Source organism: Xenopus laevis, chromosome 4L (assembly GCF_017654675.1).
Source record: "Xenopus laevis strain J_2021 chromosome 4L, Xenopus_laevis_v10.1, whole genome shotgun sequence".
NCBI classification, from domain to species: Eukaryota; Metazoa; Chordata; class Amphibia; order Anura; family Pipidae; genus Xenopus; species Xenopus laevis.
Window position 1 is genome coordinate 61,331,545 of NC_054377.1, and position 144,179 is coordinate 61,475,723.

The window sequence follows — 144,179 nt, forward strand, 5'->3', positions numbered from 1 at the left end:
ACAAACATGGCTTCCAATTGCAATTACATTTACAAATAACTTTAAATACCACTGAGAAAAAAAAATTAAAAACCCCTACCAGGCAGCCTATTTGTATTTGCAAACACAAAAAGGAAATCGTTTTTACATTTTCTTTTTTCACACATTAGGGTCTCTATCACTGCCTGTATATTTTTGTGGCGTGAGAAGAAACTGTAGGAATCATTGGAAATTAATTCAGGACCCCAGCTCTGGAGTGCACCTCCCTGAAACCATACAGTACAGACCCATAGGACTCATTGACTTTATAGGATTGTATGTTATTTATGTGTTGATCAAAGGGTGTGAAAAACAAAGGGAGTCTTGTATCCTTAGGTAGAGGGCACACAAGCATTGCCAATCAGATATACAAAGTTACCTCCTTCATGTTCAGAAGCTCTGTGGGGAGACAGCAAGAGAGAGCTGAGTAGGGAATCCTTTATTTAGTACGGGTTCTTCCATCAACTCTCTGTCAAATCATCTGAAGGAATGTTTTTAGCAGTTTTTCATGCTATATAAATAAAATGTTTGGTGGCTGAAAAGAGCTAACACATGCACTTATTCACATTTAAGTATTATTCAGATAGCTAGTACGCTATATCATATGCTTCATTATGGACTATATGCAGAGCTGAACAGCCGAAGTCCTGAAGCTGCAAAAAGTCCCAAAACCACAAAACGAGCCGAAGTTGAAGCCGCAAAAGGACCCAAAGTCATGAAAAGAGCCAAACCTGAAGTCCCGAAGCCATGAAACGCACCAAAGTTGAAGTCCTGAAGCCGAAAGCCTCATAAGTACAACTGAACTTGTCCTGAAGCCACACATTCAGTACACCCCTGCCACCAATGTTTATTTTAAAAAAATATTCTCTGGAGCCTCAATCTTTTTTAACTTGTAAGGGGGGCTCTGGCGCCAATGTTTTTTTAAATGGAGGACCCTAGCGTTAACATTTTTTTTAACTTATGGGGGCCCCTGACCACCAATGATTATTAAAAACTTTTATGGGGGGCCCTGGTGCCACCGTTTTTTTTTAACTTATAGGGGGGCCCTGACCATCAATGGTTTTTATAACATGTGGAGGATTACCATTTTTAGCGATGTTGTGGGGCTTGTTTTGTTGTACAGGGCCCCGTGATTTCTAGTGTCGGCCCTGGTTGTCAAAGTATAGCGGTGCTGTTCTTTGTAAACTTTACAAAATGATGCCTACTAATGTGAATTAGATGAAAAGTGCTGTTTGTTAATAAGAACTTGATCATGAAAGAAGGTTTTTGCACTTGTCTTACGTGTGTGCATAAAGGTGGCCATACACAACATCGCCAAACGAGCGGGTCTCTCCCCGATATGCCCACCTTGAGATGGGCAATATCGGGATGATCCGATCGTGGGACCTAGGGCAGTCGGATCACGGGACCGCATCAAAAAACAGATGCGGCCAGGATCCGACGGGATTTTTAGTCCCATCCGATCAAGATCTGGCCGACTTTGGGACAGATCTCGATGGGAGAAGCCCGTCTGGGGCCTCATACACGGGCCAATAAGCTGCCGACTCGGTCTGTCGGCAGCTTTTATTGGCCCGTGTATGGCCACCTTTAGACATTGTGAAATGCCTGTAATAGGAGAACTGTGTTCAGGTGCAAAGAGGAAGAACAGCCTATTTAAAAATGAATTGGATTATGCCTTAAATTTTCTTGTTGTGTGTTATCTCTGTAATATTTTTTCTTCAATTAAAAAAACAGCCTGTAAAACCTTCCTTTCCTCTAAAAGTTCCTATAGCCAGAGACAGAAATCACGGGTGTTACAAGACACTTTGTAAATGTTGCAAGTCTTGTATTTTAATTGCGACATTCTCAATGAAAGAATAAGAATAACACACATGACGTTGGCTGCTGATCTGTACAGCTCTTTTAGCATCAAGTAACCAAAGGTCAAGAATTCAACTTTTTAAAACGTATTTCTTCTTCATTAAGATTGGTAACATGACTTAAGATCTTTGAACTACCCTAGGCAGTATTGATGTGTGGGTCAATACATTTTTCTTACCCGAAGCTGTGCTGCCTGCTCCTGAACTGTGTATTAGTAAATACAAATGCCCTCTCTCCGGATTCTCTCTTTATAGGCTTGTTTTGCTTCCAATAAGTATTTTGTTAACTGGAATCAAGTACAATGTACTGTTTTATTATTTAGAATTTGTAATATTTTGTACTGTTTTATTTATTTATAATTTTTAAAAATGTTAATAAAAATGGAGTCAATATGATATGACCTTAACTTAAAGGGGAACTCCACACAAACATAACTTAAAGGGATACTGTCATGGGAAAAAAAAATTTTTTCAAAATGAATCAGTTAATAGTGCTACTCCAGCAGAATTCTGCACTGAAATCCATTTCTCAAAAGAGCAAACAGATTTTTTTATATTCAATTTTAAAATCTGACATGGGGCTAGACATTTTGTCAATTTCCCAGCTGCCCCATGTCATGTGACTTGTGCCTGCACTTCAGGAGAGAAATGCTTTCTGGCAGGCTGCTGTTTTTCCTTCTCAATGTAACTGAATGTGTCTCAGTGAGACATGGGTTTTTACTATTGAGTGTTGTTCTTAGATCTACCAGGGAGCTGTTATCTTGTGTTAGGGAGCTGTTATCTGGTTACCTTCCCATTGTTCTTTTGTTTGGCTGCTGGGGGGGAAAAAGGGAGGGGGGTGATATCACTCCAACTTGCAGTACAGCAGTAAAGAGTGATTGAAGTTTATCAGAGCACAAGTCACATGACCAGGGGCAGCTGGGAAATTGACAAAATGTCTAGCCCCATGTCAGATTTCAAAATTGAATATAAAAAAATCTGTTTGCTCTTTTGAGAAATGGATTTCAGTGCAGAATTCTGCTGGAGCAGCACTATTAACTGATGCGTTTTGAAAAAAACATGTTTTCCCATGACAGTATCCCTTTAAGCTTTTTGAAAAGTAACCATGCTTGATGAAGAGTGGGGTGCCACTGGAGAACATTGCATGCTTCTGCTGCCCCATGATGGAATAAATAAAGGCGAATTTTAATCGTATAAAGAAGTTGGAGTGCTGTCATTGGAGAGAAACATGTTCAAGAAGGGACCTGGCTTGGTGAACAGGTTTTTATGACGTGCACTAGTGATGTGCGGGCCGACCCGATACCTGCTGGACCCGCGGGTCGGCAGGTTAGGTTCGACCTCGCAGTGCTCCTTGCAGGTGGCGGGCGGGTGGAGCTCTTCTCCTGCTCTCCCCGCCCGCCACCTTCAAATGCCGGCATCCAACTTCCGGGTTCCGGTTTTATAGTGACGTGTCTGCTCGCCCCACCACTTTTATGACGTCATCGGCGGGGCAGCGCGGGTTTATAAAAGGACCCCTGGAAGCGGGTGCGGGCGGGCGGATGCGGGTATTAGCAGGGCAGGTTAGGGTCGGGTGTGGATCAGGGAAACCCTGACCCGCACATCACTAACATGCACCCATATTTTGGAAAGTTTTCACAACGAGCTAATACTGCAGCTGCTATCCTAAACAAACAGAGAGCTTCTAGAGCTTTTTTAAAGCATTCTACAGAATAAATATAGCATTCTAGCTTGCACTATTGCAGCTAATCTATTGGCAATAAAATGCCTCCGTAGCTTTCTTTCTCCTTTAAATAGCTGGATTTCAGCATAGAAAATGGCATTTATTCATACTTTTTGAAGGTAATCGTGATAGATATATTCTGGTTTCTGTGTTATGTGGGCCCTTTTTAAATTTTGGTTTGGAAGTTGGCATTCCCCTTTAATTCAAAGCTGTATAATGGGTTTCCAGATAATGGATCCCATTACATATATCAGTGGGCCACATACAGTCCTTCTGTGCTCAGTTGAGGTCCAGTTGATCAGGGAGCAACTAGAAAGGAACAATTCTGCACACGTACAAAACATTTCTAATGTATGATGAAGTGGAACTGAAGTATCTGAAGGTTTAACTGAGGTGGAACTGACGTATCATTTGAAGGTTTCTTTCTTATTAAAATGTCTTTCATATATTGTTAGGCAAGGTGGGAACCAGGAAAAAACAGGGAAAGAGTAGAGAATTATTATTTATTGTTACATCAATGGTACATCAAACAAGCCGGACTATTTTTATGTGTTAGCTCGTATGCCAGCAGGTGGCAGCCAGCAACTCCAAGAAAAAATATCCCTTTTAACCATAACAGAACTACAGTCTTCCTGTAAACACCAGCAGCCGACGTCAGTAATAGTAACTTCAGACAAATTGCTTTGTGGGAAAAACAAGGATTTAAAAATAGGGAAAGTCAAAATAAGTTATTTCCCAGTAGAGCAAGTTGGAGAATGGAACTGACCTTTTGCTTTGAGAACTATACTGTGTGCATGGGTATGCTTGTAATGCATAAAAATAAATGTCCGTTACACCGATTATGAGAAACTTGAAAGAAAATACATATTTGACATTTTTCCCCCTCTTTTTTTAAATGGATGTGGCCTTTTATTAAAAACAACTGAGATATAAGACAAACGTTTGAATTTTTCAAGAGATCAGTGAACCACGTTTTTTAATTTTTTTTTTAATTTTAAATGTAAACATTTATAAAACCAATAGAAAACAGAGAAAAAAGAAGAGAGACGGTAGAGAGGGGAGGTGAGATAGAAGTACAAGTTGTCATATACTGTACATTATATTGTATGAGTTTAGATGTACTTAAACAGTTTGAATATTTAGCCAGGTAATGGCTTCAAATTTTCCCGGGCAACCTCTAGCCAGATTGGTCAGTTTCTGGTTTGGGAGAGAGTCATTTATCAGTTTTTGCCAATATTGTATTGAAGGGGGGGTTGAAGGATTTCCAATGCATTAATATGGCTTTTTTGGCATAGTATAGCAGCTGTAAATAACACACTCTAGAGTAGGAATGAAGCTGCAAATCCCCTGTTAACCTCAGCAGACAGAGTTTTGGTGAGTGAATATTTGGTAATGCGAGCTTTTCATTTAAGTATTGAAGTACTGCACCCCAGAATCTCTGGCTTACCGGACAGGACCAAAACATATGCAACATGGTGCCAATTTCCACTCTTCACTTGTGGCATTGATCAGATACTGTTTCATAAATTTTTGCCAGGCCATAAGGGGTTAAATAGACTCTATTTAGAAATGTTATTTGTATGAATCTGTCCCTCATAGAGATGGACAGTTCCGTGACAAGCTTAAAGGAAATCTATACCCCCCAAACAATGTAGGTCGCTATAAAAAGATATTGCATAAAACAGCTCATCTGTAAAATCCTGCTTCATGTAAATAAACCATTTTCATAATAATATACTTTTCTAGTAGTATGTGCCATTGGGTAATCATAAATAGAAAATTGCCATTTTAAAAAATAAGGGCCGCCCCCTGGGATCGTAGGATTCACTGTATTCACAAACATACCAACAAACCATACATGTTAGGTCACATGAGCCAATTAACAGACAGAGTTGTGTCTTTTGCTTCCACACTTCTTCTTGTTACAGTTAGAGTTGTAGTTTTTCTGGTCAGGTGATCTCTGAGACAGCACACAGACCATCAAGAAATGGTGGCTCAAGGCAAGAGATGTAAAAGGGCAAGATTTACTTAAATATATATTCCAGTTTGGTAAGATTCTTTAATATGCCACTTAATATGATATGAACTATCTGTTGCTTAAGTATTCATTTTGGGGGTATAGTTTTCCTTTAAGAGCATCCTTCCATTTTTCTTCATCCAGGTCGGGGATATCTCTTTGCCATTTGTCCCTAACTCTCTCTCTCTCAAGGGGAGAGGGACCAGTGGTAGATAGTATAGTATATAAAGGTCTCAATCGTTGTCACCTCTAAAGGTGGCCATAGACGCAAAGATCTTAATGTACGAATCGAGGATTCGTACGATTTTCGGACCGTGTGTGGAGAGTCCCGACATTTTTCGTCCAGTGGACATCGGTCATTTGGTGGATCGAACAGATTTGATTTTGTCCCGACCGTACTGCCGGAGCCCATTTCGCTCTCATCATAATCTGATCGTTCGGTCATAGGGCCGAATATTCAGATTACCCCCGATATAGCCATGCCCGTTAGTGGCATATCGGGGAAAGATAGGCTCGTTTGGCGATGTCGCCAAACGAGCGGATCTTTGCGTCTATGGCCACCTTAAGTTTACAGGTCTAACCACATATGTTTTTAAGGTGTCAACCATATTGCCGTTGTTAATTCAATGGGTTTGTTCATGTGAACACAGGGGGTTCAGTGCTGGTGTAGCCCTGTTTCATATATGGTACATATACATCATGTTTTAATTAATTTACTTGTAAACATGTATAAAATATTCCAAAAAGTGCCCAGCATGCCCGGTATACACTTACTGTGTTGTGTGCTCCCTAAGTGCAAGTTTGTAGGTGGGATAAAGGACACCTACGTATATGCCACGCCTTTCATTGAATGCTGCAGGCAATGCTGTATTTATTAATGAAGCACAAGTGTTTTTGCTCCGTTTTAATTTGCAAATGACCTGCATTTATTGGTACTAAATGCAGGACAGGCTGCAAAGTGCCCAACATGTGGTGCTTGGCACCTGTTTCTTGCACTTTGCTCCCTGCCCTGTGCTTTGGAAATGAGACCAAGGTGGTCTCAAAGTCTGGATGCCAAAAATGTTTCCTAACTAATTTTTCCAGATTTATTATACCCCGAAGATGGAAAAAGTCAGAATTCTAAATTCTGGTATATCAGACCTGCCGAGGTTGTATATAAGTTAATAGGAAAAGTCCCTATACTATCTGGAAATTTCTGTGGTCTGTGCTGGAATTAGCCAGAAAATCCAACTTTTTCCAGATTCTGGAAAAAACTTGGATTTTCTCTCGATATTTTCGTGTTTGTGCCCGATCAGATTGAATCATGATTTTTTATTAATAAATAAGGTCCAATCATGGATTCTAGTTCGGACAGGCTTTTTGGATTAAAATAATCAGAACAATTCAGACTTTGATAAATAAAGCACCACAATTTATTATTGTCATGAAAGGAAGCTTATACAGTATTTCTCATATTCATGATAGTTCCCCTTTAAAAACAGAATAATATTTCTTATACATGATGAGTCTGCCACCCCATGAGCAGTTGTACTCTACAAGTATCCAGCTTGAACACACTGGCTCATCAGAAGTGATTTTAAAGGATTGCACACAACCCTGTTCATTTATATGGGGTACTAACCCCACTACTATCCTCACTCGTACTCGTATGGGCCTTTACTAATCAAATATGATCTTCCTGATATTTGAAACCTTCCCGTAGCAAAGAGAGAAAAATATGAAGAGAAGATTCGTTTATTATTCCCGATTTCCTAACTACATGAATACAACATAAAACTGGAACAAAGGACAGCAAAGATACTCTCTGCTTGTCTTCCCCCGAGCCATCCATCCATTCAATTCATTCTTTTCCCGTAAAAGAATAAAACTCCATAATATTATGGTCATCAAAATCTGAACTATTTGTTTTAAGAAATTACAAATTTTATAGTTTTTTTTTTCTACAGCTGTGTTTGACTTGTACTTTACACATCCTGGTTGTTTGAATATTGTTCTTTTAAATGTATGAATATATGCATGACACACATTTGCCCAGCGTTGTAATAACTCATAGCAATCAGACACTTGCTATTATCTTCAAAATTGGTCTTGCGAACCGTGTGTGATAATGTTTCGGTTTCATCATATCCATCTCTCATGTGACTCAACACTTCAATTAGTATTAGAGATCTATGTTTGTATTACATCCGTTTAGGTTAGTGTTTCAATTCAAGCACCGCTGGAATGTCCAACCTTTGGTCAGTCCCCCTCATCCCTCATGAATTGTATACAGATATTGGTGCATCAGTCATTTAACCATACATTCAAGAATATCATTGGCAGATCTCACTCTAACTGACCTTCAGTTAAGCTTTCAGTTGTATCTAGAAGAGCAAATGGCCATTTCCTCTTTCTTCCCAATCACCCACCCAAACTGGCATTTAGCATTAACCCACTGCCACTGCTCCCTTTCCCCACTGCCTTTTGCCACCATTTATATACTAAGTTGTTATATCCTGGGGGATTCTCTAATATCATTTGCAGTTTTTATCATTTTCAGGTTAAAGGCATACGGTCTCTTAAGTAAATTATTTGTATATGTTTGTATATACTGTATGTTATTCTTTCAAGTGGGGTCAAGTTGGGTTTTAATTACTCCCTTCATCCATAGGTTTCCATCAAAATAAAGTTTTTAAGGTAAATATTACATGATAAAATGTGCCTTCTTTTAGTAGCTGCAGTTTTTATTTCGAACAATTAGTAGGGGCAGATTTAATAAGGTTCAAATTTGAATTACATTTTTGGAGTTGCGATTTTTGGTAAAAACTCACACTTTCAAGTAAATTCCCGAATTCAAACTCACATTTGAATTCAATTATGAGATTTATTACCGTCAGACCCTTCAAAAATTCAAATTAGACTATTCTCTAAACTAAAACCTGCCGAGTTCATGTAGAAGCCAGTGGCAGAGGTCGCTTGAACAATTTAAAGATCAAATTTATAAGAGTTTAAAAAATTTTACTTAAATTCGACTTTTGATAAATAACCCCCTTAATATGTATCATGGATGAATTAGAACGATTTGAAATCGGGAAAATTATATTATGTTTTAAGGATTATTTTTACCTGCACTTTCAAGCAGCAAGGTCACTTTAAAGGGATACTGTCATTGGAAAAAAAAATTTTTCAAAGTGAATCAATTAATAGTGCTGCTCCAGCAGAATTATGCACTGAAATCCATTTCTCAAAAGAGCAAACAGATTTTTTTATATTCAATTTTGAAATCTGACATGGGGCTAGACATTTTGTCAATTTCCCAGCTGCCCCTGGTCATGTGACTTGTGCTCTGATAAACTTCAATCACTCTTTACTGCTGTACTGCAAGTAGGAGTGATATCACCCCCCTCCCTTTTTTCCCCCAGCAGCCAAACAAAAGAACAATGGGAAGGTAACCAGATAGCAGCTCCCTAACACAAGATAACAGCTGCCTGGTAGATCTAAGAACAACACTCGATAGTAAAAACCCATGTCCCACTGAGACACATTCAGTTACATTGAGAAGGAAAAACAGCAGCCTGCCAGAAAGCATTTCTCTCCTAAAGTGCAGGCACAAGTCACATGACCAGGGGCAGCTGGGAAATTGACAAAATGTCTAGCCCCATGTCAGATTTCAAAATTGTATATAAAAAAATCTGTTTGCTCTTTTGAGAAATGGATTTCAGTGCAGAATTCTGCTGGAGCAGCACTATTAACGTATTCATTTTGAAAAAAATTTTTTTTCCCATGACAGTATCCCTTTAAAGTCTGTGTCAGTGGGAAATTGTATTTAGCATTACTAATTCAGTGGTAACTGGCATTTTGGGTCTCCTTAATTCTCTCCTGTAATTTCATTGCAACGTTGATTTCACCTTTATCAGTCGTCTGAAAAATCAGAATAGAATCAGAATTTTCCAAACATTGAAATATATATATATAGTTAGGTCCATAAATCTTTGGACAGAGACAACTTTTTTCTAATTTTGGTTCTGTACATTACCACAGTGAATTTTAAATGAAACAACTCAGATGCAGTTGAACTGCAGACTTTCAGCTTTAATTCAGTGGGTTGAACAAAAAGACTGCCTAAAAATGTGAGGAACCAAAGCCTTTTTTTAACACAATCACTTCATTTCAGGGGCTCAAAAGCAATTGGATAATTGACTCAAAGGCTATTTCATGGGCAGGTGTGGGCAATTCCTTTGTTATGTCATTATCAATGAAGCAGATAAAAGCCCTGGAGTTGATTTGGGGGGGGGTGCTTGTATGTGGAAGATTTTGCTGTGAACAGACAACATGCAGTCAAAGGAGCTCTCCATGCAGGTGAAAAAAGCAATCCTTAAGCCGCAACAACAGAAAAAAACCATCAGAGAAATTGCCACAATATTAGGAGTGGCAAAATCTACAGTTTGATACATCCTGAGAAAGAAAGCACTGATAAACTCAGCAACACAAAAAGACCTTGACGTCCACGGAAGACAACAGTTGTGGATGATTGCAGAATCATTTCCATGGTGAAGAGAAACCCCTTCACAACAGCCAAACAAGTGTACCACACTCTCCAGAAGGTAGGTGTATCGATATCCAAGTCTACCATAAAGAGAAGACTGCATGAAAGTAAATACAGAGGGTGCACTGCAAGGTGCAAGCCACTCATAAGCATCAAGAATAGAAATTGGACTTTGCTAAAAAAAAACATCTACAAAAGCCAGCACAGTTCTGGAAAAACATTCTGTGGACAGATGAAACCAAGATCAACCTCTACCAGAATGATGGCAAGAAAAAGGTATGGAGAACAGCTCATGATCCAAAGCATACCACATCATCTATTAAACATGGCAGAGGCAATGTGATGGCTTGGGCGTGCATGGCTGCCAGTGGCACTGGGACACTAGTGTTTATCCATGATGTGACACAGGACAGAAGCAGTCAAATGAATTCTGAGGTGTTCAGAGACACTGCTCAAATCCAGCTACCGTATATACTCGAGTATAAGCCGACCAGAGTATAAGCCGAGGTACCTAATTTTACCTACAAAAACTTGTAAAACGTATTGACTCGAGTATAAGCCGAGGTAGACTGTCAGCACATTTTGGCTTACACTCAATTAAACCTCTCCCTAGTTGCTAAGGTAATTTGGACCCTAACAACAAGATAGCTGCTGAAATTCCAAACTGGAGAGCTGCTGAAACATCAATTTTAAAACTACCAATAATAAAACATGAAAACCAATTGCAAACGGTCTCAGAACATCACTCTCTACATCATACAAAAAGTTAACTCAAAGTTGAGCAACCCCTTTCACTAAAAAGATATCTACATTGATATTTTGTCCCCAAGTAAGAATCATGCATGCTAAGCTGCACAGAGACCCAGTCAGTCTTGAGAAACTTTAAAAGCAGAATGAAGTACAGGTTGCTCAATACTCGAACCTGCAGTTTAAGCACAGCTGAAAGGCTACAGAAAGAATGTACTGATGCAGTCCGCTACATGAAAGGAAGATTTCCTACAAATGCTCTCACCTGTGTCCGCTGCTGTGGCCAGACCGAGCACCAAGCACACCAACAAACGCACGCAATGCTTCAGCTCCATGTTAGAACTCACTTTTTCTAACCGTAGAGTTTTGTTGTTTCCTTCAACACGTGACCCAGCACACACAGCCCTACGTCACGTGGTGCCCCATACGGTAATGCTCTGCTGCCTGTAGCTCGTAGAAATTATGTTTTTTTGCTTTGTGCACCAGCCTGCGCAGTTACTTGGCCACAGCGCATCTCTAGAGTTCCCGCAGGCGGAGGTGGGGGCCTGCAGTAGGAGGAACTTCGCCTGTCGCCTCTGATGACGTCACTGTGAGTGAGCGGGAGGTGCAGGGGGGATTTTGTGTGCTGAAAAACTCGGCTTATACGCGAGTATATACGGTAAATGCAGTCAAATTGATTGGGAGGCGTTTCATAATACAGATGGGCAATGACCCAAAACATACAGCCAAAGCAACCCAGGAGTTTATTAAAGCAAAGAAGTGGAATATTCTTGAATGGCCAAGTCAGTCACCTGATCTGAACCCAATTGAGCAGCATTTCACTTGTTGAAGACTAAACTTCGGACAGAAAGGCCCACAAACAAACTGCAACTGAAAGAGGCTGCAGTAAAGGCCTGGCAGAGTATTAAAAAGGAGGAAACCCAGAATCTGGTGATGTCCATGAGTTCAAGACATCAGGCTGTCATTGCCAGCCTGATATATGTAAGTATAAGAAATGAACATTTTATTTTCAGTTTTTTGCTTTTGAGCATTGTGGTAATGTACAGAACCAACGTTAGAAAAAAGTTGTCTCTGTCCAAAAATGCCGCTCCTGGTAACTAAGAGCCGAATTTCCGTTTTTCAACCCAGAAATTCGGCTCGTTTAGTGCAGAGAGCGCAATTGCACTCTCTGCACTAGCAATGTGGATGCCCAAGACCCACTCCTGTCACATTAAAGTTTATTGTTACTTAATATATTGTTTTTCTCAAATGTTTTAATGTATTATGATTTTCCAAATATTTATTATAATTCTCTCAAATAAGTTGAATAACCTGATGGGTCTCTGATTGCTACTATACTGCAAGCACAGGTCCCTGTTTAGCCATGATTTTCAGGGCTAAAAATATCTAGTGTCACTGAAACATTTGTGTTTGTGGGGGCTCAAGTTGAGTTCTAAATAATATGCAATATCAATAAATGTTTATAAAACAGATCATTTGCCTGGTCTTGTTAGGTTCTAAAATGATTTTTCATGGGTCTCAGTAGCTGTGATTGTTAATGATTGAGATGATTCTAGGCACTCGTAAAAGACTAAAACAGAGGCCAATTTTGAAAAAGAAAAATGTCAAATGATATCTTCAAAGGATCCTTCTAAAAGCATTAATGAGGCACATGGCCATGCACAGGCAGTGTCTATTTAAATTATTCATTCGTTTTGTAAGGAATATTTGATTTTCATATTGGGTGTGCCCATCTGTTGAGTTTTCCAATTGTATTTTATTATGTCAATTTCCCCCTAGGAGTGCTACAGTGTTGTGTAGTTATTTACCCAAAAGAAGACTATCAATTGCCTATGTTACATGAATATTTACAAACCTACTTGATAATGAAAGTGCATATGTATAAACCATGTCAACTTGCTGGCCTGACTCATTGACGTATAAATTGATTTAAGGCACTGAAAGACACTTAACCCACCCCAAGTTTCTGTTCCACCCCAGACAGAAGATGTTAGAGGAAGCATATGGCCTCATGTCTAATGCTCTGCAATCTGATATTCAATAAATCCACCTGGCTTATTTTCCCTTCAAAAAAGCCCAGACAAAAGACTGCATTTTGTACTACCATCTGGCTAATTCCCCCACACCTCATTCAACTGGGACTCACTAAATCCCATGATTCCCTTATATCCCCTGTAGTTTCTGGATAGATTTTCTTTTCTGTTTAATAGGGGCAGTGACCATAAGAATACAGCATGGGCCTTATAAAGGGAAGAAGCATCTTCCATAGCCAGAAAGGCTTGAGTCATGAGAGCATCATGTAAAAATGTTTAAGAGGGTTCTGACTAAACCGGGTATGCATAAAGAAATCTACTTATGACAAAGAAGGCATGGCCTGTGGTCCTCATTTAGTCATTGAACTACAACTCTCACCATCCCCGAACATTTTTCTATGCTGGCAGGAGATGAAAATTCCAACAACAGCTGGAAGTTTGCAGGTGTCCCTTTGGCAACGACAATATACCGAATACATGGTATTATTTATAAGCGCAGTCTTCTTTTCCAGGCAGTAAAAAAAATGAACTTTGTGCAGAGTGCAAGTGATCTAAGTGGCTGTAAAAGGCAGACCAGTCACATTCCAAATGCCCAGCTATATTAGGAAAGAGAAACCAGCCCTGTGGCTTGGCACAGACCTTTGAAATGGATGCTGCAAATTCTTGTTCTGTGCATACATCTCTAAATAACATATTTTAGATCAAAATAACGGCTAGGAAGTATAAAGTTCTTTACATATATTTTTTCTTTTTCATTTGCAGCAGACCCTGTAGCAATTTGGGTAACAAACTAGTTTCTTAGGATGCACTTAAACATGAAGGCTAGTTTAATAAAGAGACAACTAGCCTGCTTATATGTTTTTTGGGTATGTAATTAAAACCAAACACTGGCACAAGGCAGTCCATGTGGAAAGTTCCCTGGTAGGAAGTGAACACAGGTCAACAGAACACTTTGCTTATTCTTTATAATAGACATCCCACTAATACAGTCACTTGATCTATTGACTTCAGTAGAGCTATAGATCATGACACGGGGAGTAGGGATGTAGCGAACTGCCGTTTATGTGTTCGCGAACGCCGTTCGCGAACGCCGTTCGCGAACACCGGCAAAAAATGCGAACAGTTCGCGAACTTCGAACACCCGCAAAATCGTTTGATTCGAACGATCGAAGGATTTTAATCGTTCGATCGAACGATTTTCATTCGAATCGAACGATCGAAGCCATTCTATCGAATGATTTCATTCAATCGAATGGCTTCGATCGTTCGATTCGAACGAAAATCCTTCGATTTTAGCGGTCGAAGGAATCGAATGGTCGAATGGTCGAACGATTTTTGTTCGAATCGAACGCGAACTCATATTGGCGAACGTCGCGCGACGTTCGCGAACATTCGGCGGACGCGAACAGTCGAAGTTTGCGCGAACTAGTTCGCCGGCGAACAGTTCGCTACATCCCTAACGGGGAGAGAACACAGAGAGAATTAAATACAGGTATGATGTGTTATACAGAATGTCTGGCAACTGGGGGTTTCTATCAGTGATGGGCGAATTTATTCGTCAGGCGCGAATTCACAGCGAATTCTCGTGATTCACAGCCAGCGAATAAATTTGCAAAACCGCCGAGAAAATTCGGCCATTTCACGGGAAATTCGCACATTTTCCGGCGAAAAGCCCCAAATTCGCCCATCACTAGTTTCTGAATAAGGGATTTGTTTTGTAATTTGGATCACCATGCCTCAAGCATTAAATAAACCCAAAAGGATTGTATTGCCACCAATATGGATGTATGCAGTTTAGTTACCAACAACTACAAGGTACTGTTTTATTAATAATACAAGGACAAAGAAATAATACATGCATAGGAGCCATTATCCATTATCCTGAAGCTTACAAGATGAAAGAGCACCACTCCTTCATAAAATAAAAATGCCTTTATTGGAACCCTTTAGGGTGTAAGCTGAAAGTCTATACCTGTGGATAGTGGCCACCAGGAAAACTTGCACAACGAATAAGAAAAAAGCCAGGAGGATGTGCTGACTATTGCACTATCGATTATCCAGAAAACTCTTAATTACAGAATGGCATAGACTCCATTTTATCTCAATAATCCAAATGTTTAAAAATGATTTCCCTTTCTCTAATAATAAAACAGTACCTTGTACTTGATCCCAACTAATTAATCTTTATTGGACGCAAAACCAGCCTATTGGGTTTATTTAATGTAGGCTTTCTAGTAGACTTAAGGTATGAAGATCTGTTGTTTGGAAAACCCCAGGTCCCAAGCATTCTGAATAACAGGTCCAATACCTGTATAGTGTTTCTGGATGAGAGATACCTGTATAAACACTGTGTGCTTTTTTGGCCACTTTTGTAGCTGTTTCATTAGTCTATAGATAAGGTTACATACATACAAACCTTGAAGCATTTGTGTTTTTTATATATAGGTATTCAAGGGTCCATGCCTAAGGTGTCAGCTTTAGAGGGCGCCTCAGGAGCGTACATGCTAATAATAAATTCCATGTCTGCCACCAAGATTGTTCTACTGCACACACTCCAACTGCCAAAGGGAAGGGGCTTCTGCATCTGGTGCCTAGAGTGGAATGAACTGAAGATACAGCCTTGGCTACTTGGATTTATGGTTTTCAAATATATATATATATATATATACGTTGACAATAAATTTTCTTTTCTAAACTGCATTATGAAGTCCTGCAGTGTGTCAATCTTGGGGAACTACTACAATATATTTGACACATCCAGTGAGTATCTGCACTCCAAGGCACACTGTTGTGACTTGTATAGCTGGGGTGCACGGTTAGGATATATATAACGTAATGTTCAAGAGAACCAGCACTCCCATATATAAAAATATTTTCATTTATTTCTGTTGCATCAATGTCCAACGTTTCGGTCCTTGCTAGGACCAGAAATAAATGAAAATATTTTTATATATGGGAGTGCTGGTTCTCTTGAACATTACGTTATTTATTTATATATATATATATATATATATATATACTAGACATTAAGCCCGTTAAATTAACGGGCGCTAGAACATATGTAGTCAAACATTTATAAAAACCCATTTTAGAGTTTAAATTCGCCAGAAGAGTGGGGGGTGTGTGTGTGTGTGTGTGTGTGTGTGTGTGTGTGTGTACCCTCTGCTCCTCAGTGTAAAATTTTAAATCAAACAATTCAGATCTGATTAAAATGCACATTCAAGACTTTCATTTAAACCTATTTGCATACATTTCAGTTTCACCACGTAGAAATTGCAACACTTTTTATACATAGTCCCTCTCATTTTAGGGCACCTCAATGTTTGCAACAAAGTAATGGTACATAGATTAAAGCAGTTACATGGTTATGTGTATTACTTTGTTGCTTATCCCTTGTATACAATGACTGCTCTAAGTCTGCCCTTCATAGACATCACCAGGTGTGGAGTATCTTCTCTGATGATGCTCTGCCAAGCCTTGACTGCAGCCAACTTCAACTCCTGCTTGTTCTGGGAGCTAGATTCTTTAATGGAGAACTAAACCCCCGTTAATCAAAAATCTCCACCCTCTTACCTCCATTGGCCCACTCTCTGCTTTCTCCCTCCATAGTACCTTTGTTAAAAAAGTGTCCCTGGCATTAACCTTGGCATATTCATGCAGAGTAAAGCAGCGGAGCTCTTCGGCGCCATCTTCTGTATCTTCAGGTTCCTCGTGAAAGTGAGCGCCGACACAGATTTTTCACACATGCACAGTTGGGCCAGTCTGGTATTCGTGCCTACTGCGCATGCAAAGCTCGGAAGATTGCCGAAGGAAAAGAAGAGGATCCAAAGATACTGAAAATGGCGCCCAAGAGCTCCACTGCGCTACTCTGCATGAATATGCAATGGTACAAGACAGGGACACTTTTTCAACTAAGGTACTATAAAGGGACACAGCAGATAAGGGGGCCAATGGAGGGAAGGGGATGGGGGTTTCGACTAATGGTGGTTTAGTTCTCCTTCAAGTTTCCATTTCAGCATATGAAAGCCATGGTCATTTGGATTTAAATCAGGTGACTGGCTTGGCCATTCAATAATTTTTCATTTTATAGTTTTGAGAAACTCAGCAGTATGTGTTGCCTCAGCAGTATGTTAGATCATTATCTTGTTGCAGGATGAAGCGCTATCCAATGAGTTTGGAAGCATTTACTGGAACTTGAGCATATAATACTGTATGTTTCTATACACCTCAGAATTCATTGTGCCACTGCCATCAGCAGTTACATAATCAATGAAGATAAGTGTGCCAGTACCTGTGGCAGCCATACATGCCCAACCCCTAACACACCCAACATAGGGTTGCCACCTTTTCTGGAAAAAAATACCGGCCTTCCTATATATTTATCTTTTTCCCTATTAATAACATTGGGATCATCAATCATTTTTACCGGCCAGGCCGGTAAAATACCGGCCAGGTGGCAACCCTACCCTAACACCATGTTTAATAGATGAGCTGGTTTGCTTTGGATCTTGGGCAGTTCCTTTTCATCTCCACACTTTCCTCTTGCCATCACTCTAATACAGGTTAATCTTGGTCTCATTTGTCCATAACACCTTTTTCCAGAATTCTGCAGGCACTTTTAAGTACTTTTTTGCAAACTGTAATCTGGCCATGCTTTTTTTGTGGCTAACTAGTGGTTTGCATCTTACAGTGTAGCCTCTGTTCATTAAATCTTCTGCAGATAGTAGTCTTTCATTGGCACAGCTTTTCTCCTCATGTTGAACAATGGCAACTACGGTACAGACTCCAAATGGTAGAAGCAAGTCTAGGAATCTTATACCTGTGCTAATGAAGCAATGCAACACACCAGAGTAATCACAAACATGTGAAGCCAATTGTCTCAAACATTGCGGTGCCCTGAAATGAGGGGGACTCTGTACAAAAAGTGAAAAGAGAAAAATTGCCAGCACACAGTTTTCCCTTAAAAATAATTATTACAAAAAATGAGGTGTTAGAATCACACTTTGGTCAAAATATGTAAGCTCACATGCCACATTGTATGAGAGTCCTACACTATCCATTTGTTTTCTAAGTATGTATGCATTTAAAATCAAGTCCCCCAGTTAACAGTGTGACTGAGAAGTAAGAGCAACAGTGCACTTACCATTATCCCAGAAGCTCTAGTTATAAAAGAAGGGAGCTTTTAAGCCCCAGCCCATTAACATACACCTGTAAATCATTCCCTGTTTTAAAGGCAATTTCTTTCTGTGTTTTAGGTATAAAAAGTGTAATTTCTACATGGTGAAACTGAAATGTATGAAAATAACTTTAAATTAAATTCTGGAAGGTGCACAGTGGGAAATCAAAGAAAGTGTGTCTTTGCCCCAAACATTGTGGAGGGCACTGTAGATATTATTATGCACTTCGGTGCAGTGGCGTAACTACCGGGGGAGCAGGAGGTGCGATTGGGCCAGTTCCCGCACCCCCTCAGGGCCCCCCGGCAGCTCGCGTACTACTGAGTTCTTCGGCCGTTTCCGGGCGTACAGAGGGGGGCGGGGCCCGGCTGCATGTCCCGCGCCAGGGCCTGCCCCCCTCTAGTTACGTTACTGCTTTGGTGAAACCATTATGACTATGGTGAGGTAGAATATTCTTAGCAAACAAAAAAACAAAAGATAGTTATAACTTAATAGAGCAGTGGTGCAATGATTAGCACTGCTGCATTGGTGTAGCCCTGGGGCCATTTCAAATCCCCTCACCGCATCTCAGTGGGATTTAGATCCAGGTTTTGAGTTGGCAATTCCAGAACCCTCTTTTCTGTTTTTCAGTCATTCCGTGAATAATTGAATGTTAGTGTCAGTGTCATGTTGCAAGGTCCACTTTCAGTTGAGCTTCTAACAGATGGTCCCATATTATCCTCAAACACCTTCTGGTTCAATTAATTCGTAGTGGATTTTATGATGGTGAGCTGGCCAGCAAAGCAGCCCCAAACCATAGTATTTCCACCTCTATGCTTTACAGTGTTAAAGTTATTTTCATGAAATACTGTGTTTGGTTTTTGCAAACAATTGTTCTGGTATTGTGGCCAAGGTTTTCCTTGTAAGTCCAGAGCATGGTGTTTCAGGTGTTCATGGGCACTTTAGTCTTCACAGCATAGGTTTCCTCCTGGCACACCTTCCTTGTACATATAATTGCCCACAGCCTCTTTTTAAAAGTTAATGCATACACTTTAACATCACTAGTGGCCCTGTGATAAAATTCTAGGGTTCTTGGAGACTTCTTTCATCATCTTGCCTTCTGCTGATGGGTTGCTGGGGCCGCATGGCCTCTGCAAATTGGCAGTTGTTTGACCTTTCCTCCACTTGAAGATAGGGTTGCCATCCTTTCAAAAGAACCTTACCAGCCAGCAGGGGGGGGCGGCATCAAAGGAGGTGATCTGTGATGTCAGATGGGTGGGGTGATGATGAAAGTGGGCAGAGAATTGGGGGGGAAAAGGAAGCAAGAGGGTAAGGCTTGCAATAGATGTGCAAATTTATAACCTATGGTGGACAAATGATCTGACCTGCAACTAACCATTCAGATTAATATAAAGTAGTAAAAAGAACAAATCACATGATGCTCATGCCATTAATTGACAGACAGCAATCATATGAAAGTTATGTCCAACAAATAATAGTGATAATCTCTTTTATCTATCTCTATTATATATCTTATATATCTCTATTGTCAGGCAATATATCTTTTTACCTGTCCGATCAACTAAATGACCCATCGTCATGGTATGACAAATGTCAGGACACTCCACAAACCTTTGTTTCGTACTATGGTTTCTCTGTGTCTATGGCCAGCTTTAGTTCCTGGGTGGATCGGGGGCAGGCCAGAGGCTGAAATTAAAGAGAAGGAAACTAGTGGGGCATTATATCACCAATAGATTAGTCACAATGGTGCAAGCTAGAACTCTATATTTATTCTGCAGAATGCGCTACCATACTTGAGTAAACAGCTCTAGAAGCTCTCTGTTTGCTTATGATTGCAGGCACCATATCAGTTCTGTGTGACGTAACTTCCCTACCGTGTCTCTGGCTGCAGGCTCCATTTGAAGATCATTTTACAGCAAGGGAAGGGAGGGAGAGTGAGTGAGAAGGGAGCGAGGTTGCTGCGCAGACACGCTGCCCGAGGCAGAGGGTTTGAGCTGTGAGAAGGAAATCTGATACCAAGCCTATGTGTAAAGAATAGGATAAGAGTAAAGGAATCGGTGGCTCAGAGGAGATATTGTCAGTGTTAATGGTTGTTTATGGATTCACCTGGACCTTTCTCGAGAAGTTTACCTTGTTTTAATCTTATCCTTTATTTTACCAGCTAAGCCAGTAAAATACCGGCTGGGTGGCAACCCTACTTGTAGATGACTTTGATTCAAGCGTTGGAGATGACTTTAGCCTGCTTTTATCCACAGGCTACGAATCAGCCCAGTGTGATCTACATGTGCATGATATTTTATATATCACCCATATCAATCTGTAATAAAATTACCTGCACGGCGGGGGTCGGCCGCCGCTCCACCGGCGGGGACGCCTCTTAAAGGCGCAGGCGCGCTGGCGTGTTTGCGCCAGCTCGTTTGGCGCGAATTTTGAATACTATTTAAGGCCCATTCAGTGTACTGTTCCTTGCCCGTGATAGAACTTTGTTTCTAAGTGGTTTCTGAGCCTAGTGCATCTGTTCCTGTTATTCTGTATCCTGATTATCCGTGTTTGACCCTGCCTGTATCCTGACTACTCTGAACTCTGTATCCTGACCCTTGCCTGCCTACGACAACTCTTCCTGCTTAACCCCTTGATTGACAACCCGGTTTGACCCTTGCCTGCCTGACGATTCTGATATCCGCCTGCCTCGACCCTGCCTGTTTGACCATCCTTCTGCCTAATCCTTTGTACCGTGACCTTCGGCCCAAAAAGACTTTGCTAACAGCCGTGCCCCTTCGCCAGCTAGAACATCTCGCCTTGTACCCCTCGTTAAGTCCAGGTGGCACCCAAGTAAGCTGAGGGCTCCTCCTGAAGCCCAACAGTGGTCACACTACTGGTGAAGCCGAGCCGAGACCAGGGTGCTTGGCATTTGTTCTGGTATCGGGTGCCGGCCGTGACACAATCCACCCTTTGTATCATACTAGATTTATGGGTTAATTATCATTACGTTAGCACAAGCCTTCTAATTAAATTGTATACACTAGATCTTACATCTTTCCATTTTAATTAAATCTACTATCATGAGCTGTGTTGCTGTTGCAATACTGTCAGTATATACACACACTGCCAGTCCCTGTACTGTCATTTTGCACATAAGTCTGTTTATGGACCCAAAACAAGATTGAATAGATTTAGGGGCATATTTATTATGCTGTGTAAAGCGAAATTTGCCAAAAATTGTAAAAATCTGTGTAAAACATATGGCAAATTTATCAAGGAGTTTGTAATTTTACAACATGCGAATGCCAGATTTGCTGCCATTATTTTACATTGCTTCCGGTGGAAGTCCCTCTAAGAAAAACAACACAAAAAAATTGACACTGTTTTTTACACGGCAATGTGTGGTGTATTATCTCGCTGTTGTTTACACAGCATAAAAAATAAATGCTGGAAAATGTGTGTGCAATGGATAATAAATCTCAGCACATGGAGTATGCATGTGCCCAGTAGTTTGTTCAACAAATGCATTCTCAATAGTTATTTCTTGTCCTTGCAAATGGGGGGATGGGTAAAGGGGTTACAAATTGTGAATGATGTTGAGCTTGCAGGGCAGGGCAAAGTACTATAAGTTGAGACGTTGTTTACATTAGTCCCCATGCCAATTGGTACTTTTCTCCAGACATGTGCTACGTCAATCACAACAGCTCTATTCTTGAAGCTCTGTTGGAAATTGTCACAGGTAAGTAGCAGAGGGCTGGGAGAAGTCGCAGAATACCTTTGCAAGGAGCTATATAATCTTGCACAAATGTGGTAGGAGGTATCTTGGCACTAATGGCAGCAGCTGACACTATTCCACCCCAATCTGTAGTATTTACCTATAGCCATCCTGCTTTCTCCTAGGCACTTGTCGTTCAGTTAGTCAATCACATGATTAACACAGATAGTAGGCATAATAATTTGAGAAATGTGACTATAGAGGAAGCAAGCCCTGTGACTGCTGGGGGGACCCAGGAGATATAATGTGTCCAGTGTGGTACTGATCTTATTCACAAAGTATTCCCAAAGAGAAGCTCTAAATTATTTTTCTTTGATCCTAGAAAGGCTTTGTCACATCTATCATCATCATCTTAACACCCAAACTTTACCCGAGTCCCCGAGGCACAAATAGAGTGATGGCATCCAAAGCCAATTGGAATCCATATGAATGCTTGAAGCACAGGGAAGGTCACACTTCAAGACAAATGCAACTTTCTAGCTGTCTGGGTTAACCAATGATCTTCTATATTTGGTCACCATTTTTATTTTCAGCTCTCAACTCCCATGTGGTCACACTGGAATTTGTTGTCTGTTAATTCTTGGCCAGAACATCGTCTGATTTGTTCTTTTTACTACTTTATTTCATCTGAATGATTAGTTGTAGGTCAGGAGATTGCAACGAACGAGTGTTCGTTGGAAATAAGGATTTATCTGCACGTCTATGGCCAGCTTTAGGCACACAAAAACCAAGGACTAATATTTGGCCTGTTCTATCCAAAAATGACTGAATTGGCCAATCTTTTGCTCCACGTGGGTGTCACAAGCCATGTTTATCTTAAGTTTGCAACATGAGTCAAAGGTTTGTTTGCATACGCATTTCACCTTTTCAATGACAAGAAACTTTGCATTTCTCGTATAAATCCATGTCTCTGTAGAGGTAGTTGTACAATCACTACCTTTAGGATATATACAAGTTTTTGCATCACCCTAGTGTTCATATCCATAAAACCATCCATACGAGCATAATTCCTGGCAACAGGCATGGAGGATGGTAAATGAAACTTTTGTCAAATAGTACAACCTGTAAGAAATACTGGACTTGTCCATCTGTATGTGACGTGTATGTTTAGAGTACTTCATTCAGCCCCCGTGCCCTGCATGCCGTCTGTTTAATGTTTAACCAGGCAGGTGAAATGACTGAATGTTCCTGGTATATTAACTTGTGACACTGCCCAGAACAAACCAAAAGTGTCCCATGTGAGCTGCCGTTAACTCTTTGAATTCCTTTAGATAAGTCTACAGCACTATTAAGAGCAGCATTCTAGTACAAGCCATTATTTCCCTTTCTCCACTTCTGTACAATAAACACACTATGTAAACTAGTTATTCTTAGTCTGACACTTATCGGGTTCCTTTACTAGTGTTTTCTCCCTTATAAAATGACTCTCTTCAGCACTTTGTTCAATCTTTTATCTAAGGCTTATAATTGAGATCCTTATCTAACAGAAATTGTGCAATTTGCCTTCACATTTTTCTGTGTGCAATTTACACAAGACACTAGAACTAGCTGGTTTGTTTGGCGGAAAATAAATATTTAGAAAGCAGATAAGAAACATATACGTATAATTATTTTTAGTAAGGCGATCTTGCTTGAGTGGTAGCAATGAATGGTAGAAATAATGTTTCAGGCAAAAGAATAAAAACATAAAGATGGTACAATCCGATATGTATGAACACAGTGACCAAAAAATATTTGTAAAGCTATTTGATTTAAAAACAATGTAATTCTGTAAATTCTTCTCTTTGGGAAGAACTCACAGTTGAAACAAAAATATGCATATTTTTTATTCTCCTTTACTCCAATCTCTTGCGCCAGGACCAAGAAGTAGCAATACTGAACAAAAGGAGAAAATGGTTAAAAAAAAAAAGTGGAGAGAATAGTTTAAATTGTGCAAGCGAAGCAATGAGTAATTTATGAGTCTGCAAGTGTCTGGCAAGACCACAAACCAGACTAAACACAGACAATTTTGGAAAGATTGTGTTGGATAATGACTGCAGACAGCAGAGGCAGACCCCACCAGCAATGATAGTGTTAATAAAGATGTTTTAGCCATGTAGCTGGCAGCCAAATTCCTGCTTTTTGCTTTTAAGACCAGACAAAACATTCAAGGTGATGAGTAATAGGCACTGGTTAATGATACAGATACCACAGCAGGCTGCTTATGCTTCTAACCTGTTCTTCTTATACCAGATGTCTTCTGAGGAGATTTAATGCTCAAATGTACACGTTCTGTGATACCAGGCAAGATTCAGTAACTTAAGATTTTACGGAAAATGCAGTAAATGCGCTTGAACCTTAACAGTATGAATATAAAAAAAATATATATATTTTCCCCACAAACTATGAGAGGTAATACAGGATCATCTTGTAGAAAAGGAAAAAAAACAGGTAATTGAGGAAGAATTAATGGTGAAATGTACTTTCAGATATGTTATTATAGAAATACATGATATGCTACTCGTCTGCTCAAAACGCTGCAAGCTCTTATAGCATGCAAACAATTCCAACATCATTATACTGTTTTTTTTGTTAGCTTTTATATTTAAAAAAAAGGCATATCTGTAGAATGTTTGTGAAGATTCTCATTAATCCAGGTAATAGTATATCAGTCAAATCAACTGGACGTGCTGTGTTTTTTTCAGATGAAGACGTTTCACCAGTCATCCAACTGGCTTTCTCAATTCAAATATGATGCGGGGCAAAGTAAATAATTATCCTAGGAAGGTTTGAGGAAAAGTGGTGGTTGATTATCAGTGACACACATGGTGGGGCAAGTTGGGCAGACTTGATGATTTGGACCTCAGGATATCTGAGGTTTGCTGAGCACCAGATACACATTGATATAGTAATCAACATTTTCTGCCAGACCTGATTGATTTCCAATCAACTCTGTATCAAGAAATACTTCAATGGTTAGCCAGTTTGCTTGTAGCGGAAATAAGCAAGCCGAATCTGACTGTGCATGAGCTTATTCGTCGGGGAGTTTCTGACATGGGTAATTACAAAGATAAACTAGTTGAAGAAGTTCATAATTTTAGGCAATACAGCTGAATGTTTGAGGTGGGAGCGGTCCTGCAAAAAGAGCAGCAAGAACAATAAGCCTTAGGCTACAAAACTTACAATAACGGAATTAGTCCCCTGTTTTTCTTATTTCTGTTTTGCTTATTTCTGTTTTGCTTATTTTTTGAAATCAGCTGAGATTTTTTTCTTTTACAATATTTCTTTTGGTGTGCTAGCCATTGTTGTGCTGTAGGGTGACGCCATTCAGCTTTCCACATCAGGAAGTAGAAGCAGCGAAAACAGGAGAACGTGTGTGACAGAGCATAATATCCTACATTTTTATTAGTGCTTCTATTGCCAGTTAAATTACACAGAAAATTACATTTATATGGGTGCTATAAACTTCTCCATTTAGTTAATACATTATGTTATTTGTCCAAAGCAAAGGGAATTATCTATGCTACAAGTAGGCCTAAAGTAACATGACCTCTTGCTGGTATATATTTAATTTTGTTGGGAGCCTTTTGGAGATTCCATGTGATAGTTAGGGGGTTATTTATCAAAGGTCCTATGTTTGAATGTTTTATTATATCTCTAATGAGCTCACAACTTGAATGGTTTCTTATTTAAAAAAAAACTGTAATGGAAAAAACTAGAAGAAAAGAAGAATTCAAGTTTTTCTTTAAAAAAAACCTCAGTTTTATAACCCAAAAACCTTAATAAATACCTCTAACCTTAATAAATAACCCCTTAAAAGTCTTTTGAACAAATTTCTACAAAATTTCCAAGAGCAACCTTAGTGCATTTGCAAGACCAGTCCAAGGTGACGGCATAGTGAACCTATGCCCTGGGCACTGATCCTAAATAGGGCCCCATTGAAAGAACGAATAACATGTAATTACACTGTGCAACTATTTTTTGATATTGTAGTGCTGCATACTTAGATGGCATAGACTTAGATGCATGTGCTCATTCTCAGTACCCAGCAGCCACACATCTAACTTTTCTGTGTCCCTGGGATTGCACTTTGTTTAATGTGTTTTGCCTTCCTGTCTGTATGCAATGTATCTGAATGCGGCCATTAGTGAGTCTCTGCATACTTGCCACAGTACATGTGGCAATCCGCAGAACAAGATTAGCAAATATCTTGACTGATAAAGGGCTGTGGTGGCCTTGGGCTTGTACAGAAACATACCATTCAGCATTTCTAAGCTAATCCTTGTTGACCTTAAGGTCACTCATATATACACCAGCAGAGAAAATGTGATCCACTGCCTTCTACTGTCTTTACAAATGCAGTGGCAGGCATGGCATCCGCCTCTCAGTGCACAGGTAGGCAGATGCCTAATACAGGGTCTTCTGTATGGTTGTTCCCTGTAAGTACAACACCCGCCACAAATCTGGCCCATGTGTGGTTAATGAGCACATCTAAAAAGTATTTTTTAGTTCTTGCAATGCCTGGTTATCTCTCCCAAGTATAAAGCAAAGTCTGTAGTATCACAGAATTTGGGTTCCTCTACCCCTTATGTGCCTGCCATGGGAGCTCATCTGGCACACTCCTCTGTATAGGCCTGCCTGTGCCTTTGTTCTCAATTTTCCCATCTCAATTCACGCGTGCCCTGCAAGCTCCATCTGCACCCTTAAAGTGGGCATAAAGATCAGTTGAGCGGATTTTCCTCCAATCTAGCCATCCACATGGTGGGCCAATATGGCCGACCCAATTGTTTGGCTTGTATCACAGTGGGGGTCAATGCAATCCTGTTGGGAGAGGACAGCACCAATAGGAGCCATAGTTCGTCTTGGATTCATAGTTTTAGGCCATCAGCTTACATGCTTTAAAGGCCTGTCTGTTAAATGCTCAACTTGCTCTCTGAGTGCCAGTTTTCCTTGTGGGCTCATTTTGTAGACTCTCATAGGGATGCTCCCCATCCTCTCACTTCCTGTCTGCCTCATGGTAAGTGCTGGTTTCCCCAGTAATGTTCACTTACTACAGCTCCTTCACACTGCTCATTGCCTGCTTGCCCTGTTCTTCTTGTGCCCAAAGCTGCTCCTACCTTCAGCCCATCCTCAGTGTGTGTTGTGTCCATACAATACCCAGGACTCACTGTGCACAAACACTGCCTGACCAGCGCGCTCTCTCATTGGTGCTCTGACTCTGTACTATTATTTCCTGTCGCCATAAGAGCTCTCTCTCAGAGACTGGCCGCCACTGACCTTTCTCGTCTACCTTGTACATCCCTATTGTCTGTCACTGCGCGCCAGTTTTGCTACTCGCTACCCTCTCTAGTACCTGCCTTCAGAGTGCTCACCTACCCCTCAGTTCCTGCCTGTATTTTTACTCTGAGCAGCTCTCTCTCCCTGCCTGACTGAGCCCTGAGCGCTGTCCCTTTCCCAGTGCCTGGCTGCTGCCCCTGTACAGGACTCAGTCTGACTTGGTTACAATCATTGTTTGGTCGCAGCATTAACCACATTCCTCGCGGCCCTAGTACGCTTGTCTCCTTCCGCACATTCCTTGTCCGTGCAGAGAGAAAAAAAAAAGGCACAGAAAAGAGTCCCTCCCTCCTTGCCATTTCTTCCCTCCCAGTTCCCATCTGGTCTGTCTCTCCGCCTGTTCTCTAGTCAGACCCACCTACCCCCTCTGCTTGACGGCTCCTCTTTATGTCTCCTCGGTCCTGTTTCAGGAACCTTCATGCATTTTGTTTCGTAAAACAAGAAAGAAAGAGACAGAGGGAGGGGGGCAAGAGACCGGGAAATTCCTCCGCACAGCATGCCATTGACTCAACATCAACTTAGTTAAGGCTCAAGTGACATAAGGGATTCTTTTTTATTTCCCGGGCTCCTTCCCTGACTCCCCCTCCTGCTGGAAGCACAAGAAGCACAAGAAGAAGAAGCAGCAGCCGTGTGCCAGGTATGGAATGCCATAAACCTTTCCTTCCGCAATAACTTGTGCTCTATTCCTTCCTGTGAAGCTACAACTACCCCAATAGGTGCTTCTGGGAATTGTAGTTCAGCAGGAGCTTGATTGGGGCAAGTTGCATGTTTTTTATCTTTAGTGTCTGATCTGAAGTTGGCCGGTAATACTTTGTGCTTTTTTTCCCTCACAGTTGTGTGTGTGTGTTTTGCAATTGATTTGATTCCATTGTGTTTACCTTTTTGCTTGTTCCAGTGGAGGAAGAGGAGGCAGGACATGGAGAAGTACGATGAGGACATTGCACTGCAGGCCAGCAAGTTCCTGGAGGATCTGTCCCTGTGTGATGGGCACAGCAGGCTGTACGGACCGGTGGGGGACATGCTGCTCTCCAATGATCACATTCTGGTGGCAGATCACCGAGGGAGAAGGCTGAACGGCAGCCTGGCACAGTATCTGCCTCACTCCTCCTCGGACAAAGTTTACCCACCAGGGTCTTCCCAGCTGAGATCTATGAATGGCAGCAGAGGAGATGGATACATGGACGAGGGCATTTACAAGTCAGATGTGGCCTTGCCATGCTACAGTGGGATCTCTGAGAAGAACAAGAGATACTCTGCAGAGCTGTATAGACACAGCTGTGGAAACTCATTTGAGGGTGTCCCCATCAGTGCCAAACAGGGTGGCATTACTGCATTATACTCTGGGGGCAAGATGAGCAACTCGTGCATGAGTGCTACCAGCCCCAGGTCTAGTATGGCATCCTCCGCCTCGTCCTCTCAGGAGCACAGCAAGTATTCCAGCCCTAGATCCAGTATCAGTTCCAATGCCCTTTCGCTTGACAAATTCTCCAGTCCCAGGTCCAGCTTGGTTGTGCCAGGGCAGCAGGAGAAATACACAAGTCCCAGATCTAGTTTGGGGCAGTATGAGGGTGGGGTGTTGAGTCCGAGGTCTAGCTATGCTAGCACCACTAGTGATACTAGCAAACACTCAAGCCCCAGGGCAAGCTTGACTAGTTATGACTGTGGAAGCAAGCCCAGCAGCAACCGCACTAGTGGCATCAGTATGGGCTATGATCAGAGGCACATCAGTCCCAGGTCCAGCACAGCAAGTCAGTATTCATGCACCACTAGTCCGAGGTCTAGCTATTCAGATTCACGGTATGTGCCATCAGGCAACCCTGATTTAGATGGTGTAGGAGGTCATGGGAGTCTTGTAAGCCCCAGGTCTAGTATGTGCCTACAGGAAGGTAGATCTGCCACCTTGGGCAGCTGCAACCCATCTGTGGTTAGCCCTAGGTCCAGTATTTCAAGCCATAGCTCTCGCAGCTCCAGAAGCTCCAGGGGATCTATGGGGGCCTATACTGATCTCACAGTACCCTCTCCCAGGTCTTCCATGCTAGGAACAAGTCTACAAGAGGAGACTCTTGTACAGGATCTAGGTGAGGCATGTCACTACAAGGTCCTAACTCAGTCACCTCCAAGACAGGAGCAACATCAAACCATCACCTCAAGTCATGATCTCAATTCTGGAGCTGTAGCATCTTACAACTTCAGCTCTGCCAAAGGATCTGCTACAGTGCACCGGTTCAAACTACCTTATCAAGTAACCCCATCTAGGGAGAGTGGACCTAGTCAGGCAGAGAGAAGGCTAGAAGCTCTGACCTTGGAACTAGAGAAGGAGCTTGAACTGCACATGAAAAAAGAATATTTTGGTGAGTGAAGCATATTATTTTTTATTCAAGTATTGCTTTCCCTTGATTGAATTGATGCTAACAAAATCAGCACTAGCATTGGTTGATATACCTTACTTGTACTATTTCTATATTCATTTTGAGGTTAGTGGCTTTTTGTGGTACATTATCATTCATTTTGATGTGGTAAATTAAATCTGTGAATGCGTCTATTTTTGCCAGATCTCCAGAAAGAAATAGTAATTAATCCCGCCCCCCCTAAATGTTATTTCTGATTAGTACCTCAAATTGTGGAGCGTTGACTAGTGACCTGGAATGTGGCTTGAATGTTAGGAATCCTACTGTATGCTAAACAGAATTAGTGTAATTAATCTTTCCCAGCAGTAGGAGGCAAACCATCTAATAATTTTCCTTCTCTGTTGGTTCATTTCCTGTAGAATGTTCCATTAATAAGTGACTACTTTCCCTGGAATGTGCTTGTCTTATAGCAAAGGAATAGTGATAAGAGTAAGTGCTAATGACTTGATAAGTCTTATGTGTAGAGTTACATGTTTTAATAAATTACAATAGTAAACAGTGTTTGCTGATGTTATAGAATTCTGTTGGGTAGACAGTATATACAGTGTCCAGTGCAATTAGGCTTGAAATAAACTGTATAGTACTGCAGGCCCTTTAGTAACAAAGAGGTTAAACATAAGTTGATAAGTAATGAAACCACGTTGCACTGTAGCCTTGATTAAGACAATTCTTTCATTCGTTAACCCTTTGTTTTGCAGAGGTGCTCAGGTACAAGCTTTATGGCAGTAAAACTCAATGAAACCTGTAACTGTTTCAGTGTGATTCATGTTGTGCTTAATATTCAGGTCCCTTTTATCAGTTAAATGATGGAGGTTGCATATTGGATCTTGTTTACTATGCCTTGTGCATGAAGGGCAGTGCAACCCCTGTAACATGTTGGGATGAGAATTCATGGAACCTTATCTTATTTAAATACAGGAATGGGATGTGTTATCCTCAATGCTCTGGGCCTCTTTCTGTAATTTGGATCACCATACTATTACACCTACTAAAAATCATTGAAACATTAAATAAACTCAATAGGATTGTTTTCCCAACAATGAGGATGAATTATGTCTTAGCTAGCATTTTTTTTTTAAATGTGAATCATTTGATTAAAATGGAGTCTATGAGAGCGGGCCTTCCCGTAAGTTTGAGCTTTCTGGATAACGGTTTTCAGGATAACAGAACCCATACATTTCCCCATACAGTCATGAATGAAGCAAAAAAAAAGAAAAATAAATCACTGGTTAAAAATTGGGAAAAGGTATATAATTGTTGTAAGCTCTATTGAGGGACGACCTTATTTATCTCCTGTATTGGCCAATATTTGTATGTTATCTTTATGTGAGATAGACCCATCTGTTGCATACTGCTGAGGAATATATTGGCTTTTATAGATATTTGTTATTGGTGGTGGAACACATCAAAGGAGGACACACAGTGCCAAATGAGCGGATCTTCCCCCATTATGCTCACCAAACGTGGGCTATATTGGGCTAGTCTGATTGTTCGGCCCTACGTTCAAATGATCGGAGTACAATGACGGTTATGCCAGCCAATGGCTAGTTGATGTGGTTCTCGATTGGGCGGGAAAATCAAAGCTATCCAATCGAGATCTTGCACTAGATATCGGCCAGATATTGGTCTGGGAGGTGGGTTGGAGGGCTAAAGGACCCAAATCAGCTGCTTAATCTGCCTGTGTATGGCCACCTTTCGGCTAAGTGGGTTGGTAATCAACTTTCATGATATTTTCAGCAAGAAGCGCTACTCTGCAATATATATAGTGTATGTATATCTAGCACAGGATAAGTCAATTACAACTATATATTACAGGAGGCCCAAAAGCAGAATTTGCTTTTGTGCATTAGCTAACTGCCTATTTCTAGTAGGTTTATAACACCAATGTAGGAATGTAAGGAATATTTGGAATAAATATATGCTTTATTTGAAAATTTTAGCTTCCCTTTTATCATTTTCAACCTCTATACCAAGTATGTAATAGAATGGATTTTTAAAATTAAATTCCAGTAATAGCATCTTGTGGCCTTTGTGACCGTTGTGAGGGACTAGCCGATTGGGCCAGGATCTGCATTCGTTTAGAATATTACAATACTTTTGTTAGACCGGGAATGTTTTTTTAAAAAGTATTCACGGTTCATGGATACATTGGTAGAAATGTAAATAATGATGTAAAAACAGACCTTGTTACAGGGCCAGCAATTGTTTCCTGGTAGAAGAAATGTTTTATCAAGATCAGAAGGGGAGGAGTTTGCACGCTAATTGTTATATAGTGTTCCAGCAGTTTATAATGTGGGCTGAAAAAGGAAGTGATGTTGAGGTAGGGATGAAGTCTCCATGACTTTAGGAGGCTCTTGTTATATGTATCTTTAATTGTGGGAAATGTCATTTTAAGAAGCACCCACAGATTTTTCAATAGAAAGCTTTTTTATAGAATGATTTCGGTTCAAGTGCATGTATTTTTGGATCACTCTTCTGACTAATCTAGTGCAAAATTTACTGCCACTTTTAAGTATTTTTTTTACTCATAGAAGGATGAAAATGAGAAAAAAATAACAGCTACAAACAAAAACAGCTTTTTATTTACTTTGGATGCGGTTTCATTTGTGTGGCTTGTTCAATAGCAAGATCTTTTTCTGAGAATGCTTGTCGGACAGAGTACTTAATGAAGTGCCACATAGATGGAATACTTTAGCTAAAGCCAAATCTAATCCTGAGATTTCAGGAGGTTGTTTTCTTTGCTGCTGCTCGGACCTGGTAGATTTTTTCCCCCCAAAGCTTCTCATTCCTTTCACTCATTGAACGGTTTGAGGTCATAAGATGAGATGCCATCAACAATAGGGGAAATCCAACACGCACACAGCACAAAGGACACGTTCAGTCGGGTTTGAAGCAAACACAATGACTGTGGATTTTCTTTTACGTCTTAAAACCTCGGCTAGTGCATTCCTCTTTGCAGTGGCCAGTGCATTAACCTTTTCCTCGCCACTCAAGTAGGAAAAAGGTGGGATTCTAGGAAGTGGTTTCGCTACCCAGACAAGTCAAAATGTAATCTTGCATTTACTAATATGTGTCCGAGAATAAGAAGGTGGAGCTCACCATTTTAGAAAACATACAATCTTGAATACGTAAAGGGGTGGTTCACGTTTAAGTTAATTTCTATTAAGTTATATCTTGTAGGATGTTATATCTTATTCATATTCTAGTCTCTTATTCAAATCAGTGCATGGTTGCTAGGGTAATTTGGACCCTCTACATACTGGAGAGCTGCTGAATAAAAAGCTAAATAACCCAAAAACCACAAATAAAAAAAAAATGAAAACCATCTGCAAATAGTCTCAGAATATCACTCTCTACATCATACTAAAAGTTAATTTAAAGGTGAACAACCCCTTTAGATCAACATGAATACTGTCTGATGTCAGAAATGGAACCTGCATGTCACTCCTGAACAAAATCACTCAAGGGTTTTTGGGCCTGTGTGTGCAGTGGCAGGCAGATGAATGCCTATTACTGCTAAGAAACATGGGCCGTAATTGGGTGGTATTTGCATGACATGAAAGTAAGAACCACTTTTGAAGTTGGGCTGCTGCATCCAAAGATACGCTTGCAGAAACCTGAATCCATTTCTCCATAGTGATTGGGCCCTGGACATTCTGGGGCTGTAACCGCAGAAGATAGGACTTTTTGGACACAACATACCATCCTTATAGCAGGTACTGTCCTAACCATTTAAGGATTTAGAAAACAAGTAGTTTTAGTGTAGTGAATTACTTTTTCAGGAATAGAGCACGGATATTTCCACAGCTAAGCAAATACCCCTTTTTGGGTGTTGTTTACTAGGAGTTTATCGTAGAGCTTGAAGCAGATGAAGCAGGCAACTCATACTTATATAATCCAGTGAACTATGCAGATATATCTGTGCATAATTACCTAGGCCCATTTATTATACTGAACATTTTTTATGAGGTATTTTATGAGAACCTCAAGCAAGGCACTGTATAGCTCTATGATAGCAGGGGTGCCTTGTCCGTATTAAGAAGGTTTTATGATACGTGAGTGTGTTTTTGTATTGGGTCTGTTGTATGAAGACTTGAGTGAGGGTATGAGGAACTGGGGTTCTACTCTGCTTATATATCTGGGAAGTATAACCTGAACTACTCTCATTAAAAGAGACCGGAAGGAACCTTCCAAAGTAGTTTGTGGCCTGTTAATGTGTAAATAGAATACAGAGGTTTTGGTCCATCTGCACAATAAATTGGTGAATATGGATTTGAAGTATATTTACTCTTTACTGGTTTGTGACATGGGTGAAATGACTGTGCAGTTTAGGCGTACTGTGGATGTTTTTTTTCATGAATTCAGGGGTCCACGTAAGCCATGAATATTAGGGATGCACCGAATCAAGTATTCTGTTTGGTATTCAGTCTTTTTCATCAAGATTCAGATTCGGCTGAATCCTCGTGTCTAGTCAAACCAGATCTTAATCCTTAAAATCCCATGACTTTTTGTAACACAAACAAGGCAGTAAAGGCATTTTAACTGCGCAGATGGGTCTCTTTCACCCTCACCACCCATAATTTGTGGGTGCAAATTCGGATACTGTTTGGCATTGGTCGAATCTTTCAGGGGTTTAGCTGAATCCCAAAATAGTGCATCCCTAATTAATATTTTGTAAATTATATTCAAATATAAAAGGCAATTTGTGATGTCATAATCTGCTTAGTGATGTAGTTTTTGTGTGACATAACTGTAAATCATATAACATTTAACAGTAAAGGGTATATTTTCTCATGTTATGTTTTGCCTAACAAGAATGTAGTTTGCTCTATATTTGAAGCTCTTATATAGAGGAAGACGCTCATTATAAAGAAGGTAACCTTTAAATGGATTGTTCCACATTTGTGACATGATTGTTCCAGGCTCCTTGTAGCTCTGTCTTTGTATGAATAGGATGTCTGTTGGATCTTGTGCCTCATTTACTGAATCTGTAACTGAGGTGAGGGAAATTTGGCTAATCGGAATGTGGTCGTATTATTGCTTTAACACCGGCTATAATAGTACGGTAGTATTCCTATTAGGTTCTCTTCACAAATATAATTCTCAGTCCCTGCTCTGTCCTTATGAGCATAGGCCAAGAACCTGTATGTATGTATGTATGTATGTTTAGATATTTCATGTGCGTTTGTTTGGAGGTATGTCCAAAGAAAATGATAGAGGCAAAAAAGTAAACAGTTCCCACAAAACTGAAAGGTGGAGGTGATATATTGATGCAATCACTTACAGGTTGCATTTTCTTGCAGCCCCTATATGCCCAGCTTGTAGGTCCCACAGGTTCATAGACAACCTGTATTACCCCATGGACATCATAGCAAACTTCCACCTTAGCTCCATGTGTTGGTATATTCCTAGCAATGAATGTTTGCAGCGCAGCTTTATCTCCGAAACATGCATATTACTGGGAGAAGAGTCCCTGCTGCACTAGTGACTGTCTTAGATGTTACCTGCATCGATGGGGTCTGCGAGTATTTTAACTGGCTTTCTTGCAGCGTTTAAACCCCATGAGAAAATCAACTGTCTGTTCCCATTCTCAATATTTTTATTTATAATCTGTCTGTTGAGATAACCTGACAGAAAATGCCAAGGACAAAATGGCATCTGTTGATAGATAAACTGTGTAGGGAGATTGCTGCACGGAGGCCCCCAGCAGAGCAGCAAATATTTTGTCACAAGCCACAATACATTTGTGTGAGAGGTATTTTGTTCCCACATACAGGAATGACAGACTGAATTCACCTTTGTCCTCATAATTGTTGATATTTTCTTTGCTGAAACACCTGTGGCATTGACTCAGTAGCAAAAGAATTCCTAGAATTTGTATAAAGATGACAGGGTGGCCAGGTTCCCAACTAAATACCACTCATGTTGCACACTCATGTTGCACTCCACAGTAAGGAGGATTTATACAGGCATCAAAACAAAGGCAGGGACTCCATGAAAAAGATTTATATATTCAGTTCCTGTACAAAATAACACTAAAAATGTTTCTCTATTGTTCATATAGTGTTTATGCACCTTTTCTACATAAGCCCAACTGACTGAACAATTGTATATTTTCCCTTTAAAGGTCAAGCAAATGCAAATTCACTCAGGGGCCAATAAGTTAGGCCTAACAGTTTTTTTTTAACTTGAATTCTGCAGCAATTCTGCAGGAGAAGCAGAGCAGTGCCATTGTCTAATTTACCTCAAATATGAGATGTTCACTGCTAATGAACAAATGCCTGTAAATCTGCTGACGGATGCCTGGGAAAGATACTTAAAATGGTGATGCAGAGCTGTTTTACTATTTTTCTTAAAGGAGTACTGGCCGAGGAAAAAAACCTCGATTAAATTTACCGGAGGTATCTAGCATATTTAATCTCCCGATGAATTTATCTTTCCTTGTCCTTTAACCTTATTACTAATATTATTCCTTTTTTGTGAAAATCATACACCTAACTCTGCTTTACTTCCTACAGTAAATTGTAAAAGTATTAGACATTCCATAACCTTGTGCTGGCATAGGGCTCTAGCCCCATAGACTTTAATACAGGCTGCTGCCTCCAGTGGGGTTTTGGATTAGGGACTGTGTGAATCCCAGTACTTTTTGCTGAATTTAGATTCATATAATAAAGTCATCCTATGTGGCACATTTTCCTATAAGGCAGTGAACAATATGCAAATGCCCTGTACATGCACTCAGAAGATAATACAGAAAGATCTAATTTTGTGTCCAGACAGACAAGTGCTCCTTGTGGGCTGTTGGTAGGACATGCCTATTATCACCTTCGAATCTGTTATCCTGTATGCAGGCCTGAGGCCAGAGGCGTAACTATAGAGGAAGCAGACCCTGCGGCTGCAGGGGGGCCCAGGAGGTATAGGGGCCCCATGAGGCCCTAATTCATATACAATTTCAATAAATATTGGAGAAACAAGTCAACCTCTAAACATTTTGGGGGCCTGAAAAATAATTTGCTGTGGGGCCCAGTGATTTCTAGTTACGCCACTGCCTGAGGCCACGTGCTAATAGGTTTTTGTCCTGTTACTAACACAATCATTCTTCATTTGTCAAGAGTTGCAACTCTTGTATTAAAAGGAGTAATGCACCCCTTGTAGTTCTGTGACCGGTGTAACTCCACACTGACTTCATTATAACTTATATTATCCACTATGTAATAATAACCTGTAAAATTTATTCTTAAAAACAGTGCTTAGTAATGTTGCATACCTCACTGATACTTTTATATATTTTATGACAATGTATATGCTATTTTAAAAAGTTGAGGATATTGTAAGTAACCTTGACCTATATAAAAGCACCTTCATTGAGGTTTTGGGTCTTTAGATGATCATGAAACCCTAGGTTACTTTGTATATTGTAATGTTTATGTGTATATTATTTTATAAAATACAAAAGGGAATGGCAGTGAGCAAACAAGTAGTCATGTGCGGGCCAGCCCGAAGCCCACAGGTCGGGCGGGTTTGGGTCGGCTTTAGCACAAAGTCTTTGGTTTTTCTGCCCCAATTCCGCCTCTGCACACCTCAATTTATATTCTATTATATAAAGAGGGGAACGCGCCAGGTTAGGGTGTGGGTGGAGGAGCAGCGGGTTAGGGTCAGGTGCAGGTGGAGGAGCAGCGGGTTAGAGTCCAGTTTTGCTCAACCAGCACATCACTACAAACAAGATACCCACGTACATTTTTTTACTGATGCAAATTTTGTTCAACATTTTTCCTTTATGAATGTAATGCATAGAATGTAATACATTTAGAGGGCCTATAATTTATGTAAGAAGAAGGTTGTTCATCCAAAGTGTGTGAATGTAAACGTGTCACCACCAAAGAAAACCTTGAAAACTCAAATTATTGTGGAAAACACAACTCGAACCTTAATAACCCCTTAGTATAATGTAGAGAGTGATATTTTGAGATAATTTGCAATTGGGTTTCATTTATTATTATTTGTGGTTCTTCAGTTATTAAGCTTTTTATTCAGCAGCTCTCCAGTTAAAGGCGAGGAGGAGAGGGAGAGAGGAGCAAACTGAGCATGCTCAAGCCCTAGCCCTGGAGGTTTAAGCTGATGAAATACAGAAGCCCGTGTATACACAATAGAAAGAAAGAAATGCTGTGTTTCTTTTGACAGAGGACTCGGAGCAGCATTACTTACAGTTTCATCTTCATGTCATTAATCTGATTAATCAAAACGTCCAAGTAATTGTATTAGTGACATGAATGAAGTGGAATGGTAGGGGCATATACAGAAGTGCTTCATGCCTGATCATCCTCCTTAAGTGTCTAGTCTGGAGCAACACCTGGGAGGGAGAACAAGAGAAACTTTCCAGATGGGCGATGTTCTGCTTCAGCAGTATTTATCTACACAAAAATGAAGATCTACTGAGAAATTATTTTTAATGACAGGGACTGCTCTATTGGGACATTTGACCTTGAAGTTGACTCGAAGATCAAATGTCCGGTTGTTTAGAAATCTGGATTTAAGAAACAATCATGTTGATGGATGAATTACTATTACTCTTGTTCATTGCAAATTTTGTTTTATTGCAGATCAATGTAAAATATATAAAATCAGTTTTCATTATGTGAAGTCCGCCTGTAACAACGGGGGTTGTTCACATTAAGTTAACTTTTAGGGTTTTTTTTTATAACTCAAATGAACTCACAACTCATATGGTTTCTAATTTAAGAAAAAACTCCAATGGAAAAAGCTTGAATCAGCGAGTTCAGGGTTAACAATCCGGAAACTCAAATTAATTGAGTTTTCGGCAGGACAAAAATTAAATTGCACCAATTGTTCGAATTTTCAGGGCAAAACCCTCTGAAAAAACTCAAACATATGACGTAGGCTATTAACATCTTCAAATGGTTCAAGGGACCTCTCACATTGACTCCTACCAGACTTCAACATGTTTTTAGATGGTGTATTTTCAGATTCGAGCTATTTCCAGGGTCGGGGTATAATACATTTTAAAAAATTCAAGTTTTTTTTTTAAACTTATTGTTTACCCAAAAAATGTTGTTGACCAAAGAAAACCTTGAAAACTCAAATTTTTGTGGAAAACACAACTTGAACCTTAATAACCCCTTAGTATAATGTAGAGATTGATATTTTGACATAATGTGCAATTGGTTTTCATTTATTATTATTTGTGTTTTTTCAGTTATTTAGCTTTAAATTCAGCAGCTTTCCAGTTAAAGGCGAACTAACCCTTTAATACAGCATAAGAGAAGAGAATCTAGAATACGGTCATAAGCAGATGGTGAAAGCCATAGTTTAGCAATAGCTACGTAAAATCCACTGGAAGTTTCAGATGTGAAATATGGACCTGCATAGTTATCTGCCTGTAGAATCATAACACATATTTATGAAATGCAGTACAGAAGCTAAAGGTGATGTTTGTCACTTTATCATATTTGATCCAAGACATTATTTTCCCAGTGCATGTCTGTTTGCTGTTCATACGCTGGCATGGCTGATGTTGTGGCAGTGCAAACTGGTTCCCAGAGGAGCACTGGTACATCTACTGCTTCTTACAAGTGTATGCAGTGAAAATGTTTTGGCATAGCCATGTTATGTATTGTTCATGACTTGCAACATTTTAACATATTACCATATGCAATGCATATTTGTCCCAATATAAGTTTTTTTTTACAATCATGACTTCCATGTCCATAAAAGGGCATGAGGCCACAGGCAGATGACTTGTAATATCATTCTTTGGTAGAGTGTACATTTAGTTTTATGGTATGACATCATTAAGCATTCATAATAACTGATGAAATCATCAAGCACTGTTTATGGGTGTATATTTAACAGATTATTTGTGGCTCTTGTGTATTTATGCAAAAAGAACCCCTTGATACAAGCATTTGCTTCTCTTTTACATTTGTGTGAAGCTTGTCAGAAAGAACAGTATCATCAAGGCAAATATCACCGGAAGACTAGTTTATATTCTCACTAAATACTTTTCTCAGATGTGCCCTGAGGCAAAAACGATGTGTATCCATGGAAGAATCAGGGAGACCGTTGTACATTGTGAAGTTTCACCAAGTGGTTATGTTACGTTATGTGGAAAAATATTTTTTGGCAGTATCCCCTATCAACCAATCCATGATTAGTTTTATTCAGCAGCTGCAGGTAGAAGAGCAAGCATTTGTTTGGTTTCCATGGGTTAGTAGCTAGGTGCAGATTTGCCCAATGTTGCCCCTTATGTCTCTGACATACACTGAAAAAATTAAGAAAAGTTGCCTACCGCTATTGCTTTTTAAAACTTAAAGGAGAAGGAAAGCTACCAAAGCAGTTTATTGCCAATTGATTAGCCACAATAGTGCAAGCTATAACCCTATATTTATTCAGCTGAATAATTTATCATACCTGATTGTAAACAGCTCTAGAAGCTCTCTCTGTTTGTTTAAGATAGCAGCTACCATATTAGCTTGGTGTGACATCACTTCCTGCCTGAGCGGTGACTGGTAGTGCATTCAATTGGGCTAACTGGTCAGAGGGGTACATGTTGTGTATTGGGTCCAGTAAGTAAGACCCTTACAGACCTGGGATATTCAACAGAAACTGGGCCATTCACTTGCTGGCTTGCCCGGAGATGCTCGACTTATTCCTATAAACCCTGCCAATAATGTAGCAGCATGCTCCTTACAAGAGCAAGCTGTCAAATATAATTAATACTTATTTTTTTACAGTTTATTCAGTGTGGCTCCAGCATGAGGATTACACTTATCACTGATGCATATGCTAATGTGGTTGCTTTAGTAGACTTAGGGCTATTCCACACGGGGAGATAGCCACGCGTTTGCGGTCGCGGCGACAAAGCGCCGCGCCAGTCGCCGCGACCGGCGCAGGCGACAGTTTTATATGGGCGCCTATGTAAAAACGCCTGTGCTAACCACACGAGGCGATGCGCTTTTCAACAGTCGCCTGAAAAAGCCTGGCGAGGCATTTTCAGGCGACTGTTGAAAAGCGCATCGCCTCGTGTGGTTAGCACAGGCGTTTTTACATAGGCGCCCATACAAAACTGTCGCCTGCGCCGGTCGCGGCGACTGGCGCGGCGCTTTGTCGCCGCGACCGCAAACGCGTGGCTATCTCCCCGTGTGGACTAGCCCTTAAGGTATGGAGATCTAAATTACAGAAAGATCCCTTATCCGGAAAACTCCAGGTCCCAAACATTCTAGATAACAGGTCTCATATATATATATATATATATATATCTGTGTATGTATATACACATATATTTATTTTTTCTTTCCATTAAAGAGTGCTGAATGTTGCATTTGACATTCTCAGTAACAGTACACAAGCCATCAATTATTATAGCATCTTTATTACAGACTTCATGCCTTTGGTGTGAAGGAACAGCAAGTTGCTGTGGGTTTAATATAGGCTTGAATTGAAAGGGACATAAGTAACTTGCCAAGAGGTCACATGTAGGAAGTCCCTTACTTTAAAGACAGGCGGTAAGCCAGATTGTATCTATGCATAGGCTGTAATTAGCGTTACTGTGCTTGAGTGTAAATAAAGTAGTGGTTTGCTCAGAAGTCCCCATGGACAGCACATGAATGCACATGCCCTGGCTCCAGGGGAAGCGTCACAGTTCCTTTGCTTGCTCAGTATGTCTGTAATTCCTAAGCCACAGTGCCTTATTTATACATCAGAAAGCAGTCATTATGTCTCGCATCTGGAGTCACAAGACTCAAATTAGATTGATTTTACTGAGAATAAAAATACAGTCAAGCATTGAACTATGTTCAGTCTGTATCCTGTATCAAGACACTACATGCTTTAAAGGAATGGCATCACAAAAAATAAGCATAGCTTTTTATTTAGCTTTACATCATTTAGCTTACAGGAATGTCCTATTTAACAAATGAGCTATGTAGTATTTTATTAATAATGCAAAGTGGATGATTCCAAGCTTCCCTATATAAATGTAGAATCCTCTCCCAGGGCATAAATCTTCACTCAAAGGAGTGTTTCCAGCTCTGCCTTTGGATAGTACTCTCTAAAGTGCTACAGGGAGCAATGGCACTAAATAAATAATAGTCTCAGTTGGTTTCATATCACAGTAAGAAATAATAGACACAGTGATCCACCCAATAAACGGTACATTGCTTAGTTTACACCAGTAATATTTTGGCTAATTGCTGTAGCAGAAGTCACTTCTCTGGGTCGGTTAATCAGCTGGCTTCTGCTACTTTGTTTCAGGATTCCAGATCATAAGTGCAGTTGTCACTTCATGAAAATGTACTTGTTCTAGACTCCAGCCAACAGGAATGAAACATATAGACACAAAATGTAGCTATTCATTTCTTCTATTTTCATGTCAACATACTGCAAACACTTTTTTTTTTTTGTTGAAAAAGTGAAATGGAAAATCATATATCCCATGTGATTTTGTACCTTTTTTAGTTTTCTCCTAGGGATTTTGAGCAGATCACTGGTAAGAAAGAAAGTTATAGGGAAGAACTTTTTATATGAAGCATAACAAAAGTGGTGTAAAGGTTATACCTTCATTGGCTAACTAAGATGATGCAAACACCTAGGGGCAGATTTATCAAAGGTCGGGGTGAATTTTCGAATGAAAAAAAAAAATCGAATTTCGAGCTATTTTTTGTGTACTTCGACTAGGGATTAGTCCAAATTCGATTTGAATTTGAAAAAAATTCGAAAATTCGAAATTCTTCATGTACTGTCTCTTTAAAAATTCAACTTCGACCATTCGCCATCTAAAACCTGCCGAATTACTGTTTAAGCCTAATGTGCTACAAACCTATTTGATCAAAAACTGACCTATTTGAGAAAAAAAAACTTTGACTTAATTTCGGTTGGTCTTTTTGAATTCGAATTGCGAAGTTTTTTCAATCAAAATTCGACCTTTGATAAATATGCCCCTAACTATTCCTACGGGAAAAACATCTGACGTCCAAGGCATAAGGAGGGGCGTGGATTGTGCTGGTACAGGTATGGGATCCGTTATCTGGAAACCCGTTATCTAGAAAGCTCTGAATGATGGAATAGCTGTCTCCCAATAGACCCCATTTTATACAAATAATCCAATTTTCTTTAATGATTTCCTTTTTCCCTTTAATAATAAAACAGCACCCTATGCTTGATCCAAACGAAGATATAATTAATCCTTATTGGAAGCAGAACCAGGTTTATTTAATCTTTACATGATTTTCTAGTAGACTTAAGTTACGAAGATCCAAATTATGGAAAAATCTGTTATCCAAAAAACCCCAGGTCTCCAACATTCTAGATAATGGATCCTAAACATGTGTTTGAAAGCAGTGGTGAAGTGCATAATTTGACCTAGCTGCAGAAAAATCATGTATCCCTCACCCAGTCAGCAATTTGGGGCACCCTAGGGTGCTTAACCCGTTACAAAACTCTTACATTCTTTGCCACTACTTGTGGTTTATGGGCTAGGGGCTGTTAAATTCTGCAAAGACCCGATTAACAACATATATAAAATAATTCATGATGCACTGTGGCTTGGGGGTGACTTTTATACTGATCATTCCTGATGGTAGTTGTGGTTGTGATGTTCATATGAGAGAATGGGTGGTTATGTCTATAGTAACCTGACGGCTTGGGTCTCAGGCAAGCTCCTTTTGGCTGGTCGTGACTTGTCACATTGAATCAGTCTAGTGCATGTAAGTCTCAGCAGGACTGATCCATATCCTGTGAAAGACGTGCAGTTGTGCTTGTTTGCTTTCAGCCTGCTTGTGGGAAGGGAAATCTTAGGCTTTTCATAATTGCTTGATACTTTACTTTAAAGGGGTTGTTCACCTTACAAACACTTTTTTTAGTTCAGTTGTTTTCATATTGTTCCCCAGAAATAAAGACTTTTTTTCAATTACTTTCCATTATTTATTTTTTTACTGTTTTTCCAAAATCTAAGTTTAAATTTGAATGTCCCTGTCTCTGGTGTTTGAGTCTGGCAGCTCAGTAATTCAGGAGCCGACTCTAAACTGTTACAATTTTGCAACATTTAGTTGATACATTTCTCAGCAGCATATCCAGAATATTAGCAACTATTGTATCAATTCTAACAGCTGCCTGTAATGAAACTCAGGGATTCTGCTCAGCAGGGACAAAACAAAAGAAATGTATCAACTAAATGTATCCATTTGACAGGGTCGGCGACCCCTCTCCCAGGACTGCTTCAGAAGGTGAAAAATGACACTTTACACTTCAATATTAGAAAAACGGTCACACATAGAAAACATAAAGTCATTAGGAAAAAGTCATTATTTCTGGTGATCTATCTGAAACCAACTAGTTGTTTGAAGGTGAACAAGTCTGCACTATATAATATCAGAAAAGTCGAAAGCACTTCTTTAATTAACTATATTTTCTCTGTCCGCCTTTTCATTTTAACACCTGGCATTGAGTTCTGAAAATAAGGTATACATTCTTCCCTATACATGGCTGAAGTTTCATTGTAACAGAGTGGCTGCTTCAGATTGTTATGGTTTGTTTAGTAGTCATATCAGTCTCATGTGATGTTCAGGGCACAAGAAGATCTTAAGCTATATTTTCATTTATTTATATTTCTTACATGAAACCTGCAATAGAGTAGGTTGTGATGCACAGCATTGGGCCCAAATATCACCCTGGAAAGACTGCGGAAGAACAGAAAGTAACTGTTTGCTTTCTTAATTCTCTTGTGTTTTTTGTTCCTGACAAGGAACAATGGCATTCCAATGTGCACAGCCAGGCATGATTACTAATAGAACATTATATACTGGCGGCTTTGGAAAAAGCGTTAACCTCTTACAGTGCAGAATGGAATGGTTTCCAGAATTGTACAGATGATGTGCTACATACAGATCTTCCTTATTTTTACATGTTTTTAAGGGATATAATGTAAAGAAAATTAACTTAAAGATAAAATGCTTTTGTAGACATGTGAGATGTTACTGTCCACTCATTCATAATTGATTCATAGAGGCCCATTCAACCAACTCCTTATTAATGCAAAAAACAATGATTTGAAACCTGCCATAAAAACAGAATTTACTTTTCATGATATATTTATCTCAATTATGAATCTGTCTTTTTTTTATCCTTTCCTATACATGTTTGGCATTGTGAAGTGATGACTTCTTTTGGACAGGGATGTGCCCTTGTTATACTCTTCCTAGTGAATAGCAATAAGTCACAATATTCAGGAAATGAGTGCTGGCTATTTTAAAAGGTATATACAACTCTGAATTTACTTACTCGGATTTTACATTTTCCCTGAATTAAGCTGTTTTTTGGATGCTATTTCTGTATCCCTATTGTAGCACATTTTGCATAATATTGCACTCTCCCTGTGCATTAAGAATATGACAATACAATGTATAGTGGGCAGAGAAAGACAAAAACAGGCAAACACTAAAGCAGAAGAAACATACATAGGATTTAATATTGTAACTGATCTCCCACTGACTGGAAGTGACCCTCCTCCTATCATTATTCAATTCATTCTAGCTTTGATTCTGGTGGGGGAATGAGGCAGGGATACTATGCATTTTGAACGGACTGAGGCTTTGTAGGTATAAAGCACTCTTACCTCTGTAAACTGCAGGTTGCTCTTTCCGCAATTTGGATCTTTATACCTTGTCTACTAAAAAATAATTTAAATGTTAAATAAACCCAATAGGCTGGTTTTGCTTTCAATAAGGTTAATTATATCTTTGGATCAAGTACAAAATACTGTTTTATTATTACAGAGAATTTTTTTTTTTTTTTTTAAAAATTGGATTATTTGGCTAAAACGGCATCTATGGGAGATATAAAGATCCTATTTTGCGGAGAGATCAACCCCAGGTCCCGAGCATTCTAGATAAAAGGTCCCATACCTGTAATTGCTTTTTGGAGCCATGTACACATTCGAATATTTAAAGATCCCCCAAAAATCATTTTTTTTCTCATCTCTGCAATTTTGATATTTATACACAAGTAAGTAACTTAAAAAGCAAATATGCCCTGTATATAGTTACGGTTTCTGTGCAGAAGCTATGAGAGAACCTTCACTGTCTGGCTGGCCATGACCCAAATGTAGCTAGCCTTGGGATACACTGGCAGTTTAGAGGATTAATGCCTGTTAGAAAGGCACCATATACATGCTACCTATTCCAACCACTCAATCAGACTTCTGGAATGCAGCTCCTCTCCCTTATACCTTTGTCTAAAATGTAGCGTTGCACTCTGTGGTTAGTGACTGCTTGTTTGGCTGCATCACTTACTGTTAAACGAGAAGGAAAGGCTAAAATTAAGTAAGCTTTATCAGAAATGTCTATATAAAATACCAGTAAACCTTCAAAGTAATGCTGCTCTGAGTCCTCTTTTAAAACAAACACAGCATTTTTTTCCTTCTATTGTGTACACGGGCTTCTGTATCAGACTTCCTGTTTTCAGATTCAATCTCCAGGGCTGGGGCTTGAGCATGCTCCGTTTGCTCATCTTTCCCCCTCCCTCCCCTCCCTGATGTAATCTGAGCCCAGAGCTATGAGTGAGCAGGGAAAGACTCGGGCAGGAAGAGATGTCCCAGCAAGCTAATATGGCAGCTGCTATCTTAAACTATCAGAGAGCTTCTAGAGCTGTTTACTCAGATATGGTAAAGCATTCTGTAGAATAAATATAGAGTTCTAGCTTGCACTATTGTGGCTAATCTATTCGCAATAAGCAGCCTCTGTAGCTTTCCTTCTCCTTTAAAACTTCCCCTAACTTGTCAGAGCTTTATTCATGCATCTGAACAATGATCACAACACTGGAAGCTCTGATAGGATGTCATTTGGCAACAAATGGCAGCTTCCAACCCTCTATCCACCTGTGTATTGCAGAGCAAACATATGGGCAGTGGTACCACATTTTTTGATGGAACAATCGGGGAGTGGGGCTTGTGCCCTATGCATATTTAGAACAGGCTTTACTTCTCCTTTAAACACTTCTCCTTTAAACAAGTTAACAAGGGGAAAAAAAAGATAATAACTATTAGAAAAACATTAATGGAAAATAAAAATCAAGTTATAGTTGTCTCTCTGAAAGGAACTTGGATGCAGATGCACAACAGTAGTTCCATTATATTCTTGCCCAAGGCATTTATGGTGGGGAGAGATGGCTCTTACAGTACAGTTGTCATTTTATTGTATCATTTGTCTCTCTCACATGTAACAACTCTGCTGACCTGCTGCCCATTGTCTGGGCTATAATGAGTCAGATTCTGTACTTATTCTGCCAGTGCCCCAGGAAAAGATGGTGCAAACGGCATTAATAGTAATTCAGATGGGATATAGAATGCGGAAATGATCTCTTCTGCAGTATTGACTTGCAGAGGACATTTATTTACACTGTATGGGCCCAGTCTGAATATATCTGTAATCATATATGTGTATATAGTGGAGTTTATAATGTAAAGTTAAAAGAAAAGAAGATAATTAAATGGAAATGAAGATTAATTAGATTAACACACACACTCCCCTCCTTTTGGGTGGGGGGGAGGTGTGTGTGTGTGTGTGTGTGTGTGTTTTTTAAAGGAAAACTATACCCCCAAAATAAACACTTAAGCAACAGATGATTACCCAATGGCACATACTACTAGAAAAGTATATTATTATGAAAATGGTTTACTTACATGACGCAGGGTTTTACATATGAGCTATTTTGGGGGGGTATAGTTTTCCTTTAGTCTAATTATTGACCTCACATGGAACAAACATGAAGTAGCTTCAATCCTTATGTGTAGCTCAACCGATTTTTCATGTCTTGGAATACATTTTTTTACTGTGCATCAGAAATTAAGTTGTGTTAGTCTATGGGAGAGCTATTTGGCTGACCCCTTTTTATCTTGCTTTCCGTTTGTATTCAATGAAATTTTTAGGTGTTCAAGGTTGGTTATTAATAAGCAGGATGAAATTATCAGCCATGGTTTTTGCTTATAATTAGCTTCTTTTTTTTTTTTTTTTTTTGGATGATGGCCCTTTTATATGAAAATAACTAGATTGTGAGTTTCTGCATTAGTCAGGAGAAGGGCAGGCAAGGTTAGCTAGGTGGTTTGTTATATTTGTTTAAGTTTTTGCCAGTTCAGGTTTCTTGCCTTCAGTGTATCCCTCTAGCAGATTATACACGTACCAACTGGCAGCCCCTATTAAACTGTATGTTATAGCCAACAAAACCATTGTGGCATCATCAGTTCCCAGACGGTAGTTGGTAGCTTGTCTGGACTTGCAGGCATGGGAAAGACTCAAATAAGTAAAATAATTGAACCTTATCACAAACATGTGTTGCTTTTTGGAACACTATTTCAAATACATACAAAGTCTGTCCAATGTGCAAAATATGGCAATATTATTTTTAAGAAGATTAATTGATAAAGAACTATGTGTTTCATGTATATTAGCAGAGAAATAATCACTTTTGGCATGGCTGGTATTTTTAAAGTTTTTGTCTCAACTTTCCCACATTAAAACTTTGATGAGACGAGATAAGTCAGCATTTTACCAGTAATGATCCAAGGGAAAAACAGATGGTCACATTAGTTACATAGACTGTGTGCACAAGACAGGTTTTATATAGCACACATATTAATGCCAAATATCAGCATGATCCCGTAGTAACATTTATATTATATGAAAAGAAAAAGAAAATCTGTGGCCTTTTACAATATAGATTTATCTTTCATTTTAGGTGGCACTGAGGCATGGGAGCATATATTTCGGTGACTCGTTATATTTCATTAATCACTTTGGATAAATCTACTGTATTGTAGATGATGTTTGTACTACAGATAAAACCCTTGGGAGATGGTGTTTATATAAAGGATGTGTCTCTCAAATTACTTTTTTTTTTGTTTGTTTAAAGAATTTGGATGGATTTAACAGAATTCTAATTTACTTTCTTCGCTTGACTTTACGGTATAGCTTAATGTAATTTTTGGTTTACTTACCATTTAGGTCAGAACACCCATTCTCCTACCATGAATTATCCCTTCTTTCTCTTGTTGAGTTACTGCTCTCAAAAGAACATTGATTTAGATAGATCTATCAGTTTTTGAAAACACAATTGCATTAGTCAATTACTTGACAAAAGGCAAGCAATTCCTAAACACTAGTTTATCCGTACCTCCCAACTGTCCCGTTTTTCGCAGGACAGTCCCAATTTTGACAGCTCAACCCACAGCCCCGGATTGTTACTGAAATGCCCTGTATCTTTGATCTCCTGCACTGAACAGCTAGAAAAAGATACAATGTTTCTAACTTAATTGGCTCTTGGCAGAGAGCCCACAATAGATACTTTTGTAACAATTTAAGATAAGCAAAGAAACAATTGTAACAATTTAACATAAGCAGGTCTCTTGGGGAAGCTGAATTGCAGCTTAAAGGGCAATTTCACCTTCAGTAGCAAAACTGTAATAACAGATAAAAACCACAGAAATGTGTTCACAACTTTCATAAGCTGCCAAATTTTGTAAAATTAACATGGTAATTAGGGGGTGTGGCCACAAAAATGTGCATGGTCAAACAATTTGACACTCTCCACTTGGCAAATCTTTTTGTCCCACTTTCTATTTCCAAAATGTTGGGAGGCATGGCTTATCCAAAAAATTTAATTGTTCCAATTATTTTCAATAAGGCTAAAAATCTCAATATTTTAATAAACTTGGGAAAAAATAAAGTTGGTTGAGTCACTTCACATTGACCTCTATAGAAACTTACCAACTTTTACGCGCTGAGTCTTTTCATGCAACTTTTTGCGTTTTCTTTGATAAATCAAGGTTTCAAATATTCTCAAGTATATTTGCTTTCACATTTTTCATGGTGTTTTTTTGCACATGAAAGAAAACACAAACTAGAATTTTAATAAATCTGCTCCTTAGTATGTGCTTTTAGCCAGCAATTTCCATAGCTTAATACAGTTTAGTCTACGTTCGATTCCTTTTGCATTTTGCTAGGAACAAGTAGCATTGTTGAGCATAGCTGACTAGCCACATCCTTGTGCCTAAAGCAAATATTAGGACAACTAAGGCAGACTTGAGGCAGGGGCATTGCACATCGGGGCTACATTCAGCACCCCAGGGAAGAACTATTATTGTTTGTGATTTTTAGTTTGCTTTGCTTTCCAGTGACATTTCTAGAGATGGTTGGTAATTGGGTTCTGCACTGAGCAAGACTTTGGGAAATGACTTTTAAATAGGGTTGCCATCAGCCTGGACATGTCTTTAAAATGAATGGCCCATCTGTGATCACCACATCATAACCCCACCGACATGTCACGGGCACTTGCCCGTTCCCGACATCACCAGGCCCACCCCCTGTCCAGTCTGCCTGTTGTCAAAATATGGCAACCCTACTTTTAATATGGATTACCTGAGAAAAAATGGTTTAGTGTCGGAGCTTTTTTTTAGCTTACACATGGTTTTCCCATAGGTTTATTATTATTTTACACTTATATATGGTTTTGTAAAGTATGTAAAATATGACATTGCTGCTAGAAATCCAGATCACCCTGCTGCATATATTTCCATTCAGCCGAACAACAACGGGAAATAAGACCATTTCAAATTCTGCTTGGATCAAGTGAGTTGCTTTAAAGAGCAATTATGATGTAAATCTCTGTTTGTTTAGAGGGCAAAGATGCAGCAAGATGCAAATGATGGAGCAGAAATTGGATTTGATGCTGCAGAGACTGGATTTGGATAAAGGGGCATTATCAACATTCATCACTGTTTGGTTAAAGCCTAAGCAAACACGTGAGGGAACTCTATAAACATGAATGGGAAATGAGATCTTAGTGTACAGGTGAAGCTGAGGAGAAATGGTATGTGAATTTAGCATCTAGTGTGGCACCCTATGTAGCTCAGTTTTTGGTTATTACTGCAACCTACACTGAACCTACATAACAATTTAAACTGCTTATGGTGGTAAGAGACATTGGCAGAAACTGCTTGTTAAGTCTCTAATACTTTGGCTTCTCTTCAAAATGGCATGGTTAGGGCTTATGGCAAAACACCTTTGTATTGCAGAAATTGGAGGATGGCCGGGGTAATGTCCAAGTGCAGTAGGTGCTAGAACCCTGGGTGTGTTAAACCCATTGATTATTGGACAAAAATATTGTGTGTGTGTGTGTAGCTAGAATCAGAAATTCAAATGTCAGCTGTCCAGTAGGTACAATGATAGAGGGTGTGAAAGGAGTCTTTATTTAAAAAGCAGGTGCATACATTCAGCTTGTTGTATTTATTTTATGTTGAATACATCATATGGCCTGCACTTCTGCTATAGATAAACAATAGAGTACACGCATATCTAAATGCCAATAGGAGATATATAAGATGTCTAATAATTAGTGGTAGCAGTTTATGCAAGCCTGTATTTTCACAGAACTATTGTTAGAGTAGCAAGTGTTTTCTAAAATGTGTTAAATTCTAATTCTTAAATGGCACTTCTGGGCTGCCCCTGGCAAATTTCTAAAGGACATTTGAGTCCTTGGATTATTATAAATATATTACTTGGCAGCCTCCCTTCAAGAACCAAAAATATATGTAAGTACCGTACATTTTTTGGAAATGAAATTGAAAGCTTGTCATTTAACAGCTTAAATGTTATCTATACACATTTTAAAAAGGGTGTGGAAGTCCCAAAATACCACATTTTTATGTGAGCTGTTACACTTGATATAATAATAATCTGCAAAGGAGTGTGGATGTCATCAGATATATGAAATAGAGACTGGAATGGTCTGTGGGCAGTGAAGTGATCTGCATTATTGAAGGCACCAGCTTATCATTTTTATAACCCAGAGGACCCTAGCAAAAAGCCAATTCTGTTGTTAAGGATCAGGTGTCAAATCAATACCAAACAGCTGATTATTGCAGTACAGAAAGAGGCAACTAGGTAACAAAGTAGAGAAGTTGACAGCGCTGGCTCCAATAGGATTTTTTAGTTTCACTATCCTTTTTTATTGAAAATAATGCCGTGGTCCCTGTTCCTTGGCTGTATGGTGATGTCCCTATGCAGATAATAAACACAATATACAGACTACACACACCCACATTTTGGTTGGGGAGCTAACCCAAATTTTTCTCCCAAACAAACCCACAATGTTTGAGACAGGGGATACTCCTAATATTCACCAGGAGGGAACCACACTCAAGGGCCCAAATCTGTGCAGTGACAGACACTTGTTGCTTAAAAATGTTCAGTGGTCTGAACTGTAATAGAATCATAAAGTGCCAGTGTGTTGTGCTAAAATTTAAGCAAATGTTGCACCACCCTGAACATGGGCAGTAGTTCCATGGTTTCCACAGCAGAATAGGCATACCAGACTTGTGTCAATAGAATCAAATGCCAATGGTGCTTTAACACCGCAATCTAGAAATTACAAAACCCAAGGTCAGCAGCAACTTGCATTCAATTCAGTGCAGGGATGTCCAACTGGTGTCTAGAAGCTAAAGATCTGTGATATACCGGCACTTTAAAGTAATTTTTGTGTTGTTTGTAATATAGGAAATATTTAAATAGTGGTACATCCTGGCCAGTTTTTGTGCAGTTTTCTTGTTGAAGCAGTACATTTACACTGGAGGGAGAAAGCTTTCCAACTAAACTGGAACCTTATCCCATAAATGATATATGATACCTTTAATGTTGTTTTGTGCTTCATTTCCTGCTCATCTACAACCAGTGCTTCCCTAGAAGACATTTCCAACACACACACACGTTTGTTTGTGTGTGGCTGCAAATAATTATTTATTGAATCAATAAATAATTATTTGCGGCAGAGACTGCGTGTTATGTGCTCCATCCATACCTATGTTTGCTGAAATTGTCTGTGGGTCTTCTGGTGTGGCCTGACTGGAGAGTGAGCACGATACACAGGTGAAGGTGACTGAACAAATTTGCTGATGATTACTCAGAGCAATTTCTGCACTGAAGTTATAGTGCTCAGCTATAAATCTGGCACAAAGTTGAGGTGGCACAGACAGTTATCAAGCAGTATAGCCACAGCTGCAATACACATTCTGGGTGGCAAGTAAAAATGTGAGACAACTTGTCCATTGGCTATGAATTTGTGATTAAAATTTTACATAGCAAAATCTTACACAAAAATGTTTTGGTTGAATCCAAATTTTAATTAAAACACAGTTTTCAAACTTGCATTTTTTTGTGAGCAAATCTTTGCTGTTTTCAGTTCAGCTTTGAATTATAAATGGCATCCTGGTTTGGTACATCCCTAGACTGGATGCCATAGGAACTGTGTGTGTGTGTGTGGCCATCTTTTGGCATGAAAATTTTCCCTCTAAACTGCCAGCATATGATCTCAGGCTTACTCATATAGTCGCCTGATGAAATACTTGCACATATGCTCTTGTCATTTATTTAGCGAATTATAGTGATTTGTTTTACAAATACTTTGTAGGCAGGTCTCGTTGTGTTTTGCTGATTGGTTTGCTGCCTCTCGATGTGCAAGGAGTCATTCCTATGACAGGTTCCAATATGTATCCTGCTCCTATGAGGTATAGGTAGAGTAGATGACCTGTTGCAGTGACTGGGGTCTGTTAGAAGCCCCCAGGGTGTCACTGCAGGATCAGAATGCTAGGGATCTATAGCCTGATCATATATTTTGATTGACGGTTGGATTTTAGCTGTATATCAATAACAAAAACCAGCGCAGATCACAATGTCAAGAAACATCTTCAGGGACATCTGTCATTGATTTATACATGATTTTGACAGGCTTTAGCTGGAGAATTTTCGGTTTGGAATTTTTAACAGCTTTGGGGTATAATAAATGTCTAAAAATTCAAGTTTTCCCCTTTAAAACTTGACCAGAGAAAATCGAGGTTTAATAAATAGGCCCGTAAAACTTTAGTAACAACAGCGGTGATGTTCCAGCTTTCCTCTCGTTCAGGTAGCTTTTGAGTTGCTCCTAGAGTTCAGAAGTTTTACTAGCATATCATTTATTGTGTTATCTGGATTGTGAAAAATGCTTTTCAGGCTTGTATATTTCTTTTTATTTCCATGTGTTCCATGTGTTTATTCTGCAAAGAGATTAATGCACTTTGGTCATAAGGCAAAGGGTTATTTTAATATTTTGCTTGCTAAGTACCATATGGCTGTTGCATTTTGTGTCGCCAGCCAGGCCTATGATTGGAAATGTAGCCTAAGTTTCCTACATCATGTGTGTTCTCCTTGTGGAACGCAGCCTGAACCATTCACCAGAGGATGTCTGCTCTGAAGATACTGAAGAAAGGCACAAACACATATTGCTTTCCATTGCAGTTTACAATTAGCATCTTAACCATTGCAAGTTTTTTTTTTTTTTTAATTAATGTATGCTGAAAAGTTGCTTAGAGTTAAGTTACGGTATCTTTTATTGGGGCAACTAGTATAGTAATTCTGGATTCATATCCCCAATAAGGAACCAACCCTGTCCCAAACAAATATTGCAGTGCAAGGTTTCATCCATTTGTATTGCTTATTGTGAATAATGTAGATGTGTTAAATTCACTGCTGCTTTGTACAACTAAGGGTTCAGTGATTCTATTTGGGGTGGTGTAAGCACCATTTTGAAAGGTGTTCGACATTAGTGATTCCAGCCTGTAGCCCGCGGGTTTGGGCAACCAAACACACAAAATATTTGGGGCGGTTGAGAACCAAGCTCTTCCTGCTGCCCTTGCCGCCCTCCCCAACCGTGACCAAACATTGCCCCAGTTCCCTGGACTTTTGAGTCTTGTTGTAATGCCTCACCCCCTCGGTGACATCAGGGGCGGGCGCGGGTATATCCAGAAATGTGGACCAACAGGCTGGGTCGGGTGCGGGTCCACATGCGTCAGGTTAAGGTCAGGTGCTGGTCTCAACCCACACATCACTATTAGCCACTCCCTTCCTACAGTGATACAAATAAAAGGAAATTGATACTTCTATGAGAAAATAGCTTTTCAGCATTTAAAGGGCCATGTGTGTTTAATTACCACAGCTAGTGCCCCACTGACCCATTCGATTTTAAGAGAATTTCAGGTTGAGGCAGATTCAGCTGGGGGCAATGAAGGCTATGCCTTCTAAATACAAATATAATATGTATGCTGAAGGCTTTTCTTTTAAAATTAAAATAAGAATTATTTTTATTTAGTATCTCGTTACAAATGTAGGGACTGAAATGGTGTTATAAAAAGGCTACAAATGTGAGAGACTCCGATCAGATGAGGAAGAGATCAGTTGTTGAGCCAAATGGTAGCAGGTGTATCAATCAGATGTCTCTGAATTTCCATTTTCCCAGAATCAGTTTGGAATGTGGCCAAATCCAAGGCAGTTTTTAAGCAGGATTTGGATTCAGCCAAATCCAAGAACCTGGCAAGGCTGAATCTTGTCAATTTTTGCCCATTTGCTTGCAATAAGTTAGATTTGGTTCAATATTCGGCCGAAAATTAAAGGAAGCATTCGGGATTTCGCCAAATCCATAAAACTAGAGTTTGGTGCATCCCTACTTAGAATTACACTTTCTTTCATCACACGGAAGACAGTCTTAATGTTAAAGGGGTGGTTTGCTTTTACATTAATTTTAAGTATGTTATAGAATGGCTGATTCTGAGCAACTTTTTAATTGGTCTTCAAATGTATTATTGTTGCTACTTTTTATTACTCATCTTTCTGTTCAGAACCTCTTCTATTCATATTCCAGTCTATCATTCAAATCAATGCATGTTGCTAAGGTAATTTGGAGCCTAGCAACCAGACTGCTGAAACTGCAAACTGAAGAGATGCTAAATAACTCAAAAACCACAAATAATAAAAAATGGAACTCAGTTGCAAATTTTGTTGCAAATCACTCTATATATTTACTAAAAATTTATTTAAAAGTGAACAACCCCTTTAAGGTGGCTACCTTCTGGTATCTATGGAACCCCTTCTTTTGCAGGGGTATTCTCAGTATGTGTATATACTCTCTGCTTATTTACTGTGCAAAAAAAAGCTGCAGTTGTGTTGGGGCAAAGAATAGCAAATTTAGAGGGAAATTGCAATTATTTCATGAAACTAGATGCACATGCATAAGAGATGCAAGCTGCATTAATCATATGAAAGAAGTGACTTTTGCTCCAGCGTTTCCATAAGCTGAATCTGTCCCTCTTTGCATTAAAGCACAGTCAGGGTGGGAGCTAATGATAACTTAGCTACAGACTAATTCTTCTTGTGTCATGCAGGGCTTCTCATCAGTGTATGCAAAGCTTTGAAGTGCTTTCATACAAACAGAATATTACTAGAGAGGAGAACCGCATGAACAAAGCCCCACCTCATTTACTTATTTTCGCATTTCCTCTTTAGATTTCAGTGGAATTTAACCAGATAAATCAAAAGAGTAGTTTGTTTTCATGCAGAGTTATGCAGCTTATTGTGCTCTTACTAAGCTGGCCATGTTTAAATGAATATAAACTACAGGTCATATCTTACCAGATTCTTCAGAGATTGACTTGTGATTTGTGCAGGTGACATTTGTGCATATTATTGGTTAGTGTTTTCTAGTGATGCAGGGGATGTTCTAAGATTTTTTTTTTTAAATAAACCAAGCCTAATTGTTGCATCTCCGGAGCTTTGCGCTTGAATTTTTTTAATAGCTCATTGGTCTTTTTGGTGCTATTTGTTTAGATATGTATATTCCAGATACAGGTGTTCAGTATTTACAGTATTTTGAGATCATGTGACATTTTAATTGCACACAGGTGGGCCATTCAACCAACCTATGAATGGCAGTTGATTGCACCAGAACTTACTTATGGTGGTGGTTGATTTGTAACTAATTTGTAACTAATTTTGCAAATTTTCTATTCTTTTTCCCACTTCAACATTATAGATTATTTTGTTTGTCAGACAAGTTGTAGCACAACAATATGTGGAAAAAAAAGGGATGACTACTTGTAAAAAGCGTGAATATTAGGGATGCGTATTTGGCCAAATCCAAGTGCCTGCCCGAACCAAGCTCTAATATATATATATATATATATATATATATATATATATATATATATATAGAGCAGGAGATCCGGCACTCACGAAATAAAGGTCAGGCGTGCCTGGGTGCAGTCCAGGTTCAGTACCAACAATTAGAAATAGAAGAGATCGCACCCGCAGGACTTATTACGTCAGCATCTACTTGCAATAAATCTTTTTTGTTTAAGAATAAGTCCTGCGGGTGCGATCTCTTCTATTTCTATATATATATATATATATATATATATATATATATATATATATATATTTATATATATTAACCCTTTAAGTGCCACAGAACGTAGAATCTACGTTCTGTGGAAAAGTAACTTGAAATGCCACAGAACGTAGATTCTACGTTCTGCAGCACTTCCGGGTTCTGGAGCGGAGGAGCGGCTGTTCCGCATCGATCCCCTGCCCCTAGGCAACGAGCAGAGCAGGGGATCGAGTGGCCCCTGGGGCGCGATCGCCCAGGGGCCCAAAAACAGCAGCAGGCACGTGTAACTTACGTGTCCTGCTGCTGCAGCCTACACCGCGCTGGATATCTCCGCCCCCACAGCACAGGCACACAGAGGACGTCGCAGATCTCTTCCTGAGGCCCTTCCAGATCGCCTGCAACAGTCTCCAGCGATTTTTTCAGGTTAGTGCAACAATTACACACACAAACACACCAACACACACTTATTACAGTAATACACACTTAGATTCACACTTACACACACTTACACATACATTTTTGGGGATTGGGGGGGTCACTTACACTCACTGCACTTACACACATGTGCACACGCACACACGCGCACATAACATGTAATTTACCATTTGTACACACGCACACGCACATACATGGCATTGTGGCTTTTTTTTTTTTTTTCTTATCGCATCGTTTCTTTTTTTGGCTGAAAAAAATGTTTTATTGCCATTACGAATAGCGTATTCGCTAACCGTACTGTGCAATATCTTTTTTATGTTATTTCGGTGATTATATTGCAATTTTGGGTATTTTGGTGCATTTTTAGCCATTTTATTGAATTTTTAGCCATTTTATTGCATTTTCAGCTCTGCGTATGTTGTGTTCACTTGTTTCTAGCCGTATAACCTGTTTGGCCCAGCTAAAATATTCAAACTGTGATTCTGACGGCCGATAACACGAGTCTGGAAAAAAAACATTGATTTTTGTGGTTTTATTGGATTTTTTTGCATTTCACTCTTTACTGCCTTATTTTGTTTTGCCTTGTAAATTTTATTTACTATATATCCATTTGGGGGTCTCTGTGCGCCACATAGTTTGGTATATCTATGCATATTGGGCATCAAAGTGTTCAGTAGACCCCTGGCGTTCATATTTAGGATGTTTTATGCTGATACGTTACGAAATGTGGGGCATATAATGGGGTAAAATTCAAGCTTTGTGACGATTTTCAGAAATTTCATAAAAACCGTTATGTTCAGCATTGCTTTGCAGTTTGGCAGTTTACAGTAGAAACATTTATTTACCCATATTGTATTCGTCAGAATGTGTACTTTCTGAAAATATATGGTTTTCTGGGGTCTCTGTACTGTTAGGGGGGTCTAATGTTGCATAATACACACACCAGGTGCTCAAATTGAAGCAGCCAGCGCGTCAGCCGTGAAAATGTATATACACTATTGACATTTGGGGGTCTCTGTGCGCCACATAGTTTGGTATATCTATGCATATTGGGCATCAAAGTGTTCAGTAGACCCCTGGCGTTCATATTTAGGATGTTTTATGCTGATAAGTTACGAAATGTGTGGCATATAATGGGGTAGAATTCAAGCTTTGTGACGATTTTCAGAAATTTGATAAAAACCGTTATGTTCAGCATTGCTTTGCAGTTTGGCAGTTTGCAGTAGAAACACTTATTTACCCATATTGGATTCGTCAGAATGTGTACTTTCTGAAAATATATGGTTTTCTGGGGTCTCTGTACTGTAAGGGGGTCTAATGTCGCATAATACACACTCCAGGTGCTCATATTGCAGCAGCCAGAGCGTCAGCCGTGAAAATGTATATACACTATTGTCATTTGGGGGTCTCTGTGCGCCACATAGTTTGGTATATCTATGCATATTGGGCATCAAAGTGTTCAGTAGACCCCTGGCGTTCATATTTAGGATGTTTTATGCTGATACGTTACAAAATGTGTGGCATGTAATGGGGTAGAATTCAAGCTTTGTGACGATTTTCAGAAATTTGATAAAAACCGTTATGTTCAGCATTGCTTTGCAGTTTGGCAGTTTGCAGTAGAAACACTTATTTACCCATATTGGATTCGTCAGAATGTGTACTTTCTGAAAATATATGGTTTTCTGGGGTCTCTGTACTGTTAGGGGGGTCTAATGTCGCATAATACACACTCCAGGTGCTCATATTGCAGCAGCCAGAGCGTCAGCCGTGAAAATGTATATACACTATTGTCATTTGGGGGTCTCTGTGCGCCACATAGTTTGGTATATCTATGCATATTGGGCATCAAAGTGTTCAGTAGACCCCTGGCGTTCATATTTAGGATGTTTTATGCTGATACGTTACGAAATGTGTGGCATATAATGGGGTAAAATTCAAGCTTTGTGACGATTTTCCGAAATTTCATAAAAACCGTTATGTTCAGCATTGCTTTGCAGTTTGGCAGTTTGCAGTAGAAACACTTATTTACCCATATTGGATTCGTCAGAATGTGTACTTTCTGAAAATATATGGTTTTCTGGGGTCTCTGTACTGTTAGGTGGGCTAATGTCGCATAATACACACACCGGGTGGTTATATTGCAGCAGCCAGCGCGTCAGCCGTGAAAATGTCTATACATATTGTCATTTGGGGGTCTCTGTGCGCCACATAGTTTGGTATATCTATGCACATTGGGTATCAAACTGTTTAGTAGACCCATATGTTTATATTTAGGATGCTTTATGCTGGTAATGATACATGGACAATACGATGCTGGAAAGTTGAAGCTTTGAGACAATTTCCAGATATTTCACCAAAACCGACAACTTTGGGAAAGCCTTGCGACTCAGTAGTTTGGAGCAATAAGGCATGGGTACCCATTTTAGATTCTGTAGAATGTGTACTTTCCAAAAATGTATGGGTTTGGGGGGTAAACATATATTTCTGTGTTTTTACCCCACAAAAATGCAGTCAATGTGTTGATTTTTCATTAGCTGAAGTTACCCACGGGACTGTTTGTATGCGCTAACTTCATTTTGGGGCCTCTAAATGCCAGATACTTTGGTAAACTTATGAACAATGGCCACCAAAATGTTCAGAGGAACCCTGGCAATCATATTTAGGGTGCTTTTTCTTAGTACGTAATGACACATGGGTGATATGGTGCTGGGAAGTTGAAGCTTTGAGGCAATTTTCAGATATCTCACCAAAACCGACAATTGTGGGAAAGCCTTGCGACTCAGTAGTTTGGAGCAGAAAGGCATGGGTACCCATTTTAGATTCGGTAGAATGTGTACTTTCCAAAAATATATGGGTTTTGGGGGGTAAACATATATTTCTGTTTTTTACCCCACAAAAATGCAGTCAATTTGTTGATCTTTCATTAGCTGAAGTTACCCACGGGACTGTTTGTATGCGCTAACTTCATTTTGGGGCCTCTAAATGCCAGATACTTTGGTAAACTTATGAACAATGGCCACCAAAATGTTCAGAGGAACCCTGGCAATCATATTTAGGGTGCTTTTTCTTAGTACGTAATGACACATGGGTGATATGGTGCTGGGAAGTTGAAGCTTTAAGGCAATTTTCAGATATCTCACCAAAACCGACAATTGTGGGAAAGCCTTGCGACTCAGTAGTTTGGAGCAGAAAGGCATGGGTACCCATTTTAGATTCTGTAGAATGTGTACTTTCCAAAAATATATGGGTTTTGGGGGGTAAACATATATTTCTGTGTTTTACCCCACAAAAATGCAGTCAATGTGTTGATTTTTCATTAGCTGAAGTTACCCACGGGACTGTTTGTATGCGCTAACTTCATTTTGGGGCCTCTAAATGCCAGATACTTTGGTAAACTTATGAACAATGGCCACCAAAATGTTCAGAGGAACCCTGGCAATCATATTTAGGGTGCTTTTTCTTAGTACGTAATGACACATGGGTGATATGGTGCTGGGAAGTTGAAGCTTTGAAGCAATTTTCAGATATTTCACCAAAACCGACAACTTTGGGAAAGCCTTGCGACTCAGTAGTTTGGAGCAATAAGGCATGGGTACCCATTTTAGATTCTGTAGAATGTGTACTTTCCAAAAATGTATGGGTTTGGGGGGTAAACATATATTTCTGTGTTTTTACCCCACAAAAATGCAGTCAATGTGTTGATTTTTCATTAGCTGAAGTTACCCACGGGACTGTTTGTATGCGCTAACTTCATTTTGGGGCCTCTAAATGCCAGATACTTTGGTAAACCTATGAACAATGGCCACCAAACTGTTCGGAGGAACCCTGGCAATCATATTTAGGGTGCTTTTTCTTGGTGCATAACGACACATGGGTGATATGGTGCTGAGAAGTTGAAGCTTTGAGGCAATTTTCAGATATTTCACCAAAACCGACAATTGTGGGAAAGCCTTGCGACTCAGTAGTTTGGAGCAGAAAGGCATGGGTACCCATTTTAGATTCTGTAGAATGTGTACTTTCCAAAAATATATGGGTTTTGGGGGGTAAACATATATTTCTGTGTTTTTACCCCACAAAAATGCAGTCAATGTGTTGATTTTTCATTAGCTGAAGTTACCCACGGGACTGTTTGTATGCGCTAACATCATTTTGGGGCCTCTAAATGCCAGATACTTTGGTAAACTTATGAACAATGGCCACCAAAATGTTCAGAGGAACCCTGGCAATCATATTTAGGGTGCTTTTTCTTAGTACGTAATGACACATGGGTGATATGGTGCTGGGAAGTTGAAGCTTTGAAGCAATTTTCAGATATTTCACCAAAACCGACAACTTTGGGAAAGCCTTGCGACTCAGTAGTTTGGAGCAGAAAGGCATGGGTACCCATTTTAGATTCAGTAGAATGTGTACTTTCCAAAAATATATGGGTTTGGGGGGTAAACATATATTTCTGTGTTTTTACCCCACAAAAATGCAGTCAATGTGTTGATTTTTCATTAGATGAAGTTACCCACAGGACTATTTGTATGCGCTAACTTCATTTTGAGGCCTCTAAATGCCAGATACTTTGGTAAACCTATGAACAATGACCACCAAAATGTTCAGAGGAACCCTGGCAATCATATTTAGGGTGCTTTTTCTTAGTACGTAATGATACATGGGCGATATGGTGCTGGGAAGTTGAAGCTTTGAGGAAATTTTCAGATATTTCACCAAAACCGACAATTGTGGGAAAGCCTTGCGACTCAGTAGTTTGGAGCAGAAAGGCATGGGTACCCATTTTAGATTCAGTAGAATGTGTACTTTCCAAAAATATATGGGTTTGGGGGGTAAACATATATTTCTGTGTTTTTACCCCACAAAAAATGCAGTCAATGTGTTGATTTCTCAGTAGCTGAAGTAAAGTCCTGAACAATTTGGATGTGCTAACTTCATATTGGTGTCTCTAAATGCCAGATACTTTGGTAAACCTATGCATAATGGGTATCAAATTGTTCAGTGGACCCCTGGCAATCATATTTCAGGTGCTTTTTCTTGGTACCTAATATAGTTTGGGATATGCGGAGCAGCAAAATAAAACCTTTGAAATGATTTTTCAGAATTTTGAATTTTTTGTTGAAAAACCGCTATGTTCAGACAAGCTTTTATGTTTGGTAGTTGGGAGTAGAGAGACATAGTTACCCATTTTGTAATCGGCAGAATGTGTACTTTTCAAAAATGTATGGTTTTCTGGGGTAAACCTACGGTTTCAGGATTTTTTGCCTTGGAATCTAAAGCATGCCGTTTTCTGCCTTAGTGCTTTCAAAATTCGGTAATATACTGCCGGGAGTTTTTGCTGTACAGAAATCCTAAATCTCCCTAAAACTATACATATCTGGTATTGGCACGTTCGAGAGACATAAGGCTTTCCAAATCAGTTGGATTTTCATCCGTAAAATGAAATATTTTTCTGGTATAAATTGATATACGATGAAAAATGGTAATTTTTCATTTGTTTTTGGTATTTAGCACTATAAATTTTTTTGCACAGGTGGAAATACATGAAAACTCAGGCAGATTTAGAAAGCTCAGTTTCTACTGAAAAAAACAATGTATAGTTTTCCTAGGTAAACTATAGGTTTCCCCTCAGAAAATGCCCCTAAAGTGAGAGAGCACAAAATGTTTCAAAAACGGCTGGCATTTCGCGTAACCAAAATGTGAAATTCTGCTGGCACTTAAAGGGTTAAGTTATTTGTTTTTTTTTTCATTAAGTCCTGTCAGTGCGGCTTTATTTTTTGGATATAATTATCATGAACGTTTGACCAGTACACAGGCTTCTTTTTCTTGTCGTTGTGCACCAGATTTGCGCCTTTTATATATATATATATATATATATATATATATATATATATATATATATATATAAAATCTGTTTGCTTTAGAAACACTACTATAGTTCATATAAACAAACTGCTGTGTAGCAGTGGAAAAAAGGCTATATGGCACAGGTTAATTAGTGGATAACAGATAACACCATTATATTCTACAGAGCTTATCTGCTATCTGCTGTGTAACCTGAGCATTTTCTCCTTTGAATGGCTGCCCTCATTGCTACACAGCAGCTTATTTATAACAATAGTAGTGTTTCTGAAGCAAACAGTGCAGGGCAACACTGATTTATATTTTTATCACTTTAAAGGAAAACTATACCCCCCAAACAATGTAGGTCTCTATAAAAAGATATTGCATAAAACAGCTCATATGTAAAATCCTGCTTCATGTAAATAAACCATTTTCAGAATAATATACTTTTCTAGTAGTATGTGCCATTGGGTAATCATAAATAGAAAATTGCCATTTTAAAAAATAAGGGCCGCCCCCTGGGATCGTAGGATTCACTGTACTCACAAACATACCAACAAACCATACATGTTAGGTCACATGAGCCAATTAACAGACAGAGTTGTGTCTTTTGCTTCCACACTTCTTCCTGTTACAGTTACAGTTGTAGTATTTCTGGTCAGGTGATCTCTGAGACAGCACACAGACCATCACGAAATGGTGGCTCAAGGCAAGAGATTTAAAAGGGCAAGATTTATAAAATATATATTCCAGTTTGGTAAGATTCTTTAATATGCCACTTAATATGATATGAACTATCTGTTGCTCAAGTGTTCATTTTGGGGGTATAGTTTTCCTTTAAAACAATTTCATTTTTTGATGTTACTGTTCCTTTAACTGACCGTTTTCCCTACAATAAATGAGATCTGTTTTGTTTATTCTCTTTTTTTGGTATCGAAAAAGTTTGTTGGTAGTAATGTAAATTAATCCTTCCTGGGAAGTGTTGATTAATCTTAAACTACACCATATAAATTATAATAAAAATATCAAGCTGCTGCTTGGGGTTACAGCTGCTTAACCAGGAAGTACACTGATCTTGTTTGTGCGCTAGGATTGTGTATTGCTCGTGGTTTTGTAGCGTTGTCTGTTGTGATCAGTTGACTTGACTGATACATAGAGGAAATGATGCTTTTGTTGTTTTCTAATTTGAGTTCCCCTGAATGCACAGAATTCCAAAATAGCTGATGAATACAGCTCTTATAAGTTTAAGGCTCATATAATGAATTTATGATAATTAAAAGACTTTATGTTTGTCCAGGTGCAGTAACCCATAGCAACCAATCAGGTGGCATTTAGTTTCACCTGCATAAAACCAAACATCTTATTGGTTGCTATGGGTTACTGCACCTGGGCAAGCTTAGTGCCATTTATCACATACGGGGTATGTGTTTTGGACAAGCTTGATAGATGCATACATTGAGATGGTTCATGTGCCAGTTCCTAAGGGTTAAATTCTGTCCAGCAAAAGCAATTTTCCCAAACAATCTCAACCCTATCAGTACAATCCTCCCCCTGCCTCTCCCACATTTTTCCATAATCACATTCCAAGACAAGCAAATACACATCTAAAGATTGTGGTTTTTATTGCTTCACAAGGCTTTTTAAAGTATGTAATTTTTCACAGGAGGAACAAAAACCATTATTTACTATAACCCATTATTCTGTCTTCATGCCTTAATGAAAACATGGCTCTAGATGTGCAGTAGTAGTCTGTATGGAAGGACAGTTTTGCTTCACAACTGAAAATATATGACTTTATTTTATAGGAAAAAAAATATCTTAACCCCTTTGCTGCCAAGGGACTGTGCTTCATGATCTGCAGTATGATACTGGCCTCTTTAACCATGTTTAACCATGTTTGTTCATACAGGTATGGGATCTATTAACCGGAAACCCATTATCCAGAATGCTCTGAATAACGGAAACTCCAATAGACTCCATTTTATCCAAATAATCCAAATGTTAAAAAATTATTTCCTTTTTCTCTGTAATAATAAAACAGTAGCATGTGCTTTATCCCAATTAAGATATAATTCATCGTTATTGGAGGCAAAATCAACCTATTGGGTTTATTTAATGTTTACATGATTTTCTAGTAGACTTAAGGTATGAAGATCCAAATTACAGAAATATCTGTTATCCAGAAAATCCCAGCATTCTGTATAACAGGTCCCACACCTGTGGGAGCTTGCAATCTTAGTGTACGGTGCACATTTGATCTAGTACATAAGGCAAGCAGAATGTTTGTTATAAGTTGACCACCTATTTATATGCAGTCCTTGGCCTTCTGGTTATATGAATAATGTCAGCCTGTTTAGTATGCAGCAGTGGTTGACTGACGGAACCTCCTTGAGGCATACTTGTTACATTACAGAAATTGATGGACCTGAAGGTTTCAGGAAAAATCTGAGACCAAATTAGATTTAGTCTCTAAAAGGATTTGTATAAAGCATATACATCTGTAGCTGTTCCCTATAATACATCTGAGTTGAAGCATTCTTTAAAACCATATCCTGTGTAGAGATGATTCTCAGCACTTATCTGTGGTTATGCTGGATGGTATTTAATTCGCAGTCATACATTGATTCTCTAGCGCATGCTCAAATTCTCTGCTCTTTTGCTGATGGCTCAATTCTGCTGTGTGGGCAGCATGTCCTGACTCATTTCACCCTGGCTCTATTTTTCTATGGCTAATGAGCATTTCTCCAGGAAAAACATATTGTATATTCTTTCCCAGCATGGAAGCAAGGTGCTGGCAGGGAGGTATAAACAGTCAACAAAAAGAATCCCAGCAAATTGTGTCACAGGAGGACATTTCTTTAGATAAATCAACAAGAGGAAAAAAATAAGGGATAGAACCAGCGTTTAGAAAAATAAAACAAGTCACCTTAAATACTTATCCAGTTTTAAATAACATGATCACAGTGAATAATATTTCTGGGTAGGATTTTTTTTATTTAAATCTTTATACTTATGGATTTCTTCACAATGTTAGAGGGGACCTGTCACCCAGACATAAAAAGCTGTATAATAAAAGTTATATTCACATTAAACAAGAATCAAAAGTTCTTTTTTTATTAGCACATCCATACCCATTATAAAACTATTTCAAAATCTCAGCTGTCAATTACATATTGTCTTCCCTGCCTCTATTCCTAAGGCATAGAGGTGGGGCAGACAATCACTTTGACTTTTTGTTCAGCATTTCCTAAATGTCCCTGACCTCCTCACATGTCCCCCTCCTTCCTCACCATCAAATTGTGCAGCCAGTGTACAGGCATGGGCATCAGGTTCTCCATTCTGGAATACAAACACAATTTTGGCATAATGCAATGCTTCCCTTGATAACAATGTTTACATTACAATATGGTGGCTGCCTGTAAAAAAGAACTGAAACTATTTTGTAGGGTGACATGTCCCCTTTAAATAGTTCACAAGAATTATGGCAGGATCGGTCTCATAAGGCCTTTTGGGCAGGTCCCTATTGCCTCTCCTTTTGGTTACTGGTTGTTTTTTAATATATAATCTGTATATTTATAAATGTGTTAATCAAGTGAAACAAAATTAACTATATAACCATATTTGTTAAACAGATATGGCACAATTTTTACTGCTCCCAACCAGGGGCGCTCCACCAATGAGGCGAGTTGAGACACTCGCCTCAGGCGGCAGCGCCCCCCTGGTTACCAGGGGCGGCAAAAATGCCGCTCCTGGTAACTAAGAGCCGAATTTCCGGTTTTCAACCCGGAAATTCGGCTCTTCTAGTGCAGAGAGCGCAATTGCGCTCTCTGCACTAGCGTCGTGCAGCTCCCCGACCCGCTCCTGCGCAGAAAACGTGAGCGCCTCAGGCGGCATAAAGGCGCGGATCGGCGCTGCTCCCAACAGGATTTAATTATAGATTTTTAAATTATTTCATTGTAGTAATGGTTACGGCAAAAGCCTGAATAGAAGGATCAGTAATAAAAAATAACTATAAGAATACATTTGTAGCCTTACAGAGCATTTGTTTTTTTGCAGGGAGTCAGTGACGCCCATTTAAAAGCTGCAAAGAGTCAGAAGGAAAAGGCACATAACTATAAAACTATAAAAAATAAATAATGAAAACCTATTGAAAAGTTGCTTAGAATTGCCCATTCTATAACTTTAACTCTATAATTATTGTACTATATATATAGTTTTGCAGACTCTAGCTAGAGTATAACATTTTGGATACTTGTGTCTTAAAATCCTATTCTACATGTTCCTTTAAATGAGAACAGTGCCAAGTTATTGGCTACATAGTTGAAAATGTTAAGATCAAAGCATATCACTCTGAAGGAAACTGTGACTGAATGTGTGCATTTTGTTTTTTTATAAGATCTGTGTTCTGCAAGGTGAATTGTTCCCTGTATCCTGGATTGCTGGCGTGTCCCATGATATCTAAGGAATGCATTTGCTGAGATAAGGGGAAATAACCAACATCAAAAGTCAAGGGAAAATAGGCTTCAACATAAGATATGTGTTTTCCTATAAAATACATTTGAGCTGGCACATGCAAGGATTTTTTTTTTTTATGTAAATGTTGTGAAAGCTTTTGTACTCAATATGGACCTCAATTGTCTAAACATTGGCTTCTCTTGAGCACTAGAGTGCTACATCTTGTTGAGCAGTCCTCTTCATGCCATTGTGGCAAGTCTGCTTTCCTGGACCAGTTTTGAAATAGAAACATGAATCCCAATTGTAAAGTGATGAATTCTGGGACTTAAAGGGATACTGTCATGGGGAAAAAAAATTTTTTCAAAATGAATCAGTTAATAGTGCTGCTCCAGCAGAATTCTGCACTGAAATCCATTTCTCAAAGGAGCAAATTGATTTTTTTTATATTCAATTTTGAAATCTGATATGGGGCTAGACATATTGTCAATTTCCCAGCTGCCCCAAGTCATGTGACTTGTGCTCTGATAAACCTCAATCACTCTTTACTGCTGTACTGCAAGTTGGAGTGATATCACCCCCCTCCCTTCTCCCCCCCCCAGCAGCCAAACAAAAGAACAATGGGAAGGTAACCAGATAACAGCTCCCTAACACAAGATAACAGCTGTCTGGTAGATCTAAGAACAACACTCAATAGTAAAAACCCATGTCTCACTGAGACACATTCAGTTACATTGAGAAGGAAAAACAGCAGCCTGCCAGAAAGCATTTCTCTCCTAACGTGCAGGCACAAGTTACATGACATGGGGCAGCTTGGAAATTGACAAAATGTCTAGCCCCATGTCACATTTCAAAACTGAATATAAAAAAATCTGTTTGCTCTTTTGAGAAATGGATTTCAGTGCAGAATTCTGCTGGAGTAGCACTATTAACTGATGCGTTTTGAAGAAAACATGTTTTCCGATGACAGGATCCCTTTAAAGTCACTCCACAGTAAGTGGTACCCAGATTCTCTGTAAAGCAGAGGGACTTGAAGTCATAGAATCCATTACTTGCCACAAGGTGAGGGAGGAGTTTCATTGTGAGCCTTAAGCTGGCCATAGACGCAAAGATCTGATCGTACGAATCGTGGATTCGTACGATTTTCGGACCATGTGTGGAGAGTCCCGACATTTTTCGTCCGTCGGAGATCGGTCGTTTGGTCGATCGGACAGGTTAGAAAATTTCTGTCGCCTGCCGATAATATCTTTGCGTGTATTGCCGATCGTACGATTTTCAGAGGGAGACTGTCACTAGCTTTGTGTAGAATTTGATGGTGTAGAAGGCCTGTAGGTTTATGCTATACAGTATAGTACAGAAAGAGGCAGGAGTGGCCAGAGGGCATTTATATGGTCTCTTGACTTAGCATAGCAGACTGCACATACTCCTTCATCTTCAGCAGCACATGCTGCCCTTTTTCACTAACAGCAGATATACTTGGTACAGATGGCCAGTGATGATGCAAAATGCTTGAAGCATTCTGTCTGTCCCTGCATCCACTGAATAGGAGTGGAAAATAGGATGTTTTGAATTATCTGCACATAGAAAAATGTGGCATAAGCTCACTGTCATCCTTATGCATTTGCAGTTGTTAGATTGAGTTTTCATCTTTTTTGTATAGATTTCTGACTCATCTAGCAGCAGAAAGTGTAATGGTCCGATAAATCCAGCAGATTTGGAGCAAATGGCATACATAACGCTCTACAAAAGCTGCTACTCTAAGTGGGAAAAAGAACTGAAAACATAGGAAGATTATTATAAACATTAATCTTCATATTTATCTTTAACATCTTTCAACACTAATATTAACGCAAAAATTAATTAGGTCAGAATTGCCTGTGTTAAAATTAGTACAGTCTACATGGCAGGAACTAACCATTTGGAAATTATTATTATCAAAGCAATGGCTTTTTCTGCAGTGCTTAACAGTGATTATATATTCAACTTCATATATATATTCACTTCAGTCCCTTCCCAGTGGAGTTTATAGCCCCTATCACACACTAGAGTGAGTTTAATCATTAGCTATACCCCCTGAACAATGTAGGTTTCTATAAAAATATTTTGCATAAAACAGCTCATGTTTAAAACCGTGTTTCATCTAAATAAACCATTTTTTGATAAAAATATACTTTTTTAGTAGCATGTACCATTTGGTAATCCTAAATAGAAAATTGCCATTTTAAGAACTAAGAATCCGCCCCCTGGGATCGTATGATTCACTGTACTTACACACAAACCAAGGGAACACATACATGCTCGGTCACATGAGCCAATTTGTGAAAAAAGTTCTGTGTTTTACTACCACACTTCTTCCTGTTACAGTTAGAGCTGCAGTATTTGTGGTCTGGTGATCTCTGAGGCAGCACACAGACCATCATAAAATGACACCCGCATGTCGGGTGGGTTCAGGGTGACCTCAGCACTTCCTTTGCTGGTCGCTGGTCCGGGTTGAGCTTTTTCTGCCTGCTCACCCCGCCTGCGACCTTACACTGCCAACTTCCTGCTTCTATTATTATAGGCGCATGCCCGCCTCTTTTGTGATGTCATTGGCGGGGTGGCCCGGGCCTGACAGTTGTCTCGGGTTGGTGCGGGTAAAAAAAACAGACCCACGCATCACTAGAGGAAAACATATAAACTTATTTTCAGCTAGTGCCTTTTGCTGGAATCAAACCTAGGACCCCATAGGTACAACATCTGTACCCCAGAGGTTCCAGAACATTTCACACATCCATTTATGAGTAACACCTGTTGCTAGGAGTTGCATGATACTTTGGTAATCCTATCACAGTAATCCCACGTAATCACATGTGAGTTTCAGACGTCACCTCTCTGAAGAGTTACAATGTGCCATTGTGATTGGATTAGTGGAAGAGTTTATAAGACGAGAATTTCCCACACCAGTCAGTTGAACTGAAGAAGCTCCTCGGATGAGTAGTGAAACATCTTCAAGGATTACTCAGCAAGTCCAGTTGTTTTAGAATTACCGATACTAAATATACTATGACCTGGATGAATGGAAATCTTCATAGTCTTAATTGATTGTATTTAGAAAGTTTCTTATTTCAGTATGATGAAGCTTATATTAAATTAAATTTTTTGCGATAATTCCCCTTTAACCTTCTTAATATGTTTGATAACATGTCAATGTATGATGTTTTCACTCGATAAGCTGTATCCCCTCCCCCCTTCACTTCTGTGTCCCTATGGGTAAAAAAACTCTATAAAAAGAACTTCTGTTAAAAAAAATATGGTCTTATGTAGTACCAGGTAAAAAATTTCCTCCAGGTCTAGCAAACTAATAAAAGTTATCTACTGCTTAGTTCACTAGAGCATTTTTCCTCTTGGTATTAAAAATCCCCTGTGCTGAACTGAGGGCAACCTAGCACAGGGTCTCTAAATCCTGAAAATGAAAGGGCCGCAACCATATCTTTATTTAACTGTTTTGATTTATTTTGTTTGTTTTGGGTAACTGCTTATTTATTATGATGATCAGTTTCTTCCCTTTATCCACTGCTGACAACTTGATTTCTGTCCACAGGTATTTGTATAAAATGTGGTAAAGGTGTTTATGGAGCAAGCCAGGCCTGTCAGGCAATGGGAAATCTCTATCATACAAACTGCTTCACATGCTGCTCTTGTGGTAAGTTTTTTTTTTTTTTTTTACAAATGTGTGACAACGCTTCTTCGGTGCTTTATGGCAGAAAATTGAGTCTAGACTACATGCTTATATTCGGAATTGCTGTGCTAGAAAATATGTTTTGTGTTTGTTGGTTATCTCAGGCTTGAGCTGTTCTTTAAGGGTACATATAAGCCAAGCAAAGCTTGCAAAAAAATGCCATGTTCTTTGTTCGTGTAAAAGGCAGAATCCCAGCCATATCTCGATTTGATGCACCTCTACTTCATAATAGTTAAATAAAAAGACTACATTTTTTTGAGATTTATTAGACCCGGAACTGGAAATAGCTTAAATCGAAAAATACACCAGCTAAAACCTGACAAGGTCATGTAGGAGTCAATGGCAGAGGTCCCTTCAACCATATGACCATTAGCCTTCATAATGTTTGCGTTCTTTTCAGTGGGTTTCATGCTGAAGCTCAATTAATTAAAGTGATTCGAGGTTTTTTTTCCGTCAAAAACTCAATTAACTCACAAGTGATGGGGCAATATCACAACCTGCGGAAGATCTGTCATGACTGCACAGGCCAAATATCGAAGCTCTTGTTTCTAGTGTTGACCACCTATTTCTCTTAGCTGTTGCTGTATCCTAGGTTTACCAGGCTTTCAGACCTTTCAGGCTTTTCAGTAGTCTTAATTGGGAGATCATTGAAAGTCATTTCTACAGGTGGAGCAGAATGTCAGGTTAGCTAGGGAATGTTTTCACACTTGGTTGTCCGCAAAATTGGACACAGTGGGGCTCATTTATCAACACTGGGCAATTTTGCCAGTGGGCAGTAACCCATAGCAACCAATCAGTGCTTGGCTTTTTTTCAGGCAACTGCAGGTAGATCAATGAAATCAATACTTTGATTGGTTGCCATGGGTAACTGCCCATGGGCAATATTGCCCTGTGTTTGTAAATGACCACCCCTGACTTAAATTTGTTTCATGCAGAACACACTGGGGCTCATTTATCAACACTGGGCAAATTTGCCCATGGGCAGTTACCTATAGCAACCAATCAGTGATTAGCTTTTTGAAGCCAGCTGCAAGTAGAACGATGAATGCAGCAATCTGATTGGTTGCCATGGGTAACTGCCCATGGGCAAATTTGCCCAGTGTTGATAAATGACCCCCACTGTCTAATACAGACTAGTCACATCTTGATTGCAAACTTCTGTTACGTGACATTACCCAGACATATGTACACCATTTTAATTAGACCTTTATAGTAAACCACATCATTGCCGGCCAGAATATAATAGTGTTCATTTGCATCTTGTAATAGGCAAGTAAAGCACCCTCGCAAACATATAAGTAATTATATTCAACAATATTATTTTTATAATATTATTTTGATTGCTTGAATTTCAAGAGGATTGTAGAAGGGGCCGACAGATGCAGGTGAGGGTGCTGGATGCTATACTGGTACAAAAAAGATGTATGCAAACATTTTACGGCTTTAGAGGAATTCTAATAGGATGATCAGACTTTGTGGGAATCCTTTATGTCTCCTTTAAGATACCAGTTTTCTTGGCTTTTTTTTTTTTTTACTATCATTAGTGTAGGACAGGATATCACATTAACTGACAAGTCAAAGGTCTCTCTCTCTATGAGAATTTCACTAGAAACATTTATCTATATTTGGAGATGAATAAAAATAATGACATACTATTTTGAGGTGGTTGTTTAGGGTAGAACTAAACAGGCGTTTTCGGACCGTTCCAACACGATCTGTCAAAACGCAGGTGTCAATTTGGATGCGCCGGAAATAAGTTCAGAGATAGAAATGTCGGATGAAGTCGCATCGTTCATCCGACACGGCCCGACTGTCGGATGCAGACGCTGCATGCTGCCTCTGCATCCGACAGGCAGTTTGTCACCCACTTACCAAGATGATAGTTGCCCCGTGTACCATTGCGTTATGGGTAGGATAAAAATCTGGAGCTGATGTATGATAAAGGAGCAGTGATTAATAGTGAGGGAGTCTGACTGAGCTGGAGGGAGGAGGGCAGAGGAATAATAAGGACAGTGTTACCAGTAGGAGAAAGCAGAAGCCTTCGGTTTATTGTCACACACCTGCTACCTAGAGTAATGTTTTCATCTTTCGGCACTGTCAGGGAAAGCAGTTAGCATACCTCCCAACTGTCCCGTTTTTACCGCAGTCCCGTGTATATTACTGAAATGTCCTGACTTTCTATTTGATTTCCTGCAGTGAACAGCCATAAAAGATACGTTTCTAACTTAATTGGCTTTTGGCGGAGAGCCCATAATATACACTTTTGTAACAATATAAAGGGGTTGTTCACTTTCCAAACACTTTTTTCAGTTTAGTTGTTTTTAAATAGTTCACCAGAACTTTTTTCAATTATTTTTTTTTTTTTACTGTTTTTCCAAGTTTAAAGTTGAATGTTCCTGTCCTTGGTGTTTTAGTCTGGCAGCTCAGTAATTCAGGTGCAGACTCTACTGTTTCAATTTGCAACATTTAGTTGATACATTTCTCAGCAGTATCTCAGGAGTATTAGCAACTATTGTATCAATTCTAACAGCTGCCTGTAATGAAACTCTGATTCTGCTCAGCAGGGACAAAGATGAGAAATGTATCAACTAAATGTATCAGTGTAGAACAGTTTACAGGGTCGGTGACAACCCCCCCCCCCCCCAGAGCTGCTTTAGCAGGTGAAAAATGACACTTTACACTTCAATATTAGATAAATGGTGACACATAGAAAATAAACAGTAATTGGGAAAAGTTGTTATTTCTGGTGAACTGTCTGAAAACAACTAGCTGTTTGAAGGTGAATAACCCCTTTAAAATAAGCAATGAAGCAATTGTAACAATTTAGGATAAGCTGGTCTCTTGGGGAAAATGTGACTTGCAGCTTAAAGGGCAATTCGCCTTAATTAGCTAAACTGTAATAACATATAAACCACAAAAATGTGTTCAAACTTTCATAACCTGCCAAATTTTGTAAAATGGACATGATAATTAGGGTGTGTGGCCACAAAATGGACGTGGTCTAAACATTTCCCGCACTCCACACTGCAATTTTTTTGTCCCTCTTTCTATTTACAAAATGTTAGGAAGTATGGTGTAGATAAGAGAGAAGGGTCATATACCTCCGGCATGTCTTTTTAGGGTAGTGGCCGACAGGGAGATTTGTCACCCGTGATTATTTATGCACAACTGTGGGCACCAAATCTCACAAACACAACCACAAAACCAACATATCGCAAAGTCGCACAAAGTCTCATCCCGCAGCAACTACAGACGATTTCGGAAGCACGAACTGATGCGTTTGTTTTATCACCTACAATTTAAATTATTTCCAGTGGGGACATGCATTTTTAGTGCGAGTGACAAATCTCCTAGTCGGTTGATCATGGCTTCTTTGCTGTTTCACCTTCTGAAGCCTATCCTATATTTCCACTTTACGTGCACTCTCATCCAGAATAGTAGTGCACCTGTAGCTCATTTAACAGAGAGAATAATTACTGTAAGCAGTCAGCAGTACACGGTAAACTGCATATATATTATATGCGAAGGCTTAATGCACTAGAAAATAAAATATCTCTAATTAGCTAAAATTAGGTTTTACTTACAGCTGATATCTACATTAATAGTCAGCCATTATTTATTTACCACTCATCTACTCAAGGTTTCATACATTTTAATGCTTAGGTATGCCGAGGTATAATTTTATGGCCATGTAAACATGATACAGGGCCTACATGTAGTACAGGTACGGGATGTGTTATCCGGAGACCCGTTATTCAGATAGCTCTGAATTACGGAAAGGCCATCTCCCATAGACTCCATTTTAATCAAATAATTTAAATTTCTAAACATGATTTTCTTTTTTCCCTGTATTAATAAAATAGTACAGGTATGGGATCAGTTATCCAGAAACCCATTATATAGAAAGTTCCAAATTACGGAAAGGACGTCTCACATAAACTCCATTTTATCCAAATAATCCAAATTTTAAAAAATAATTCCCTTTTTTTCTGTGATAATAAAACAGTACTGTGTAGTTGATCCAAACTAAGATATATGTAATCCTTATTGGAAGCAAAACCAGCCTATTGGTGTTGTTTATGTTTACATGATTTTCTAATAAACTTAAGGTATGAAGATCCAATTACAGAAATATCTGGAAAACCCCAGGTCCCAAGCATTTTGGATGGAGCATCCTGTACCTTGTACTTGATCCAAACTAAGATGCAATTAATCCTTATTGGAGGCAAAACAACCCTTTTGTATTTATTAATTGTTTAAAGGATTTTTTTAAAGACATTTTTTTTTTAAAAGTATTGTGATCCAGATCACGGAAAAAACCCTTATCTGAAAAGCTCCTGGTCCCAAGCATTCTGGATAACATACCTGTATACACATATCAGCACTAGTCAGTATATGTTACTGGAGGGCACTGAACCAACCACCCTTTATATCTATATCTATAATTAATTGAGTGGTCCTGCACTTTATAAAAAAGAATTGAAAACTGTGTAGATGAATGGCTTACACAAAATGCAATCTGACACAAATGCAATCTGGTTCCCTGGGCTAATTTTCCACACTGGAATATAGGAGAGGATCAGAAAAGAAATACTAGAAATAAGAATAGCAATAAAATTAACCACTCAAATTATTATATTTTACAGTTGTACTATAGTAGGGATGCTGCAAACTCAGAATTCTAGGATTCAGCCAAATGCTTAATCCCCACAAAAGATTTGGCTGAATCACAACTTAAATTTGCATATGCAAAATACCCTCCCTACAAAAATTTGCAGCATTGGAAAGAATCTTGCTTTTTGTAAAGTAATGTTGTTAGAGAGCAGCTGAAATCTAGTTTTTTTACATAACATAAAATTATGCTTTTAACCCTGTAAAGTAACCAAAAATGTCCAACTATACACCTATAGTCAACATAAGCTACTAAACATGGCTTGTATTGAAACTCAATTGCTGCATATTCTTTTAAATAATTCATATGCAGATGAAAGTGAATATAATTTCATTGTTAGGCACCATTTAATTATTCAAGTGAAATATTTATAGATTCTAATTAAAGCAATAGGCAGAACACATTTTTAATTGAAGTGCCATTTTTCAGGGTTCATGTTGGATGCAAGTGTTTGTTACCCTTAATTCATTTAGATATGCAATTTGCTGAAATGTTTGCAGTGTTAATAAAAGTTGTTTCATGTTTGCTTATCTGTGGAGAAGCAACTAGGAGTTTGACGGTATGAACCTAAATGCAGAATTTATATCAGTCTCTAGAAATACAACCTGTGTTAATAGTATTATCATTCTAATTACAATCAATTTTGTTTTTTTGTTTTTTTCTAACACTAGGTCTTGGATTTCTAAATATTATTATTCCTGGTGTAAAATATATTCTGTCATAAGCTCCATCATATTGTAAGGTGCTTTGACGGAAGTAAAAAATGAAAAAAAAGGTCAAATGTCATAGTAAGAGTGTTTCTCCCCACTGGAGCTGCTGCTAACAGAGGGGTTCCCCCATGCATCCTCCATTTACATGGCTGCTCCCGCCCGGTGTGGGCAACATAACTCTTTCCAGGGCCATTTTCATCTATATTTTAGTATGATAGGTGCCCCTAAAAGGCATAGTTCAGTGTAAAAATTAAAACTGGGTAAATATATAGTATGTGCAAAATAAAAAAATGTTAGCCAAAAATGTAATGTATAAAGGCTGGAGTGATTGGATGTGCAACAGAACAGAACCCCACTTCCTGCTTTTCAGCTCTCTTACTCTGAGTTAGTCAGCGACTTTAAGGGGGGTCACATGGTACATAGCTGTTAAGTGAGTTTGCTATTGATCCTCAGCATTCGGCTCAGATTCGAAAGCAAACTGTTATGACCCGTGTGCCCCCCCAAGTCAGTGATTGGTTACTGCCTGGTAACCAATCAGTGGAAACCAAGAGAGCTGCAAAGCAGGAAGTAGTGTTCTGGCTATTATGTTACACATCCACTTCAACCTTTTTAGATTACATTTTTGACTAACTATATTAGAAATGTTTTTTTATTTTGCACAGCCTGTCTATTTACCCAGTTTTTTATTTTTATACTGAACAATTCCTTTAAGCAAAGCTAGTTCCAGCCCTCTTCAACCCAACCTCTTGCTCCCAAGATATTTATGGTAAAGTTTACATGTGCCCAGAGTTTTTGAATATTTACTTTAACCACTAAGTTGTACCTTGCAGTGGCCAGGAGGGGGGAGGGCAAATGTTAGGCATCCCAGTTATTATTATCACTTGCCTGATAACCCCAGACGATTGCTCATATTCACTAAAAACTGCACTGGCCTTGGCTATTTGTGTAGAATAGTGATCCTCAACCAGTGGCTTGTGAACAACATGTTGCTCACAAACACATTGGATGTTGCTGCCATTGGCCATAAAATAGGTGTATTTTTTTTCATTTCTGGCTTGAAGACAAGCTGTATGTTTATATTATATTTTGGACCCAAAAATGGCTACTGTCTTTCAAAAATATTTTTGAAATAATTATTTGAAATGGCTTTGACTGATGGGTGTAATAAAGGTGCAGCCTGTGAGTCACCATTTAAACGTGCATTTGCTTAAGTTATTTTCTTATTACAATTTAGAAAAACTGCGCATGATTCCTGTAGCGTGGCGAATTCTTGTAAATGTCTCATTGTAGAAACTGTAAAGAACCCAAGTAATTTAGATTTCGGATGGCCATTATACTTTGGGGAAAGTAATGTAACTTTTGAATTCCTGCGCAGAATAATGGCCTTATTCATTCATGTAGATTGGAATCAGAGATTTACTCCCCTGACTAATTCTAGACATTACCACCACCCCGTTAAGGTCAGGAGGAGAGGCAGCCTAATGTATTTTCTTAAAGCATGAGGCCTTTGAGTGTGTGTGATTTAACTCCTTTGTGCTAGCAGACAGCAATGCATTTCAGACAGCATTCTCAGAGGACTTCCAAATGATGAGCTGATATGTTGTCATCGTGGGCCGCAGGGTGAGCATCCATAGCCTGTCTATGTTATTTCCCATCTTCTAGCAAGCGGGCCATAACAATACATTTATTATTACAAAGAAGTGACAAGGAGTTTACCTAGGAAATCACTTTTGTATTATTATGAGAGTTCACAGGAAAGCAGAGAAGACTGAAGAAGGCTAGAATAATATGCAAGAAATAAGAATCCCCAATCACCACAATAGATTTTGCCACAACTGCTATAATAGCGGAGGCTTCCATGCAGAACTGTAGTACCCACCTTCCCTAGCAGATAAGTGCATACAGTTATGGTGTGCAATTTAGTACATAAGTGGGAATATGCAGGGGTCAATAATCCTTTAGGATGTAAACATATCTATGCACCTGTATAGACTTTGACTGTTGGCTGGGGCCAATGATAGCCCAATAGTAAAGTACACAAGTAGCAAAGGAACATATATGGATGCAAGTAACTTCTAAATAGCATCAGTGTGAGTTACATTTTCTGTGTATTTTAGTGCATTGCACTAAAGACTTTTGTCGAGGCTCATTTGGGGGTGCTTATGTTAAAGATCAAGATATTATGGGTCATTCTTGAAAGTGCAAGAGCTCTGAGCACTGGATGAAAAATTTGGTGCTCTGTAACAAGCACAATATCAGGAGGCACAGCTAGCTATGTCCTTATGCATCCATACCCCCCCCCCCCCGGCCACCACCACCACAACCAGCACTGTATTATTAAAGGGAGACATAGATCTCTGGAATTCAAAAGAGAGTGCAGAAGCCTGGGTCTTTTTGCGCACACCCAGAACACCCAGATGCAGTACTCAAAGTGAGATTCTTTTGCACATTACACGCTGTGTATGGGTTTGCAGATGAACCGTATTGCCTTTTTAAAATGTCTTTCAGCTCCAGTTTCTCCTTTTACTGGTTTTCATTGGAGAATTGTATGAAATCAAGACAATATAACCATTTAAAATACATACTGTTTAGACTACATGTCCCATTGTGCTCTGGCTGTAAGTTGATTGAATGGGGTAAATAATTTTGTTCCTGTGGTGAGGAAATGCTTTTAGTGCATCAGAGATATGCTTAAAGGGGTTCTTCACCTTTGAGTTACACTAACTTTTAGTATGATGTAGAGATTGATACATATTTGCAATTGGTTTTAATTTTTTATTAGTTGTGGTTATTTAGCTTTTAATTCAGCAGCTCTCGAGTTTCAGCAGTTTCAGCAATCTGGTTGCTAGGGTCCTTACAGATCATTCATTCTTTAGATGGGGTCAGTGACCCCCATTTGAAAGCTAGAAAAAGTCAGAAGAAAAAAGCAAATCATTCCCAAATTATAAAAAATAAATAATGAAGACCAATTGTAAAGTTGATTAGAATTGGCTAATCTATAACATACTAAATGTTAACTTAAAGGAGAAACAAACCCTTAATAAAAAAAAAACCTCCTACCCTACATAGAACCCCCTTCCCAGCCTATCTGCCCCCACCCCCCAGGCAAAAGCCCCTAACTCTTCTCTTTGGTAATCTTTGGAATGAGACCGGAAGTGGTGCATGCGCAGTTGGAGCAATTTTCTGTCTTGCGCCAAGTGCGCATGCGCTGAAACTCGCAGAAATATCCGGTGCGCCGGTTTCATTCCGAAGATTACCAAAGCGGCTGAAGATGGTGTCCTGAACTCCTCTGGACAGAATCTGCACGGAGGGGTAAGTAAAGAGTTAGGGGCATTTGCTCGGTGGAGGGAGTCTATGTTGGGAAGGGTTTTTTTTTATTAAGGGTTTGTTTCTCCTTTATAGGTGAACCACCCCTTTAAGTAAAGCAAATAAACTGCAGGCAGAACAAACAGATGTGTGCTCACGTAGGAGTGAATTCACTATGCTTACTGTCTAGTCCCAGGCTATAAAGAGAGAGAGAGACTCATGCTGTACTACACACCTCAGCAGCTTGCCTAACCTGAGATCCTGCACAAAAGGCTTGAATTTTATAACAAATTCCCACAATTCTTTCCAGGGGAAGGACTGGGCCCCTCTCCTCCATACATGTCAAATCCTACTGCCGGCCTTTAATGAATAGGAGTCGTTGGTGACCTCAGACTCCAGGAATGTTGCTTATCTACACAGTACTTTTTATTTTAGCAACATGCTTTCTTTCCCTGCCTTTCTGTTTGGAAAGTTAAGATCCATCAGCTCTCACATTTGCGTATAGCCCTGTGTGCCATAATGGAACAGGAAAACAGAATGTGAAGGCTAACTGACATAACTATTTATTCCTTCAATGACAGCATACTGTATTCTATAGGGATGAATAATGCAAAAGATTCTTAAATCAAGTGGACTACATTTTCCATCTGCTGCAAAACTCTATATGCAAGTATCACAGCCCCTTGTCAGAACAATGCAGAGTGTATTGCAACTTGTCTTCCTGAATAATGTGATCCAGGCCCTGGATTTAGTAGATATTATTTGTAGTGTGCTGGACGCAAAAAAATTGATGTGAAGAGGTGTTGTGCACTGCTAGACACCATGCGAGTTACAACTGGTTGTAAAGTATAACATAACTCCACAAATACAGCTTCAGCTTGCTGTATGATTATTTTCTAACAGGCAAAAGCGCCTGCTGTGTGCTGTCCATGTTGCCCACCCTCCTCAAAGTGGAGAACCCAAATAATCAGAAAAGTTTTTATGGCTTGAATAGGCTGTTGTGTGACCATGGGAAGACATAAAGGGAGCTAACAGATCCAGACCCCACAATGAATAACCAACTGTGGATTTGTCTAGGAGTCCTATTATAAAGCAGGCAGGGTTTCTTAATATGCCAGGAGCTTGCTTTAGTCTGGGAGGGACTCTATCTTTATTCATTGTACTATATACACTCAAGTTTGTTTTGTTGGGGGGGGGATGTATTTGCCTCTCTTTAGGGTTTTGCATATGTGGTCTTTTGTTTTTATAGAATGGGCTCTTATATTTCTTAGACTGGATTGGTATCCCAAATACAGGAGCATATTATAGTGATTTATCACTGCTACAAAACTGAAGAACTGTTCTTCAAGCATGATAATGTCCATACAGCATGAGACTAGCACATACATCAAATGCACATTCTAAACTGCCCCTACACAGAGGTTCAGTGTGTACTAAATGTTTCTAGATAACTCTTTACAAAGGGGAACATTAGGCTCACGCAACTCTTCTTTGTCGTCGGAGAGCTTGTAATCACACACAAAAATGGAGTGCTCACCTCAGACAATATATCCTTTCGGATCAGGTGCTTCTAGCAGTATTCGATCACACCTGCCACGGATCCAAACCTCAATTGTAGAAATCCAATATACTGCAGCACACTGTGACTTGTGTAAAATTTGAAGGTGTACTTTATTTGGCTCAAATACGAGCAGACATGTGGCAACGTTTCTGGCCTCGCAGGACCCTTTCTCAAGCCTGAGAAACGGTCCTGCGAGGCCCGAAACGTTGCCACATGTCTGCTCGTATTTGAGCCAAATAAAGTACACCTTCAAATTTTACACAAGTCACAGTGTGCTGCAGTATATTGGATTTCTACAAAGGAGAGCTTGTAATCAGGCTGCAATCCAGCAGCACCACCACAGTAGGTTCTATCTATCCATAATGCAGAAACCTGTTATCCAGAAAGCTCAAATAGTCTCAGTAACAGTACCTTGTACTGTTACTGTACCTTGAACTAAGATATAATTAATCCTTATTGGAAGCAAAACCAGCCTATATTCTAGTAGACTCAAAGTTGGCCATACACTATAAGATCTGCTCGATTGCCAAACGAGCGGATCTTTCCCTGATATGCCCACCAACGCCCTAGGCCCGAATGATAGGATTACAACAAGGGGCATTTGGCTCCGACGGGTCGATTGCCTGAAAAACAAAACCTTCCTGATCAATTTCATGGCCAGATATCGATTGGGAAGACCCATCGGAAGCCCCCATACACAGGCAGATAAGCTGCCGAATTGGTGATTTTGGCAGCTTTAATCTGCCGTGTATGGCCACCTTAAGGTATGAAGATCCAAATTACAGAAATATGTTATCTGGAAAACCCCAGATCCCAAGCTTTCTGGATAACAGGTCCCTTACACGTGTTTGTGTGTATGTATTAGGGATGCACCGAATCCAGGATACAGTTCGGGATTCAGCCAGGATTTGGCCTATTTCGCTGGAATCCGTTTGCCCGGCTGAACCCAATCCAAATCCTAATTTGCATATGCGTATTAGGGGCAGGGAGGGAAATCACGTGACTTGTTGTCAGAAAACAAGGAAGTAAAAAATGTTTTCCCCTATCCCATCCCTAATTTGCATATGCAAATTAGGATTCAGTTTGGTATTCAGCCGAATCTTTCGCGAAGGATTCGGGAGTTCGACACGATCGAAAATAGTGTATTCAGTGCATCACTAATATATACACACTAGAAGCCTTTAATTTTTTAATTTTTTTTCTCTTCTTGGGGCTATCCGAGAAAAAAATCTTTGTTAAAAAAGATTTCACCATTGTTCTTATATAATTTGTTTTTGCATGTGTTTTTATCTGCCATCTCCTTATATAAAACATATTTTATTTTATTAGGGAGAAGACTTAGAGGTAAAGCTTTCTACAATGTCAATGGGAAGGTATACTGTGAAGAAGATTTCTTGGTAAGTTAAAGCCACTGGACCAAATGGTATAATCTTTCTGATGTTTCACATCTAATTATTAAGTAACTTAAGTATTAAGTAACTTTAGAGCAACTCTAAAGGTGCAGCCAAAGCAAAACAAAACTGGGTCAGATTACAGTGCTTATTTCATTCACACCACTGCCCCCCGGATTCATTTTTTTTTGTCTATTGCTAATTAATGGCTTTTCAAGAAATGTTGCCACTTCGCAAGTGACATAAGTAAATGTACAGTATTTGGATTTAAAGAAACCCGATCCGAAACGCAGACATAAATAACGGGGAACTTGGAAAGAGCTGGAGTATCTAGTGGTCATTATATTTACTAGTGCATTTGTGGAGTTGCTCTGAACTTATGCCATTAAAGTTAATATTTAGGAAAGTCATATGAAGAAATGTATTGAGGTGTTGCTGAATAAATTGCTCTGTAGGTTTGAAGATGCAAATTAAGTGTGAGGGGGTACAGTTTTTGGAGAAAGAGGGGTAATTTTAGCTGCTGAGATTGGCATGGATTGTAGAGGTGAAAGTTGAAACTCTCCTAAGGAAATAAGATGAACACATGCAAAAGGGTTTTATTTGTTGCAGGCATGATGCATTGAGGGAAAATCAAAGGCAATATCTAGGCATTGGCAGGGCAGTTATTAGAAATCATGGGTCCCCATAGAACATAGCAGGGATCTCCTCCCATTGGGACCTGGGTTATAAGCCTCCTGGTCAGTGGACTTTACCAACTAAAGTAGAATGGGGCCACAGTTTTAATAAAAGTGTTCATGCAAATAGAACACGCCTCGTCATGATTCATCCTGGCTATGCTCGGTTATGGTCAAACACACCCATGATATTTTGACTGTTTCACATTAGAGGTCCTGAAGAGGTGTAAGGACCTGCCAGGACTCCCTCCATAATTGTAGCCCTGTGCACTGGAGTCATGTCTGTAATATTATAATTTGTATAATTTATATGTATAATTTGTTCAGCTATTTAAAGCCAACATTCGGTATTGCTACTTTCTTACCCTACTGTAGTTTTTTGCACCTCCATCCATATTTTGAACCATCCCTTGGAATATTTTATCATGCCCCCTATATCTTCAGCATTTGAAACACTGGGCAGAATGATGTACTTATAACACATATATAATATGATGGTATGTCTAAGGATCCTGCTTTTGTAAACGATGGCAAAATTCAGTTAAAAAAAAACAGTTGTGGAGCTCTGTCAGCTCTGCTTCTCTAAATGTTCTGGGGCATCTGAGGACTTTTCTTTCCCTAAGCATTTTCCTTGCATTAGAGCTATATATCAAAAGGTTTTCTGTTGGTTAATCCTCATCTTCAGACTAATGCAAAAGGTGCCAACCTGCTTTTAAATGAGCCATCGCACCTGCCTCTGCTGTCAGTTTGGCCCACAAATCACTGCGCTCTAAAGAGTTACAGACAAAATTTGTCCTTTGTATTGGTGTATGTGACACCGGAATTCAGAGTGTAATTTCGGAGAGTAAACATTGGGCCCATTGAAAGGCAGAAGCTTGAATTTCAGCTTGAAAGCTGGCAAAGCCAGTGTCTCCCCCACATCTGGGTATAGCACTACTAAGAAGCAATACTGGTTTGTCTGCAGTGTGTCATCAGGGCATACAATGGCGCTTTGTTAAGTAGTGGAGCTCTGTCACAACTGTGCATTGTAGGCTCAGTGGATTTGCTGTCTCCCGCCGACGGAAAGGGAGCTAGCATTTGCATCGTTTTAAACAAATGTCTCTCAGCTTTCAGTGGAAGGAGGAGGAAAAAAGCCCTCTGTTCATACACACTGAGGAGGTTAATGAAACATTATTTTGAAATCATTTGGCCAAGAATGGCTTAGTTATTTGTGTGTGAGAGGAAAGAAACTGTTTTGATTCTAGCGAGCGATTTCCCTTGCGCAAAACAGTGACATTTAAGAACATGTCCTACACTTTCATTAAATAATATCCGAGCACCCTTTTAGAAAGCCACAAATCCATTGCTATCATGGGGAATAGGGAATATTTGTACTGTTTGTGGCCTCTTTCCAGAAATGGACCTCTGTGATGTATTCTTAAAGGAACCGGTCAGTATAAAAACTGGATTGGCTGTGCAAAATAAAAAATGTTTTCAATATAGTTAGTTAGCCAAAAATTTAATTTATAAAGGCTGGAGTGACTGGGTGTCTAACATAACAGAACACTATTTCCTGCTTTGTAGTTCTCTTGGCTTCAACTGATTGGTTACCAGGCAGTAACCAATCCGTGCCTTGAGGAGGGGGAACATGGGTCATATCTGTTGCTTTTGAATCTGAGCTGCATGCTAAGGATCAATTGCAAACTCCCTGAACAGTTATGCCCCCCTTAAAGTCACTGACTAACTCAGAGTTAGAGAGCTGAAAAGCAGGAAGTAGTGTTCTGTTCTGTTAGAGATCCAGTCACTCCAGCCTTTATACATTACATTATTGGCTAACTATATTAGAAATATGTTTTATTTTGCACAGCATTTACCCAGTTTTTATTTTTACACTGAACTGTTCCTTTAATATGCCCATTTACCTTTATTACAAGCAATTTGTGAATATTTCTGGAGAACGGAAACGTTTTTATGGAACTCCATATGGTTAGCCTAGGTGCCTGTTTAAGTGGTGTCAGTATCTTTGTAAGAGAATGGGATTTTTTTTACCTAATTGCTTTTGAATAGTGTTGGTAAGGATGAGTAAATTATGAAATATGTCCGTCTCCTTAAGAAATGATGTGGGTGTGAAATGTGTTTCAGGAATGAGACAGTGTATAGAGATTTCTCAAATGCCTCAGCAGTTCCATTCTGTGTCCTGTCATGTTTTAGCCAGCTGTACAGAATGAAATATGTTTCCTCTCATTATAGGATCTTCTGTTTGTTTACTTACATGTTGGCTTTTCTTAAACACTTTTTGAAACATTGCCAGTGGGACATATTCAGTTTTGATTTAAAGGAAATTGGACTCGTTTATAAACACTGTTGGTCAGATTTGCACCTGGGCAGTAACCCATGGCAACCAATCACATTTTTGCTTTTTTTTTTTTATATATATATATTTTTATTTGTCCTGGTTTGCAGATTCCATTGTGTTTGTTAATCGGCCTATTTCCTTTTTGTTGTATGTTTAAAGAATCATCCTTTTTGAGATGCATTCGCCATTTTTAAGATATGAATTCACATTTTCAATTAGCCCTTTTTTTTAAATCCTGTGAGGTCATCCGTTCATAAACTCATTAATGTGACACATTTTTAGGTGTGAACTAGAGGTTTTGTTGCAAATCATTAAACGCTAAACTCCTGCAGGAAAATTAAGATAGCCCAGATTCCTTGAAAGAAAGAGGTCACTTATTTTTAGATTGCCCTGTGCTATTTACAGAATAGGCCTAAAAACATATCAGTCTAAAGACAACCGCACTCTCGCTATATTCTAGAGCAGTGATCCCCAACCAGTAGCTCGTGAGCAACATGTTGCTCTCCAACCCCTTGGATGTTGCTCCCAGTGGCCTCAAAGCAGGTTCTTATTTTTGAATTCCAGGCTTGGGGGTACGTTTTGCTTGTATAAAAACCAGATGTACTGCCAAACAGAGAATCAATGTAGGTTGACAGTCCACATAGGGGTTACAAAATGGCCTATTACATCCCTTATTTGGCACCCCAGGAACATTTTTCATGCTAGTGTTGCTCCCCAACTTCTCTTACTTCTGAATGTTGCTCACGGGTTCTAAAGGTTGGGGATCCCTGTTCTAGAGTATGCAGTAAATCAAGAGCATTGAGGGCCTAATAACAACTGCAAAACTTGCTAGCTTGTGCTCCAAAATATCTTTCCTTGTTTCTCATACAAATGCTCCATGCATTTATGTCCGGGCTGCTTAAGATTTGCTGAAAAGCAGGTCGGCCTTGATAGATTTAGAGCACTATTTAAAGTCATTGACCTTAGCTAGGTGAATAACATATACTTACCAGCATGAAACTGGTGTTTAGATGCAGAAAATCCATCAGCAAGAACTTAAGCAGTAGAGGTAAAAAAAATGTGCTCCATAAAGCTAATATTATATATTATCCCCACTATAGAGTAGGTGATGTTCCTATTTGATGTTGTGAAAATAAATCTTATTACACATACTTTTTAACATCTAGTTCACAATACATCCTGGCATTTCCTTTCAAATAAATTAACTTTTATCTGTTCAGCAAATCCTGTATATTGTCCAAACAAATTGTCACACTAAAAATAGCATTTAGCTTAAAGTGGACCTGCCACCCAGACACAAAAATCTGTATAATAAAGGTCCTTTTCAAATTAAACATGAAATCCAATTTAATTTTTTCATTAAAGCATTCATAGCTGTTGTAAGCTCATTTAAAAATCTCAGCTGTCAATCAAATATTGTCTGCCCCTCCTCTATGCCATGGACATAGAGGCGGGGCAGACAATTACTTTCACTTTCCATTCAGCACTTCCTAGATGTCACTGCTCTCCACACACTCCCCCGTTCTCTTTAACATTGAATTGTGTAGCCAGTGCATGGGAATGGACATCGGGTCCCCCATTCTGGTTCACAAACAAGATTCTGAGATGATGCAAGGCTTGCCTTAAAAACAGTGTCCACAAAATGGCTGCTGCCTGCTTGCTATAATTTTGAATTCCCAAACAGAAGGAATCAAGATTCAAATAATTTATAGAGTGTAATTAAAGTTTATTTTGCTTGACTAAAATGATAAAATAGGATTTTGAATATTTTTTTTGGGTGGCAGGTCCCTTTTAAAGGATAACTAAACTCCATCCCCATGTTTTTTTTTAAACACGGGTGTCCCGGCCCCTACCTCAACTTCATGGACCTGGTGTGCAAAAGTAAAGATGGCTTCCAAGAAATCAACCCTTAGGGTGAAGATACACTGAGCTACTAGTAGCAGCGATTTGTCACCACTACAAAATAGACAATAGTGATAATTGGCTTTGCTAAGAGACGATGTGTGTTTTAGCAGAGGCAGAGTATTGTCTATGGCAGGGTATTTTGTAACAACGAGTAGCTGCTAATGGGATCTGTTATCTAGAAACCCATTATCCAGAAAGCACAGAAATGCGGAAAGGCCATCTAACATAGACTCAATTTTATCCAAATAATCCACATTTTTTCAAATTAATATCTTTTTTCTCAGTAATAATAGAACAGTACCTTGTACCAATCTAAGATATACTTAATCCTTATTTGGAGCAAAATCAGCCTATTGGGTTTATTTAATGTTTCAATGGTTTTCTAGTAAAAATAAGGTATGAAGATCCTAATTATAGAAAGATACGTTACCCAGGTCCTGAGCATCCTGGATAACAGGTCCCATACCTGTAGTAGCAGCTACTTGTGTTTTAGCAGAGGCTAAAACATCTAGTCTCTTAACAAAGCCTATTGTCTATTTTGTAGCTGTGGCGAGTAGCTACTACTAGTAGCTCTGTGTGTCTTCACCCTAAATGTAGAGATGCACAGAGAGGCTGGTGACTGCCATGTTCAACCAGGCTCCATAGTAGTAATTACGGGCAAGAGCACGTGCCATGGAAACCAGTAGTAGGTCTGTTTCCAGTGTGCTTGCTTCTGACCATTGTAAAGCTCCGCATTTGGAGACCAGCTGTCACAGCACTCTTGATGTGGCGAAAGAGTGGGCAGAGGGGCCTCTGCAGGAAGCCAGAAGTTAAAAAATATAGAAGTTAAGCTCCCCATTAAACATAAACAAAACTGTTTTGAGATCAAAACAAGAATTCCACATTTTCTTGGAACAAGAATTTACTTTCTTTCATTGCATAATGAAAGAAAATATAATTTTAAGCAACTTTCCACTATATGTGTTAAAATGTATTAATAGTTTTAAAGTTATGTATAAATGTTATTGCGATGGAAAGCAGTACTTGTATCTTTGTATTCTGTACTGTGCTGGTTCTGAGTTTTCAAACAATGTCGCAGAAGTCAGCTGATTAACGGACCTGGAAGAGAACTGACTGCAACATTTGTTTTGTGCGATATCCTTGACTGTCTCGCATGGCTTGGCTGCAGACGTAGTTCTATTTAGCCTGTCTCCTGTAGCAATCAGTTTGCTTGGACAACCAAAGCTGAGTTTATTTCTGGGGGTTCCCTGGAGCCATATGTTCACAATCTATAGGAATAAACCCAAATTACAAATGACATATGATTGACTTAAGCTCCCCAAAGACGCGATGATTCTTCTTGCCGAACAACCAATTTTAGGGAAATCCGACCAATCCTCCGAAATTATTGTGCGGTTAGTGGGATTCGAACGATCGTACAGCTTGCATTTTTTCGGGCGACATCTGTCAGAAAATTGAGCTTAAAAATTGCGGTTAAAAAATCTTTATCAGTCCCAGTGCAATCTATCTATGTTTGCAGGGCCAAGCAGGCAGCTCCCCTTTGTTTTCCTGGCAAATTGGGCTGATAGTTCCGAGAAAATCATGGTCTCACGGTGAGGATCGGATCTTTTAAAAATCTCAACATCTATGGCCAGCATCTGTAATGTGAATTTACAACGCTTCATTGTTGGCTTGGTACTAAGTACATCACCAATACCAAACATTTACAAAAAGAAACTACATAGCCTAATAATAGGCTCACTGGAAAATGCTAGTGACATTAGTGTAGTATGTTTGGTTCTATAAATATAGCACCTTTCTATGAAAAAGGCTGCATCTGGTTCTGAGTGTATTTAATACTGACTGTGTATTAGAGTTGGATTTAAAGGGGACCTGTCACCCTAAGAAATAATGATATCATGATAGTTGATCAAAATAAAGTTTACTCACACTATATTTATTATTTCATTTTTGTTTTCTTCACTCTTGGAATTCACAATCATACTAAGCAGGCAGGTGCCATTTTGTGATAAGGCAAGTTGTTGATCACCCCAAAATCTTGTATATGTACCAGAATTGGGGACCTAATGCCCATGCACGGTACCCTACGCAATTATAGATTGTGAGGAGGAAGGGGAAATGTAAGGAGTGTAGTGACATCTAGGAAGTACTGAATGGAAAGTGAAAGGAAGTGACTGCCCGCCTCTATGCCTGAGGCATAGAGGAGGGGCATGCAATATATGATTGATGGCTGAAACTATTAAATGAGATGGTAAAAGGTATGGATGTTTTAAAGAAAAAAATAATTTTGGTTTCATTTTTAGTTTGCAAATTACTTTCATTATACAGCTTTTTATGTGTGGGTGACAGGTCCACTTTAAACAGATGCAGTACCAAGTTTCTTTGTAATACAACAACACAAGGAATACAACATATTGACTGAGCCACAGAGGGAAATAGTAGGTAAAAACATATATAAAGCATATCTAATGTAAAAAAGTTACTTTCTCATTAGACTCCTAGGCAGCAAAACTTATGCACTCTTCTTTTAGGAAGCAGAATGACAATAGAACACTTATTTTTTCATGCATGCTTTTCCCCTTTCAACCACTCTACAGTTTGACTGCCTTCTGAGATACCTCTGCCACTAATTCCCTAACAAGGCCACCAAGCCTTAGGTGTTAACCCCAAAACAGGTCAATATAATGCAACATACGCTGCCATATGCAGCCTTAGATCATCCAAAAAAAAACTATACGTGCACCAAGAAAAAAATGATTCAGTCAGGATTGAGGTGAATGGAGCACCTGTAAATGAATAAAAGGATTAGGACAGCTTAGAGTCATCCCCACTGACCATGTCTAATGCCTCACACAAATCACAGGGCAAAGCAGACATGTTTAGCCATCTAAAGATCTAAGAGGAAACTGCTTAAACCCTTGCATAAGATATTTGGCCGATTTTTACACAAGCAGTTATGTTTCCCAGTTCACTAAATGGTTGAAGAGAAGCAAATCCTGACTAAAGATTATCTAAGGACAAGGAAATAGACACCCTCTTTCGTTTCAATGACTCCCATAAGACTGATTGGCTGGTATTCAGGCTGGCAAAATGCACAACCAAGTCCTTAGGCTAATTCCACATGTGGCATTTTTATGCTGCATTTTTTTAAAAATAATTTGGCAGTGTAATTAGAACATAAACCCCAGCAGATTCAAGCTGATTTCTGCCAGTTTTTTTCTTTTAACGTTACCATACGCTTATCAGTAAGTTCTCCATGATGCATTGCATAATTATTGATGCATTGCATTGATAAAGGGCCTTGCCCGAAACATGTAGTGTGCCTACACTGCTAATAAAAACACATTGCAGTTTAAAAATACTGCCTGGAACTGTTTGATTCAACTATTGTACCCGGTGTAACACAAACACCTGAATCTGCAGCCATAAGGAATCGAAAATTGGTGCCTGAACCAAATACTTATTTACTATAATTATGTATATGTAATGACGCTGGTCACCAATTCTATGAAGTTCCATGCTCCGTGTAATGATGCAGTGCCAGTCTCATGAGAATTGCTGGTGCCATCTTGAAAACACAGCGTATTTCAGCCACATGTGGTGGGTACAATTGTGTTTGCATTGGAGTCAATATTCAAGGAAAGTTTATGGTGTTTTTTGTTGTGTACTGTCCTGCGTTGTTTGATGTTTTTACACCCATCAGAAATGCATGAGTGCCATTTGGCTGATCGAGTTTATTTCAATATGAATGCATTATTGATGTAATTACAGGGGATTTTTAAAAACACCTTGGAGGTGAGAACCTCATAGGGAGCTAGCTGGAAAGGGTAAATTGTAGTGAAATAAAATCTATATGTAGGGTGATTAAAAGTGAGCCTGCTGTGTATGAGTGAAATTCAACCCTGTTCTCGCAAGACCTGACTGAGGAAGCAGGAGATCCATCAAGCATTGATCACCAAGGGCTTCCAGCCAAAGTCAGTACCTGTACAATGTGCAAGGCCCTGTTTAGTAAAGGAAGCTTTTTCCCACCTCTGGACTTTTATTGTGTTTTCTATTCACAGTTACAGTATTGAGGATTTTTGTTCTAGATCACAGCTCTAGCCACTGTGTACTTAGCTATGAAATGGTTTACGATTCTACAAATCATATGCAAGTTAATCAATAACTGGCAGTATCGACTTTCACATTCCTTATCAAATGACAACCATATGGCTGGTTTTACAATCACTCTGAGGAGATTTCTGAGTGAGCCCAGTCACTGCTATTGTCAGTCTGTCGCTGCCTGCTAGACACTCCGCTCCCCACCTGTTTACAGATGCCCCTCATAACCTCAGGAAACTGGCCAGATGGTCGCAAAGATAGGACGGGTATAGAGAAGGGTTTTTTAGGAGTAGTGAATCCGTGTAATGCTCACAGAATATATAGTCATCCAGTCATTATTTATTCAAAGGCTACATGTGAAGGGCTGAGACACGCGTGGAGATTCGGGGAGGCCTCTTCTTCAGGCAACTAATCTCTCCAAACTGCTTTCACGCCGGCTAGAATCTAATCGCCAGTGGGATGGCACTCGGAGCGCTTCGTTTTCCGAAGTCGCCCGAATTTTGCGAAACCTCGGGCTATTTCGGAAAACGAAGCACTTCGAGTGCCATCCCACTGGCGATTTAGATTCTAGCTGGCGGGAAGGCATTTCAGGGAGATTAGTCGGCCGATGAAGAGTCGATTTGTCGATGGGCGACTAATCTCCCCGAATCTCCACGTGTGTCTCTGCCCTAAGGGAGAAAATATCTCTACATATTAATTTCTACATGTGAGAAGAAGTTAACATCTTGTTTTTCTCCACTTTAGTACATGAAATAGTACAGGCCTCTGTATTATATTAAAGTAGCAGTAACATGCTACATAATGAGAGTTATTTATCTGGGCAGCAGTATGAGGGTGCTGGTTTTCTGTGTATGCTCCTAGTATATATGAGAGTTCCTCTATGTCAGAGATTTTATTCTTTGGGTTAGGGGGCACTACAGTGATCAAGCCCTTTATGGCTCATAACAAAAGTCCAAACATGATGCGCTCTCTAGATACTATCAGATCTAGTTACAGAGAGTGTTTTTGGCAGCACATATCTCAAAGAGGCTTGTTCCCGATACCAGGTCAAGGCTTTAGCCATTACCACACAGTAGTGGATGTGTATAGTATAGCACGCTACGATCTCCTTCCTTCTACACAGATTTGTCATTCACAATCCCTGCTCCATTCTCTCCTGTTGTCTCTGCAGTCTCAGTGAATCCAGCTGGAGAGAAATAAAAGCTGTACGGGCCGGAGGGTTTTTTTTGGGGGGGGGGTTGCGTGCAAGTAAAGGCTAATTAACAATTCTTATTTTATTAGTAAACTTTTTATTATTAATAAAACAAAACCTCATATAAATGAAAACATGTTTGTAACAGTCGCCCGCAGTTCCAAGGATATCCAAAACTGTGAATATAAGCATTTACCCTCCAATTTCATCCTACTGGCCCTGACGCGGGCCCATATTTCACTGCTTGTATTGTGTTTTCTATTCACAGATACAGTATTGAGGATTTTTTTTCTAGGTCACAGCTCTAGCCACTAGCCGCTAGGTTGGAAAACATGTGCAACAGCACTGTTGACTCCATCCTTAAAAAAGTAATTCCTCCTGGCTGGTTACAGGGCTCAGCCATTCATTTATCAACACTGGGCAGATTTCCACCTGGGCAGTAACCCATAGCAACAAATCAAATTTCTGCTCTTTGTTGTTCTGCCTGCAGCCGGTTGTGCCGATGCTGATCACTGATTGGTTGCTATGAGTTACTGTCCAGATGCAAATATGCTCATCATTGTAAATGGTCTCTAGTGTATTTTGGTGCTATACGCAAGCAGTCCTAGTTACAGGGATGTATACAGTACATCGGCTTGTATTGGCACTGTTTCATACTTGCAGTTAAATGCAAACAACATAGAACTTGATGGCATACTTGAATGTTTTTTAGTCTTTGCTATCCATCTTTTGTGAGCTGCTGATAGACTTACAATGTCAGGAACGGTACATAGCAGCTTATGTGTCTGATATACTGATCAAATCAACCAGCTGTACATATTGCTTTGGGATCAATGTGTCCATGTATTCCCATTCTTTTCGGGTCTGCAATAAACCTGCACTAAAGTCGGCCTATTCCTAGACCATGCCATCAACTACAGTACTTATATGGGTCATGTTCTGGGTTACTTTAGCTTATCTAACTTCTACCCCCAGTGGCAAAACCATACCGTGTGTAGAACCCAATATATACAGCTGTTCCAAGATGAAAAGCTGTTGAATCAATCTTTTGGTGAAACATTTGTTGAAAAAATGTTTCCGAAGACATTTTCCCATTTGTCAAACCTTCACTGAAAAATGAATTGTCGAATGTCTGCAGAGCATTGCTAGTAGACATATTGTGTGCTTTTTATCTGTGCTAATTGTGGATGTTTAATCTGCTTGGATCCTATTTTTCCAAGTCATAACTTGTTTCTATTCACCCATGCCAAGATTATTAGAGCTCTCTCTTTTCTACCTTATAGTAATTTGTGGTCATTAATTAAGATGAAAGGAGAAATCCAGGGAAGCTTATTGCTTGAATTTATTTCTTGATGCCCTTGGAAAAGTCTTGACAGTAGCACCAAATCTCACAGTAACAGCTGAATAGAATAGACGCTAGAAAATCCATTGTGTCTTGGTTCCTTTTGCTGATTGTTGAGGGGGCATCATTTATTCATATAGTGCTATCAGCCCTTCAAAATTTTTTATAAAAAAATCTTTATTCAGTACATCAATCCAACGTTTCGGCCCACATTAGGGCCTTTTTCAAGGATCCTTGAAAAAGGCCCTAATGTGGGGCGAAACGTCGGATTGATGTACTGAATAAAGATTTTTTGAATTAAACAACAGAGCGAAATATATATATATATATTATATATATATATATATATATATATATATATATATATATATATATATATATATATATATATATATATATATATACATACACACAGATCCACGAGAAGCTGGCACTCTCGATATAGAGTGTTAGTATGCCTGGGTGCAGGAGCATCATTTAATCTCCAACAAATGCAAAAAGGATCAGCACTTTTATTAATAAATTGGCTCAAGACTAACGTTTTGGCCCCATCCAAGGCCTTTCTCACTTTGGGGCTGAAACGTTAGTCTTGAGCCAATTTATTAATTTTCTTTTGATGTTATCCGGAAACCCTTTATCCAGAAAGCTCCGAATTACGGAAAGCCTGTTTCCCATAGACTCCATTAAAATAAAAACATCCAGATTTTTAAACTTGATTACCTTTTTCTTTGTAATAATAATAAAACCGTACCTTGTACTTGATCCAAATTAAGATACGATTAACCCTTATTGGAAGCAAAACCAGCCTATTAAAGATCCAAATATCCAAAAGCCCCGATCCCGAACATTCTGGATAACAGTTCCCATACCTGTATATATATTTTTATAAACCTGTGTTTTATAGAGAATTCAGCTACTGATTTGTGCTTTCTATTCTGTTTGTTACAGTATTCTGGCTTTCAGCAGACGGCAGACAAGTGTTTTGTTTGTGGGCATCTGATAATGGAAATGGTAAGTATGATTTCTTGCTTTGCTTCCTACATTGTTCTACAGCTTGTAAAATAGATTTCTTTTTGTTTTAGTGCTGTTCCAGTTTTATTTGTTAAGTGTAAAAAGTGTTCTGGCACAGCAGGGTGCCTTCTCGCCAAACAACAGACTCACTAAGGTTTAAAACACATTGTTTGGAATCTGATCAGCATATTGCCCTGGATCTGTTTTAAACCCTTTTATCCTTTCCTCTGTTATAATAAAGATAAAACTTGATCCCATCTAAGATATAATTAATGCTCCTTGAAGGAAAAACAATCCTTTTCAGTTTAATTAATGTTTACATGATTGTTTTAGTAGTCAAAGTAGGGTAATCCAAATTACAGAAAGATCCTTTATCCAGAAAACCCAATACTTGTTTATGCTGTAAGGTGTGGTATTGTTTGCTTTTTCACTAAACCAAATTCCCATTGCAGACTACTTTTATTTCGTGTTTATGCCTCTCTTTACAGTAGCTCAACCTAGCATGTTTGATAAATTGGGGTAAAATTAATCTTGGCTTTTGGGGAGTTTCAGGAAGTATAAATCATATGTTCATCTTATGCTTAAGCTATGTCAGCCTGGTTGTTTAAAATGTTTTGAAAGCATAAATAAAAAAGATGTGAAGCATTTTATTTTCAAATTCCTGAATTGTATATGTTTTACAGTAAAACATTCATCAATATGAATTTCCCGCTGTGGGCATTGCATGCATCAGAGCAAGTTACAGCTCTGTAGTATGAGTGAATGTGGTTGCACAGTTTTTCACATGATCCCGCAAGTATTTATCAAGGATAATGCATAGAAACTGGACAATGATGAATGACAGAAAGGATCATTCGCCCACTCCAGCCATAACAAGGCTTAGTGGCAATTTCTTCTAGACTAACGCAGTTGATGTATACATTGATAAAGCATACATTGCAATAAACTAGATGCCATGAAAGATACCTGGGCAGACACTGACAAGTCAAAATGCTACAAGGCATGATGTTGACAAAATCACTTTTGCTGCTATGGCTGAAAAATAGCTCTGTTCAGACATGCAAAAAATATTTGATCCAGGATGTTAATCTTTTGGTCTAGATGGAGTTCCTGTCTGAAAGAGTCATGTTTGCATTATGTTTCAAAAAAGGCTTTGTGTTAAATATCTTGACTGTATGGCAACATTTGTAATCCTTTAACCACTTGGCTTCCATCAATTTTAAAATGTATGATCTTGGCCACATGTTCGATCCTACTGGTGGTGATGTGCTGGATGAGCTTTTAAGAGTGTTTTTTTTTTTTGCCCTAGAAAATAATTTTGTTTAGTGAATTTGTGCAATTGCTTCTGTGATTATATTGCATTTATGTTGAATTTATTGCATTTTGTATTGTGCATAGCTGTTGATTGCTCATTTGTGCCAGTAAAATGTTATTAAGTCTGAGATGATGACTGCCACTCTCACTAGTTTGATAGTTTGGAGTAGAAAGATGTATTTTCCCATTTTGGATCCAAGATAATCTGTACTTTCAAAAAATGTATGGCTTTCTATGTTTTTTTGAGACTTTACCCCACGTACAATGCAGTAAATGTGTTGATTTTTCAGTAGCTGATATGATCAGTATTTTGGGACTACTACATACTACATGCTAACTGTTCAGCGGACCCCTGTCATGGTACCTAATGACTCATGGAAAATCCTGTAATTTGGAAAGGGTTTTTTTCTAAAATTTTTTTATAAAACCCGCTAACTTTAGGAAAGCACTGCAACATAGTTTTTATATATTTATATCAAAAATGTTTGCGCATTTTAGATTACTCCAAATGTGCGCTTCACAAAAATATATGGTTTCCTGGGCAGAACTTCCACTTAGTAAAATCTAGGGGGTTATTTATCAAAGGTCGAATTTTAGAGTTTTGTGAGCTTTTTTAGACCTTGAATGAACTTGTGTGAACTCACAACTCAAATGGTTTCTAAAAAACCCGAATTAACTGAGTTTTCAGCAAAAAAACACTTAATTCTCTCAAATTTATCGAGTTTTTGAGCGAAACCCACCAAAAATAACTTGAACATCATGAAGGCAAACAACATCTTCAAGGGACCGCTGTTATTGACTTTTTCATGACCTCGACAGGTGTTAGATGGTGTATTTTCAGATTCAAGCTACTTCCAGGTTCGTGGCATAATAAACCTCCAAAAAATTTGAGCTGTATTTTAAAGACTCAATTTTTTTCGTTTTGTTTTTTTAACTTGAAAAATCTATTTTTGACTGACAATGTCTTTGAAAACACAAATTTTTCATGGAAAATGCATCTTGGCCTTTGATAAATATTCCCCCTGAAGTATGCAGTTTTCTGGAGTCGTGCTTTGGCAATTTGGTAGCGTGCAAGTTTTTGGTGTACACAAGTCAGAAAGTTCAATAAAACTATACATATTTGGTACTGACACATATGGAAGACAGTGGACTTTACAATTGAGTTGTATTTTCCTGCATAACAAAAACATGTTACTGATATATGTGTGATATGCCCCTAAAGTGAAAGAGCACAAAATGCTCAAAAAATGATTCTTCCTTTAGTGATAGGTTTAGGCCATGTGGATTTATGAAAACTGTTGTTTTTGGGACTCTTTAGGGCCCATGAAACAAGGTAGTGCTATGTATAATGTCTATACTTCTAGTCAATTCTTTCAGCAATTCTGACACTGTTTTTACCTGTCGTGCTAAGCAACACATTATATTTAGCGTCTCTCTTGGATCACATCCACCATTCTAAAAATGAATTACAGTGTTTTTTCTGGCAGGGGGAAAAATAATTACGTCTCTCCGCCCTATTAGAGCAGTTTTTGCAGAAGCCGGTAGGACCGTGTGCTTATATTTGTACAGGTATGGGACCTGTTATCCAGAATGCATGGGACCTGGGGTTTTCCTGATGTTTTCCGGATATTAGTCCTTTTAAATAATATCCTGGCCAGTCCTGATTTGTTTCTTTAGACACATTTAAGTATTTGAAGCATAGGGGTTTTATCACATCATAATTTTGCTTTCCTTTTCAGTTTGTCATTTAACTAAGCTGCTCTTTAATGTTTGATATAGACACCTGAAGCAAATATACCCATCTGCATTCGTTTATATTCCGTTTCCTCATTCGTGATATCCTGCCAATACTAATAGATTTGTTTGGCTTAAGATCTTACAGGCCCTGGGGAAGTCTTACCATCCAGGCTGCTTTCGCTGTGTGGTTTGTAACGAATGTTTGGATGGAGTCCCTTTTACCGTTGATGTGGAAAACAATATTTACTGTGTCAAAGATTACCATACGTAAGTATGACATCTTTTATTTGTCTGTATGCATGTGCACATTTTAGCTGGTCTTTTCTTCTTCACTAATATTCCACTGCTGTTTGGTATTTAGCATGAAGCATAACATGTACGTGGGTGGTTAAGGGAGAACCAGCGGTTGTCCTAGACTTTGGTACCAAGTAAGAGAAAAAGGGGAGTCTTCCACAACGGTTTCAGAAAAGTAGAAGGCTAGAACTTCTGAGTGCTTTTTCTCATGGCATATGCTATGTTAGGAAGACCGCAGATGCTTAAAGGGATCCTGTCATCGGAAAACATGTTTTTTTCAAAATGCATCAGTTAATAGTGCTACTCCAGCAGAATTCTGCACTGAAATCCATTTCTCAAAAGAGCAAACAGATTTTTTTTTATTCAATTTTGAAATCTGACATGGGACTAGACATTTTGTCAATTTCCCAGCTGCCCCCAGTCATGTGACTTGTGCCTGCACTTTAGGAGAGAAATGCTTTCTGGCAGGCTGCTGTTTTTCCTTCTCAATGTAACTGAATGTGTCTCAGTAAGACATGGGTTTTTACTATTGAGTGTTGTTCTTAGATCTACCAGGCAGCTGTTATCTTGTGTTAGGGAGCTGTTATCTGGTTACCTTCCCATTGTTCTTTTGTTTGGCTGCTGGGGGGAAAAAGGGAGGGGGGTGATATCACTATAACTTTTAGTACAGCAGTAAAGAGTGATTGAAGTGTATCAGAGCACAAGTCACATGACTTGGGGCAGCTGGGAAGTTGACAATATGTCTAGCCCCATGTCAGATTTCAAAATTGAATATAAAAAAATCTGTTTGCTCTTTTGAGAAATGGATTTCAGTGCATAATTCTGCTGGAGCAGCACTATTAACTGATTCATTTTGGAAAAAAAAAATTCCCATGACAGTATCCCTTTAATAATTGATTAAAATGTATTTTAAGATTTTTTACAGAACTAAGTTGATTTTTTTTAATGGCTACTGCCTATTTTGCAGGTATGGGCTTCACATTGACCAGCGGGACAGCTGTATTGGGAGAGTGAATGTTTAGAAGATTGGAGGAGATTTTAAACTAGACATGGGGTTGATGAAGCAATAAGAAATACCATGGGGAGTTTGTAGAAAAGGCACTGTCTTCTGTATCTTGCTTTGTATGTACTGATAGGTACAGCATTGACCTGTCAGCACACACACAGAGAAGAGTGTATCCATTTTCTCACGCAAATTCACCCCATGTGTGCATTGATAGGCGATGCTGTGTCTGTAGGTACATACAAAACACTGAGTAGACAACAGTGGGGCTTATTTATAAACACTGGGCAAATTTGCACCTGGGTAGAAAACCATGATAACAAGTTTTTGCTTTCATTGTTTGCCTTTTTCAGCCAGCTGCAAGTTAATCACTGATTCGTTGTTATGGGTTTTGCACATGTACAAATTTTCCCCGTGTTTGTCATGCACACGATTGAATGAGACATTCTATCGAAGTTTAGTCCATGTTTGAAAGGACAGTAAGGAAGAAAAGAAAGAGGGTTTGCCTATATGTTAAGCATGACTTGAAACCCAATATAAAAGAATAATTTTTCACAAGAATCAGTGCTACAGCCATGAGTGAATGTGTTTGCTGATCTTATGGTAACAGGCTAGTTAATTATAGGGGTACAGGCCTCATCATGCAAGTAAAGAGGAAGAGGCTCAGCTTCTGTTGCAAATTAAAAAGGGAGAATGTTTGGGGCAAGTCTTATATTGGAAGATTATAATTATTATAATTACACAAACATTAACTGGAGTAGTGGTACTGCCAACACCCTTAATGGAAGTTTTTAAATTTGATGCATAGCAATTTTATGTCTCAGAATATATTATATTATCAGAGAGAGGATCCAGACAGATACAGGTATTGGATCCATTATCTGAAAACCTCTTATCCAGAAAGCTCCGAATAGCAGGAAGGCCACCTCCCATTGTCTCCATTTTAATTCAATAATTTACATTTTTGAAAATGATTTCCTTTGTGTGTCAATGACACATATCTATGTCGAAAATTATTCCCTTTGGCTATGATAAGCAAATCGATTATTTGTCGATTATTGACTTGTAGCTGGCAATATTTATAAGATTTTCCAGAGGAGAGGCTAATTCTTTCCCTTAGAAAACATGGGCAAGGCTCCAGCATACAGTGCAATCTTGGTCTCCAGAACTCAGAAGGGACATTTTTGAAGCTTATAAAGGGTATACAAGATCTTAGAGTTGACAAAAAATGTATGTTGTTTACGATTGAACAGAGGTACCAAATACATTAGAGCGGATGCAAATACATTAGAGAGTCACACATAAGGGTCTATTTTTACATGTCTGAATATAGTAGCCTACTAGTATCAACACCCTTAGTGTGGATCCTTGCACTGATCCAATTGATCTTTTGGAGTCAGGAAAGAACTTTTGACCTTCTAAGGCAAATTGAAGTCTGACATTTTTTTGGACAAAAGTTCAAGCTTGATGTACTGTATGTCTTTTTTAACCTTAACTGCTATTTAAGCAGTGCATGGGAAATGCCATCTACAATCCCACTTTCATATATTCACATGGTATTAAGCTAGTTCATATATGATTCTTATTGAGTTGAGTCATGCTTATACAATCCCTGTATTACGCTGTGTAAAATTCTTACTTCTGGAAGTTATTATAAATTTCCAGATTTAAAGGGCAATTATCCTCATAAACAAGGTCTGGTCCTTTGAGAGCCATGGAAGAGATTTTCCCGAGGTTTCAATATGCTGTACAGCTGTTTGCACAGGCCACATGCCATATACAGGAGTAGATGTACTCCAGTGAAATCTGCATTATTTAGCCCAAAAGTTAAATTGTCTAGTATGGGGAACATTGAAGCTCTTGCCTGTGACTGCAGTTTTTAGTGGCAGGAGGCTCATTTGTTATATGTATTCCGGAAAGCAGCAGCATAGAACAACTTCTATAGTTTTGTATATGTCATTGTTAGGTTCCTCCCTATAAGTTATCGATTACATTTGTGAATTATGTATCACCTTTTTGCTGTAGTGAGAAAGTAATTGTGTTCCTTATTCCTTAATGGATATGTTATTGGGTATACCTTTGTTTATCTTTTTTCTTTACATTTTGTTTGAGTATGCTGGGGAAAGAAATAGTTGGCAAGCCACATTGAGCTGATTTCCGCATTTTTTGATTTTTTTTAATAGAGTTTTTGCACCCAAATGTGCCTCCTGCAACCAACCGATTTTACCAGCACAGGTAAGGCTTCAGTTCATGAATGTACTTCATTAACTATAATTATAATTGTTTGCATTGATGTTGTGTATGAGTTACTTAGAAAAGTAAATGAAAAGCAAAATAGGGCAGGTTTGAGTTGCCTTGAAGTGAGTATATGATCTCTACCTGCATACTAACAACGTCTGTTTGGAGAGAATGAATGTCTCCGGAGATGTATTCCAACATCTCCAGTGTTCTTATACTACTAAGGATTTGGAAGCATTAAATGTCATTTGCTCTGGGAAACCTGTTTTTCCGCTAAAGGTCATATCCTATATCTCTCATACTCCTACTTATTAGATCAGGACAGGATAAAGGCAAAAGTACTGCTTGGATTGTTCCTTTGAATTAAGAATTGGAAATGCAATACTAAGCTCTACGTGGGACTTGGCTGTTGGTTACAAAGATGCCTAAGAGTGCAGTTGTGCACTTCTGGTCTCCCCATTTTTGTACGTGGAATGAATTCGTAGTCCTCCATGTGTGACTCTCATTCCATAGCAAAACACCTTCCACAAGTCACACAGTACAAACGTTATACGTGTTTCATGTAGGACATGGAAACGGTGTCTTGTTGTCTGTAGGTCACTGTATTCAGGGGTGTAACTACAGAGAAAGCAGACCCTGCGGCTGCAGGAGGGCCCAGTAGGTAAAGGGCCATGAGGCCCTAATTCATATATAAGTTCAATAAATATTGGTAAAACAGGTCAACATTTTAGGGGTCTGAAATTTTTTTTGCTGTGGGGCCCATTAATATCTAGTTATGCCACTGACTGTATTGGGAGATAAACAGTACAAATTCACCTTTATGTTAACTTTTATAAGCGTAAAGGTGAATAGCAACTTTGCAATCAGTTTTCATTATTTATTTTTTATAGTTTTTGCATTATTTGTCCTCTTCTCTTTCAAGTTTTCAAATGGGGGCACTGACCCCAACAGTCTACAACTTTTGCTCTTGTTATTGTCAATTTTTATTTATTACTTATCTTTCTATGCAGGCCCTCTCCTAATTATATTCCAGTCTCTTGTTCACAGGCTGGTTGCTAGGGTAATTTGGACCCTAGCAACCAGATAGCTGCTGAAATGCCAAAGTGGAGAGCTGCTAAACAGAAAGAGCTAAATAATTGAAAAACATTAAAAAAAATAAAAGAAAAATTAAGATAAAGCAAAATGTCTCAGAATCAATGTCTACATCACAGTAAAAGTGAATTTAAAGGTAAACTGACTAATGGCTAGTAGGAAATAGTAATGCCAAGAGTGAGCCTTCATTTTAATTTCATTCTGTAGGCTTTGTATTTGGATACTAAGGGCTATTCCACACCGGGAGATAGCGACGCGTTTGCGGTCGCGGCGACAAAGCGCCGCGACCGGCGCAGGCGACAGTTTTGTATGGGCGCCTATGTAAAAACGCCTGTGCTAACCACACGAGGCGATGCGCTTTTCAACAGTCGCCTGAAAATGCCTCGCCAGGCTTTTTCAGGCGACTGTTGAAAAGCGCATCGCCTCGTGTGGTTAGCACAGGCGTTTTTACATAGGCGCCCATACAAAACTGTCGCCTGCGCCGGTCGCGGCGACTGTCGCGGCGCTTTGTCGCAAACGCGTCGCTATCTCCCCGTGTGGACTAGCCCTTAGCCGTTTCTTTGCATTTCTTGAATACTCCACAAGCCACTTTCTTTGCGGGCAGTGCTGTCGTCAGACATTGCACGTGAATGTTTATATTGGATGTAGCTCGGTTCTCTAAAAATAAAATCCCAACTTTCCCATGTGCCTTTTTTCCTCAAGCAGGCATTTTATTTCAAAGTCCCAGAACGTCAAGGCTGGCTCAGTTCTATGCTTAAACAAATCCAGCTCCCCATGGGACACTGTGAATATATTCATTCCATGGCTGGAATTTGTGTCTTTCATTCTCTCTGTTTGCTCTCAATCAGGTCATATCTCCCACCCTAAAGACTGTTAAGGGTTTATCATAATTAACTCATTTGCTGCCAGTGTGGGCCAATAGGTTTATTGGGGGGGGAGGACATAAGAACTCTACAATGTCTTCTTGCTACTTCATAGACTAGCTACATGATATGTTCAATTTATGTTTTCACATTATCTTTTTTTTTTTATCTGTCTAACATGTTTAAACATTATACTGCCCGAGGGCTTCAAGAGAAGCTTCAGAGTTGTTTGAATAGGATGTATTTATTTATAAAGTTTAGCTACTGTTATACATATCCCTTATCTACGCAGAGGAAAGAATGTATTTGTGTGGGTTTTATAAACAAGACCTAAGGGAGGTTAACGTGATCCCAACATGTCTTTACATACCTTTTATATTTTCATAAGGGATCAGAAGAAACGATACGAGTAGTATCAATGGACAAAGATTACCACGTGGAGTGTTATCACTGCGAGGTGAGTATAGTTATGAGGCATTTGCAATATGAGTATTGATTGGTTCATGTCATATACTGTAAGGTGACTTTCCTGCTGCGGTTACTGTGTTGAAAGCGTAGTACCTACTTATATGCATGCAAAACCACTTAGACATTCTTCAGCTAACTAGCCCATCCTATCATCAGTAGCATCAGAGACACAGCAAGACTCACTTAAAGGGATATTGTCATGGGAAAACGTGTTTTTTTTTATTCAAAACTCCGTCAATAGTGCTGTTCCAGCAGAATTCTGCACTGGAATCCATTCCTCAAAAGAGCAAACAGATGTTTTATATTTAGTTTTGAAATCTGACATGGGGCTATACATATTGTCAGTTTCCCAGCTGCCCCCAGTCATGTGACTTATGCTCTAATAAACTTCAATCACTCTTTACTGCTGTACTACAAGTTGAAGTTATATCAACCCTCCCTTCCCCCTCCCTTCCCCCCCCCCCTTCCAAGCAGCCCATCAGCAAGAAGGTAACCAGATAGCAGCTCCCTAAAATAAAATAACAACTCCCTGGTAGATATAAAAACAGCACTCAATAGTAAAACCAGGTCCCACTGCAACACATTCAGTTACATTGAATAGTTGAAACAACAGCCTGCCGGAAAGCAGTTTCGTCCTAAAAAAAACTGAATATTGGTGGGAGAGAAGCAGTGCCGTGTAAGTGTAAGCCACCCCCTGTGCACAGAGTAAGGTATAAAATATTAAAGTAATACATATAATAATGTATACAGATGAAAATAATACATATAATAATGTATACAGATTAAAATAAAACATATAATTTATTCAGATGTAAATAATACAGATAAAACATATAATAATTTATTCAGATGTAAATAATACATACAATAATGTATACAGATCAAAATAATACATTTAATAATGTATACAGATCAAAATACATATAATAATGTATACATATGAAAAGAATACATTTAATAATATATGCAGATGAAAATAATACATATAATGTATACAGATGAAAATAATACATATAATAATGTATTCAGATTAAAATTATACATATAATAATGTATACAGTTTAAAATAATACATGTAATAATGTATACAGATCAAAATAATATATATGATAATGTATACAGATTACCTTACAGATTAATATTGAATATACAGTTCAGGCTTTATCTTACATTTTTATGCAATTTACAATATTTTTATGGTCGTATAAACCTATGAAACTTTTTTGCTAGTTAAATCACTTTTCACCCAGGCCTCGGAAAATGAAAAACTGAGACACTTCAGTACCACACAGTATCATTGGAATCCCATATAAGCCCCTTCAGGAATTCATAGTAAAATATTTGAATAAGCATACATTGTAAAGACTGCACCAATCTCATAATTCGGTTCTTTTTCCATTAAAGACAACTGCACTGGTTGACCAAGCAGTACATGTAAATTGGGTGTTTTTTTTTTGTTTTTTTTAAACGGGTAATGATGATGGTCTTCAATGTTTCATTTGCCACAGCAATTGTAAAGTAGTATAAATATCAGGTTGAAGAAAGACAAACGCCAGAAATTGTGTGGGCAAAATGTCCTGTGTTCCAAAAAAGTGACATACACACAACTCAACTGCAGGCTTCTTTTTGCTAAAGCTATCTTCTTATTTTAATTATTTTCTTATCTGTGATGCATTTTCTGAATTTGAAAACCCAAGAAGCTGTAATCTTACATAATTTTACATAAAAATAATAGGAAGAGTTTTATGTCTCCGACATAGCAAATTGGGAAGGCTATCATTCTTTTTCAAATTAAATTTGATTTCAAGTTTAAGTATTTCTTATTTTATGACTGCCATATTCCATTTAAGAGAAGGCAGGCTTTTTCTATCTAATACGTGTGCTTTGGATAGGTGTAGTCAGTCGCTCTTGCCCTGGGGCACCCTGAAACCTTTTTCACATCATTAGCACTTTTCCCAGGTTACTATGGAAGAACCATGTCTGAATGATTTCAGCCTGACTGCTGGCTCTGTTCATGCTGCTGTACTGCTTGTACCAATAACAATTCAAGTGTTGCCAGCAAAACGTTTAGCAACAAATCGAAAAGCATTGTGTTTCTCCGTCCCATGCTTCCTGTCTATTTGATGCCTAATATTTCAACCTTTCTGGCCCTTGGTCAGTATTGGGCATGCTTTTTAACATTTCATCCTTCCCATTCAAGCCACGGAATAACTATAGAGCAAGCAGAACATTTACAAAACATATGGCTGTGTTATATCTATCCATGCTATTCTGTGTATTATAATAAGAATATGCCATGGATTTTATCTGAACTGAGTGCTACACAAAGCCATTTCATACCTGTTTTTTGTTGGGATATTTATCTGAAAGGTATGGTATATGTACAGCCTTCACACATTAGAAATAAATGACCCATGACTTGGGGAAGAATATAAGTTTCTTAAACCCTTTATGGTTGCATTGTGAGGATATCAGGGTTAAGTGAGATAAGTGAAGGCACACCTCTCATCATTAGAACATCAGAGTGTTATCTCGCAGCCTCAGGGGGCTTTTGTAAAAGTCTGCAATGTGATAGACAGTTTGACCAGTAATTGCCTGGCTCAAGCTGGAACTGTTACATCTAATTCACAGGTAATTTCATTTTCAGACCTCTCTCAAACACTGACCAATTTGAGTGTCTCTTATCTATACTGGAATCCAAACGTTGATTACATTTTAACTTGAAGCTTGCAGGGAAAAAAATATTATACTAGTTTTGGTTCCAGGAGCTCAGGACAAAGCAAATACAGAGCCACTAGATGTGAATGTTGTTTTTTTTCTTTTTGGTTTTTTTTTTAATGCATGACATCAACAAAGTGTGCATAAGTCAGACACGTGCAAATTAGAAATAAAATAGATGAGCAATGAATACAGTTTTTAAGGTTCAGAAATCCTGATTGTTGGGGAAAATAGTTTTTTTTTTCAAAACGCATCAGTTAATAGTGCTGCTCCAGCAGAATTCTGCACTGCAATCTGGTTCTCAAAACAGCAAACAGATTTTTTTTTTATATTTAATTTTGAAATCTGACATTTGACAAGACATATTGTCAATTTCCCAGGTGCCCCCAGTCATGTGACTTGTGCTGTGAGAAATTTCAGTCACTCTTTACTGCTGTACTGCAAGTTGGAGTGATGTAACCCCCTCCAGCCCCCCCAGCAGCCTAACAACAGAACAATGGGAAGGTAACCAGATGGCAGCTCCCTAACACAAGATAACAGCTGCCTGGTACAGCACTCAATAGTAAAAATCCAGGTCCCACTGCGACACATTCAAGTTACACTGAGTAGGAGAAACAATAAAGTGCTGGCTCTTTCTGAAAGCATATGACCAGGCAAAATGACCCGAGATGGCTGCATACACAACAATATTACAACTAAAAAAAATACACTTGCTGGTTCAGGAATTAAATTTTATTAAGTAGAGTGAATTATTTGCAGTGTAAACTAGAAATAAAAATGACATCATAAAAATCATGACATAATCCCTTTAATGTTCATACAGGACTGTCAGCTACAGCTGAATGATGAAGAAGGCCGTCGGTGCTACCCATTGGAAGGACACCTGCTATGCCACAGCTGCCACATCAGACGTCTAAGTGTCAACGTCCCTCCACACCAACCTCCCAGCTACCCCATGCATGTTACAGAACTCTAAGTAGGAACAAAAAGCAAGATAGTAGGAGAAGCCCATGTTGATTGGGGAGGAGAGGAGAAAGACGTCAGTCATCCTGTCCTGTAACACTTCTGGTACAATATGCACATGATGGTTACCCTAACCTGCATTCACACCAGTGGTGGGGTTTTGATCCTTCTGATGGTAAAGGATTGAGCAAATAGTGGCCCCCAGAAAAAAATAAAACAAAGTGCCATTTACTGCTGCTTTCGTGAACCCTGGTATTATCTTTGTGCACTTCTCCAGAACTATGAGATGGCGAGAACAGTACTTTTAGCAGCAAACGAATAATCAGACATTGTACTTTATTATTTATTGTCCCCTCGAATGTCCCTGGATACTGGGTATATGACAGTAGTGAGCAGCTATCCATCAACCATAGTAGTCTGGGATCTCCTTAACATTAGCACTTATAACTATTTTAATGACATACATTTCTGTTTGAACTAGTTGGGTCTGGCTTTGTGCCTGTTTTATTGAAGCATCAAAAAAAAAAAACTACTGCAGGATCTTTGGTCATATTCCAAGTATTTTGTCTTATGCAGTGCAAGAGGTTTCCTAGCTGCCATAGTGTTAAATCTATTTGAGATCCATAAACATTTCTGTACATTGTAAACAACATTGTATAAAGTACACACAATCATTTGTTTCCTCCTTCAACAGCTTACACTCTGTCCTTTTATTGCCTAAAGTCACCAAAAAGTGGACTTTCGGGGTAACTTTTTCTTTCTATGAAGTATTAGATGTGGGGTTTACAGTATCTAGTGGTGGTAAGTATAAAACAATGGCACTTACTGACACCACCCACCGAGCGGATTCAGTTCAATCTGGTGAAAAGTTTACTTTGTACATGCAAATGTTTTTGACTTACCACTAAGGGTATGGGACCAGTTATCTGGAAATCCATTATCGAGAATTACAGAAAGGCCATCTCCCATTATTATCCAAATAATCCAATTTTTTTTAATGATTTCCTTCTTCTTTGTAATAATAAAACAATACCTTGTACTTGATGCCAACTAAGATATTATTAATCCTTATTGGAAGCAAAACCAGCCCGTGGGGTTTATTTAATGTTTACAGGATCGAGTAGACTTAAAATATAAAGATCCATATTACAAAAACAACCATTATCCGGAAAACCCCAGGTGCCGAGCATTCTGGATAACAGGTCCCATACCTGTACTAGATACTGGATGAATAAAAGCCATCAGATATATACAACAGTCTTTTAATATGCCATTCTCTTACATGTGTTGAGATTTTGAGAATTATAGTGTCTGAAGGTGAACTACTGGAGATCTATTCCTTAAAAGCAGACTGTGGGGCTGGCCCCCATAATGTGTCTCAGAGTGTGGGAGACTACTAAAAGCCACTTCTTATTTACTGTCCTCATAATGGTTTAGAATTATGACTCATATGCTGATGGTTTAGGTATTTGTAGCATTGCTGTGAGCCAAGGCAGTCCTTGCCAAATGTTTAGCCACAAAAAGGGCTTTATGCTAAAAATTCTGTGTTAAAGGAGCTCAAACTGTTTTTGGTCAAGATGAATATAAATGTTTCTGTGCAGGAAATTTTACTATCAACTGGAGTAACCTACAGCATTCACATAGGGGTCATTAACACTGCCCAATCAGCCATTCTTATAGCTGCAGGCCGTGGCACTCTGTTTCAAGGCAGAGACCTGTGGGATTTGCCTTCAATCAAGCGCTGCCTGTGTTAGGCCAGATTTTTCACCCGGTGCCTGCAAGTTCTAGTGCCCCTTAGTGCACTTAAAGGAGAACTAAAGCTTAAATAAAGAAGTAGGCTAGAAATGTTGTACATTATGTTTTGAGCTTCTGTACCAGCCCAAGGCAACCACAGCCCTTTAGCAGTAAAGATCTGTGTCTCCAAAGATGCCCCAGTAGCTCCCCATCTTCTTTTCTGCTGATTCACTGCACATGCTCTGTGCTGCTGTCACTTACTGAGCTTAGGGACCAACTCAAAATATACCAAATATACAGAATAGAAATATCACAATATAAGTCTGATTAGTAATTAATACAGATAATTACTACATAGAAGCACAGAAACCAGTGCAATTAGCATCAGAATTTAATAATCAGCCTTGTAACATCAGCTAATTCTACAGGTCAACCTCATTTTTTGCTTGATAATTTGCGACAACCCCTAAGCTAGCTGCTCAGAGCCCACTGAGCATGTGAGTGTCGCAGACACTTTTCAAGATGGTGACCCCCTGTGACAAGTTTGAAGTCCTGGATCACTGTTGCTATTGAGAAGCTGAGACTTTAGGCTGGTGCAACAAGTTCAGTATATAAAATATGGCATTTTTAACCGTATTAATTTTTAGGGTTTAGTTCTCCTTTAACACTTACACCCCCTAGGGTCATAAATGACCATTATAGTCTAAAAATGGTGTTTATTTGCAGCACCTTTTGAGTATGTGGACACTAAACAAAGCAGTTACATGGAGAAATAAGGAGAGACAGTAGCAATGTAAGGCCATAATATCAAAAGAATTATGTGTTTATGGCAAAATGTGCCATATTTATAATCCATGTTTAGTTCTTATTTATTTTCCCTACTGTGTAAAGAGCCACTCACTAAACCTTAGGTTTTTAAATCGTAACTGTTATTTGTCTAAAGGAAAAAATTAGAGTTCACAAAATTATTTCCCTCCCTATTTGTTCCCATGCTGGCAATGCCATGATGGTTTAGCTAGTGAGGCTGTCTGGCCAAAACCACCATTATCACAGACACAGTCCTCATTCCTATGACTTACAAGAGGATAGCAGGGCACACTGATCTGATTATTATTATGTTAATAATAGTAGCAAACACTGGGATTTCTTTGTATTAAGCACAATCCATTTGGCATACAGTAGTCAAATCGTGAAACACTTTGTGCATCCACAGTAGTGGGTTGGGGCAATGCTTATTTCTGATTAGTCAGTGTTGCCACCTAAGGGGGCACATTTACTTGTTCGAGTGAAGGATTAGAATGAAAAAAACGTCAAATTACGAAGGTTTTTTTTAGCCACTTCGACCATCGAATTGGCTACTTTGACCTTCGACTATGACTTCGAATTGAACGATTCAAACTAAAAATCGTTTGACTATTTGACCATTCGATAGTCGAAGTACTGTCTCTTTAAAAAAAACTTTGACTACCTACTTCGCCACCTAAAACCTACTGAGCACCATTGTTAGCCTATGGGGACCTTCCCCATAAGCTTTCTATGCAATTTCTGATCGAAGGAAAATTGTTAGATCGATGGATTAAAATCCTTCAAATCGTTCGATCGTTTCTTCAATCGTTCGATCAAAGTAAATGCGGTAAATCCTTCGACTTCGATATTCGAAGTCTAAGGATTTTACTTCGATGTTCAAATATCAAGGGTTAATTAACCCTCGATATTCAACACATAGTAAATGTGCCCCAAGATTTAAAATAAACAGCGGACCTCTATTAAACCCCTATTGGCTTCTTGGAAGAAAACCTACTGTATTAAAGGGGATCATGGCCCCTGAAACATCTTGGGGACCCATTTTTGGTCTGGTTGAGGAGGATTTTCATGTGTATCTGAATATTAGAAAGCAAGATGGATAATGTATTAGTTGTTGTTGATGAGCAGATACTGTTCTTCTCATACTGACAGGTTTTAGCAACAAAGGCACTTTCCTATTGGCTCTAATGTTGATTAGATAAACAAATTTAGATAAAAATAAATAAATAAAGCAGTTTGTTGACATGGATTTGTGATTAAAAGCCCAGTGAGGAACTGCTGTCAGATCAGTATACCACAGCAAAATCTGCCTTAATTCAGAACTCTGAATTTGTGAGGCGGTGTGTCACAGTGAATTCAGCTTCAGAGAGAAGACAAATCTTATCCATTTCAAAGAAAATGTGGCTCTTCGTTTGCTTTTAATAATTCAGAAGCCGGAATAGATAAAGAAACATTTCATACATCACTTGCTCTTTCATTTAGATTGTCCTCACATTTTTCAGAACGTGGCTAATAAAATACAAGACCGAAAACTCCCATTATTACCCTCCCCAGTTTGCTTTGCAAGTTCAGTCATTTGTAACGATTGTTTTGGTACCAGATATTTTTTATTGGCCCAGATAAATGGGATTCATGCAACTGTGGCTAGCTGAACAGAAATCCGACTTTCTAATGCATATGAATACAGAAATCAAGATGGCAGCATTTGCCATTTTCCTTTATAGCTGTTAAAAAATAATACAATTTAGCTTCATGAATGCTGCAGTGGGATTAGCAGTAAATATTTGTAGCCCTGGGGTACAGCTCTAACATATATGTATTTATCCCTGCAATACATTGGCCGTTGCCACTTTAACTAAATTAACTAAGGGGCCAGTAACATCATAACGTTAAAATATTTACATTTAAGTCTTATATCTGTTGATCCAGCAGGTACAAATAAAATATGGCGTGGTCACAACAGTCCTGTTTTAGGCTAATGCCAGACAGGGGCTGAAATCTGAAGGGTGACAATCTGCCCCTACACTGGCATTAGCCTTCGTCTTACCTGCCATTGTGTTGGATCGGCCACAGGCATTCTCATACCTAATTCCACTATGTGTGTCTGTACCTGAGCTGACATAATTGTTCGATGTGTAGGTAGGACAGGAGGCTAATGCCAGCACAGCGGCCTGGTTATTCCAGCAGGCTGATTTCAGCCCCCGTCTGGCATTAGCCTAAAACAGTGATCCCCAACCAGTAGCTCGTGAGCAACATGTTGCTCTCCAACCCCTTGGATGTTGCTCTCAGGGTCCTCAAAGCAGGTGCTTATTTTTGAATTCCAGACTTGAAAGCAAGTTTTAATAGTGCCAAGTAAAGCTTCTTGTAGGCTGCCAGTCCACATAGGGGCTACCAAATAGCCAATCACAACCCTTATTTGGCACCTCAAGGGACTTTTTCATGCTTGTGTTGCTCCCCAACTCTTTTTACATTTGAATGTGGCTCATAGGTAAAAAAGGTTGGGGACCCCTAGCCCTAAAACAAGACTGTTGTGACCACACCATATTTTATTTGTGCCCACTGGATCAACAGATATACCTGTCATTAGCCCTATATGAGCAATGGTTTATTTGATGGCCATGACCCTGGATAATGGCGTAAGCACTAAACCCATTGTATTCTAAACAGCTTACCTGCTATCTCCTATGCAACCCGATTTAAACCCTTTTTGTCTACATAGTTTCTTATTTATATCGACTATATTAGAGCTTCTCAAGCAAACACACAGTATTTACAGTAGCAGCGCATTATTTTTGAAGGCATAGAAAACCCTCAGTGGGGTCGCAGGAATACACACTAATGTGTTTTATGGAATAACAAATTGAAATTGCACTGGCTAGATCACATGAAAGATTCCTTCCTTTTGTACTGTCCCATATATCCTGCAAGCTTTTGTGTGAATGTGGTCCACGATTGTTGGCAACATAAGCAGAGAGCAAACTGTGGTCCTATTAGAAAATCAGCTATAAACAGTATGTAAAATATAGGTACATATATTAAGTTATCATGTTGCTGTTACTACTGTAGGGCACTTCATTTTCAAAATATTCCTGATTCTGTCACTGGCAAACTTAAGAATCACAGGTATTTAGTGTAGGTCTTATTTGAAGCCTACTAGCCAGTTGTAAGACTAGAAGATAGACAGTATTAATTCTTAGTTCAAAGTATGGCACACACATTTCTGGGCATATTGTTGCCGGGTGTTTTTTTTTTTTTGCTCTATTGGAGCAGGGCAAAATGCTAAAAATTGCCTGTTTAAAGCGAATGTGAAACGCGGCTAAACCAGATCCTGTCTCATGCCACTTGTATATTGCTCAAAAATGATCTGCGCCCCTTTGATACGGATGCCCATGAGAGTTTCGGCTAGAACGTGTATAACTGTCTGGCCAAATGATTCTCATTGTGTGATTTATGGCTGATTTAAAATAGTTTGGAATTACATAAAGATTACTATTGAACATTATTTAACACAACATGGTTCTAAATAATGGCTGCCACCGATGACGCTATCTGATGAATCCGATCTATCGAGCGCCAAATGAATGATCGTAATACTGTGCTACCCTGCATGATTGGCTAGTGGAAGTCATCTGACTTGTTCAAGGCTGAATCTATTGTTGAAAACCCTTATGGAAGACGCCAACCAGAAGCAATACTCTTGCAAATGGCTACACTGGACTGTGAGTTTTGTCCATGTGCATCCATCTGCATTTACTCCCCTTAGAACCCTAAAGCGATTTGGGTGCATTTCATCTCTGTAATCAAATGCACTTGATTTCTGCACAGTGCTTCCATGGTAATACATTACAGGTAAATATAACACAGTTTCTATCATAGCAGTGAGGGGAGAGGGCCTTTGTATTAAAAATGTATCCTTGTGTCATTACAAGAAGTACTTGACATTGATGTTCTTCTAGTGCTCCTGCAAGAATAAATCCTTCAACTCTCAAAATGTGTGTGTTCCAGGTATGATAAAAAGATTTGTGTATACTAAAGAAAGAAAATGATAACTGACATGGCTGCATATAGTCACTTTGCCATTATGGATGCTGCTTAGAAGCGGAGGAGCAAGAGCCCTATTGTTCTCTACTACTGAAACCATCCGCTTCTATTTATTTACACCCAGCCAGTTCCTTTTGCTTCCATTTCTCTACTCTGCCTTTATCTGTAGAGCCATTTTTTCGGCAGCCACATAAAGATGATAATGTAGTACTGGGGAGCTAATCAAAAACATAGAGATTTTTGTTTGTATAAGATTTGTTGTTTGGATCACAAAGACTAGTTCTATGTTCCTAATGCCTCAATGAATCCACACAGGGATTTTTTTGTTATTTTGAATAAAATCCAGTGCTTGAATAGTAACAACATAAAAAATACTTGTTAGAATGTGCTAATTCTTATTGGAAGCCCCACAGCAAACAGATTATAACTAAAATTATTGCTAAATGCAATTGTTTTCTTGCCTAGTGTGAGGAGCAGGGAGGTGTGGGTCCTACATCCAGACAACGAGCCCTTCAAATCAACTCACACCAGATACTCAGATACCCAACTGTATTTGTGTTTTCACCATATTTTATGACTGTTCTATTCATTAGCTTTGGAGACCTCTGAAATTCTCCTGAAGATTTTTAGGAGTGATTTCAACTTATGCCTTTTGTAACTCCCCGAGGTGCAACTAGGTAGTTTTTCTCGGACGTCTGGAGAAGCTCTTCCAACAAGGTCTCAATGGAGTTTGTCTGGTGATTGTGCCTGTCGATCAAAGCCAGTTCTTCTTCCTTTTTATTCCCTTTCATAGAGGTTTGAAATGTGCTTCCTATTACTGGCTGCTTCTAGATGAAATTTGCACCAATCAAGCAATGGCCATGGGGGGGGGTAGCAAGATATTATTTTAAAAAAACATACAAAGTGCTTTCAAACTATTGAACTTTTGTATCTGTTGATCAGTCATGGCTGTTTTGACCAATGCCGTTAGGGTAGTAGGAGCTATGGCCTTCAACAAACAAGTGTATTGATAAATTCCATTCTAATATGAATGGTTCAAAGCTGTAAACTCCAAACGATCCTACATTGAAAGTGCCTAATAAAGTAAGAAATAAAGGAGAGTGCCTCCTTTGCTTCTCTCTGGCGTTTTAAAACATCCCATTGATATCAATCCTGTAAATAAGAGCCGCTCCGGAAAAAAAAAGGTGGCTTTGTGTTTTTTTGCACTACATCAGGGTGCAAATATGTGTATGTGCCTACTTTCAGATGCTAGAAACATTGCCAAGTTTTAACACACCTTAAAATCCATTGTAAAATGCCAAACATTCAGGTTCCTTCATTCTTCCATAGCAAAGCCTACAAACATGCCGGGGCCAGCACTACAAGTATAGTCATTCTGGGAAAAATGCTTATTGGTACGTCACAAGCATCTCATCCAGAAGAATCTTTAGAAATAGAATCATTATGGTACTGAGTCTGTTAAAGTAAAAATAAAAAGTATTATCTCTTGGTTCTAAGAAGACAACATAGGAAAAGCCGCACCAAACACATTCCAGTGTCTCCCAACACACGGGCTGCTTCAAGAGCCTTTCTATTGTAACTAATGCTGTAACTGTAGTATATCATTTGACTTAAATTAAGTTTTTCTTCCAGAAATATATTTTCATTTTCTTTGAAAGAGTATAGTTTTCTGCCAAGAATTTGGACCAACTTTGTAGAAGATATGTAAACTGCCCGGTTTGTATATCATGGAACTAGCTCGACTTGTGCAAATATGGATTAGTTGAACTATTTTTGTATAAATGCTTGTAAAACTCTAATTGTGGGGTTATTAGTATTTTAGAATGTTTTTTTTTTTTTTCCATGTTCGATTCTCTTGATTGTTAAAAAGAATTAAAACTTTGGGGAAAATGTAGATTTATTTATCGGAACAAGAAGCATTCTGAGATCATCTTAAATTATTTAATGTTAAAAGCCAGAAGTGTCATTTAAACTTAGATGTTATAATCTGCTTTTTACAATAAAGTCTTTTGTAGTTATATCAGAAAGCTCGGCCTCTCTTATTCTATTATTCTGATACTGTTTCTAGTGGCTCTTGATCATTCATCATTTTATCTTTATAAGTCAACTAATAAAAAAGATTTTCCCAAATTGATAGAAGTTTAAAATTAGGTATACGGTTATGTTATCTGGAAACAAATAATTCTGATTTTTTTTTCAAATTTATTTCCTTTTTTTCTGTAATAAAACAGTACCTTGTACTTGATCCCAACTTATATAATGAATCCTTGTTGGAAGCAAAACCAGCCAATAGGGGTTATTTAATGATTATATGATTTATTTGTAGACTAAAGGTGGCCATACACGGGCCGATAAAAGCTGCCGACAGACCGTGTCGGCAGCTTATTGGCCCGTGTATGGGGGCCCCCGACGGGCTTCCCCGATCGAGATCTGGCCGAAAGTCGGCCAGATCTCGATCGGATGGGATTAAAAATCCCGTCGGATCGCGGCCGCATCTGTTCGTTGATGCGGTCCCGCGATCCGACCGCCCGTTTGGCGAACGCTAGGATCCGATAGTTGGGCCCTAGGGCCCACGATCGGATCAGCCCGATATTGCCCACCTCAAGGTGGGCATATCGGAGGGAGATCCGCTCGTTTGGCGACATCGCCAAACGAGCGGATCTATCCGTGTATGGCCACCTTTAGGGGCCTATTTATTAAAGGTCAGATTTTAGTGGTTTTAGAGGTTTATCAAACCACAACTAGACTCACAAACTCTAAGGGGGCTATAATAAAGCACTCGAATGGCGATCATGTGAGTTCGGGTCACACAACCTGAAATTTCGAATTGATGGAGTTTTCGCCAAAATAAAAAACCTCAAATCATTTCAGTTTTTGGGCAAAACCCTTAAAAAAAACCTCAAACATCATGAAGGCTATTAACATCTTCAAATGGTTCAAGGGACATCTGCCATTGACTTCTGCATGACGTCGAAAGGTTTTAGATGGTGTATTTTCGAATTCAAGCGGGGTATAATACATCTTATTTTTTTTAACCCGAAAATGCGAGTTTCGATCAAAAAATACAACTCGAAAACCCGATTTTTTTGTTTTGTGGAAAAAACAACTCGAACGTAATAAATCTGCCACTAAAACTACGAATGTCATGACATTTATTAAAAAATCTGATTGATGCACTAAAAAATACAAATACCTCAAAAACCCTCTAAAAATTCAAGTTTTCGAATAATTCCTAGCCATAAAAATATCTGAAAACCTCTAAAAAATCTGAATTGATTTTTAACGGTCCAATAGGATCAGCGCAGCTCCTATAGGAGCTCAACAACTGCAACAATGTAGCAGAGGACAGCTCTCATCTAGCAAAGACTCCATTTCCACAATGCCTTGCATGTTTCTTTGCGGATCTGTTTATAAGCTGGCTTCTGCTACATTGTTTCAGTACATTTCAGCACAACCAGCAAGCAAGAAATTGCAATGGACAGACCCTGCATTCAACAGAAGTTAATTCTGCTAATAACATTTGAGCATTTCTAATTAATGTATAATGGAAAGCTGATTAGAATTGTAATAGTTATACTATTTATTTCTTTAGTTCTCTATTATCTTTCAGGTGAGCTGCTTTGTTAAGAGACACACTAAGCATAGCTCAGTGGAAACCATAACCTCTACATGGATGTAGCATGTTCATGTTTAGATGTATTTAGCCAGTGATACATTCAGATGACACATTTAGGGCTCTTACAGACGAGCGTTTGAAGCTGCGCTCCAAGCGTTCCGATTTTATGTGCTCAGCCGCAGGGGAGCACAGGAGTAGACGCATTCAGTTTTTTTCAATGGGGCTGTACTCACACAGGCGCATGTAGGCGCCGAACGCAGGTTGAGACACATTATGCTGCATTTTTCCTGCGTTCGGTGCCTACATGCACCTGTGTGAGTACAGCCCCATTGAAAAAAACTGAATGCGTCTACTCCTGCGGCGGAACGCATAAAAACGGAACGCAGGGGAGTGCAGCTTCAGACGCTCGTCTGAAAGAGCCCTAAAATAGAATAACTGCTAGTTTAGGTGGAGTCTGTATTTACCATATGAACAGATATTTTGAATGAATAATTGCTTCGTGCCTGTAGGCAAAGAAAGGTAAATGCAAATTGGGGTGTATCTGAATTGCACTTTAATTTGTTTAATGTTCTGCATAATGAAGCCACTTCCTGATTGGACGGCGCTTAGCTACTCTCTGGTGCCAACATTTACCTCCTCTTCCTGCCACTGGGTGTTCTCCAGTAAATTTAAAGGAGAACTAAACCCTAAAATTTAATATGGTTAAAGTGCCATATTTTATATACTGAACTCATTGCACCAGCCTCTCAATAGCAGCAATGATCCAGGACTTCAAACTTGTCACAGGGGGTCACCATCTTGGAAAGTGTCTGCGACACTCACATGCTCAGTGGGCTCTGAGCAGCTGTTGAGAAGCTAAGCTTAGGGGTCGTCGCAAATTATCAAGCAGATAATGAGGTTGGTCTGTAATATAAGCTGATTCCAATGCTAGTTACACTGGGTTCTGTGCTGCCATGAAGTAATTATCTGTATTAATTACTAATCAGCCTTATATTGTGACATTTATATTCTATATGTACTGTATATTGTGAGTGGGTCCCTAAGCTCAGTAAGTGACAGCAGCACAGAGCAAGTGCAGTGAATCAGCAGAAAAGAAGATGGGGAGCTACTGGGGCATCTTTGGAGACAGATCTTGGGCTGGTACAGAAGCCCACATAATGTACAACATTTCTAGCCTACTTCTTTAGTTTTCCTTTAAGGGTTCCAGGAATTTCTGGCCAAACTCAATTATAGTGCATGGGTTTTAGATGGTGGCCATACAATTATGAACTATGATAAAGAAAGGCTCAAAGCACTTGTCTCTTGGGGAACTTTCTCAGCTATTCCCTGCACCAACAAATGTTCAGGCTTTAACTATTAAGATGAGCTTCCACAGAATAGCAGGAACTGGAGGAATTTTTCTATTCTGCATATTAAGCTCTGCAGTCCCCCATTCTTTCTCATATACACAGAAGGACTCTGGCTACTGCCATTGTCTCTGCTAATCCTGATGCAGTAATTATCAGTGAATCTATGCTACTAATTTCCAAATAGACTAGACTTCTCATAATTATACCCTATGCATCACTTATAATAGCGTCAGATAATAGCGGAGACAATTAAATGCTTATAAAGTCTTGGTGTGTCTAAGAAGAGCAGGCAATATACACAGTGTACTTAATATCTATCCATAGAAATAGAAAATGAATTGTAGATGAGTTTAAGGCGACTATGGTTTCCTTATTCAAGAGACCTTTGCTAATGAACTAAACTGAATACTGCCTGGCAACGTATTTAATTAAGCCTGCATGCAGACACTTTCAAACATAACTATAGTTAGATGCCTTTGCACCTTATTTAAAGGGAAAGTGTACACGACCACCCAACAGATCACTGGGTGGCAGGGACTCCAGTACTGATACAGTTATGGAATCCATTATCTGGAAATCCATTATCCAGAGAGCTCCAAATTACAGTATGGCAGTCCCATAGACTCCATTTTAAATAAATAATTTGGATTTTTAAAATTGATTTCCCTTTTCTCTGTAATAATAAAACAGTACCTTGTAGTAGACGAAATGTATGGAGAACCAAATTACGGAATAACCTCAGGTCCCATGCATTCTCTATATCAGGTCTACTGATGTGTGGGTTGACCTAATATCCGGGGGATCTTCTACACAATGATTGAAAGTCACAACCTTTCTGTGCCAGCTTCTGCTTCCGACACCCACTATTTATAGACACGCCCCCCTTTCATGACATCATGCAGGTTGGTTCGGATGCAGGTCTATAAATAGAAGTGCCGTTAGGGTTCAAGTCGGTGCGGGTCGACTTTCTGTCGACCCTTACATCACTAAATTGATTCCATACCTGTATCACAAAGTGGCCCTTATGAATTGAATGGTCCCTGAGTTCCTAAGGATTCTGGAAGTTGTAGTTCAGGCAAAAGGTTGGATGTCTGTGCTTGTGCATTTGCCAATGGTCTACGTCACCCAGCAGTAAGCTCTGGCCTGTTCTTTCCATTAAAATACCTGGAGGGGATTAATCATGCTGCCAACATAGGCCTGCGCAGTAACATGGTCCTACAGAGAGACCTCTTACTTAAAGGAGAACTAAACCTGCCCCCTAATGAGAATTGCCCCATCCTGTGTATAGTGTATAATGCATGGTGCATTAGTGCAAAAAGTATCCCTGAATGTCAATCTCACTTCTCCATTCAGAGTTGCGCAGCAGAGCTCAAGGGCCACATCTTCTGCATCTTCAGTTTTCTCTAGAAAGGAACTGTCGTCACTGTTATTTGGCGCATGCACAGTTACAACCAGTTTGGTATTAACGCCAACTGCACATGTGCTGGAAAGCTGTGAATTCCCGAAGGAAGATGGTGCCTTTGAGCTCCACTGCTCTACTCTGTATTGAGAAGTGAGATTGACATTCAGGGGCACTTTTTGCACTATTGCACAATACTGGATGATGGTGGGAGAGGGGACTATGGGGGTAGTGGATGGAGCGTGTCTCAATGGGGGGCTTAGTTCTCCTTTAAATGGGTTGTTCACCTTCCAACATTTTTTTCAGTTCAGTTGTTTTCAGATAGTTCACCAGAAATAAAGACTTTTTCCAATTACTTTATATTTTCTATGTGTTCTACTGTTTTTCTAATATTGAAGTGTAAATTTTTCACCTTCTAAAGCAGCTCTGGGAGGGGGGTCACCGACTCTAAACTGTTCTAAATTGATACAGTATATTTAGTTGATACATTTCTTATCTTTTTCCCTGCTGAGCAGAATCCCTGAGTTTCATTACAGGCAGCTGTTAGAATTGATACAATAGTTGCTAATACTCCAGAGATGCTCCTGAGAAATGTATCATCTAATGTATCAAATTGTAACAGTTCAGAGTCTGTACCTTAATAACTGAGCTGCCAGACTGAAACATTAAACTTTAAACTTATATTTTGGAAAAACGATAAAAAAATAAAAAACACCAATTAATTGAAAAAAGTCTTTATTTCTGGGGAACAATCTGAAAACAATTAAACTGAAAAAAGTGTTTGTAAGGTGAACAACCTCTTTAAGGCTCTTATTTCAACATTAAAACTGCAGGTTTTAGTCATATCCTTGTTGCACATACCAGAGTAATCATACAGCACTTATTTAGTTTTATCTATGGGGCCCTGAGTATATTTGTATGTATATTTACAGTTAACAGGGGGGAGAATCCAGGTTTATTAGTGTCTAGAGACTCTCGCTTTCCTACCGAAGGGCATCAAGGTATGATTTGTGTTATTTTGCAAGTGCATCCTGACAATGTTATTTATTTAATAATGACTTCCAAGATACACAAACAGAGAAGCGCAAACCACAAAGGAACCTGGCATGAATATGGGATTTTTTACTATAGCTACAAAATATAGTGTGTGTGTAAATGCTCCATCTTGTAAATCTGTTTTGTTCTGCCTGGTATATACTATATGTGTGAACACCTATGCAAAAATAAAAAAAAGTGCTAGTGGATTTCCATATTGCAGAATAAATGACATCAGTCTTTAACATCGATGGCATACAGTGCAAGAAACCACTGGTCCCTTTTTTGTCATTAACTCTTGAGCTTTTCCACCAAGAATTTTGGAAGGGTCTTAGTAGCCCTGTTGTTGTGAAGCCTCACCTAATTCCATGTAACAAGACTCTGCCCATCCTATAACCACCATTAGTTCTAGTAGCCTTACTACTACACATGGCTTAGTTACCTTTTCACCCAATGAATGGAGCTTGTGACAAGGACAATGCATACTTGGGAAAGAGTTCTAACTCCTCTGTCTCTTGAGTTCCTATTCCACTTGCATCAATTTGGTAGCAAGAAGCTGTGCCAGCAGCTGAAGTCTGAGTAATGGTGGGACCTGGTAAAGGGCCACTATAATTTTTTCCATTTGTATTTGTGTATTCGAAATATTAACAGGAGGTGTATCAAGCTTGGTGACCATGATATTCCTCGTTTAAAGGGGTTGTTCACCCTTAAATAATTTTTTTGGTATGATGTAGAGAGTGTTATTCATTTGCAATTTGTATTCATTTTTTATTATTTGTGGGGTTTTTTTCAGTCTGTAATTTCAGCAATCTGGTTACTAAGGTCCAAATAACCGTAGCAACCATACCTTGATTTGAATAATAGACTGGAATATGAATAGGAGAGGCCTGAATAGAAGGATAGAGGACAGAGGTTTTTCTTCCATGCACTGCGGATGCACTGCGGATGTGTTTGTTACAACTAAGGACTCCTGCCTGCATTATAAATCACTGCAAATCCTGTTCAAAGCTTCCCATAAGAAATAAATGATTTCTTTATCGTTAACCTAATTACAAGAATCTTCTTCTTAGGGCTTTTGGCTTGCACAGATGACACATTAAACAGCAGAAGGCTTTTATGCCTTTCCAGAAGAAAATGTTCTATATCCACATATTAAACATCTAATTAAATGTTTTTTTTTTAAGATTTGCACCATACTTACACATTTAACTCATTTACAATTATCGGTGCATATTTTGCTCACTAAACATACTTTTGGCAAAGCATTTATGTAACTATTGTTAAATGACAATAATGATATTGAATAGAGGTGATGATGATGATGATGATTATTATTGCTTTGCAAAGATATAATATTAAAGAATTTTCCATTCTCTGTAAATGTTATCTTTGCCTCTTTTATTTAAGACGTAGGTATTGCTTTACTAAGATAATTTGCTGAAATGAATGCTGATGAAACAAGTAACTTATAGCAAACCAATAAAAAGTGGACTATGAATTAATACCATCAGAAAACATGAATGCTTACTTGACAATACATTGCATGTAATGAAGATTATATTATATTATATTACCTTTACAGTGTCAGGGACGTTGCAGTGAGTGAGAGCACTGGGACTAATGCAGACTCCACATGGGCCCCTTTCAACATATTAGTCTGTATGCTGATGGTCCCAGTCATTTCTAGCTGTGCTTCAGGAGAGGTGGGTATGTGAAACGAAAAAAAGAGAATTTGCAGGAAATGTAGTACAGGCTGCCACAATCATGTGTAACAATGGCATTAGCACTGAGGGTTTCTGAGGTGAAGAATGTTCAAGTGTTCCTGTATAATAAAGACAATACTGAAGTTGTTGGCTAAGCAGCAGCCTATAAACTCTATCTGGCAGAGACCTCTTTCCTCCTCTGTTTCTTAACAGAGTCCACTTCAGGGGGTCCGTCATCAGGGGGGCACAGGGGTTACTCGTGTACTGGGCCCGGGCCTAAAGGGGTGCCCGGCTGTGCTGCACTTTTCGAAATAGCCGGGCCCCCCTTGACAGCACCAAAGCTGCACCGCCGGACATGAAGTCCTGAAGCTGCGAAAAGACCCAAAGTCACGAAAACAGCCAAACTTGGAAGTCCTGAAGCCGCGAAAAGACCTAAAGTCACGAAAGGAGCCGAAGCCACGAAAGAAGCCTAAGATGAAGTCCTGAAGCCCTGAGTTCAGTTCTACTGAACACCAATGTGTGTTTTTTAATTTTTTTAAACCCCTGCCACCAATGTTTTTTTTAAAAAATATTTTGTGGGGCACCAATGTTTTTTTTTAACTTGTAAGGGGGGCCCTGAACACAAATGTTTTAGGTATTGGTTACCGTTTATGTCTGTGTGGTCTTTTAACTGTGATGTGGGGTAGATCTGGGGTGGGGCTTGGGGGGCAGGCCCCTGAAAACTTTGTAGTACGGGGCCCGTGATTTCTAAAGGCGGCCATATATATATATATATATATATATATATATATATATATATATATATATATATATATATATATACATTTGTTAATGTGCATAGTTGTTTTTTATTTATTGCAATATTTGGCCCTCAGTTTGTAACGTTGTAGTAAATGTACAGAACTGCACACATAGTAGGGCTATATAAATATAGGATATACTTACTTACACTCCTGAGAGCCTCAGGGTGTAATACAGGTATGTTCTGCAACCTCTGAGAATCAGGTACTGCACCAAGAAATATAATCCTGTTAGGAGGTATGATATAGCAGGGAATTTCCACTCATGGTGGCAATGATAGGTAAGATGCATCTTCAACTCTACTTACAGACAAAAAGAAAAGCTTTGGCTTTTGCCCTACTCTTACCATATGTGCAGTTAAGAAGTGGCACTGGATTGGTGGACATTAACAGGTCATATGTTTAGTCTGTGATCCAAACAGATCTATTCAGGTCTATTCAAAACATCCCATAATTGGACCAAGTGGAATAACATAAAAAGCCAAAGAAGTACTAACTTTACTGTGAAAAAATCCCTATAACAGGTACGGAACCTGTTACTCAGAAACTGTTACTACTAAAACAAAAAATTTAAAACTTAAATAAACCAGATAGGATTGTTTTGCCTCCAAGATGGATTAATTATATCTTATTTGGAATCAAGTACAAGGTACTGTTTTATTATTACAGAGAAAAAGGAAATAATTTTTAAATTATTGAATTATTTAAATAAAATGGAGTCTATGGGAGATGGCTTTCCTGTAATTTGGAACTTTGTGGACAACGGATTTCCAGATAACAGATCCCATTCCTGTATTATAATTGTGCAGCAACAAACCTACAGTATAACTGTTTTAAAGACTTTATAGAATGTAATTTCCTATTTTTGACACTGGTCAAAAAGGATTGTGTTCCTTTAGAAGGGTTGTATACACTAAAGGTGGCCCAAGTATGAGATAATATAGTAAATGCTAGCAAACGTTGCCTCTTTTTAATTTAATTATTTATTTCATTATTGCAGCATTCATGTGTGTTATTACTTATAAAACATGAGTTGTTATCACCAGCATGCATTACACAGCTCCAGTGTCGGACTGGGATTTCAGGGGCCCACCAGAAAACCTTAGGCTGAGGGCCCACTTTCCAAACTATTATACTTCTTCTCCTCACTCAACCGCTTTATTCTCCTAGTCTCTTTATTCTTCATACTATACTCGATTCTTCCATTATTAAACCTCTTTGTTCCCATAAAGAAATAGGAAATGACCATGAAATAGGCCAAATGGTTACAACTTAGAAGCAAGAGGCCCACTAACACCTGGGTCCACCGGGAGTTTTCCTGGTATCCAGGTGGGCCAGTCCAACACTGCACGGCTCTTCCAGTTGCTCAGTGTTTCAGTTCCATTTGAGACACAGCTGGAGAACTAGGCACGAGAAGGACATACATCCTAAATGTCATGCAACAACCTGTACCCACTAGATGTTTCATGCAACCTTCAAGTTTCAATCTTTGTTGACATTGCTGAAAGGGTGCAGTTGTGCTCAAAGCAAACATAATGGAAAGAGAAAGATTCCAGACTGTAATTATCAATAAAATAAAATTGCCATCTCACCAAAAAAGCTGAGACCTTAGAGGAAAGAAGGACAAATCTCCTACACGTCCTCATTCAAGCTGCACAACATGGAATCATGGACCCCACAATGTCTTATTCTGAAGGACTGGAAAGAAGGAGCAGCTCCTGTTCTTATATGTATGGAATGCAATAAGTACAGATTACCCTGAATACAATATAGCTAAACACTATTGTGAAAGACATCTATAAAATAAATGTGTTTCCCACTGCAGATTTTTAAATGATTACTTTCAAAGCCTCTGTTACTTCCAGAACTAAAAATAGCAGTAATTTCACTTTCACTTATATTCAGTGATGTTGAAGCCTAAATGTATTGCTAATGATGGGCGGCTCTCTTTGTATCATGTTCCTCCCATTATATCAACAATGGGCCATAACTAACTGACCTTGTCAAATGTCTCCCCAATTCTAATAAATACTGTTTTTTTATGGGATAAGATGGGGGGGGGCATTGCCGACAAAGCTGAGTAAGACTAATGTATCAATTGATATTTCCTCACTAGAGAGACTTGAAAAGGATAGAAGTGACTGTTTACAAAGGGTCGCCTTTGTGGGAAGAGAGATAACTTGTTAGGAATTCAGTCAGGAAGTGGAACACAAATAATCCAGCTTCCAGCTTTGTGAGAACATGTCAGAGCCAAAAATGTGCTGATAAACTGATTGAAGTGCTTAGCTCTAACCAAGAATTTTTTTTTCTGTGCTCTGATAAATCCCGCAGGCTTTTAAGCTTCCATGCAAAATATTATTGGGCTTATGTGCGACTGAGATGCTATTCATACTTTTTAGATAGCACAGAACATTTATCATACAGTCTAAGCAAGAACAGACAGGAGAGAGCAGGGTCTGGTTTAGGGTACGGCAGAGACAGTGTTTGACCTGGGCCCCCAGCATCATAGCAGGGGAAATAAAAGGGCAACAATTGTATTTAGTGGATGTTTGCAGAATATACTGATACTTGTCTTGTATCCTGCCTCCTACCAACCAGAAGTATAGGAATATTTCCATTGGGATTGTCTCTACTTTGTCATGGAAGCAGCACTTTCTGTGGCTCATGTATATTATTTTCTATTGTGTGCGGATAGATATAGAAATAGACGATAGATAGCTAGATAATAGGACATCTTACTAGGAGACATGGTGTTATGGGATGTGACTATACCTGATTTGATAATAAATTACGAGCTACCCCTGTAAGCGACGGGAGTTGCCTAGAATGCAGCCTTTTGACACTTTTCAGTGCATTGTTGAAAAATATTATTACTGACATGTCACCTACTCAATTAACAGATTTAGCAAAGCTCTTTAGTGATGGTTTGGTGGATATCATAAAAGAAAATCCTTTATTTCTGAGCAGAGATGTCCAAAGAATGAGGCAAAGTAACAGCTGCCGGAGTGCCAGACTTGTGCCAGCTAGTGATTTATGCATTATGTATTTAACAGGCCATATATTACAAGTGAATGCAGTAACACTAGCCCAGCACATACAATGCTGCTTGGGAAGCCTCTTTACAAATATCATGATTTCTTGTTTTATTTAAGTGTTTCAATTCAGTTCAGAAATGAAGAATTTCTGCCAGAAAGGTTATCAGCACAGAGCAGTGGGTGTAAAAGAGAACATTTCCCATCCTAATAGAAAGAGCTGACTGTTATGAAACAGAATCCCCCCCCCCAGACACACACATATTATCTGCTCTAGTCATTTGGAGCTCCCAAGCTTTTGTGTGGTCCCCTACCAGTATCAGCGAGCAATCTCAGATGAAAGAGAGGCCCAGCAGGAGATCTGAGTTTGCAACCAGTTCAGAAAAACAAGTTTTATTTTCTGTCTCAGCTATTTTGCAAAGTGCCAATGCCCTTAATGTTTGCCTGCCAAAACAGTCGCACATACTAATGTGCAACAAAGACAAGTCAGCAGAGGTGTCCCATATTGTAATGTCATCTACAGTAATAATAGACTGAGAACATAATCTGTAGATGCAGAGAGCAGAGTATGCTGCACATTAAAGGGGCAGTTGCCTTTACAAATATGTTTATTGTAGACCGATGGCATTTCAGTTGCTATTTCGTTATTGGTTACAGTATATCTTACATTTCTGTTTTAAAAATCAATTTTCCCCTTTTTATGTTTCCCAGTAGCTGCTCAGTTTGGGTTGTCGCCTGCCCAATAAAAAGTTTTAATGGTAATATTAACACTATAGGACGGACAGTATTTTGTTCCAGAAAACGTGGCAACCCTACTCTCAGTGAATCTACTCGCCAACTTTTCAACTCCCATGGGTTATGGAACATGGAGCGTTTGTTGCTCATAGGTTTTCCTATATGAAAAAGTGCTCCTTAATGCCTGATGCTGCTTATTGCTATGACCCTACTCATGGAATCTTTCTGTGGAATCACCTGTCAGGCAGTTATCACTCAGCAGTGAGCATCTTTTATCCATAATTGCCTGACCTACGATTCCTCCAGCAGGGTCAGAGTGATTACCAGCATAGCCTACAGAAGGGTTTGTGCGTGTGTTTTGTTACCTTAATATAAGTGAGAACAGGGATAAGCACATTTTTACACCTGAAAAGTCCCATTTATTTTTGCTGGAAAAATGAGAAAAATCTCCCATTGACTCTAATAACACCTGTGTGCAAGTCAAGAATCACTGTTAGCCATAACTGTTCCAGTCTGATATATTACTAGTTGTTGGTACAGTGTAATACCATCTTAGAAATGCCATCAACTAATGTATCAAACTGTTATCACTGCAATAATTTTTAGATTCAAAGAAATTATCTTTTTTCAAGGAATTCTTAGGTCAAAACTACTTTGGCCCAAAATATTATTATATTTCATAATGGAGCTGAGAGCTGCCTGCTAAAGGGCAACTATTAGTTACAGAGAAAAAATTTAAAATTATTTAATCCCCCCCCCCATAACATATAAAAAAACAATATAATTATGCGCTATAAGGTTAACTCCACAATCCAGATCCTCCCTTCTAACGTATTATCTCAGTAACTAGTAAAGTCCAACTGTTAGAAATGACTGCACCTTATGACAAGGTCATCTTAAAGGAAAATGAAAGGTTAAACCTACATAACATTTATCCGAAAGGTCTATATAAATACACCAATAAAATCTTAAAGTAATGCTGCGCTGAGTCCTCTGCCAAAAGAAACACAGCATTTCTTTCCTTCTATTGTGTACACATGGGCTTCTGTATCAGACTTCCTTCTTTCAGCTTAAACCTATAGGGCATGGGCTTGAACATGTTCAGTTTGCTCCTCTCTCCCTCTCCCCCTCCCTTCTCCCCTTCTTATTGTAATATGAGCCCAGGGGCTATGAGCGTACACTGAAAGGCAGGAAGTTATGTCACATGAAGCTAATATGGCAGCTGCTATCCTAAACAAACAGAAAGAGCTTCTAGAGCTGTTTACTCAGGTATGGTAAAGCATTCTGCAGAATAAATATAAGTTCTAACTTGCACTATCATGGCTCATCTATTGGCAATAGACTGCCTCGTAGCTTTCCTTCCCCTTTAAATATCCACTCTCAGCAGCAGAACTGGCATGAACCCTCATCTCCCATTTCACTGGCAGAGCTGGTAGCAACTCAGCTCCCGGGCCCCTCACCCCTATAGCTGTGTCCTGCCTGGCAGACTAAAAAAGAAAAAGACAAAGCTGCTAACAAAACCCAGTTTATCCAAAGGATTATCTAAATCATAAATGCAATAGAAATAGCAAAACAATCAGCAATCTGCAGATGGAGTTCCCAAGCCACCATGAACTGGATTCACAGAGGACAACTTAACTGAGGCTAGTCCTTCCAGGGGACCTGGAAATTAAGATATTGCTCATAGGTGCAGGAATCCACAATTGTAAAAGACCATTTCTGACTGCAAGTGCAGGGTGTAAAGTGCTATTTTGGAAACTAGTTGCCATGTTTTACCCACCAATCAAATTGAATGCAACTTGCAGCTAAAAGGATTGCATTTCTTCTAGTGCTTGGGGTTAATATAACATTGGCTTGCAATTCTTTTTTTGCCTTTTGATATAGACCACTGTGGGAACCATGGAATTACTGAGAGGTTTAGAGGGGTGGTAACAATAGGGTGCAGTTGCATGCAATTCACCAAAGAGGCAGGACGGATGCAATGGTGCACCCAAAGGAGCGTGTTTGGAGGCAAGTGGCTTTACTGAATAGTGACGATATTTGCAACAATTGCATCCATTTTAGTGCAACACACGTATATTTGTAAATGAGCCATGTAGAGTAAATTCAAATATAGAGAATTGCATGTGGTCCTCTGGTCACCTGCAGAATTCCACCATAATCCAATGAAGCAAGTTAAAGCTTAATAATGAAAATAATTTCATATACCACAGAGCTGTGTGTATTTTCCATTTTGATTTTTTTAATGTGGCCAGCTGAATGGAAAGAACACAGTAGGAGTGTAACACCTCACCCTGGTGGTCTAGTGGGCCAGCGGGGACGCCCGATGTGTGGTGCCTCTTTCTTGTAAATGCCGGTTCCTAGGGTGCATGCGGCGTGCACCTCCGGACTTTACAAGCCATGCGCTTGATGTCATCACGTTCATTTGGTGCGAAATTCGAATATTTAAAGGGGTTTTGTACCCAAACTCATTGCCCGTTGTAGGTCTAACTTGTTTAGTATCTGGGTGCGATTCCTGTCTGTTTTGATTCCAGTTTTGACCCTTGCCTGCCTGACTATTCTGAACTCTGCTAATCCTGAACCTTGCCTGCCTGACTATTCTTTGAACTCTGCCTGTACCGACCCCGGCCTGCCTGACTATGCTTTTTGTCTATTCCCTGAACTGTTGCCTTCCGTCCAAAAACTTGGAAAAGAAAATGCCCCTTTGCTTGTTCAGAAAATCTGCTTTGCTCCTCTCAAGTTAAGACCTGGCGGCATCTGAGTAGCTGAGGGCTCCTCCCGAGGCCAAAGGCGGCTGCTACAGGCAGAAGATTGAGCTGTGACCAGGGAGCTTAGCATTTGTTCTGAATTTGGGAGCCCTATGTGACAGGAGCTGCTAATATTTGTATAAATGAAATTAAATATTAAAATACCAAGTTAATACAAAGGGAAATTCTCATAATTCTGCTTCTGTTTGATCATATTCCCACACATCATATTATCAGTCTCTTTCCAGAGGCAGGTGTGGTGTACATTGAAAATTCACTAAATGGACCCATATGTGATCCATTAATTTGCTCCCAGGATGCTTTTTAGGGAGAAAGAACTACTGCCAAGAGAAATGTTTGGGGACACATCATCTATATCCCTCCATATGCTGCTGCTAACTGCTCCAGGTCCATTTCACTGACATAACAAGTTGTTTCAAGCAGGGCCATTTTAATAAACATGCCAAAGTATGGGGTCTGTGCCCACCAGAATAGGGGCATCATCAGCAATTTCAAACCCAATAACTTTTGTATAAAGAATTTTGCTGAAATAGTTGACTGATCATTTTAAACAAAAGAAATAGCTCTGTTTAAACAAATATGGAATACCTCATGTCAGGGTGATGGATAGTGGGATCTTCCTGGGCCCACCAGTTTAGCCCCTGATCTCAAGTCACTGTGTAACAAACGTTTGCATGTGTGCATCAGGGCTAGGCATCCTATGACCTTCCAGATGTTGTTGTACTAAGACTTTCCCACCCACTGGTCATTGAGGGCTAAACATTTTGAGGGCCACAGATTGTCTGTGGCCCTCAATGCACATTGGACAAGGCCATATTGTCTGCAAATTTGCTCCGTATTGTTTGTATATAATGCCGCAGATTATTATTGAGATATTTGCTGTTGAGGTTCCATTGTTTTACAGGTGATTTGGTGACCTTAAAATGCCCCATTCCCCTGCACCTCAAGAATGAATTTCTAAGCCTTTGGCCTTTGTAGTAGTAATGTGTAATGTAATACAGACAAGAGCTCTGCTGGTACTGGTGGTGGGATTAGGACTGGTTATTACATAGTATCTCGGACATGAAGTCTTACTGCAGAAACATAAAGCAATTTATGCTCCAACATAATGAGAGTTGGAATGCAAAACTAATGAGATTTCACTTGTCAGTAACAAGTTGAGACTTTCTGATTCATAACACCACTAACATGTTGCTACTTTTAGTCCAAAAAACAAACCTAAAGATATGTCTGAGCTTGTATCCTTATAGACACTGTGAGGACTTTCCTAAATTCTAATAGTATTCCTGTTCTCCTGAGCATTCAATGTGATCTGGATACCGACAGATTGCTATCAACTAGCTACTATGAGATTTAAGTGTTGGGGAGTCATTTTGAATGAATTTATTATGACATAAAAGTTGATCACATACTTTGACTGTGGTTTGGCCGTTTGGTTGGAGGTTGGATGTATACAGTGCTGTATACATTTCACTATCTGTCCAGGCTTGAAAAATTATTTTGTTCTACTAAATACTATAAAGTACAGTATGTGCCTGTACTTAGAAGAATCTTTAGAAAAGTCTACATCCCTTTGGGGCAGATTTAACAAACTTTAAAAAAAAAAAACTTTCAAAGAATGGTGTGCCCATTGGTTTGAATGGATTTTGGCAAGTTTTTTATTTTAAAAAAAATGTATAGATACCTAAGAATCTCATTCTCTGTGAGAAAGGGGTTTTGTGTTGAGATTTATCTAATTTAATCTCAATTGGCCCCTTTCTGTTGGGAGAGTCTGTAGCTCTCGGAATAAAATCTGAAGTTCTGATCAGTTTGAGTTTACAGAATTACACACCCTGCCCCATACTCAAAGGATTCTTGGAGTGACGATATGATAAATCCATTTAAAAACAAATATACTATAAAAACAGTAGGGTGGTATGTAGAAATTGTTTGCAGGTACATCTTCAACTCTTTTAATGAATAAGTATCTCAACTGCCTGCTTTCTGATAAATTCTAAAAATGTAAGGAACTGTACACATAAATGGGGAAATGTAATAAAAGGAATATACAAATTAGAAATGAAAATAAAAATATTAAATCAAGTTCTAATAAATCCCAAAAAGTGGTTTGCATTATGCATAGTTCTTTCCCATTTTTTATTTGATTACATTTACCCAAAAAGGGAATAATTTATAAGTGGATCACTATTCATATATTAATTTCTTAGATGGTATAACAAGTGTGACTAAACACTGTATGTGAATATAATGCAAGCCTTCCAGTTTGCTGCAGAATGCAACAGGAATAAGATGCACCATGACTATGAGTTCCTGTTAGCTACAGACTATGTCATTGTTATATTATATCATATGATTAACAGGGTCAAAGTGTTTTGTTTAATATCACCCCAGTCCCCAGCATCACAAGAACCCCTGAAAAAAGACATTGTCACAGGTTGGCCCTCCCTAATTTCCATTTTACCCCTGGATGGGACCCTGGTCTGCCTGTGTTGCTATAGGCCCCACCTTTTCTTACTTATGCCTTGAGTCAACAACATACATTATTCAGATTCTGAAACTGTTTTAAACCATACGATTCTGGAAAGTCAAAAAAATAAAGTAAAACACACACAAAAAAAAAATCAGCTCACTTGTGCCAGAATTTCTGCGCCTGGAGGCAAACAAGAACTTTAACATAATAGGTGAAATTTATCATTCTTTACCTCCCACTTGTAAAAAGCTTTGATGATTTTTTTTTCAGAACAGCAAAAATGTACTCAGCCGGAACTTGTAAATACTAAATACTGACCGACGGGACACAGGTTTGTGGGCTGCTGCAGGACACTATAGCAATGAGCAAGGCTGGGGTTTCAGAAATTGCTAATTTGTCCGAGAATATAGACTGCTTTATTCTAGGTGAACATACTTGCCTCTGTGCTTTGACCAGAAGCATTAGCTCAAAGGCTCACACACTGATCAGATTTTTTTTTCATCTGAAGCCCAAGCAGTGCTTTATTTCCCAGTGCAAGAGTGAAAACACACAAGTGCAAAGAGGGCAATGAACTTAGTCTCAAAACTCTGAGATCACCCAGCCAGAAGGTGTTAAATCTTCAGGCCTGTCTTCGTCCGAAGACTAGGGCAAATCTCTGTATCTCCAACCAAAAGAGCCCACAGGCCAAAGGCTGGGGAAGGGGGTCCCTTTGTCCTTCCCACTCTAGCCCGAAGGCTTATAACTATAAGGGATCAGGGGCAACAGATGGATCTCTAAGAAGGTCCCAATTACATGTGTGCCCACTATAGGGCCAAGTTCAGGAGAAGAAGGTGCCTGATGGCCACACATCTCCCTCCTAAATCAGTGCTCAACTCTGAGGTTTATTGCATCAGATCCTAAAGTGCTAAAAAACACACTGATACTAAGTATGAACAGCTCAGTGTGTAGAGCAGTAGCCTAACTAGATATTACTGGGCCCCATAGTAAATTATTCTACAGGCCCCCCAAAACATCTACAGGTTGACCTGTTTTAGCAGTAATCATTAAAATTGTATGAATTAGGGTCTCATGGGGCCCCTATATCTCCTGGGCCCCCCTGCAGCCTCAGAGTCTGCTTCCTCTGTAGTTACACCCCTAGTGTAGAGCAAGGTTTCTAATCAGCAAATACAGTGAAAGACAGATGAGCAAGGATTAATCCATTCATTCATTAGGCACATTCACTACAGGGAGAGTGCAAACTGATCTTCTTCAAGCTATTCAATATAGTGCTAACCAATCCTTGTCATTTACTGGAATGCTTCCAGAGAAACGGTATTTATCATGTGCTGATTGTATGTGAATATTTATATCAATGTTTATACTGTATATAATTAAATGTATTCATCTTTATTATTTATGGGGCCTCCATGACCCCTGGCAGTGACTGAACAGTCCCTAAATGAGCCAGGCTGCATGACTCAGCTCTCACTGACAGCATATTCCCTTTAGCAGAACAGCTGAATAAAAGGGGAACTGTAGCCATTAGGAAATACACTACACTGGCTGCAAACAACACACTTGAAAACTAGAAAAAAAAATCATAATTTATTTATATTGTGTCCACAAGTGTTTTTTTAATAATTTCTAATGAATAGGGGTCTTACAAAAATACCTATTTGTGAATATATAATTATTAAATATCCACTACAGTTTGGGTGCATGTTTATGTCAATGACAAGTCCCCTTTAACCCTGTACATTCTGAATGCATCTTTTACATCTCTCAACAGGGTTAAGCCAAATGTTACAGAGGCTTTAAATGGGATTTATTTTTTGCCTTCCTCTGGATAAACTAGTAGTTTGGCAGGTTATATATAGACTTAAAAGATTTAACTTGATGGACATGTGTCATTTTTCAACCTAACTTACTAAAGGAGGCTGCTATGAGTTGAAGTCTTGGAGCAGTTTAGGCACCTCTCATATTGTAAACTATCTGTGACACAAGTGCACACAGGTAATAAATATTCATAAATAAATATACAGGTTTGGGACCTGTTGTCCAGAATACTCAGGTCCTGGGGTTTTCTGGATAAGGGGTCTCTCCGTAATTTAGATCTCCTTGCTTTTTGAAAAAAAATCAATCAAATGAGCCCAATAGGATTTTTTTGCCACCAATATGGAGTCATACAGCTTAGTCACCAAGTACAATGTACTGTTTTATTCTTTCAGAGAAAAAGGAAATCATTGTTAAAAATTTCAATTCGATTAAACGGGCTCTGTGGGAAATGGCCTTCTTGTAATTCAGAGCTTCTAGATAATGGTTTCCGGATACCGGATCCCATACCTGTAATAAACTAAGAACATATTTCAATTAAAAAAAATTTGTCAAAAACCTTATAATTCATTAATTCAAGCCATTGTAATCCACCTGTACATAGTTTGAGGGCAGACTCAATTTATACAAATACCGTAAGCAGTTTCAAACATTAGGGATGCAGCAAATCCACTATTTTGGATTTGGCCGAACCCCTGAATCCTTTGCGAAAGATTCGGGCAAATACTAAACCAAATTCCGAACCCCAATTTGCATATGCAAATTAGGGATGGGAAGGGGGAAAATGTTTTACTTCCTTTGTTTTGTGACAAAAAGTTGCGTGATGTCCCTCCCCACCCCTAATTTGTAAAAATTTGGATTCGGTTCAGCCGGGCAGAAGGATTCATCCGGATCCTGCTGAAAAAGCCCGAATCCCGAACCAAATCCTGGATTTGGTGCATCCCTATTAAACATGTCTTATATCCAAAGGTTAGGGGGCCCCTAATATTATTTTGTAGTTTATACTGTGGGCCAGTCAGTTCTAGGAATGGCACATGCAATGGGTTGTATATATATATATATATATATATATATATACTATATGCAGGTGATGTGTCAGCATAGATAAAGCTTCTAATTGTCTTTCCATTCATTTGAATGCCAAGTTATTTAGACCTTTTGACCTTGGAGGACTAATGTTCCAGTCTGATATGCTTTAAAGAAGCTCTTCATCATGTGTCATATTTCTAGTGGCTCGACAGTCACTATAGTGTAAAAGTCAGACCCCTATAAATCTTTAAAGCTATATTGGCTTTCCTACACTACACCTGTCTGGAGTATGGGTAAAAGAAACAAGATACACAGCACTGAAAACTATACTGATTGGGTGCCTGCTAGCACTTGACCTCTGAACTCATTAAACACATCAAGTCTATTACTGTCTCTAATATTTCAGTGCCTTTTCCCACAACTAGACAACAAGAGCCTTTAACATGCTGTTATTTTAAAATGTTTGTGACACAATTTATCCTGCCCTAAGGCTATATATATATATATATATATATATATATATATATATATATATATATATATATATATATATATATATATATTTATATATATATATATATATATATATATATATATATATATATATATATATATATATTATTCTTATAACTAATACCACCTTTAAGTAAATGAACTACTACTTACAGAAAAAAAAAAAGTTTTCAAAACAGACATACAGTTAAAAGAGTGGTTTATTTAGGTATTCTGAAAAACATGGGCTTTCTTTTCTATGTATTTGGAAGGGGACCCCCAATAACTATAACTCAAATTCATTCTGACACTAGGGGGCCGATTCACTAAGGGTCGAATATTCGACTAGGAATTAAAATCCTTCGACTTCGAATATCGAAGTCGAAGGATTTAACGCAGATAGTTCGATCGAACGATTGAAGGATAATTTCTTTGATCGAACGATAAAATCCTTCGAATCGAACGATTTGAAGGATTTTAATCCAACGATCGAAGGAATATCTTCCCCCATAGGCTAACATTGACTTCGGTAGCTTTTAGATGGCGAACTAGGGGGTCGAAGTTTTTTTTAAAGAGACAGTACTTCGACTATCGAATGGTCGAATAGTCGAACGATTTTTACTACGAATCCTTCGATTCGAAGTCGTAGTCGTAGTCGAAGGTCGAAGTAGCCCATTCGATGGTCAAGTAGCCCAAAAAAAACTTCGAAATTCGAAGTTTTTTACCTTCGAATCCTTCACTCGAAGCTAGTGAATCGGCCCCTAGGACTTTTAGAACCCTATTAACAGCTTGAACTACAGCCAAGAGTTAGAGATGAACAATATAAATGATAAATGCAAACCCTAACAAATTGTCTTAGAATATCTCCTTCTACAGCTTACTAAAGTTTAAAGGGGTGGTTCACCTTTAAATAAACTTTTAGTATGTTATAGAATGGAAAATTCTAAGCAACATTTCAATTGATCTTCATTATCTTTGCCTTTTTCTTCTGACTCTTTCCAGCTTTCAAATGACACTGGGGTCACTGACCCCACCTTAAAACAAATGCTGTGTAAAGTTATAAATTTATTGTTATTGCTACTTCTTATTTCTCATCTTTCTAATCAGGCCATCTCCTATTTGTATTGCAGTCTTCTATTCAAATTAATGACTGGTTGCTAAGGTTATTTAGACCCTAACAACCAGATTTCTGAAATTACAAACTGGAGAGCTGCTGAATATCAAGCTAAATAAAAACCACAAACAATTAAAAAGGAAAACCAATTACAAATTGTCTCAGATAACTCTCTACATCATACTAAAAGTTAACAACCCCTTTAATTATAAGGTAAATTGTGCACTTTACAGTATCTTTCCATACTGAGAATTCTTTCTGCTAGGTCCATAACCTAGGTTGGTAGGTTGAACCAATGATTTCCACTCTGCTTGAAAAAAATGTAAATGGGCTGTGTAGGTAGCAGTTTGGCAACTATTGTTTTATTTTTTACCATCATATAAACTCTTCTATGCCCTTTTATTGGCACAGGCATTGTCCACATGAATAAATCCATATATGCTGTTATTTATAAGCATTTATTAAATTGCATCCAGTTCAACTAACTTCTATTAATGCTTCTAACTAGGAACACTTTTCTTCATGGGTGTAACATTATATATCCAATTATGTTTTTAGCATACCGTAAATATATTTTACAGGGTGATACACAATTAATACCGTATTTAAAGGAATACTGTCATGGGAAAAAAACATTTTTTCAAAATGAATCAGTTAATAGAGCTGCTCCAGCAGAATTCTGCACTGAAATCCATTTCTCGAAAGAGCAAACAGATTTTTTTATATTATATTTTGAAATCTGACATGGGGCTAGACATATTGTCAATTTCCCAGCTGCCCCAAGTCATGTGACTTGTGCTCTGATAAACTTCAATCACTTTTTACTGCTGTACTGCAAGTTGGAGTGATATCACCCCCCTCCCTTCCCCCCCCCAGCAGCCGAACAAAAGAACAATGGGAAGGTAACCAGATAAGAGCTCCCTAACACAAGATAGGTAGATCTAAGAACAACACTCAGTAGTAAAAACCCATGTCCCACTGAGACACATTCAGTTACATTGAGAAGGAAAAACAGCAGCCTGCCAGAAAGCATTTCTCTCCTAAAGTGCAGGCACAAGTCACATGACATGGGGCAGCTGGGAAATTGACAAAATGTCTAGCCCCATCTCAGATTTCAAAATTGAATATAAAAAAATCTGTTTGCTCTTTTGAGAAATGGATTTCAGTGCAGAATTCTGCTGGAGTAGCAATATTAACTGATTCATTTTGAAAAAATTTTTTTTTCCCATGACAGTATCCCTTTAACAGTAGCATATCACTGTACATAAGAGAGTCCTGGAATATACCTGCCTGGATGAAAAAATGAAAAAATGTATTATATTATTGACATTTGATGAGAATATGGGATTTTTACTTTTCATTATGACTGGCAAAGGCAGTACCCATTGAGTTTGTTTGTCCATTTTAATTTAACAATAATTGTCAGATCTGTATTCATGATTGATGACATTTCTGAGAAGAAAATAAAATCATATGATGTATCAAAAGAGCCATCAGTGTTTGCATTTGAAGCACCAGTGTTGAAGATAGATGTGTTTAAAGATTCTGCTGCAGGACTTGGCCTCTAGGGTCACGGTCCAGTCATGTCCTCAAACTTGTAGATTATGTGAGTGGTAGTTGTATTTTCTCTCTGCTATGTTATGTTGCATAATAAGCATAAGCATATTTATCAGGGTTTTTTTTCTCTGGTACCAGAAAACAGGATAACTTGCCTGATACCTGTGTAATTGTCCATGATGTCTCTTCTTTACTAAGCATCAAACATTCTTCCAGTGGATATAATAATAATAATATTAACAATAATAATAAAATAATATTTTGATGATTAGTGTTGCTTTTCTACGTCTCATGCACAGTTAGGGTTGCCACTTGGCTGGTATTTTACCAGGCCTGGCAGGTAAAAATTATGGTTGATCCCAATGTTACTAATAGGGAAAAAAGATAAATATATAGGAAGGGTTCAAATGTGAGTCCCAAATTCATGTTAGTCCCAGTCCAAACCAGCCCTTCTGGCTCTCCACAACTGTTTTTTATTGGCAATACATGCACATTTTACATTTTATTGTCCCTAAGGAGAGAGCGGAGGCGCGATATCCTTGCAATTAGTGGAGAATATTTTGATGAATCATTTTTACTACATCCATTTTGTGAGTATAATGTGAGACTGGAGTTGGAACAGAGACTGTGAAGTGTGTCCTATCCTTATTTCTATTACCCTTCTCTGGCTATTTTCTAATAGACACGTATTGATGAATGGGGGCATATTAAACTAAGTCCCTGGTGTTGTGAGCTCATTTATTGGCACTATTTCTTATTTTACATCTATGACACTTGGGTGAAAATTTGATATATATATATATATATTGTCTTGTTTTCCCACATGGTTCCATAATTGGAGCTGGTCAAGAGAACATTGTTTTAAATTTGGAGTTAATTTAAGTTCAGACACCTGGCTGTGGGTGGGTTAAAGATGAACAGTGCATATTACATAGGCAGATTACAATAAAATGTAACACACATTTGCAGATACGGCTGACAGAGCAATGCTGTGTTCAAGTCTGTTTATTTTATGCCTTCCCACAGTGGAAACATTATGTTCCTAGGAATACTTATCCACTTTTGTTTTCAGAAGCATTGCATCTGCTCTGCGCTGTAGGTTTTGATTCTCACTGCCGTGTCATTAGAGCTTGTCAGAAGTAGCAATAAAAGCAAATGTTTTGGAAGCCTGCAGTCAACCAATGACATAAAAGGTTACCTGGCACATAAAACCGTATTGTTTGCTTCCTCCTGTCTCCACATCCCACTGGAGACTAAAGCAAAATCCTTCAACACAATGGTACCATTTCCATGAATACATTGCTTCCAAATAAAATGTTCACAAATAAATGACATCAGGAGATACCAGCCTATTGCTGTTCTCATGCTTAAAAATATTTATTACATCAAATGGTGGTCATCTTGTAAGCAAGGAACGTCGTTGCAAAGCAAAACCTTTTTGGTTCAACAGAAGCGTTGGTGTTGAGGTGGGTAAGAAAAGACGTGCTGTTAAGGCTTTCAAGTTAGCTGGTACAGCGGAAACATTTATAAGGTACAAGGAGGCCAATAAATCATGTAAAGAAGCTATAAGGCAAGCTAAAATTGATATAGAAAAGGATATTGCAGCAAGCAGTAAAAAAAATCCAAAATTATTTTTTAAATATGTTAATCGTAAAAAAATGAAGCAGGAAGGGGTGGGACCCTTACTATCAGACGGGGGTCAGCTGGTTGATGAAAACAAAATAAAAGCGCAGATTCTGAACTCATATTTTTCATCTGTCTACACAAATGAGGAACCAGTAAGTGAAGGTTTCCTTCTTAATAGTACCAATTCTAGTAATACAACTAATGATGCATGGTTGACACATGAGGAAATTCAAAAGAGACTAGAACATGTTAAGATTAACAAAGGTCCGGGGCCAGATGGAATTCATCCCAGGGTAATTAGCGAGCTTGGCTCTGTGATTGCCAAACCTCTTTACTTAATTTTTCAGGATTCATTGAGATCTAGCATAGTGCTGAGAGACTGGCGAATTGCTAATGTGGTGACTCTATTCAAAAAAGGATCCCGTTCTCAGCCTCATAACTATAGGCCAGTTAGTCTGACGTCAGTGGTAGGAAAGCTTTTCGAAGGGTTAATAAAGGATAAGATACTGGACTTCATAGCAAATCATAATACTATGAGTTTGTGCCAGCATGGTTTTATGCGTAATAGATCTTGCCAGACTAACTTAATTTCTTTTTATGAGAAGGTAAGTAGAGACCTTGATTCTGGGATGGCAGTGGATGTGATTTACTTAGACTTTGCTAAAGCATTTGATACAGTGCCACACAAAAGTTTACTGGTTAAATTAAGGAATGTTGGCCTGGAACATAGTATTTGTACCTGTATAGAGAACTGGCTAAAAGATAGACTACAAAGAGTGGTGATAAATGGAACATTTTCTAATTGGACCAGTGTTGTTAGTGGAGTACCGTAGGGCTCTGTACTAGGTCCCTTGCTTTTCAACTTGTTTATTAATGACCTGGAGGTGGGCATTGAAAGTACTGTTTCTATTTTTGCAGATGATACTAAATTGTGCAGAACTATAGGTTCCATGCAGGATGCTGCCACTTTGCAGAGTGATTTGTCTAAACTGGAAAACTGGGCAGCAAACTGGAAAATGAGGTTCAATGTTGATAAATGCAAGGTTATGCACTTTGGCAAAAATAATATAAATGCAAGTTATACACTAAATGCCAGTGTGTTGGGAGTTTCCTTAAATGAGAAGGATCTAGGGGTCTTTGTAGATACCACGTTGTCTAATTCTGGGCAGTGTCATTCTGTGGCTACTAAAGCAAATAAAGTTCTGTCTTGCATAAAAAAGGGCATTAACTCAAGGTATGAAAACATAATTATGCCTCTTTATAGGTCCCTGGTAAGGCCTCATCTGGAGTATGTAGTGCAGTTTTGGACTCCAGTCCTTAAGAGGGATATAAATGAGCTGGAGAGAGTGCAGAGACGTGCAACTAAATTGGTTAGAGGGACGGAAGACTTAAATTATGAGGGTAGACTGTCGAGGTTGGGGTTGTTTTCTCTGGAAAAAAGGCGCTTGCGAGGGGACATGATTACACTTTACAAGTACATTAGAGGACATTATAGACAAATAGCAGGGGACCTTTTTACCCATAAAGTGGATCACCGTACCAGAGGCCACCCCTTTAGACTAGAAGAAAAGAACTTTCATTTGAAGCAACGTAGGGGGTTCTTCACAGTCAGGACAGTGAGGTTGTGGAATGCACTGCCGGGTGATGTTGTGATGGCTGATTCTGATGCCTTTAAGAATGGCTTGGATGATTTTTTGGACAGACATAATATCAAAGGCTATTGTGATACTAAGCTCTATACTTAGTATAGTTATATAGAATTTAATTAAAAGTAGGGAGGGGTGTGTGTATATGGATGCTGGATTTTCATTTGGAGGGGTTGAACTTGATGGACTTTGTCTTTTTTCAACCCAATTTAACTATGTAACTATGTAACTATCTTTATCACAGTACCTTTATCGTTTTTTTCCTGAGAATATTTGCATGCTTGTGTTCAGGTAAATATATCTCCTATCAAACTGTTCCACACCAGGTTTCACGTGTGTAAAGACAGCCAGAGCCAACCTGAATATCAATACGAACTCTAGCAGGGTTTGGGAAAAGTAAATTAAGCCAAATCTACAACAAGTTAGATTTCATTGTTTCTGTTAATACAATCATTAATCCCATTATCCAGAAAGCTCATACTTACAGGAAGGCCATCTCCCATAGATTCTATTTCAAGCAAATAATTCAAATTTTTAAAAATGAATTCATTTTACTCTGTAATAATAAAACAGTACCGTGTACTTGATTTATACTAATCCATAAATCCATATTGATGGCAGAACAATCCTATGGGGTTTATTTAATGTTTAAATATTTTTTAGCAGACTTATCGTGATCCTAATTACAGAATGACCCCTTTTCCCAGGTCCCACGCATTACAGATAAAATATCCTATAGCTGTACTGTAAAAGCATTGCCCTACATTTCAACTGTGAGGTGTTCCTTGTTAACTGTTAACTCAAGATACAGAGGAGGAATTACTAGCAGCCCCAAAGTTAAAGGATCTTCCTGTATATGAATCACTTATTCTGACCCAGTTTGGGGGTTTATTTTCTACCAACTCAGTTTAGGTCCTGACAGAGTAAGAGAATACGTGCAACATGGAAGGCTGACTGAGGAGAAGAGCAATGCATGGAGCTGGTGGCTATTTGAATAGTATTATAGGAGGAGTGAGGAATATACTTATGCCAGATCCACCAAGAAGAAGTGGCACTGTATATCTACTAAAGATATCAGGGAGAATAGAAAAGGGAGATAAGAATGCAAATATGAGAGTACAGGGTGGAGACCGGGTGAGGAAAAATAAGTATGTACAAAAAGAAAGGGTTTAAAAAATGTGGTAAAGTCAGAAGGTGGATAAGAGATTTACAAACGTGGTTTGATGGAAGTGGGGTTGAAAGATGGGATGGTGACATA

General features: G+C 38.8%; 1 protein-coding gene across 3 annotated transcripts; it reads left to right on the top strand.

Annotated features, from left to right (window-relative positions):
• Positions 1 to 26,705: 26,705 nt before the first annotated feature.
• wtip.L (WT1 interacting protein L homeolog) lies at positions 26,706 to 108,854 on the top strand. Of its 3 annotated transcripts, XM_041589076.1 has the most exons (9): positions 26,721 to 27,800; positions 28,059 to 29,514; positions 71,132 to 71,233; positions 82,848 to 82,915; positions 95,407 to 95,469; positions 98,657 to 98,787; positions 102,001 to 102,052; positions 104,399 to 104,467; positions 108,020 to 108,850. In XM_041589076.1, the coding sequence occupies exons 2-9, from the start codon at positions 28,080 to 28,082 to the stop codon at positions 108,170 to 108,172; spliced, it is 2,073 nt and encodes a 690-aa protein (XP_041445010.1). In that variant the 5' UTR covers positions 26,721 to 27,800; positions 28,059 to 28,079; the 3' UTR covers positions 108,173 to 108,850. The 3 variants fall into 3 exon arrangements, with proteins under 3 accessions (XP_041445011.1, XP_041445010.1, NP_001106366.2); XM_041589077.1 differs by lacking the exon at positions 102,001 to 102,052 and having other exon boundaries at positions 26,706 to 27,800; positions 108,020 to 108,156; NM_001112895.2 differs by lacking the exon at positions 26,721 to 27,800 and having other exon boundaries at positions 108,020 to 108,854.
• Positions 108,855 to 144,179: the final 35,325 nt, after the last annotated feature.

What these genes read in the sequence shown, in the direction of transcription:
- wtip.L (XM_041589076.1), top strand. Translation starts at nt 28,080, where the DNA reads ATGGAGAAGTACGATGAGGACATTGCACTGCAGGCCAGCAAGTTCCTG. An exon ending in AACCGATTTTACCAGCACAG is followed by an intron (nt 102,053 to 104,398) that starts GTAAGGCTTCAG and finishes TATTTTCATAAG; the next exon opens with GGATCAGAAGAAACGATACG. An exon ending in TGGAGTGTTATCACTGCGAG is followed by an intron (nt 104,468 to 108,019) that starts GTGAGTATAGTT and finishes ATGTTCATACAG; the next exon opens with GACTGTCAGCTACAGCTGAA.